Here is a 144,179-nt window from a genome sequence, read left to right as displayed (position 1 = left end):
ACTGAATACTGATAAATTACCTGAAGAACACTCTTTCTACTATATCCACTCCTTCGCCTTTTTGTGTGTAAGAAGGGGATAAATATGTGTATATTCTTATTCCCTTCTTTGATGAAGAAGCATTGAAATAATTAGAGTGTGATTATCACAAGGTGAAAGATGATAGAATGGAAATAAGCATTCTAAATGTACATCTTTTAAATCACTTTAATTTTGAACCACTGAATGTAATAACCATTTATCTAACAAAATAATATTGAATATTCTTATTTTTAAATGAGAAAAAAATATGAAAAAAGAATGAAGCTTATTTGACTATATATTCCCAACTAAATGGATCTTGGAATACTAAATACTTCTCCCAAAAATATCCAAGTTAAAGGAAATATTCAGCTTCTGACATCTATGGGTAAAGGATCAATTTGTTTCAATTATAATGATGGAGGGATTAACTATTAAAAGCATGCAACTATATTTATCTCATGACATATATTAAAATGAAATTGAAAATTTGATTTTTAAAGAAGAATTGTAATAACTAGAAAATATATTTCATTTTTTGACAGATTTGTGAGAAAACCCACATATGAACAAACAGACAGACTAGCTTAAAGAAAATGAACATACAAGAGCTCTGTATGTCAAAAAATCATAAAATTTATAAGCAAAAGACTAAGGCAAAAAAATGTAAAAAAAATTTTTTCCAATAACGGTCACAGACAGGTGTTAATATCCTTAAAATGCAAAGAGATTAAATGTTTTTGGCAGAAAGTATTAGTGGAGAAACAGAAAAAAAAGTTATGCCTAGACACTTCCAAAGGAGTAATATCAATAATTAATAATTACATTTAAGAAGTCTAATATTAATCGTAATCAGTTGACTACCAGTTACCATTTACTTAACTATATACTCTGAAAATGGCTTTTTAAATTGCAATACTGACAGTTGCCCAGGGACTGTGTGTAATATGGCAGCCTTCTCACTGCTGTAGGCATGTAAATAAATAGGGAACTTGACGATGCAAATCAAAAGCCTTAAGTATATAAGAAAATACAGATATTGCTCCCAATTTTTGGCTATGGTAAGCAACGATTTGTTGTACCCAAGGTCCAGCAGTTTTCTCCAGTCTATTTGGCATATATCTCAGTGTTAATTTTTAACATGTGCATAAATAATATTTTTTCCATATTTTTTGACTATATAATTCTTTGTGAAGTATTTGCTAATGCTGATTTCACAACAGCCAATGTTTTCATTTGATGGTAAAAATTATCAGAAACAAATGATTTTTAACTTGATATTTTCTTTCCCTTTTGCTTTTTGCTTTGGCTTTCCCTTTTGCTTTAAGAAAAAGAACAGTACACCACGGCTGTCCATGTGATTCCTCAAAATGAACTTTCACTCAGCAACTACTGATACGGTACAGTGTTGTATCGGATATAGTGTTGTACCTTGTATCAGGTACAGGTACAGTGTTAGGTGCTAGGGATAAGGCAGTGAACTACAAAAACAAGCAAAAACCCTACCTTTATAGAGCACTAATCCCAAAGAAAGTGAAAGGGAAAGTTACTCAGTCATGTCCGACTCATTGCAACCCCATGGACTATACAGTCCATGGAATTCTCCTGGCCAGAATACAGGAGTGGGTAGTCTTTCCCTTCTCCAGGGTAGTCTTCCCAACCCAGGGATTGAACCCAGGTATCCTGCATTGCAGGCAGATTCTTTACCAGCTGAGCTACAGGGAAGCCCGTTCCCAAAGAAAGGCAGTGCCAAACAATGTTCAAACTACCGTACAACTGCACTCCTCTCATAAGCTAGCAATGTAACACTGAAAATTCTCCAAGCTAGGCTTCAACAGTATGTGAACCAAGAACTTCAGATGTTCAGCCTGGATTTAGAAAAGGCAGAAGAGCCAGAAATCAGATTGCCAACAGCTGTTGCATCATAGAAAAAGCAAGAGAATTTCAGAAAAAAAAATCTACTTCTTCATTGTTATGCTAAAACCTTTGTGTGCATCAAAACAATTTGTGGAAAATTCTTAGAGATGGGAATACCAGACCACCTGAACTGCCTCCTGAGAAATCTGTATGCAGGTCAAGAAGCAACAGTTAGAACCAGTCATGGAACAACAGGCTGGTTCCAAATTGGGAAAAGAGTATACCAAGACTGTTGTCACCCTGTTTATTTAATTTATATGCAGAGTACATCATGCAAAATGCTGGACTGGATGAAGCACAAGCTGGAAACAAGATTGCCAGGAAAAATATAAATAACCTCAGATATGCAGATGATACCACCCTCATGGCAGAAAGTGAAAAGGAACTAAAAAGCCTCTTGATGAAGATGAAGAGGAAAGGGAAAAAGTTGGCTTAAAACTTAACATTCTTAAAACTAAGATCATGGCCTCCGGTTCCATCACTTCATGGCAAAGAGATGGGGAAACAGTGGAAATAGTGACAGACTCTATTTTTAGGGGCTCATGGACATGAGTTTGGGCAAGCTCCAGGAGCTGGTGATGGAAAGGGAAGCCTGGTGTGCTATAGTCCATGGGGTCACATAGTTGGACACAACAGAGCGACTGAACTGAACTAAACTGAGAGGCACTATATTAAGGTAAAACATGTTCAAGCACTCAGACTCATCATTGACACATATACTTCACTGTATTCACTTGTATTATATCTGTATCAAATCCTGTACCAAACACTGTACTTGCCTAGAGATACAGTTAACAGTATTTACAATAAAGAAAACCTACATTGTAAGACTTGGAATGTGAAAACGGTTTCAGAATATTTCCTACTATTCATCAACACTCAAGTATTCTCCATCTTTTTTCTTGTTTCTGGTGTGATATGTATGCTATGTTAGATTTTGTATTTATTTGTGCTTATGTTTGTGTTTCTGAGTGTGTGTGTGTGTGTATATATATATATATATATATATATGTCCCCACATATGTAGGGCTTCCCTGGTAACTCAACAGGTAAAGTGGTCCACTGGAGAAGGGAATGGCAAACCACTTCAGTATTCTTGCCTTGAGAACCCCATGAACAGTGTGAATTGTATAAAACACTTAGACCCCTCTCTTTAACTACTTGTTATTAGCAAAAAAAAGGAAACTTGCACCCTCTTCCTCATTCCTTCCCTTTTCTTCACAACTCAGTTTTAACAGTTTTTATTTTATATGAACTCTATATACTTTAATCACTGAATTTCTCATAAAGGATAACCTTTGACTTCAAGCTACTGAACATAAGATAATAAAGAGGATTATTTCCAATTAATTTCTCTTTTTATTTGTTCACTTATTCATTTTGAAATTATCATTTTTAAAATTATTTTGAAATAATTTTTAAATTATTCATTTTAAAATTATTTTGGAATTGTTTTTATTATAATATTTATAACTTATTCTCTTATTCTTATTCCTGTCTTGTTTTTTATCAATTTGATTTTTAGTTGAATATATTAATTTCTCACTACTAGTCCTTTGCTAGCATTTTCCAAAACACTCCTTAGCTGACTGTAGCTTTTCTTCAAGAAGGGTTAATATGAAAAATATATGTTGTTTTTTACAGCCAATATAATTTTGTCTATATCCTTTGTAGCTTGGAGACAACTTTGCTGGATGTAAGTTCCTAATATCACATTTTTCTCTTGAGTCTTTTGTATTATTGATCTGTCATTTTCTGGCAATGAATATTGTAGCCAAACTGATTATCTGAGTCTTCATGTTTAATCTGTCTATCTGATTTCCATTTCAAGTGACATAAACTTTTTCACCTAGAAGACAGATTCTTTCATTATGAATCCAATAAATATATTATGATATGTTTTAGTGTATCTGTGTTCCTTTACTTTGATATTCTCCTTCACAATTTCAACTTTTCAAATATTGTATCTTTGATCGTCTTTATCATTAGTTATTCTCTAATTATTTTAACTTGGTTTCCTTTTGATAATTTCTATGTCACTCCTCTGTGAACTCTACTCTTCAGTTTCCTTTCTTCCTATATATCTTCTTCTTCATTTGCTGTTTTTTCGTTGAAGTTGTGATCAAATCCTATTAGTTTTGTATTAAAGTTGGAATGTTGGGTTAAAGTTTTTATCTGCTTCAAAGTCTCAGTTTTCATCTGTATGTTATTTTTCTGTAGATAAGGTTACTTTTCCCCCTCCCCAAACATGTTTTCTTATAGTAATGTGTACAATACTTTACCTATTCCTCATTTTTGGGGCATATTTTTCTTTGAGTTGGGTTGTATGAGAAGAAAATAGCAGGGGATAACAGTTGTTGTTTAGTGGCTAAGTCATATCTGTCTCTTTTGTGAGTCCCCTAGGCTATATAGCCCTCCAGGTTCCTCTGTCCATGGGATTTCTCAGGCAAGAATACTAGAGTGAGTTGCCATGTCCTTCTCCATGGGATAACAGTGGCCATATGTAATTCCTAAGTAGTGCTTCTTTTGCCTGTTTTCTTTTTAGATGTTTGCCATTTTATTTGTTGATATTAAGAGTCAATATATATAGCTTAAATATGGGGCTTCCCAGGTGGTACAGCAGTAAAAAATCTGCCTGCCAATGTAGGAAATGCAAGAGACATAGGCTCGATCCCTGGATCAGGAAGATCCCCTGAAGCAGAAAATGGCAACCCATTCCATTATTCTTTCCTGGAAAATGCCATGGGCAGAAGGACCTGGCAGGCTACAGTCCATGAGGTTGCAGAGTCAGATATAACTCAGCCACTGAGCACACACACATAAGCAACTATTTTTTCATATGCAGTCATGTTATACTTAAATAAGTGTAGAACCCCATATAGTAATACTTTATACACCTTTATAAATCTTCACTTACTGAATTAAAGCCTTTTATCATTGACAGTTCTATCAGAATACCATAAACCTCTTTAAAACTTAAAAGCAGTAAGAAGTTCAGCACAGAAAATTAACTGCTCACAAATGTATTGAAAAGACTGAGGAGTAAAGGTTAGGGAAAGCCACCAATGGATCTCAGGCTTGCTACTAGCTTTGGGGGAATTATGAAGTTGCTGTTTTCAACACAGCTCAAAAGGTACAGGAAATCATGATTGATGGTTACTGTAGTGCTGGCTACAGCTCCAAGAAAATGATTCCTAGGGACAATGGACAGTGCACACTAAAATCTCATGTCCTATATATCCATGCTTCCCCTTGCTGTTGCAAGAGGAAGAAAAGAGCTGTGTTTCACTTCTGCCTTCCAGATCTAACAAGAGGGAATTCATGTTATTATCATCTAAACCAAAGCTCCACAGCAAAAGATTCTAGGAAATTTGTTTCCCAGACATCAGCTTTGAAACTGTAGGAGAGAGCACAGAAGGTGGTGAAAATGGTCCTGACTACCAACAATCAGTCTGGCACAATCATCCTCTTGTTGCTCAGCACCAATACATAGCCTCCTGCTCAACTGTATCTCCCAAACAGCAATGGCAATAAGATCCCACGACTACCTAGCATGAAGTGACTAAACAACATGTTTGGTCTTTCCTCAAATTCCCATCAAGTCCTATATGCAGCATTAGATGATGTTTATACCTTTTCTAATTCACTCAGAGATACTCTTCAACGTCTTGCAAACTAAAGACTGAAAAACAAAAGTCACCTTCATCAACATACTTTATATAAAGTTGCTTGGAAAAGAGAAAGACTTTAAAAAAGGCAATTAATATGATATAAAACAGTGAGGAAAATAAGCATGTCTATTTAGTCTTCACTTAACAACTGGTATTTAGTTCCTATTTAAAACTTCTCTACCTATGGCTGATTCATGCTGAGGTTTGACAGAAGACAACAACATTCTGTAAAGCAATTATCCTTCAATTAATAAATTAAAACATAGTATAAAAAAAACTTTCATCTTTCACTTTCACTCTGTTTCATTTTTCCACAGCACCTCAAAATTTCGCTGTATTTTGTTTTGTATGGTGACTCAAATTTTTATTCCAAAAGTGTCTGATCTTGCTTGTATTTGATTGTTGTAGTCTTTTCTTTTTGTTATGATTAGTTGTGGAAATACTAAGAAGCTTTCAGAGAATCTACTGGTGGACAAAATCCTCTCTGCCCTCCTTGGGTAACATCAATTCTATTACTCTTTCAATTAGGATTGTAACTGCAGACAGTTGACCTTTGCCTGTTAGTTCTGTTCCACTATAAACTCATAAGATAAGATAATTTTCTCTCATTACCAAATCATTTAAATCATCATTGTGTCCTTGTAAAAGTATTTCTCCATTGGGAACTAAGACTTCTAAACTATCAAAAGCAGTAAATAATATGCAGGGGAAACAAAAATCCTTGAGGGGAAACTCAGGTTCTGTCCTTGAGTTGGGAAGATCCCCTGGAGAAGGACATAGAAACTCGCTCCAGTATTCTTGCCTGGAGAATTCCATGGACACAGGAACTAGTGGGCTACAGTCCATGGGGTCACAAAGAGTCAGACACCACTGAGCAACTAACATGCACTTCGGGGATTATGAAGAAAGAGGTCACTCTTGTTTTCTGCCATTGATTCTCCAATCTGGTTTCTCACTAAGATATTAAAAGTATCATTTATGGTTGTCAGAGGATAAAGTAAAATTTTAGAACATTTCTCCAACTTAAATGTTATGATGTATAAAACAGCATAAATAAGTCTTATCTAAGACACAGAATAGGAAAAACAAGAGATCTTTTCAAGAAAATTAGAGATATCAAGGAAACATTTCAAGCAAAGATGGGCTCAATAAAGGACAGAAATGGTATAGACCTAACAGAAGCAGAAGATATTAAGAAGAGGTGGCAAGAATACACAGAAGAACTGTACAAAAAAGATCTTCACGACCAAGATAATCATGATGGTGAGATCACTCACCTGGAGCCAGACATCTTGGATTGTGAAGTCAAGTGGGCCTTAGAGAGCATCACTACGAACAAAGCTAGTGGAGGTGATGGAATTCCAATTGAGCTATTTCAAATCCTGAAAGATGATGCTGTGAAAGTGCTCCACTCAATATGCCAGCAAATTTGGAGAACTCAGCAGTGGCCACAGGACTGGAAAAGGTCAGTCTTCATTCCAATCCCAAAGAAAGGCAATGCCAAAGAATGCTCAAACTACCGCACAATTGCACTCATCTCACATGCTAGTAAAGTCATGCTCAAAATTCTCCAAGCCAGGCTTCAGGAATATGTGAACCGTGAACTCCCAGATGTTCAAGCAGGTTTTAGAAAAGGCAGAGGAACCAGAGATCAAATAGCCAACATCTGCTGGATCATGGAGAAAGCAAGAGAGTTACAGAAAAACATCTATTTCTGCTTCATTGACTATGCCAAAGCCTTTGACTGCGTGGATCACAATAAACTGTGGAACATTCTGAAAGAGATGGGAATACCAGTCTGCCTGACCTGCCTCTTGGGAAATCTGTATGCAGGTCAGGAAGCAACAGTTAGAACTGGACATGGAACAACAGACTGGTTCCAAATAGGAAAAGGAGTACATCAAGGTTGTATGTTGTCACCCTGCTTATTTAACTTATATGCAGAGTACATCATGAGGAACACTGGGCTTGAAGAAGCACCAGCTGGAATCAAGATTGCCGGGAGAAATATCAATAACCTCAGATATGCAGATGACACCACCCTTTTGGCAGAAAGTGAAGAGGAACTAAAAAACCTCTTGATGAAAGTGAAAGAGGAGAGTGAAAAGTTTGGCTTGAAGCTCAACATTCAGAAAACGAAGATCATGGCATCTGGTCCCATCACTTCATGGAAAATAGATAGGGAAACAGTGGAAACAGTGTCAGACTTTATTTTTTGGGGTTCCAAAATCACTGCAGATGCTGATTGCAGCCATGAAATTAAAAGACTTTTACTCCTTGGAAGGAAAGTTATGACCAAGCTAGATAGCATATTAAAAAGCAGAGACATTACTTTGCCAACCAAGTTCTGCCTAGTTAAGGCTATGGTTTTTCCCATGGTCATGTATAGATGTGAGAGTTGGACTGTGAATAAAGCTGATCGCCGAAGAATTGATGCTTTTGAACTGTGGTGCTGGAGAAGACTCTTGAGAGTCCCTTATACTGCAAGGAGATCCAACCAATCCATTCTAAAGGAGATCAATCCTGGGTGTTCATTGGAAGGACTGATGCTAAAGCTGAAACTCCAATACTTTGGCCACCTCATGTGACGAGTTGACTCACTGGAAAAGACTCTGATGCTGGGGGGGATTGGGGGTGGGAGGAGACGGGGACGACAGAGAATGAGATGGTTGGATGGCATCACCGACTCGATGGACATGAGTTTGAGTGAACTCCGCAAGTTGGTGATGGACAGAGAGGCCTGTCGTGCTGTGATTCATGGGGTTGCAAAGAGTCAGACACGACTGAGCGACTGAACTGAACTGAAGCCAGTCTACTGTATTACTGGACCAACTGCCTCTGGGTGATGAGGTAAAGAGTAAGGTAAATGATCCCCTTGGGTATGTGTCTATTGCTTCACTCTTTCCCTATAAAACCAATGCCTTGAACAGGAGGATCATGGCAGCAAATAATGCATTCTGTAGATCCATGGATGATCATGAGAGAAGAAAAATTAGAGGCAGGGAATAGTGGCAATACCAAGGGGTGGGAGGTGGGGAGGAATTTCTGCCCCTTCTATGATTCAAAGGGTTAAAATTCATTAAACTTCCCCAGAACTTACTGCCACTCTTCCCTCCAGGAACATATGGTATATGTAGGGTGCCTAGTTGATCTTCACTGTAGGAATTTGGTCATTAAGCAGTGGAAGTAGCCAGATTTACCATGGTGATGAAAACCTTATGTGTTTGTGACTGAGTCAATTCTATACCAGCATGTTTTCAGTTTGTTAATGAGCTTACTGAGTAAGCACTAGGTGACAGGTAAAGAGGCAGATTGACAGCCACAATATGAGAAATCTTATTTTACTTGATTATTGCAAGTCTCCTCCACAAAAGCATTCTTTTGAAAACATTTACTTAGGCAACAAATATCTTTACATCATTTGCCAATTTTTAGAAGTTCACCCTTAAGCTTTTCAACTAAATCTTTCCCTAATGTTTTAATTGCACTACTTCTAAGGTGCTTTCTACTGGATGAGTCATTAGTCGTGCACCTGATTGCTAATCTCCAAGAACTGATGTATATCTGACCTCCAGCAAATTCTTTTTCCAAGCAAAATGAACAACCAGATGCCATGCTCAACATTCTGCCCCTAAGAGGATTTCCCTTCATTATTTTCCTTTAGGACTATGATGATTAATTTTATATGTGCCAACTTTACTGGCCTGAGGGGTATCCAAATATTTGTTCAAACATTATTCTGAGTGTTTCTGTGAGGGTGTGGTTGTGGATGAGATTAACATTTGAATCAGTAGACTGAGTAAAGTAGATTGCCCTTCCTAGTGTGGGTGGGCCTCATTTAATCTGTTAAAGGCTGGAATGGAACAAAAAAGCTGTTCTTCTCATGAATAAGCAAAACTCCTCCTGCCTGCCTGATTGAATAGGAACATCAATATTTTCTTGCCTTCAAGCTCAAACTGAAACTTCAGTTCTTGGGTCTCAAGCTTACCAGCTCTCAGACTGCAACTACACCATTGGAGCTTCTGGATCTCCACTTTGCTGACTACAGATCTTGAGTCCTCTTGGCCTCCATAGTCACACAAGACAATTCCTTATAAAAATGAATAAATAACTTTATGCGTGTGTTTGTATATATATATACATGTAAATTTCTTCTCCCTGTCAGTTGTTTCTGTGAAATTTCATATCAGGCTACATGAGTGAATTTGAGGAGAGATGGCTGTTCAGCAGAATTAGGTCCCATGAGAGTCTGAGCTACCTGATCATGTAACTTATTCATGGTTCCAGAAATTGTAAAGGCCTGACTCTAGGGATCTGTGTATCTGATAAAAGCTAATCATGTTGCATAGCTGAAATCATATGGTTGTTAAGTCAGATGTCTCATGCAGTCTATACTGTTTCCTTAGTAAAGTTGGAGATCTTTTTATTTTATTATTTTCTTTTTCTTATTTTTTAATTGGAGGATAATTCCTTTACAATACTGTGTAGTTTCTGCTTCACAAGGGAGTCTTTTTAAATATGAGAGTAATTATCTGCAGAAGAAAAGGCATGTGTTTGCTCTTAGAAATTTGTTTTTCTCTTCTTGTGATTTATTAGAGGGTTCTCAATGGTTATCTCTACTTGTACAGACATTTTATGTATTCTTAGATTGACTGAATCATACCCCAAGTGGAGGAGAAGCTACTCATTCAACCATATTTTGTTCTGTACTCAAGTCAAATTAGTAGCCTTACCTAACACACAGGTCATAGCAGTATACTTCTTAAACAAAAAAGCAATAGAGAGCAATATACTTTTTACTAACAACTACAGGGAGGCCTGGCGTGCTGTGATTCATGGGGTCCCAAAGAGTCGGACACGACTGAGCAACTGAACTGAACTGAACTGAACTGAGGGAGGTAAGTTATAATATAAACTTGCAACAGTGTTGTGGGTGTTTTATCTAGGGATTCAGCCTACTCTGTATTTAAGGTATCTGTGGCTATGACCAAAAAAACTTCTCCTTCCAAACTGGTTATTCAAATAAGGTCTCTGGTAGAGATTTTCTCTTTTATCTCCATTTTTAAAACGTGCCATAGCATTTCAGTATGGTGCTCATTTATTTCAGTTCTAGAATCTCCATGATCAATATGTTCTACCAGAAGTACCTAAAGTAAAAATTATTACTGTACAAGCTCCACTGTACACATCAGTAACCACACTGCCTGTTAAATCACTGACAATTAAGGGTTATGGTTTGGCTTCTCCTAATCTGGAACACTCAAAAACGACAGAATGATCTCTGTTCGTTTCCAAGGCAAACCATTCAATATTACAGTAATCCAAGTCTATGCCCCAACCAGTAATGCTGAAGAAGCCGAAGTTGAATGGTTCTATGAAGATCTACAAGACCTTTGAGAACTAACACCCAAAAAAGATGTCCTTTTCATTATAGGGGACTGGAATGCAAAAGGAGGAAGTCAAGAAACACCTGGAGTAACAGGCAAATTTGGCCTTGGAGCATGGAATGAAGCAGGGCAAAGGCTAATAGAGTTTTGCCAAGAGAACACACTGGTCATAGCAAACACCCTCTTCCAACAACACAAGAGAAGACATCATCAGATGGTCAACACCGAAATCAGACTGATTATATTCTTTGCAGCCAAAGATGGAGAAGCTCTATACAGTCAGCAAAAAAAAGAAAAGGAGCTGACTGTGGCTCAGATCATGAACTCCTTATTGCCAAATTCAGACTTAAATTGAAGAAAGTAGGGAAAACCACTAGACCACTCAGATATGACCTAAATCAAATCACTTATGATTAAACAGTGGAAGTAAGAAATAGATTTAAGGGACTAGATCTGATTGATAGAGTGCCTGATGAACTATGGACGGAGGTTCATGACATTGTACAGGAGACAGGGACCAAGACCATCCCCATGGAAAAGAAATGCATAAGAGCGAAATGGCTGTCTGAGGAGGCCTTACAAATAGCTGTGAAAAGAAGAGAAGCAAAAAGCAAAGGAGAAAAGGAAAGATATAAGCATCTGAATGCAGAGTTCCAAAGAATAGCAAGGAGAGATAAGAAAGACTTCCTCAGCGATCAATGCAAAGAAATAGAGGAAAACAACAGAATAGGAAAAACAAGAGATCTTTTCAAGAAAATTAAAGATATCAAGGGAACATTTCATGCAAAAATGAGTTTGATAAAGGACAGAAATGGTATGGACCTAACAGAAGCAGAAGATATTAAGAAGAGGTGGCAAGAATACACAGAAGAACTGTACAAAAAAGATCTTCACTACCAAGATAATCATGATGGTGAGATCACTCACCTGGAGCCAGACATCTTGGATTGTGAAGTCAAGAGGGCCTTAGAGAGCATCACTACGAACAAAGCTAGTGGAGGTGATGGAATTCCAATCGAGCTATTTCAAATCCTGAAAGATGATGCTATGAAAGTGCTGCACTCAATATGCCAGTAAATTTGGAGAACTCAGCAGTGGCCACAGGACTGGAAAAGGTCAGTCTTCATTCCAATCCCAAAGAAAGGCAATGCCAAAGAATGCTCAAACTACTGCACAATTGCACTCATCTCACACACGAGTAAAGTCATGCTCAAAATTCTCCAAGCCAGGCTTCAGCAATATGTGAACCATGAACTTCCAGATGTTCAAGCAGGTTTTAGAAAAGGCAGAGAAACCAGAGATCAAATAGCCAACATCTGCTGGATCATGGAGAAAGCAAGAGAGTTCCAGAAAAACATCTATTTCTGCTTCATTGACTATGCCAAAGCCTTTGACTGTGTGAATCACAATAAACTGTGGAACATTCTGAAAGAGATGGGAATACCAGACCACCTGACCTGCCTCTTGAGAAACCTGTATGCAGGTCAGGAGGCAACAGTTAGAACTGGCCATGGAACAACAGACTGGTTCCAAATAGGAAAAGGAGTACGTCAAGGTTGTATATTGTCACCCTGCTTATTTAACTTATATGCAGAGTACATCATGAGGAATGCTGGACTGGAAGAAGCACCAGCTGGAATCAAGATTGCCGGGAGAAATATCAATAATCTCAGATATGCAGATGACACCACCCTTTTGGCAGAAAGTGAAGAGGAACTAATACGCCTCTTGATGAAAGTGAAAATGGAGAGTGAAAATGTTGGCTTGAAGCTCAACATTCAGAAAATGAAGATCATGGCATCTGGTCCCATCACTTCATGGGAAATAGATGGGGAAACAGTGGAAACAGTGTCAGACTTAATTTTCTGGGGCTCCAAAATCACTGAAGATGCTGATTGTAGCCAGGAAATTAAAAGACGCTTACTCCTTGGAAGGAAATTTATGACCAACCTAGATAGCATATTAAAAAGCAGAGACATTACTTTGCCAACCAAGGTCCGTCTATTCAAGGCTATGGTTTTTCCAGTGATCATGTATGGATGTGAGAGTTGGACTGTGAAGAAAGCTGATCCCCGAAGAATTGATGCTTTTGAACTGTGGTGTTGGAGAATACTCTTGAGAGTCCCTTGTACTGCAAGGAGATCCAACCAGTCCATTCTAGAGGAGATCAATCCTGTGTGTTCACTGGAAAGACTGTTGCTAAAGCTGAAACTCAAATACTTTGGCTACCTCATGTGACGAGTTGACTCAGTGGCAAAGAGTCTGATGCTAGGAGGGATTGGGGGTGGGAGGAGACGGGGACGACAGAGAATGAGATGGTTGGATGGCATCACCGACTCAATGGACATGAGTTTGAGTGTACTCTGGGAGTTGGTGATGGACAGGGAGGCCTGGCGTGCTGTGATTCATGGGGTCACAAAGAGTCGGACACGACTGAGCGACTGAACTGCATCTGGAATACTGGCATGATCATTAATAACAATGTGATTTTTCTCCCCTTGTTATCCCCTGCCTGAAGAAGACATGTAATGTAGAAGCTTTAAGAACACTGGTGCTGTCTTCATAAATAAGTTTTCTATGCTATGGTGTTGTAAATATACATATGTCCCCTGAAAGCTGCCAAAGAGATATCACAAAAGATAAATCCATTACAACATCCTTATATCTTTTAGATATAAGATTTATTCACAGATATTATATCAAAAAAAGTTATAGCACTTCAAATTCATTTAAAATAGAATACAGTTTAGGTTAGGTTTTGAGTAACCATCCAAGCACAATTAGCCAAGTAACACATTTAATCTAGAATTTCTAGTAAATGGAAAATACTGTTAAATTCAGCCCACTTTAAATTATTTTTTCTCCTTGAATGTTTTTGTATGTTTGGAACAAATTTCTATACATATTGGCCCATAATTTGGCTGATATAAATTATCAAATCTTTGTTCTTTGTGTACCTGCTCTGTCCTCCAATTTCATACTTTGGACTCATCCCTATCAGAAATTCTTGAATGTAATTTAATTACTTTTGGAAGTGATAATAATTGATAAAATGGATATTGTGTAAATCAGTGATTGTTTCAGGCGAAGGTAATACAGGATCTTCAAATAAAAAGAGTATGCTGCTACTGCTGCTAAGTCACTTCAGTCCTGTCCGACTCTGTGCGAACCCATAGACGGAAGCCCACCAGGCTCCCCTATCCCTGGGATTGTCCAGGCAAGAACACTGGAGTGGGTTGCCATTTCCTTCTCCAATGCATGAAAGTGAAAAGTGAAAGTGAAGTTGCTCAGTTGTGTCGGACTCTTAGCAACCCCATGGACTGCAGACTGCCACGCTCCTTTGTCCATGGATTCTCTAGGCAAGAATACTGGAGCAGGTAACCATTCCCTTCTCCACAGGATCTTTTCAACCCAGTGGTCAAACCGGGTCACCTGCATCACAGGTGGATTCTTTACCTATCCATCTGAGCCCTTAGGGAAGCCCCTGTCTTAGACAGAAGTAAAGGAGCTGGTAAGGAAGGATTGGTAAGATTTGGGTATTCAGTGTACTTGGATTCATCCAAATCTTTCCAAATGTCTTCAGTATGATCTTTAGGATATTACTGTTTCCTAGTCAACAAACAATCTTGAGAGTTCTGAGTTAAACTTGTTTATAGTTCTGTCTTGCAGAATGAAACTTCAGATGTGGTTTGAGAAACATTAACTTTTTTCTTATAAGACAAAAAATATGCTTTCAGATAAAGCACACAAGCATGGTCTTTGTGCCATGAACTGAGTATTCAAAGGTCTAAAATTACCATTTTATTATTTTTGTTAATTCTCTACTGCATCCAGAATAGAAACTTAGTATATATATAATCATCATTCCTACTACAGAAATATCGCACAGCAGTCATTTGGTGACTTAATCCATTGTCTTCCATAGGCACATTATTCCAGGCTGCTATCAGCTAATGAAATATTTTCTGTGATATTCCAGGGACTAAAGGTATCTCATATTCCTCTAAAGATGAGAGATTACTATTACATTAGTATCCAAGAAGTTCAGATACCATAAAAACTAGATACACACATATAAAATTATATGTATGTTTAAACTTACATATTTCTTAATTCTTGATTCCAAGAGATACCTGTGTTTATAACTGCTTTTGATATTTAAAACCTAGTTCAGCAAATTTAATATATACAAATGCTAAGGATCAGGTAAATAACAAATTAGAACTATCTAATTTTACTGCTGAAGCTATTCTTTTCCCTTATTGATTATTTTTACTATGATTTTTTTCTTCAGGAAAATGGTGCCAAGCTAATTCAAAAGAGGGAAATTTTATTATTAATAAAAACACAAAAACAAGCCTCAGGAAAAGTGTGATACAGGGCATTTGTGGGACTTTTGGCAAAAGAAATTGTTAGACTTTCATTGTGACATTTTGTTACTAGTGAGATCTTAGCTACAATTTACTCTCTGGTATGTTAGTACTATTTAGTTCAGCTTCTCAAGGAAGGTAACTGTTTAGGTTGCTGATTAGCAAAGAATTTCCCTTGGATCATATGGTCACATTTGAAACAATAGCTATGACTACAGAGGAAGGATCAAGAGGTACAACAGTGCTCTCAGACCCACTCTTTCAATCAGGTATATCGAGTGTTCATTTCCAGAAGAATATAACACGGACTGAAGCAGCCAAAATATCTATTTTATTCATTTTCTCTGTATTTAATTTTTATTTATTTTTTAGTAGCTACTTTGTTTAGCTAGTTTGCTGTGGGAGAAAATTATCATGGAATAGAATGCTATGCTTGAAAACTACCAAAACCAGACTGATTCAGCAATGTGGTTTTGGGCAGATGTGACCCCAGCTAAAAGAACTTAAACTCCAAAGTGAATTTGAAACTTAAGTTACCTTTGAGGACTAGAGTCTTTTCTAAGTAATTAGAGTGATTCCGAAATTCCTATAAGATGTCCAGGTGATTTCAATAGGAATCTCAGGAAAAAATAAAAGAGAACACATCATAATCCATTAAAGCTTTTAAAAAATTCCTAGAACTTATCCATTCAATTTATGTCAGAATTTAATACTTAGTGTTATTTATTATCAGATATTATAAGAATGACTTGAAACAAGTGTGAGTCATATGATAAGGCTATAAGTGCATGCTGATGAAATGTGCACTGGGATCTGTAATACTGTAGTTACCTGGGTATAAAGTTGCTCAGACCAGTGATGTTGTGATACCCTATCAGACACACTATGTTATTCCTATTTGCTTTTATGTGCTCAATATAGATACAAAATTTTTATCCAGAATTACAATCAAATACCTGTAATTTCCCCATGTTTTGAATCTTTATAGCACTTTATGCTTGTTTAGGGCTCTGATCTACTCTATACAGTTTTTTAAAAAAAAAACAAAAACTTTTTTTAACCTTTTATTTTTATTTTTACCATGAGGGAAAAATTATGTCTTATTTATTACAGTATCTTCCACAACACTTTATGCACAATACTATGTGCATAATAGGCCCACAATACAAGTTTCATTTATACTAATTAATAACAAAATACTATATTTTGAAGAAAGGACTGACTTTATTATCTTTTTCCTTTAAGAAAAATTGTCATGCATACTTGGGAACAGTAATTATTAATTACAGTATAAAATATGTCACACCTGTTTATTCTTATTCATAAAAGGTGTACATAGACCAATCTATTCATCAGTCCATCTTAAATCTTCAATTCTCATCACCAACTCTATTACCATAGTAAGAAGTCCCTACAACTTACAAGAAATTCTCAGTTTGGAACATCAGACTTGTAAGCTCCTTGTTATTACTGTAGATGGCACCATGAAAAGAAGCTCTTCTTGTTTTCTGAAAGCCATACCTGTATCATTTTCTGTCCAAACTTACTGGCTTTTCTCTACTGTCGTGGGGAGTTTTGATTTATGTCGCTCACTGTGAGGATTCAGAGAATAAGTTGATGCCAGTTCCTGTGTACTCTCTGGTACACATATAATAGTTTTTCTGCTACTGTCATTTTCCTTTCACCTGATATTGCAAAATGACAAACAGGAAACCACTGGTAATCACACACACACACACACACACACACACACAAACACACATGCAAGCATGCAACAAACATGCATACATACACAAATAATCAACATGTATTGGCCTTAGCTAGAAAAGAAAAATAAAGTAATGAATTTACAGAAGAGATACTTAATAAAGCTTATAATTCATTTAATTCCCTCTCCCTCCATACAAAATTTTCTTGAATTGTGTATGTATCATGATTATTTTATTAGCACATGGAAATTTGCAACATTATATCTTGGATATTTCCTAAGCTAAAACTTTCCAAAATTTGTCTAAAATCATAATGATGAGAAACATCCTGTGACTTTCAAAGATCTTTTTTAAAAGTTCATGCTTGGAATATTCCATTATAAGATGATTAGCCACAGACACACACACACGGGTACATACCAGTCACTATGAGCATTCAGTAAATAAGTCAATGCATGTTCCCCTGTACTCTCTGATACACAGGAAAACACAAGGTCTCAACACAAATGGTTTTTATTAAAAAAATGACATTTTAAAATATGCACAAACATGTAATTATTAAAGAATTAGATGGATGTTTAAACCAAGTGACCGCTGCTTCCGGTAGAGTTTCATTCTGAAACTGTGTTTTGCAATGTTTAAATATGTGGGCTTTACCAATAGATCATGTTTTCTAAATACAGGCTATACCAAATAAAAAATGTGGGTCCTTGGGCTAATTAATATCTCATAAACTCAGTTTTCTTATTTTTAAAATGAGTAATGAGTACCTATTTCATAAGATTGTTATAAGGATTCAATATCAGTGCCTGTACTTTTAATGAATGTAAGCTATTGTTACTATCATAATAAGTTCACACAAATGGAAGCAGAGAACATATAAAAACCTGATGAAAACCTGTGGATATGCTGAATTATTTCCTTTGACAATACAAAACATAATTTCAATTATTTTCTTCTCAGGGTATACAAAGATGAAAAAAAATGAGACTAGAAGAAAATAGATTGGTAGCGATATTATAATGTGATAGTTTGAATTCCTTAGAAGAAGAAAAGTATATAGTCCATTCCACAGATACTGAGCTTTGCTTTGATGTGATTTTACTCTGGCCAATGGAATGTGAATCAGAATCTAGTTAGAAATATAAACCACACAATTCAGATAATTTAATATCAATTAATCTTAAAAATAACTAACTATTGGGAGGAAACTGGTTAAAAAGCAAAAAGAAATCCTTCTTTATCATGGAGATATTAATAATAACTGTGTGAAAGCAATTACCATCCCTAAAGCTGAGGATGAAAAAAGAAGATGTTGAAATTGCTAAAATAAAAGTTTAAAAGGAAAACTTCATGGATGTGGAGTCCACACTGCTATAAAGGTTGGTTCTGGTACCTTAGAACCTCCAATAATGGACTCCAGAGAAAGAACCTGCATACAAACCTTAAGGGGCAATACTTGGCTGATATCGATTCTCTAGGAGTGCAAAAGAAGGACTTCGTTGTAAGTGGAATATAGACATTTGAGGATGGGACTTTGATTAGCTGGTCCTGGTGGCCCTGAACAGGCACAGGGACACTGGTTTTAGAAATTTCAGAGAACTGCAATTTGCAATCAATGATTACTACAAAGTTAATGATGAACGCTGGGGACATTCATGGAGAGAGTAGTTTCTTTTTCTTCCTTCACATTTTGACTCACTTCTGATCTCCTCTATAGCTGGATCTGTAGCTGTCCAGAAGAGCCCAGGCTAGATTAACTAATTTCTATGTGACCACCAGACATATAAGCAATAATTTCATGGCAAATAGTTGTTACATGTTACTGAGTTTTAGAGTAGTTTGTTACAGAGTAACAGATGACTCATACAACTGAATAGGTAGTTAAATAAGAATGTAGATGAATAGGTGGATAATACAGCAACATCTGTAAGCGCGGGGATTTCATTTATTTGAGTTACCATTATATTTCCCTCTTTATTAAAATAGTGTCTGATAAATAGTGATCATCAAAATATTGAACAACTGAATGAATATATGATTATAAAGTATTTAAATCTAGTATGTTTAATTTTGCATAATTAACATTTTCCAGTTATTAAAAATTCTTGCAAAATTTAATTCCCAAAGACACATATGGATATACCATAATGTGCTCTATAATCTCTTGAAGAGGAACATTTAGTTGGTTTCTAATTTGCTTTATCATGATTGCAGTGCAGTAAATAATAACTGCATACAATCCATTATCTCTAAATATTTTCATTTGGGTTTTATTTATAAATGTGAAATTCTGGGTCAAAAATATACACGCCATATATATGAAGATACATACTTAGATATTACATATATATTATTTTATTACAAATATTAAATATCGTGTATACAAAAGATGGCAACAAATCTATCCATATAAGTACTATATAGAACAATTAACGTTTGGAATTACATTTTATAGTTAAGTCTATGATCCTTTAGAGCTGTAATGTGTTGATTCGTCACGTCCTATGTTTGGCTCAGATTACCTTTATGATTTGGAAATTTAAATCAATTTGTTTCCTACAATTTTCACCATATGTAAAGTGGGTGTTGTAAAGCTACTTAATGGATATATTTGATGATTAAATTAGTTAATTTATCTAATGTGATTTGTAGTGGAACATACTAGTTTTATTGATTTATGGTTAACTATTTTAAATAATGGAGAAGGAATAGACATGGGACAATATTCTACATGATATTTTTCACTTAATATTGTTTGTTTCAATTACAAAGAGTATTGAAACTTATTAAGACATTAATATTTAGAAAAAAATAAGCTATGAGTAAGATTACTTACCCACAGTAGTAGATATAATGGTCATCTGAGTTAAATTCACCCATTCCAGTCCATTTTAGTTCACTGATTCCTAGAATGTTAACGTTCACTCTTGCCATCTCCTGTTTGACTACTTCCAATTTGCCTTGATTCATGGGCCTAACATTCCAGGTTCTCATGCAATATTGCTCTTTACAGCATCAGACATTACTTCCATCACCAGTCACATCCAAAACTGAGTGTTGTTTTTGTTTTGGCTCTGTCTTTTCATTCATTCTGGAGTTATTTCTCCACTGATCTCCCGTAGCATATTAGGCACCTACTGACCTGGGGAGTTCATTTTTCAGTGTCCTATTTTTTTTGCCTTTTCATACTGTTCATGGGGATCTTAAGGCAAGAATACTGAAGTGTTTTGCCACTTCCTTCTCCAGTGGACCACATTTTGTCAGAACTCTCCATTATGTCCCATCCCTCTTGTTTAGCCTTATATGGCATGGTTCATAGTTTCATTGAGTTAGACAGGCTGTGGTCCAAGTGATTATTTTGGTTAATCTTCTGTGATTGTGGTTTTCAGTCTCTCTACCCTCTGATGGAGAAGGATAAGAGGCTTATGAAAGCTTCCTGATGGGATAGGCTGGCTGATGGGTGATTCTGAATCTTATTCTGATGGGCAGGGCAATGCTCCGTTCCGTTCCGTTGCTCAGTCGTGTCAAACTCTTTGAGACCCCGTGGACTGTAGCCTACCAGGCTTCTCCGTCCATGGGATTCTCCAGGCAAGAATACTGGAGTGGGTTACCGTTTCCTTCTCCAGGGGATCTTCCCGACCCAGGGATCGAACCCGGGTCTCCCACATTGGAGGCAGATGCTTTAACCTCTGAGCCGTAAACCTTTAATTGAATTTTCTGTTGATGGGTGGAGCTGTGTTCCCTCCCTGCTATTTCAGTTCAGTTCAGTAGCTCAGTCTTGTCTGACTCTTTGCGACCCCAGGAATCACAGCATGCCAGGCCTCCCTGTCCATCACCAAATCCCAGAGTTTGCCCAAACTCATGTGCGTCGAGTTGGTGATGACATCCAGCCATCTCATCCTCTGTCGTCCCTTTCTCCTCCTGTCCCAAATCCCTCCCAGCATCAGGAACTTTTCCAATGAGTCAACTCTTCACATGAAGTGACCGAAGTATTGGAGTTTCAACCTCAGCATCAGTCCTTTCAATGAACACCCAGGATTGATCTCCTTTAGAATGGACTGGTTGGATCTCCTTGAAGTCCAAGGGGCTCGCAAAAGTCTTCTCCAGCACCATAGTTCAAAAACATCAATTCTTCGGCACTCAGCTTTCTTCACAGTCCAACTCTCACATCTATACATGACCACTCGAAAAACCATAGCCTTGACTAGATGGACCGTTGTTGGCAAAGTAATATCTCTACTTTTAAATATGCTACCTAGATTGGTCATAAGTTTCCTTACAAGAAGTAAGAGTCTTTTAATTTCATGGCTGCAATCACCATCTGCAGTAATTTTGGAGCCCCCCAAAATAAAGTCTGACACTATTTCCACTGTTTCCCCATCTATTTGCCATGAAGTCATGGCACCAGATGCCATGATCTTAGTTTTCTGAATGTTGAGCTTTAAACCAACTTTTTCACTCTCCTCTTTCATTTTCATCAAGAGGCTCTTTAGTTTCTCTTCACTTTCTACCGTAAGGGTGTTGTCATCTGCATATCCGAGGTTATTGATATTTCTCCAAGCAGTCTTGACTCCAGCTTGTGCTGCATCCAGCCCAGAGTTTCTCATGATGTACTCATGCATATAAGTTAAATAAGCAGGGTGACAATACACAGCTTTGACATACTCTTTTTCCTATTCAGAACCAGTCTGTTGTTCCATGTCCAGTCCTAACGGTTGCTTCCTGACCTGCATACAGGTTTCTCAAGAGGCAGGACAGGTGGCCTAGTATTCCCACCTCTTTCAGAATTTTTCACAGTTTATTGTGATCCACACAATCAAAGGCTTTGGCATAGTCAATAAAGCAGAAATAGATGTTTTTCTGGAACTCTCTTGCTTTCTCCATGTTCCAGCAGATATTGGCAATTTGATCTCTGGCTCCTCTGCCTTTTCTAAAACCAGCTTGAACATCTGCAAGTTCATGGTTCACGTATTGCTGAAGCCTGGCTTGGAGAATTTTGAGCATGACTTTACTAGCATGTGAGATGAGTGCACTTGTGCGGTAGTTTGAGCATTCTTTGGCATTGCCTTTCTTTGGGATTGGAATGAAAACTGACCTTTTCTAGTCCTGTGGCCACTGCTGAGTTTTTCAAATTTGCTGGTGTGAGTTCAGCGCTTTAACAGCATCATCTTTCAGGATTTGAAATAGTTCAACCGGAATTCCATCATATCCACTAGCTTTGTTCGTATTGATGCTTTCTAAGGCCCATTTGACTTCACATTCCAGGATGTTTGGTTCTAGGTGAGTGATCTCACCATCGTGATTTTCTGGGCCGTGAAGATCTTTTTTTGTACATTCCTTCTGTGTATTCTTGCTACCTCTTCTTAATATCTTCTGCTTCTGTTAGGTCCATACAATTTCTGTCCTTTATCGAGCTCATCTTTGTATGAAATATTTCCTTGCTATCTCTAATTTTCTTGAAGAGATCTCTAGTCATTCCCATTCTGTTGTTTTCCTCTATTTCTTTGCACTGATCACTGAGGAAGGCTTTCTTATCTCTTCTTGCTATTCTTTGGAACTCTGCATTCAGATGCTTATATCTTTCCTTTTCTCCTTTGCTTTTCAATTCTCTTCTTTTCACAGCTATTTGTAAGGCCCTGCCATTTACCTGGGGGCCAATCCATGGTGGGGGCTTCCCTTGTAGCTCAGTCCATAAAGAATCTTCCTGCAGTTCAGGAGATCTGGGTTCGATCCCTGGGTCTGGAAGATCTCCTGGAGAAAGAAATGGAAACCCACTCCAGTATTCTTCCCTGGAAAATCTCATGGACAGAAGAGCCTGATGGGCTGCAGTCCATGGGGTTGCAAAAAGTCAGGCACGTCTGGGCAACTAACACTTAGTTACACTTAAACCATGGTGGTGGTCATGAAGATTATGGTGACCTTCTTCAAAAGATCCCATGCATGTACTGCTACACTCAGTGCCCCCATCCCCTGAAGCAGACCACCACCAACCCACGCCTCTCTTGGAGACTCCTGGACACTCACAGACAAGTATGGGTCAGTCTCTTGTAGGGTCACTGCTCCTTTGTCTTGGATCCTGGTGCACAAGGTTCCCAGTCTTGTGTACATTCTGGCAGCTCTATGGTGGGGTTAATGGTGACCTTCTCCAAGAGGGCTTATGCCATACCCCAGTCTGTTGCACCCAGTAACCCTGTCCCTGTGGCAGTCCACTGCTGACCTGTACCTCTACGGGAGGTGCTCAAACACAGTTCTGTCTCAGTCTCTGTAGGGTCCCTGGGTCCCAGTGCATGGAAGGTTTGTTTGAGCCCTCTGAGCGTGTATGGTGGGAATGGAGTTTGATTCTAAGCATGAATTTGTCCCTCCTACCATCTTGCTGGGGCTTCTCCTTTGTCCTTGGACATGTGGTATGTCCTCACAGCCCTTCCAGAGCCTACCGTCTTAATGGGGTTTCTCTGACCTTGTACGTGGGGTATCTTCTCTTGGCCAGCTGCCACTCCAGGGCTGCACAGCCACCAGCCACTGCTGGAATGGGTGAATTTAACTCAGATGACTCCTATATTTACTACTGTTGGCAAGAATCCGTTAGAAGAAATGCAGTAGCCATCATAGTCAACAAAAGATCTGAAATGCAGTACTCGGATCTAATCTCAAAAATGACAGAATAATCTCCATTCATTTCCAAGGTAAACAATTCAATATCATGGTAATCCAAGTCTATGTCCCAACCAGTAATGCTGAAGAAGCTGAAATTGAACAGTTCTATGAAGACCTACAAGAACTTTTAGAACTAACACCCAAAAAAGATGTCTTTTTCAGTATAGAAGACTGGAATGCAAAGCAGGAAGTCAAGAAGCACCTGGAGCAACAGGCAAATTTGGTCTTAGAGTACAAAATAAAGGGGGAGGGCAAAGCCCTATTTAGCTAATAGAATTTTGCCAAGAGAATGCACTGGTCATAGCAAATACCCTCTTCCAACAACACAAGAGAAGACTACACACGGACATCATCTGATGGTCAACATTAAAATCAGATTAATTATACTCTTTGGAGCCAAACACGGAGAAATTCTATACAGTCACCAAAAACAGACCAGGAGCTGACTTTGTCTCAGATCATGAACTCCTTATTGACAAATTCAGACCTAAATTGAAGAAAGTAGGGAAAACCATTAGTTCATTCATGTATCACCTATATCAAATCCCTTATGATTATACAGTGGAAGTGAGAAATAGACCTAAGGGAATAGATCTGATAGAGTGTCTGATGATCTATGGGCAGAGGTTTGTGACATTGTACTGGAGATAGGGATCAGGACTGTCCCTAAGAAAAAGAAATGCAAAAAAGCAAAATGACTGTTTGAGGAGCCTTACAAGTAGCTGAGAAAAGAAGAGACATGAAAAACAAAGGAGAAAAGGAAAGATATACCCATTTGAATGCAGAATTCCAAAGAACAGCAAGGAGAGATAAGAAAGACTTCCTCAGCGATCAATGCAAGGAAATAGATGGAAACAATAGAATGGGAAAGACTAGAAATCTGTTCAAGAAAATAACAGATACCAAGGGAACATTTCATGCAAAGATGGGCTCAATAAAGGACAGAAATGGTATGGACCTAACAGAAGCAGAAGATACTAAGAAGAGGTGGCAGGAATACACAGAACTATACAAAAAAGATCTTCATGGTCCAGATAATCATGATGGTGTGATCACTCACCTAGAGCCGGACATCCTGAAACATGAAGTCAAGTTGGCCTTAGGAAGCGTCACTACAAACAAAGCTAGTGGAGGTGATGGAATTCCAGTCTAACTATTTCAAAACCTAAAAGATGATGCTGTGAAAGAGCACACTCAATATGCCAGCAAATTTGGAAAACTCAGTAGTGGCCACAGGACTGGAAAAGGTCCTTTTTGATTCCAATCCCTAAGAAAGGCAATGCCAAAGAATGCTCAAACTATCATGCAATTGTACTCATCTCACACGCTAGGAAAGTCATGCTCAAAATTCTCCAAGTCAGGCTTCAGCAATACATGAACTGTGAACTTGCAGATGTTCAAGCTGGTTTTAGAAAAGGCAGAGGAACCAGAGATCAAATAACCAACATCAACTTGTTCATTGAAAAAGCAAGAGAGTTCCGGGAAAACATCTTTATCTGCTTGATTGACTATGCCAAAGCCTTTGATTGTGTGGATCACAATAAACTGGAAAATTCTGAAGCAGATGGGAATACCAGACCACCTGACCTGCCTCTTGAGAAACCTGTATGCAGGTCAGGAAGCAACAGTTAGGACTGGACATAGAACAACAGACTGGTTCCAAATAGGAAAAGGAGTATGTCAAAGCTGTATATTGTCACCCAGCTGATTTAACTTATATGCATGAGTACATCATGAGAAACTCTGGGCTGGAGGCAGTACAAGCTGGAATCAAGATTGCTGGGAGAAATATCAATAACCTCAGGTATGCAGATGACACCACCCTTATGGCAGAAAGTGAAGAACTAAAAAAGCTTCTTGATGATAGTGAAAGGGGAGAGTGCAAATGTTGCTTTAAAACTGAACATTCAGAAAACTAAGATCATGGCATCTGGTGCCATGACTTCATGGCAAATAGATGGGGAAACCGTGGAAACAGTGACAGACTTTATTTTGGGGTATCAAAAAGACAGATGGTGACTGTAGCCATCAAATTGAAAGGCGCTTACTCCTTGGAAGGAAAGTTATGACCAACATCGATGGCACATTAAAAAGCAGAATTACTTTGCCAACAAAGGTCCATCTAGTCAAGACTATGGTTTTTCTAGCAATCATGTATGGATATGAGATTTGAACTATAAAGAAAGTTGAGGGCTGAAGAATCCATGCTTTTCAAATTTGGGAGAAGACTCTTGAGAGTCCGTTGGGCTGCAAGGAGATCCAAACAGTCCATCCTAAAGGAAATCAGTCCTGAATATTCATTGGAAGGACTGATGCTGAAGCTGAAGCTCCAATACTTTGGCCACCTGATGCAAGGAAGTGACTCATTGGAAAAGACCCTGATGCTGGGAAAGATTGAAGATGGAATAAGGGAACGACAGAGTGTGAGATGGTTGTATGGCATCACCTACTCAATGGACATGAGTTTGGGTAAGCTCTGGGAGTTGGTGATGGACAGGGTGGCCTGATATGCTGAAGTCCACGGAGTCACAAAGCGTTGGACATGACTTAGCAACTGAACTGAACTGAACAGACTGCTTAGATGAAGTGCTAGATATTTTTCCTGTTACTTATTTTATGGTAAGTACACTTAGTAGTACATTTTATATCCTTATATCTTCTGTTTTTCTGATAATAAAATTTTTCCGTTCAAAATATGAAATATTAAATGAAGACAAGTCAAGATGGCAAATGAGTAGGAGGACTCTGAGTTACCCTTCCCCATAACATATCAAGAATACATCTACAAATGGTACAATTCTCACAAGCTCTGGCTGAACACTAGCATAGGACCTCAAACACCTGAATGGACAAGAAAGTTTCCAGCTTAACCAAGTAGGATGAAAGAAAGGAGAAGAGAAAAGGAAGAGGACAGAAAGCAGGATGGAACCTACAACCCTGTATGTGGTGGGCTGAGGGAGAAGAGAGATTTCCACATCTGGGGAAGCCCTCTCAATGATGGGGAGATCCATTGAGACAGAAGAGTATATTCAGTGGCCATTGGAGGAGAGCTCAGCAACTGGTCTGTGGCAGGCAGAGCAAAATGAGACATACACAGATGCCTGATACACGTATCTATTGGTGTGGACAAGTGCTGAGTGCTGGAAAGTGGGGTTTGGAGAACAAACCCAGTGAGTGGCCTGCTGTTGGCTGCAAGGAGACAGCTTGAGGGGTTGGGAGTGATGAACTCTGCAGCCAGGAATCCTTGTGGAGGAAACCAGGATCACCAAAGGAACAAAGCACCATTGTTGAATGATGTGTAAGGGACAGGACTGCCATTCAGTCTCTCTCCCCACCTGCTGGTTCCTGCCTCCTTGATCACTAGAAAGGGATTCACCAGAGTGACTCTCCTTATGCCCACAGCCTCCATCTCTCCAACACAGTCGTTCCCAACTGGGGATAGATCCGTCACACCCCTGGCTACTAGTTCCCTTGCATGCCCTGTCTCTGCCATGGTAGGCACTTCGGAGATTCCAGTTGCCACCAACTGTGTGTTCCCTTCTCACCAGGGAGGACTCACATATCCCTAGTTGACACCCCATGACCTGTTTTGTAAACTCATCACCTACAGAATATCTGAACAGACAATGGGTGCTTCTGTAGCCAAAACATCTAGGTTTCGCTATTTTAGACTTTGTGGTAATATACAAGTGAGGGTTGGGCAAGGTCAGGGTTAGAGCTGCCCTCATAACACATGCAAACCCATGATTACAATTCTGGGACCTAACTTCAGTGGATCTACCCTGGTGGCCTGGTGAAAACAACATATGAGAGGTACCAGAGTCAATTGCTGGCATGAGAGCACTGCCAACAACAGCATAATCTGAGAGCTTGCACAATGGGTGAAAGATGACACAACAGAGCACATCCACAGGTGAAACAACTCCCGAAGAGGAATACTCAATGTCTTCCTTCCTAGTGGGAAAGCTTCAATCCCACCTACCTTTTTACCACAGTTCAGAAACACAGCTAAGAAACAGATCTGTGAAACTTTGCTGCGAAAACCAGGGAGTAGACTTCACCTGTGATAGGAAAGTGACAACCGAAGAGCAAAGAGGAGGCCCTACTCAATATCTAGTGCAAGTTCTTGTCACAACATCAGTCATGTCTCCTATCTAAGGGATAATCATAAACTGAGGAAAGAAGTAGTAGAAATCTATAGTAAAAACATCCATCACACCAAAAAATAATGAACTCATGCAGGCCACAGAAGAGAGTTCTCAAATAATAATAGCCCTCCAAGACAGTCAGAAGGTCTAGCAACAGGAGAAAGAACCCCACGGTCCTTTGGCCATGAAGATCAGCAGTGCCAGAACTCCACAGGGCTGGAGGAAATAAAGACTCCACTCTCAAAGTGTGCATTGGGACCCGGCACAAAAGCAGTGCCTCCATAGGAACCTGGGCTACACCTCTCTGGAATCCTGGAGTGTATCCAGGGGCAGTGCAGGTCAACTATAGCGTACTGTGGGGGCTAGGTCACTGGTAGCTGAAGCCCCAGGGAATATTGAGTAGAGCTCTCCCAGAGGTTCACATTTCAGTACCAAGAACTGGCCCCCTCAACAATCTGCAGGCTCGAGTGCTGGAAAGTCACAGGGCAAACAACCAACAAGATAGGAATACAGTCCTGCCCATCAGAAAACAGGCTGCCAAAAGTCATACTGACCTCACGCCATCTCAAAAGACACACCTTGACGTGGCCATGCCCATCAGAAGGACAAAGACACAACTGCATCCACCAGAGAGCAGGCACAAGTCCATGACACTAAGAAGTACGCACAAGCCCCTAAACCACCTCACCCACCAGGGGACAGATACAAGAAGCAAGAGGAACTATGATCCTGTAGCCTGTGGAATGAAGGCCCAAAACACAAAAAGTTAGACAAAACAAGACTATAGAGAAATATGTTGCAAACAAAGGAACAAGGAAAAAACTCAGAACAACAAAATGAAGAGGGGATAGGCAATCTGCATGGAAAATAATTCAGCATAATGATAGAAAAGATGATCCAAAATCTCAGAAAAAAATGGAGATACAGATGGAGATGATATAAGAAATGCTCAACAAGGAGCCAAAAGATTTAAACAATAAACAAACAGAAATGAATAATATAATAATTTAAGTGAAAAGGGAAGGAATCAAGCAAATAACTGACACAGAAAAATAAGTGATCTGGATGTCAGAGTGGTCGAAATCAGTGCCACAGAACAGAATAAAGACAAAAGAATGAAAAGAAATGAGGACAGTCTCAGAGACCTCTGGGGCAGCATTAAATACACAAATATTAGCATTATAGGGGGACTGAGAAGGAGAAGAGAAAGAGATTGAGAAAATATTTGAAAGTATTATAGCTGAAAATTTCCCTAAGAAATTTTCATGAAAAGGAAACACTCACTCAAGTTCAGGAAGTTCAAAGAGTCCTATATAGGATGAAACCAAGGAAGAACACACTGAGACACATATTAATCAAACTGACAAAAATTAAAGACAAAAGTATTAAAAGAAACAAGGGAAAAGCAACAAATAGCATACAAGGGAATCCCCATAAGGTTATGAACTGACCTCTCAGCAGAAACTCTGCAGGCCAGAAGGGAATGGCATGATATACTTCAAGTGATGAGAGGGAAAAACCTACAACCAGAAATACTCCACCCAGCAAGGCTCTTATTCAGATTTGATTGAGAAATCAAAAGCTTGACAGACAAGCAAAAGCTAAAATGATTCAGCATCACCAAACCAGCTTTACAGTAAATTCTTAGGGAAGGTCTATAGGAAGGAGAGAAACCAGAAGCTTAAAATAATCGTGGCCATAATAGACTGCTATGTCAAAGCCTCATAGGAACAACAAATCTACAAGCTACAATAGATACACACACACAAAGAAAAAGCAACTCAAACACAACACTAAAGATGGTCATCAAACATAAAAGAAGACAATGGAAGAAGGAAGAAAAAAGACTTACAAAAACAAACCTGAAACAAGAAAATTGGAAAAGGAACATACATATTGATAATTACCTTAAATGTGAATGGACTAAATGCTCCAACGAAAAGATATAGATTGACTGAATTGATATAAAATCAAGATCTGTATCTGTGCTGTCTACAAGAGATCCTCTCCAGACCCAAGAACACATACAGAGTGAAGATGAGGGGACAGAAAAAAGACAGTCCATGCAAAAGGAAATCAAACAGGCTGGAGTATTATTACTCCTATGAGACAAAATGGATTTTATGGATGAAGCACAAGGTGGAATAAAGATTGCTGGGAGAAATATGAATAACCTCAGATATGCAGGTGACACCACCCTTATGGCAGAGAGTGAAGAGGACCTAAAGAGCCTCTTGATGAAAGTGAAAAAGGAGAGTGAAAAATTTGGCTTAAAGCTCAACATTAAGAAAACTATGATCATGGCATCTGGTCCCATCATTTCATGGCAAATAGATGGGGAAATAGTGGAAACAGTGGCTGACTTTATTTTGGGGAGCTCTGGAATCACTGCAGATGGTGATTTAAGCCATGAAATTAAAAGACACTACTCGTTGGAAGGAAAGTTATGACCAACCTAGACAGCATATTAAAAAGCAGAGACATTAATTTGCCAACAAAGGTACGTCTAATTGAGGCTATGGTTTTCCTAGCAGTCATGTATGGATGTAAGAGTTGGACTATAAAGAAAGCTGGGCACCAAAGAATTGATGCTTTTGAACTGTGGTGTTGGAAAGACTCTTGAGAGTCCCTTGGACTGCAAGGAGATCCAACCAGTCCATCCTAAAGGAAATCAGTCCTGGGTGTTCATTGGAAGGACTGATGTTGAAGTTGAAACTCCAATATTTTGGCCACCTCATGTGAAGAGCTGACTCATTTGAAAAGACCCTGATGCTGGGAAAGATTGAAGGTGGGAGGAGAAGGGGATGACAGAGGATGAGATGGATGGATGTCATCACCGATTCAATGGATATGAGTTTGGGCAAACTCCGGGAGTTGGTGATGGACAGGGAGGCCTGTTGAGGTTCATGGGGTCACAAAGAGTCGGACATGACTGGGCTACTGAACTGAACTGAACTGATAGGAGACAAGAAAGGACACTACATAATGATCAAGGTATCAATACAGGAATATACAACAATTGTAAATATGTATTTATGCAATACAGAAGCACCTCGATATATAAGGCAAATGCTAACAGCCATATAAGAGGAAATTGACATAAACACAATAATAGTTGAGTTTAACACATCACTTACATCAATGGACAGATCATTCAGACAGAAAATTAATAAAGGAACACAGAATTAAATGACACATAAGACCAGATAGACTAATATCTATAGGATAGTCCATCCAGATGCAGCAGAACACACTTTCTTCTCAAGTGGGCATAGAATATTCTCCATGATAGATCATATCGTGGGCTACAAGTCTACAAGTCAAGTCTTGGTAAATTCAAGAAAACTGAAATTGTGTCAATGTTTTTTCCAACCACAATTGTATCAGATTCAGTTCAGTTCAGCCGCTCAACCGTGTCCGACTCTCTGCGACCCCATGTATCACAGCACGCCAGGCCTCCCTGTCCATCACCAACTCCCAGAGTTCACTCAAACTCATGTCCACAGAGTCGGTGAGGCCATCCAGCCATCTCATTCTCTGTCGTCCGCTTCTCCTCCCGCCCTCAAACTTTCCCAGCGTCAGAGTCTTTTCCAGTGAGTCAACTCGTCGCATGAAGTGGCCAAAGCATTGCAGTTTCAGCTTTAGCATCAGTCCTTCCACTGAACACCCAGGATTGATCTCCTTTAGAAAGGACTGGTTGGATATCCTTGCAGTCCAAGGGACTCTCAAGAGTCTTCTCCAGCACCACAGTTCAAAAGCATCAATTCTTTGGTGATCAGCTTTCTTCACAGTCCAACTCTCACATCCATACACGACCACGGGAAAAACCATACCTTGACTAGACGGACCTTTGTTGGCAAAGTAATGTCTCTGCTTTTTAATATACTATCTAGGTTGGTCGTAACTTTCCTTCCAAGGAGTAAGCGTCTTTTAATTTCATGGCTGCAATCAGCATCTGCAGTGATTTTGGAGCCCCAAAAAATAAAGTCTGACACTGCTTCCACTGTTTCCCCATCTATTTCCCATGAAGTGATGGGACCAGATGCCATGATCTTTGTTTTCTGAATGTTGAGCTTCAAGTCAACCTTTTCACTCTCCTCTTTCACTTTCATCAAGAGGCTCTTGAGTTCCTCTTCACTTTCTGCCATAAGGGTAGTGTCATCTGCATATCTGAGATTATTGATATTTCTCCCAGCAATCTTGATTCCAGCTTGTGCTTCTTCCAGCCCAGCGTTCCTCATGATGTACTCTGCATAGAAGTTAAATAAGCAGGGTGACAATATACAGCCTTGATGTATTCCTTTTCCTATTTGGAACCAGTCTGTTGTTCCATGTACAGTTCTGACTGTTGCTTCCTGACCTGCATACAGGTTTCTCAAGAGGCAGGTCAGGGTATATACATTTTTAGATTTCCTCTTTGATTTCTTCAGCGATCCATTGTTTGTTTAGTAACATATTTCTTAGCCTCCATGTGTTTGTGTTTTTCTGCAGTTTTTGCTGATACAGATTAGAAATCTACTATAGAAAAGCAAAAACTGCAGAAAAACACAAACACATGGAGGCTAAGAAATATGTTACTAAACAACCAATGGATCACTGAAGAAATCAAAGAGGAAATTTAAAATTATATATACCTAGAGACAACTTACAATAAAACACAATGATCCCAAATCTATGAAAAGTGAAAGTCACTCAGTTGTGTTTGGCTCTGTGACCCCATGGACTATAGAGTCCATGGATTTCTCCCAGCCAGAATACTGGAGCAGATAGCCTTTCCCTTTTCCAGGAGATCTTTCCAATCCAGGGATCAAACCCGGGTCCCTCACACTGCAGTCAGATTCTTTACCAGCTGAGCCATAAAAGAACCCTGGGAATATTGGAGTGGGTAGCCTATTCTTTCTCCAGCAGGTCTTTCTGATTCAGGAATAGAAATGGGGTCTCCTGCATTGCAGGCATATTCTTTTCAACTGAGCTATGGGACACACAAAAAGTAATTCTAAGAGGGAAGTTTATTGCAATACAGTCTTACCTCAAGAAATAAGAAAAAAAAAACTCAAATAAATAACCTAACCTTACAACTAAAACAACAAGAGAAAGAACAAACAAAAGTAGAATGAAAAATAAAATCATAAATATCAGAGCAGAAGTAAATGAATAGAGATGAAGAAAATAGTAACAAAAAACAATGAAACCAAAAGCTGGTTCTTTGAGAGATAAAGAAAACTGATAAAACTTTAGCAAGGTTCATCACGTAAAACATGGAGAGGACTCAAATCAATAAAATTGGAGATGAAAAAGGAAAAATTAACAACGGACACCACAGAAATACAAAGGATCATAAGAGACTACTATAAGCAACTGTATACCAACAAAATGGACAACCTGGAAGAAATGTACAAAAAGGTACAACCTTCCAAGACTGAACCAGGAAAAAAATAGAATATATAAACAGACCAATTACAAGTTCTGAAGTTGAAAGTGTGATTAAAAATCTTCCAACAGACAAAAGTCCAGGACTGGATGACTTCATCATGAATTCTACTACACGTTTATTAATAGGTAAGAATTAACACCTATCCTTTTCTAACTATTCAAACAAACTTCAGAGGAAGGAACACCCCTAAGCTATGAGAGTCCCCTCACCTTGATACTGAAACCAGACAAATGTATCACAAAAAAGAAAATTACAGACCAATATCATTGATGAATGTAGATGCAAAACTCCTCAACAAAATACTAGCAAACCAATCCAACAGCACATTAAAGTGATCATACCCCATGGTCAAGTGGGATTTAGATTCTTCAACATATGTAAATTAATTAATATGATACATTACATCAACAAACTGAAGAATAAAAACCATATGATTATTACAATAGATGCATAAAAAGCTTTTGACAAAATGCAGCATCCATTTATGATATTAAATAAAAACTCTCCAGAAAGTGGGCATAGAGGGAACATGAAAGTGAAAGTGTTGGTCGCTCAATCATGTCCCACTCTTTGTGACCCCATGGATTCACCCTCTATGCTCCTCTGTCCATGGAATTCTCTGGATAAGAATACTGAAGTGGGTAGCCATTCTCTTCTCCAGGGGATCTTCCCGACCCAGAGATTGAAACCAGGTCTCCTGTATTGCAGGCAGATTCTTTACCATCTGAGCCACTAGGGAAGCCCCCAAAATGGAGTGCATGTTTGTTAAGTTGCTTCAGTAGTGTCCAACTCTGTGTGACTTTATGGACTGTAGCCTGCCAGTCTCCTCTGTCCATGGGATTCTCCAGGCAAGAATACTGTAGTGGGATGCCACGCCCTCCTCCAGGGGATCTTCCCCACCCAGGGACTGAACACATGTCTCTTAAGTCTCCTTCATTGGCAGACAGGTTCTTTACCACTAATGCCTCATACCTGTATTTAACAAAGTCCACAAATGACAAACCCAAAATAAACATCATTCTCAACAGTGAAAATCTGAAAGTATTTCCTCTAAGGAACAAGTATTTCCATTAGAAACAAGACAAGGATGTCCACTCTCTGAACTTTCATTCAACATAGGTTTGGAAGCCCTAGCCACAGCAATCAGAGAAGACAAAGTAATAAAATGAATCCAGATTGGAAAAGAAGTAAAATTGTCACTGTTTGAAGATGACACCATGCTATACACAGAAAATCCTAGAAATGCCACACAAAAAATACTATAACTTATTAATAAATTCAGGAAATTTCAGGATACAGAATTAATATACAGAAAGTTGTTTCATTCCTATAAACTAACAATAAACTACCAAAAAGTGAAAAAGAAACAATCCCTTTCCAATCGCATCAAAAAGAATACAATATTTAGGAATAATCCTACTTAAGGAGGAAAACTATATGACATTGATGAAAGAAAATGAATATGTGCCAAATAGATGCGAAGATATACCCTATTTATGAATTGGAAAAGTACTTTTTTTTCTAACCAAACCTATTTTTATGTTTTTGAATTCCTGTTAATTCTAGCACAGACAACTCAGTCCTGATACTTTCAAGTAAATTCATAACAATACACATCAATTTAATTATTTATGTTAGATAATTTCAGTTCAGTTCAGTTCAGTTCAGTCGCTCAGTCGTGTCCGACTCTCCGCGACCCCATGAATCACAGCACGCCAGGCCTCCCTGTCCATCACCAACTCCCGGAGTTCACTCAAACTCATGTCCACAGAATCGGTGATGCCATCCAGCCATCTCATTCTCCGTCGTCCCCTTCTCCTCCCGCCCCCAACCTTTCCCAGCATCAGAGTCTTTTCCAGTGAGTCAACTCGTCTCATGAGGTGGCCAAAGTACTGGAGTTTCAGCTTTAGCATCAGTCCCTCCAATGAACATCCAGGATTGATCTCCTTTAGAATGGACTGGTTGGATCTCCTTGCAGTATAAGGGACTCTCAAGAGTCTTCTCCAACACCACAGTTCAAAAGCATCGATTCTTCGGCGATCAGCTTTCTTCACAGTCCAACTCTCACATCCATACATGACCACGGGAAAAACCATTGCCTTGACTAGACGGACCTTGGTCGGCAAAGTAATGTCTCTGCTTTTTAATATACTATCAAGGTTGGTCATAACTTTCCTTCCAAGGAGCAAGCGTCTTTTAATTTCATGGCTGCAATCAGCATCTGCAGTGATTTTGGAGCCCAAAAAAACAAAGTCTGACACTGTTTCCACTGTTTTTCCATCTATTTCCCATGAAGTGATGGGACCAGATGTCATGATCTTTGTTTTCTGAATGTTGAGCTTCAAGCCAACCTTTTCACTCTCCTCTTTCACTTTCATCAAGAGGCTTTTGAGTTCCTCTTCACTTTCTGCCATAAGGGTAGTGTCATCTGCATATCTGAGGTTATTGATATTTCTCCCAGCAATCTTGATTCCAGCTTGTGCTTCTTCCAGCCCAGCGTTCCTCATGATGTACTCTGCATATAAGTTAAATAAGCAAGGTGACAATATACAACCTTGACGTACTCCTTTTCCTATTTGGAACCAGTCTGTTGTTCCATGACTGGTTCTAACTGTTGCTTCCTGACCTGCATACAGGTTTCTCAAGAGGCAGGTCAGGTGGTCTGGGATTCCCATCTCTTTCAGAATGTTCCACAGTTTATTGTAATCCACACAGTCAAAGGCTTTGGCATAGTCAATGAAGCAGAAATAGATATTTTTCTGAAACTCTCTTGCTTTCTCCATGATCCAGCGGATGTTGGCAATTTGATCTCTGGTGCCTCTGCCTTTTCTAAAACCTGCTTGAACATCTGGGATTTCACGGTTTACATACTGCTGAAGCCTGGCTTGGAGAATTTTGAGCATGACTTTACTAGCGTGTGAGATGAGTGCAATTGTGCGGTAGTTTGAGCATTCTTTGGCATTCCCTTTCTTTGGGATTGGAATGAAGACTGACCTCTTCCAGTCCTGTGGCCACTACTGAGTTTTCCAAATCTGCTGGCATATTGAGTGCAGCACTTTCACAGCATCATCTTTCAAGACTTGAAATAGCTCAACTGGAATTCCATCACCTCCACTAGCTTTGTTCCTAGTGATGCTTTCTAAGGCCCACTTGACTTCACATTCCAAGATGTCTGGCTCTAGGTCAGTGATCACGTTATTGTGACTATCTTGGTCGTGAAGATCTTTTCTGTACAGTTCTTCTGTGTATTCCTGCCACCTCTTCTTAATATCTTCTGCTTCTGTTAGGTCCATACCATTTCTGTCCTTTATCGAGCCCATCTTTGCATGAAAAGTTCCCTTGGAATCTCTAATTTTCTTGAAGAGGTCTCTTGTTTTTCCTATTCTGTTGTTTTCCTCTATTTCTTTGCATTGATCACTGAGGAAGGCTTTCTTATCTCTCCTTGCTATTCTTTGGAACTCTGCATTCAGATGCTTATATCTTTCCTTTTCTCCTTTGCTTTTCGCCTCTCTTCTTTTTACAGCTATTTGTAAGGCCTCCTCAGACAGCCATTTCGCTCTTTTGCATTTCTTTTCCATGGGGATGGTCTTGGTCCCTGTCTCCTGTACAATGTCACGAACCTCCGTCCATAGTTCATCAGGCACTCTATCAATCAGTTAGATAATTTAGTATTCTCAAATTGTTTCTAATCCAATTTGCAAATAAAATTTAATCTTTTTTTGCTTTAACTGCTACTTGATGTCTCTCATGTGCAAATAACAGAGCAAGATTGCTCCTGGCATAAGTCATATAGAAACAAGAGGAGTCTTTGATTTCACCAAGGAGCCACAGCCTAGTGAATTATGAAAAGTATCTACAGGTTTATGATGCTCAGAGAAACATCATTCATGGGTAACTTGAATAATGAAAGTCAGGGAAGAATCAGGAGGCCAGTTGGGATGTGAAAAATTTTAGCTATGATCCAAAAAATAAAGGTAAAATGAAGCATGCAATTTTACTTCTACTACCATGTTACTACCGTTCATTCAAATAAGAACATAGGCAAACGTACTGCCATCAGAACTACCACTGGGAATGACCTGTGCCAAGAGAACCAATCAGGTGGACATCAACAGCTGAAGCCAATAAGGACACAAACTCAGGCTCTATTTTCTGGTTCTTCATCTTCAACAGGGGCCCCATCATCCTAACTGACTTTTCCCCCTCCCATGTTACTTTCCAATGCTGGCACTTTACGAAGGACCTGAAGCTGTGGCTGAACCAAAAAATATAAAAAATTAGATATGGCTTCCCTTGTGGCTCAGCTGGTAAAGATCTGCCTGCAATTTGGGAGACCTGGGCTTGATCCCTGGGTTGGGAAGATCCCCTGGAGAAGGGAAAGGCTACCCACTCCAGCATTCTGGTCTGGAGAATTCCATGGACTGTATAGATCATGTGGTCACAAAGAGTCAGACAAGACTGAACAGCTTTCACTTTCACAGTCTAGACTGGAATTATGCTGTGGATCCTGAATTTGCTCAGATTTTATAATGGAATTGATCAAATGTGCTTAATGGTGTCTAGATTTAATTACCTAAAGATACTAGAAACACCAAGGAACAAAGTATCTACTTGAAAAATAAAACTATTTTTTACGTTCTTCCTCTCAAGTTGATACCATCTGCATCAAAACCAAATCACTATCTTTGACAGTTTCCAAATACAATATTGAATTGTTCTATTTAGAAAGTCAATTCATTCAATCCCTGGGTCGGGAAGATCCCCTGGAGAAGGAAATGGTAACCCACTCCAGTATTCTTGCCTGGAGAATCCCATGGACGGAGAAGCCTGGTAGGCTACAGTCCACGGGGTTGCAAAGAGTCAGACATGACTGAGCAACTGAACGGAAGAGATATTCTGCATCTGACTCCCATTTGTGGACCAATCACCTGACCATGCTTCATTAAATATAGCAAATCTAAAGTTATCTGTAATAGGGTGAGATTACTTTTCTTTTTTTTCTTTTTACTATTAGGAGCCTACTGTTATTATCAGCCCTTGGGAGATTTTTAGGCCCAAACCTTCTCTTCCATGATTCATGGCTCAGTAATTTGAGATCTGACACAAATATTTTTCCCACTTGTTAAAACGTTTTACCCTCTGCAGGACCTTGCAACTGAGTTTGTGTAGTACTGCCATGATCCCCATTTAGTCAAGAAACTAACTACACATGCTTGTTTCCTTTTTTTTCAAACGTACCTTACTTTCATTGATTATGGATCTGTATAACCCCTTTAGTGAATACTGTACCAAGTCTACAGTGGAACAGCAAGGACTCAATTCCAATTTCTGGAACAGATTCTATTTAGCCAACTGATATTTGAGGTTACTTATTCACTAACTCAATTCTCTGTTTCATATACTCTATCGTGTATTTAGATGCAGGCTTAAATAGTTATATTTTTGAGCCTTAACAGTTTACTTTCCTCATATTTTACCTTGGAATAGTTGTGTTCATAATGTGCCTCCAACTTTTATTGAGCTGCAACTTAAAAAGCTGTATGAAAAGATTGTTATTTATGCCAACCTTTTGTTGAAGATATCATATACTATTTGGTCTAATGCCATTTTGAAAGGAAGTGTTCAAAGAAGGGTTTTTAGAATCAGCAGAATATGAAGTTTCAAACCCTCAGAAAAATGGTACATTTTCTTCTTTCAAATGATGAGTACCTCATAACCCATTGCATTTACTTACTCAGTTTTTAAAAATCCAAGTGTAAATCTTAATTTTAAATCATATCATTTAATTGTAGCTGGATGAAAAAACTAACTCTGCAGCTGGAAACAGAATTTCTCTTAAAAAAACTTTGTTCCAGGCAAATGTTCCCCCAAAATTAATATTTACTTAATCTTTACAATTTCTACATGGACTTATTTGCCCTTTGACTTTAAAATTGACTTTTTAAAATGAATTTTATTTAAAAACAAAATTTTAAGTGCTCTAAATGGAAAGAAATTCAAGCAAAAATGATTTTTAAAAAATTCACATTTTACTAGATACATTTGGGTTCTGGAGTCCCAGGTTGATGCTTGTTTTTTGTTGTCATTGTTTATTCACTTGTCTTTAATGATATCAGCTAAAGATTCACAGAGTTGCAAAGAGTCTGACATGACTGAGTGACTGAACTGAACTGAACTGAACGGTAGAAAATGTTAAAGGCATAAAAATCACAAACTGATCAGTTCCTCTTGATTTCAAAAGAAATACTGAAATAAATTTCTCACCATGGGAAGCTCAATACTTTGACTTGGAACTATCTAATATTTTCTTCTTTACCCTCTAAAATGATTTAACAGGAGTTGGAAAACATTAAATACATAAAATATTTTAAAATAAAATTGTATAATACAGGAGTTGGTAAAGTTGCTAGATGCAATATATGACGGTAAGCAATAAGAGAGGGGTGGACTGAATTTTATGCTTAACTTTCTATTTAAGCATACATCAATATGATATCAGCCCCATTTGTCTCAAAAAATTCAATCATCATTCACATATGTGAAGTTCACGTATGCAAGTTCATGGGCAATTCATCAAGGTGTGCAAATCAGAAGATGTGACTAAGTGCCACATTTATTTTGATACGGCATGAAAAAACAATCATGTGTAAATTAAAACAAAAAACTAAAAAGTGAAAGCGCTAGTTGCTCAGTCATATCCGACTCTTTGTAACCTCATGGACTGTAGCCCTCCAGGCTCCTCTGTTTAAGGAATTTTCCAGGCAAGTATACTGGAGTAGGTTGCCATTCCCTTCTCCAGGGGCTCTTCCTGATCCATAGATTGAACCCGGGTCTCTTGCATTGCAGGCAGATTCTTTACTGTCTGAGCCACCAGGAAGCCCCTAAACATGAGCCAGTTTATAAAGTGAACAGATTTAGAGAGGTGAAATTTGAAGCAATCATGATAATGAGAAATTAAGTTAACTGTGAATTTACAAAATATTATGAAAGCAGAAGATATTAAGAAGTTCAGTTCAGTCGCTCACTTGTGTCCGATTCTTTGGGACCCCATGAACCACAGTACGCCAGGCCTCACTGCTGCTGTTGCTGCTAAGTCGCTTCAGTCATGTCCGACTCTGTGCAACCCCATAGACAGCAGCCCACCGACTCCACCATCCTTGGGGTTCTCCAGGCAAGAACATTGGAGTGGGTTGCCATTTTCTTTTCCAATGCATGAAAGTGAAAAGTGAAAGTGAAGTTGCTCAGTCGTGTCCGACTCTTAGTGACCCCATGGAATGCAGCCACCAGGCTCCTCCATCCATGGGATTTTCCAGACAAGAGTACTGGAATGGGGTGCCATTGATTTATCCAGCAGGCCTCTATTTCCATCACCAACTGCCGGAAACTACACAAACCCATGTCCACTGAGTCGATGATGCCATACAACCATCTCATCCTCTGCTGAGTTTTCCAAATTTGCTGATATATTGAGTGCATATTAAGAAGAGGTGGCAAGAATACACAGAAGAACTGCACACAAAAGATCTTCACGACCCAAATGATCACAACTGTGTGATCACTCAACTAGAGCCAGAAATCCTGAAATTTGAAGTCAAGTGTGCCTTAGAAAGCATCACTAGGAACAAAGCTAGTGGAGGTGATGGAATTCCAGTTGAGCTATTTCAAATCCTGAAAGAGGATGCTGTGAAAGTGCTGCACTCAATATGTCAGCAAATTTGGAAAACTCAGCAGTGGCCACAGGACTGGAAAAGGTCAGTTTTCATTCCAAAGAAAGGCAATGCCAAAGAATGCTCAAATTACTGCACAATTGCATTCATCTCACATGCCATCAAAGTAATTCTCAAAATTCTCCAAGCCAGTCTTCAACAGTGTATGAACCATGAACTTCCAGATGGTTTTAGAAAAGGCAGAGGAACCAGAGATCAAATTGCCAATATCCACTGGATCATCGAAAAAGCAAGAGAGCTCCAGAAAAACATCTACTTTTGCCTGATTGACTATGCCAAAGCCTTGACTGTGTGGATCACAACAAACTGGAAAATTCTTAAAGAGATGGGAATATAAGACCATCTGACCTGCCTCTTGAGAAATCTGTATGCAGGTCAGGAAGCAACAATTAGAACTGCATGTGGAACAGACTGGTTCCAAATAGGAAAAGTAGTATGTCAAGGCTGTGTATCGTCACCCTGCTTATTTAACTTATATGCAGAGTACATCATGAGAAATGCTGGGCTAGATGAAGCACAAACTGGAATCAAGATTTCTGGGAGAAATATCAATAACCTCAGATATGCAGATGACACCACTCTTATGGGAGAAATTGAAGAAAGTAAAGAGCTTCTTGATGAAAGTGAAAGAGCAGAGTGAAAAAGTTGGCTTAAAGCTCAACATTCAGAAAATTAAGATCATGGTATCTGGTGCCATCACTTCATGGGAAATAGATGGGGAAACAGTGGAAGATTTTATTTTGGGGGTTGCAAAATCACTGCAGATAGTGGCTGCAGTGTTGGCATAAAAAGAGGCTTATTCCTTGGAAGAAAAGCTATGACCAACCTAGACAGCATATTAAAAAGCAGAGACATTAATTTGCCAACAAAGATCTATCTAGTCAAGGCTATGGTTTTTCCAGTAGTCATGTATGGATGTGAGAGTTGGACTATAAAGAAAGGTGAGCATGGAAGAATTGATGCTTCCTTTGAACTATGGTGTTGGAAAAGACTCTTGAGAGTCCCTTGGACTGCAAGGAGATCCAACCAGTCCATCCTAAAGGAGATCAGTCCTGAGTGATCATTGGAAGGACTGATGTTGAAGCTGAAACTCCAATCCTTTGGCCACCTGATGCAAAGAACTGACTCATTTGAAAAGACCCTGATGCTGGGAAAGATTAAATATGGGAGGAGAAGGGGACAACAGAGGATGAGATGGTTGGATGGCATCACCGACTCAATGCACATGAGTTTGGATAAACTCCAGGCGTTTGTGATGATCCTTGGGGTCACAAAGAGTTGGTCATGGCTGAGAAACTGAACTGAACTGAAATGATGAAAGCATTAGATATTGCATAAAGAGTGGTAGATATTTCAGACATTTTATAGATCTTAAAGAGTAGGATTGCTTCAGCCTGTATTTGGATTACATATCAGTTCAGTTCAGTTTAGTCACTCAGCCATATCCAACTCTTTGCAACCCCATGGACTGCAGCAGGCCTGGCTTTCCTGTCTATCACCCACTCTAGGAGCTTGCTCAAACTTATGTCCGTTGAGTTGGTAATGCCATCCAACCACATCATCCTCTGTCAGCCCCTTCTTCTACTGCCTTCAATCTTTCCCAGTATCAGGGTCTTCTCCAATGAGTTACTTCTTTGCATTAAGTGGCCAAAGTATTGGAGCGTCAGCTTTAGCATCAGTCCTTTAAATGAATATTCAGGACTGATTTCCTTGAGGATTGACTGGTTTGATCTCCCTTCAGTTTAAGGGACTCTCAAGAGTCTTCTCTAACACCGCATTCTTTGGCTCTCAGCCTTCTTGCTCAGCTTTCTTCATGGTCCATTTGTCACATCCATACATATTAGAGTCAATTTTTAAATGTTACTTGCTTTGTATCATTTAAATCCTTTTAACATTTAAATTTCCCTGAACATATTACAGCATATATACTCAATTATGGTTTGTTGGTTTGAACAAAATTTGATTTTTCTAAGTCTCAGGATAAAATGTATAAAAATGCATATACTTTATAATAAATAAAATTTTATTTATTAAGAAATAAAAATGTATTCAGCTTTAAGATACAACTGACATTTATTTTTAGTCTCTAAATCATGTCCAACTCGTGATTTCAAGAACTGTACCCACCAGATTCATCTATCCATATAGTTTCCCAAGCAAGAATACTAGACTGGGTTGCCACTTACTTCTCCTGGGAATCTTCTCCACCCGGGGATCAAATCCACATCTCCTGCATTGTCAGACCGATTCTTTACCACGGAGCTACTAGGGAAGCCCAAATAATTGGCATATGACATTGTATAAGTTTCTGGTTCGTATAGTGATTTTATGTATTATAAACTGTAAAATCATTTCCATAATACGTTTAGTTAACACATTCATAACCTCACGTAGTTATAATTTAAGTGTGTTTGTATGTTTGAAACTTTAAATAAATCTACTTTAGCAATCTTCAAATATAAAATATGGCATTTTTAACTATAGTCATCATGCTGTACATTATATCTTCAGAACTTATTCACCTTATAACTGGCAATGTGTACCCTTTGACCACCTTCAGCCATTTTCCCATCCCCCTTCCCTTGCCTCTGGCAACTAACAATTTGTCCTTAGTTTGTATGAGTTTTTTTTTTTTTTTTAAGATTCCACATATCTGTCTTTCTCTGTCTGATAGATCTCATTTTGCCTAATGCCTTCAAGTTTTATTCAAGTTGTTCCAAATGACAAGATTTCCTTTTTCCATGTCTTGGCATTGTTACTAAAGCTAAAGGGAACATAGGGGTGCAGATATCTTTTCAAGGTAGTGATTTCATTTCCTTTGGATGTGTATCCAGAGGTGAAATTGCTATAACATATTTTTTAATTTTTTGAGGAAACTTCACACTGCTTCCCCAAGAAAGAAATGCTGGTATTAGTTTTAAATGCATACTTATGCATTTTATTCCCATAATTATGTGATGCTGTAATGAATTCAATATATAATTCAGTTCAGTTCAGTCACTCAGTCATGTCTGACTCTTTGCGACCCCATGAATCACAGCATGCCAGGCCTCCCTGTCCATCACCAACTCCTGGAATTCACTCAAATTCATGTCCATCGAGTCGGTGATGCCATCCAGCCATCTCATTCTCTGTCGTCCCCATCTCCTCTTTCCCCCAATCCTTCCCAGCTTCAGAGTCTTTTCCAGTGAGTCAACTAGTCACATGAGGTGGCCAAAGTATTGGAGTTTCAGCTTTAGCATCAGTCCTTCCAATGAACACCCAGGATGGATCTCCTTTAGAATGGACTGGTTGGATCTCCTTGCAGTATAAGGGACTCTCAAGAGCCTTCTCCAACACCACAGTTCAAAAGCATCAATTCTTCAGCGCCCAGCTTTCTTTATAGTCCAACTCTCACATCCATACGTGACCACTGGAAAAACCATAACCTTGACTAGACGGACCTTGGTTGGCAAAGTAATGTCTCTGCTTTCTAATATGCTATCTAGGTTGGTCCTAACTTTCCTTCCAAGGAGTAAGCATCTTTTAATTTCATGGCTGCAATCAATATCTGCAGTGATTTTGGAGTCCCCAAAATTAAAGTCTGCCACTGTTTCCATTGTTTTCCCATCTATTTCCAACGAACTGATGGGATCAGATGCCGTGATTTTAGTTTTCTGAATGTTGAACTTTAAGCCAACTTTTTCACTTTTCTCTTTCAGTTTCATCAAGAGGCTCTTTAGTTCTTCTTCACTTTCTGCCATGCTGCTGCTGCTAAGTCACTTCAGTCGTGTCCGACTCTGTGCGACACCATAGATGGCAGCCCACAAGGCTCCCCCGTCCCTGGGATTCTCCAGGCAAGAACACTGGAGTGGGTCGCCATTTCCTTCTCCAATGCATGAAAGTGAAAAGTGAAAGTGAAGTCGCTCAGTCTTTTCTGACTCTTCGCGACCCCATGCACTGCAGCTTACCAGGCTCCTCCATCCATGGGATTTTCCAGGGTGGTGTTATCTGCATATCAGAGGTTATTGATATTTCTCCCGGCAGTCTTGATTCCAGCTTGTGCTTCCTCCAGTCCAGCTTTTCTCATGATGTACTCCATATATAAGTTAAATAAGCGGGGTGACAATATACAGCCTTGACATACTCCTTTTCCTGTTTGGAACCAGTCTGCTGTTCCATGTCCAGCTGATCCACAAATAAATGTTCAATAAACACATTTTCAGCAAATGATTGAATAAATATTTTGCTATTTGCTCTTTTTATTTAACTTTTGTGTCTGTCTTATCATTTAGAAAGAGCAGTCTCACAAATTTGACTTGGAATTTAGCTTAGCAAGCATTCCATTCTGTCGCTCAGTCGTGTCCGACTCTTTGCGACCCCGTGGACTGTAGCCTACCAGGCTTCTTCATCCATGGGATTCTCCAGGCAAGAATACTGGAGTGGGTTACCGTTTCCTTCTCCATAGCAAGTATTGGACTCTTTGTATTTTCAACAAGTACACACTGGGTTAGGTAATATTTTAGAAAAAAGAGATTGAATTTGAGTTCTAGTCATATTATGTACTAGTTAGTTTGAAGTCAACATTTTCTGCCTCAGTGAAATTGAAAAAATAATGGTCATACTTACTTCACAAGATTATTATGGATATTAAATAAGATAGTGTAGGTATGCAGCACTTGCTAAAGGGCCAAAAAATATTAACTTGTTTAATTGTTGATGCTGGGAAAAGTTGGGGGTGGGAGGAGAAGGGGACGACAGAGAATGAGATGGCTGGATGGCATCACTGACTCTGTGGACATGAGTTTGAGTGAACTCCGGGTGTTGGTGATGGACAGGGAGGCCTGGCATGCTGTGATTCATGGGGTAGCGGAGAGTCGGACATGACTGAGCTGACTGAACTGAACTGAATTGTTATAACAGTAAAAGGAGATAAAACTTTCAAATGAAGGAACCATGCTAGGATGCAGATTTTTCAAAATTGGGCAGAAGAGAAAGTTTCCAAATAATTTATATCATCTATAAATGAAGGATACTTCAATATGTTATAGTTTTTTTTATATAAATGAAATATAATTGGGGAATTAAAAATAATGATACAAATATTTATCTAAAAATATGGAAGTATCCTAAAGGTATATTAAGTGAAAAAAGTCAAGATATAGAAGAGTATGTGTAAAATCGTCTTTTTTTAAATATGCATCTGTCTATCTATAAATATATTTTTCTCATATATGCATAGGAGAGCTTGAAAAATATGTAAGCAATTTATAATAATGTCTATTTTCATAGCAAGGACTTTGAGAATGAGCAGTATTAATTTTCACTGGAGGTTTTGGTTTTTGTATTTTTTTGTAACAGTTAGCTACATATCAGTTAGCTGCACCCTAACTTAACAGCTTTAAACAGTTATCATTTGTTCTATTTTCAGGTACCTGTGGGTTGGCTGAACTTCAGTTGATCTATACTTGACTGAATTGGGTTTGAGTCTAAGCTGCACACTGGGTCCAGGTATATTCCACATGTCTCTTATCCTTTTTGGGTTAGTATCTAACAAATTTTCTGCCCAGAATGATGCCAGAAGCACAAGAATAAATATTTCACCATTCAGTCATGTTTCAAGCCTTTGCTTCTGTTACAACAATTGATATTCCATGGGTTAAAGCACTTGATATGACCAAGCCTAAAATCTTGGGGAGAGAAACTGTTCACTCACCATGAAATCAAATACAGTTTCATGGTCAAAAACAGCATCAGTGGATAGAAGTATACCCATACTTTTATGTAGGTGAGAAAAGGAATGATTAGTAACCTAAAAATAATCTCATCTATCATGTTTGTGAATGCATTAAATATATATTATTCTTGTAGAAACAACAAAGGATATAAACGAGTGTGTCTGAGTCCCTTGGATTGCCAGATCAAAGCAGTCATTCCTAAAGGAAACCAACTGTGAATATTCATTGAAAGGACTGATGCTGAAGCTGAAGCTCAAATACTTCGGCCACCTGATGAAAAAGCAGATTCATTGGAAAAGACCCTGATGCTGGGAAAGACTGAAGGTGAAAGGAGAAAGGGGTTGCAGAGGATGAGATGGTTAGAAAGCATCACCGACTCAACGCACATGTGGTTGAGCAAACTCTGGGAGGTACTGGAGGACAAAGGAGCCTGACGTGCTACAGTCCATGGGGTTGCAATGAGTTGGACACTACTTAGCAACCGACCAACAATAACTTTAATCTAACCACAGGAGAGAGCAGTACCTAATAGTACAGGTGTCAGACTAAAGATCTCTCTTTTAATTTTTCTATAGGGATGAGAAAAACACAACATTTGACAAAATTATCATATGGACAGACTAAGTAGCTAAGATGACTTTAGGAGGTAATAAAAAAAAGGAATTTTAATTTGAAGACCCACTATTATCTTGTTCTAATCTTATATACAGGGAAGTCATTCTTAATATTACACAGTGACAGATGGATTTTTATCATTTCTGAAGTATGTAATTTATTACAAGAATAGTTTCCAGTCTGTTTTCTTTCTTTTTTTGAGAGAGGTCATTTATTTATTTCATGTTTCTATCATTGGACATTGTTCTAGCGCACAAATTTGCATTTGTTTGCTCCTACTCTGTTTGCAATTAAAAACAGAGCATGAACAATGAAGACACCCTGCAGTTATCAGGTAATTTTGTATTATTTTTCTTCCACTCTGTTATTATTAGTCTTCATTAAGAATTAAGTAAATGATAGATTTGTTTCAAAAGTGTGCTTATTTTCAATATTTTAAAGCTTGTAATTAAAGGAAATCAATCTTGAACAGAAGAAGAAAACGTGAGGAGCCATAGAAACTGCAACTTTAAAGAAGACTGAGCACCAAAGAATTGATGCCTTTCAACTGTGGTGCTGGAAAAGGCTCTTGAGAGTCCTTTGGACTGTAAAGAGATCAAACCAGTCAATCTTAAAGGAAATCAACCCTGAATATTCATTAGAAAGACTGCTGCTGAAGCCGAAGCATCCAATACGGGATGAGAAGAGCTGACTCATTGGAAAAGACACTCATGCTGGGAAAGACTGAGGGCAGAAGGCGAAGGAGGCAACAGAGGATGAGATGGTTGGATGGCATCACTGACTCAATGGACATGTATTTGAATAAACTCTGGAAGATAGTAAAGGACAGGGAAGCCTGGTGTGCCACAGTCCATGGGGTCAGAGAGTCAGGTATGACTGAAGTAACTTAACATGCACACACACATTTGTGTTTCTAAAAGAATGCCATAAATAGACAAAAACACTAGCAGTCCAAAACAAAAACTAACAAAAATATTTATTTTATACAGGGAGGCAGAGAATATATGGAGAGAGCTGTAATGAGAGTAAAATGTTTCTGAGAATATATTGTTGTCAATTTTGATTTAAAACATAGAAATTTTAATATATTACAAATAAATTTACATAAAAATATAATTCTTAAACACTGAGACAAACTGAAACAAATAAACATATCATGTTGGTGATATGACTAAAAAGACAAAAAATTATTTTGATAAGTTTCTGAATATGTATTTTATCTATACATCCTTAAAAGTAACGATTGCAAAGAAATCTAACATTACAAACATTAATTTTATTTAGTTTTATTGCTCCAGCTTTAAACTTTCCTTACATATGTTATAGAATAACATTATAAAAAAGTAGTAATTTTAGAATTTTCAATGTAAAAGAGGAGAGATATAAAGTATAAAATTTCAAAAAGTTAAAGATTATACAATACTGAATTTAACATTAAGTATAAATTCATAGTTTGTTTTGTTTAAAATATACTTCCTTTCTGTCCACTAAGAAAGGCTAAGAAGCTATATCAACTCAATATCTCTAAATTCCCACATGCATGTGTCATGATGTCTAAATATTATTCTCACTGAAAATTATTAGGGTTCTTAGAAAAAATAGCTTGTTCGGGTCTAGGTAGGAAATGTACAAAAATAACAGAGAAGAATTTGCTAAGGTAGAAATAAAGGAAGGTATCAAAGACTAATGTGGGGTCATGTCAAAAAAAGTCACAGTTAACAATTTTAAGGTGATCACACTGTTAATGAAGGGATTATTTAAAAGCCATAAAAAATAACAACTGAATCTAATTCAAAATACTAAATACACATTTTCTATTTGTGGTGTTAAAATTTGTTCTGAAACAGATTAGAAATCAAAACAAGGCAAATTTTTCTTAGCATTACAATATATATGAAACATACAAATAATTTACTCATAAAATCAGTAATAAAAGAAAAAAATATGCATTTTCTTTCATTTTTCTAGTAAATTTACTAATAAGAAAAAATTTATTTATATGTCAATTCCAGTAGATATATTTGAAGGAAAAATATAATTAGAAATTCACCATTTGGCAGCCACTAATGTAATGATTATATCAAGTAATACCCTTATTTGTTTTAGTTCTGTGAAACGTGTCATTAATATTTTGACATGGATTGCACTGAATATGTAGACTGTCTTGGGTATTATTGTCATTTTCGCAATTAATTCCTCCAATCATGAACATGGTCTATCTTTCTTCTTCAATATTTTTCATGAGTATCTTACAGTTTTCTGGGCATGAATCCTTTATCTCCTTAGCTAGATTTATTTCTAGGTGTTTTTATTTCTTTATTTTTTGATGCAATTGCAACTGTTGTTGCTTATTTCTCTTTTGGATAGTTTATTGTTAATTCATAGAAACACAATAGATTATTGTATATTAATTTGATATCCTGCAATTTTACCAAATTCATTGGCAAGATCTAATTGTTTTTTGATGGTGTCTTTAGTATTTTTCTATGTTTAGTATTATACTATCTGCAACCAGAGATGGTTCACACCTTTCTTCCCAATCTGGATTTTTTTTTTCCTTGTCTGCTATGGCTAAGATTTACAATACCATGTTAAATAAAAGTGGCAAGACTAGTCATTTTTGTCTTGTGCCTGATCTTAGAGGAAATATTTTCGGCTTTTAATCCTTGAGTATGATGGTAGCTGTGGACTTGTCATATATTGCCTTTATTATATTGAGGTGTGTTCTCTCCTGGAATGTAGAAGAGTTTGGATAGACAAAATAATCTTGAGAAAGAACAAAACTAGAGTTATCATAATCCCTGATTTAAAAATTACCATTTAAAGCTATAGTAATCAAAACAGTATGGCACTGGCAGAAAGATCAGATGTGAATTAATGGGACAGAAGAGATAAACAAGAAATGAGCCCACACTTACATGAGCAATTACTCTATGACAAAGGAAGCATTAATGTACAATAGAGGAAAAATAGTCCCTTCAATAAATGACATTGGGAAGACTGGACAACTACATGTGAAAGAATAAAACTGGACTGACTACACTCTCACACTGTGCACAAACATAAATTCAAAATTGACTAACGATTTAAACATAAGACCTGAAACCATAAAAATTCTAGAAGGAAACACAGGCAGTAAGATCTTTGACGTCAATCAGGGTTTTTTTGGGTGGATATGTTGCCTCAGGTAAGGGAAACAAAATATAAACAAGTAGGACTACATCATGGGGTTCTCAAGGCTAGAATATAGAAGTGGTTTGCCATTCCCTTCTCCAGTGGGCCACATCTCATCAGAACTCTCCACCATAACCTATCCATCTTGGGTGGCACTACACGGCACAGTTCAGTTTCATTGAGTTAGACAAGGCTGTGGTCCATGTGATCAGTTTGATTAGTTTTCTGTGATTGTGGTTTTCATTCTGTTTGCCCTCTGATGGATAAGAATAAGAGGCTTATGGAGTTGGTGAAGGACAGAGAAGCCTGGCGTGTTGTAGTCCACGGGGTCTCAAGGAGTCAGACAGGACTGAGTGACTGAACTGAACTGAGGACTATATCAAACTAAAAAGCTTTTGCACATCTAGGAAACCATCAATAAAATGAAAGTCACCTACTGAGTGAAAGAATATATTTACAAACAATATAACCAATAAGGGAATAATATATAAAATGTATGAAGAACTCATAGAACTCAAGATCCAAAAAACAGTTTGATTAAAAGATTCCCAGAGGTTCTGGACATTTTTCCACAAAACAAATACAGATGGCCAACAGGTACATGAAAAGAAGCTCAACATCTTTAATCATCAGGGAAATGGGTACTAAAGTCATAATGAGATATTATTTGACACCTGTTAGAATGGTTATTATAAAAAATACAACAGATAACAAGTTTTGATGATGAGGAGGAGAAAAAGAAAGCCTCATGCACTGTTGGTAAGAATTTAAAATGGTGTAGCCACTACGGAGAAGAGTATGAAGATTCATTAGAAACTTAAAAATAGTCCTGCCATATGATCCAGTAATTTCACTCCTGTATATCTGAAAACTCTTATTAGAAAATCTACATGAACCCCTATGTTCATTGCAATATTATTTGCAATACCCAATATATGAAAATAACTTGTGTTCATAAATAGAAATATGGACAATATATGCAAATATACATACACATACACAATGGAATACTAGTTACACATAAAAACAAATAAGTCTTGTTTTTTGCAACAGCATAAATGGACTTAGAGAGCATTATGTTAAGTGATAAAAGGCACATAGAGAAAGAAAACATTGTATAATTTTATTTAAATGTGGAAACTAAAAAACAAAACAAATGAACAAACATAATAAAACAGAAATAGATTCTTAGATACAGAGAACAAACAGGTAGTTGCCCATTTGAGGGAAAGGGTGTGTGGGAAGGAAAAAATAGGTGAGGGAGATTAAAAGGTATAAACTTGTAGTTGCAAAAGAAAGGAGTCACCAATATGAAATATACAGGGTAGGGAATATAGTCAATAACATGTAATACCTTTTCATGATAACATATCATAACTAAACACCATGGTAATCATTTTGAAATGTATAGAAATATCAAATAACTACATTGTAACAGAAATTAACATAGTATTGTAGATAAGTTGTTATACTTCAAAAACAAACTCATAGAAAAAGAGATCATATTTGTGGTTTTCACGTATAAAGGGGGGGGGAATTGGCTGAAGGTAGTCAAACATTACAAACTTCTAATTACAGATAAATAAATACTAGGAATGTAATGTAGAACATGGTAAATATAATTAACATTGCTTTATGTTATGCTTAAAAGATAAGAGCATAAATTCTGAGTTTTCATCATAAATTTTTTTCTATTATATCAAGTTGTGTCTATGTGAGATGATGCAAGTTCACTACACTTACTGTGATAATTATTTCATGATGAAGTAAGTAAAATTATTATGCTGTGCACTTTAAACATACAGAGTACTGTATGTCAGTTGTATCTCAGTAAAACTGGAAGAAAAAAGGGAATATTTAAAGTATTTTTTAAAATGTTTCATGAAAAGTTGACAGGGTTTGATTATTCTAAAGAGCAAAAGCATTACCCCAAGTATTATTTACTGATTTCAAGATGAAAAACAAACAAAAACTCATGACTTTGGAATAGAGGAAACAAGTTATCACTTCCTGAAGTAACTGCTGCTGCTACTGCTGCTAAATCACTTCAGTCGTGTCCGACTCTGTGTGACCCCATAGACGGAAGCCCACCAGGCTCCCCCTTCTCTGGGATTCTCCAGGCAAGAACACTGGAGTGGGTTGCCATTTCCTTCTCCAATGTGTGAAAGTGAAAGTGAAGTCGCTCAGTTGTGTCCAACCCTTAGCCTGAAGCAACTGATCAACCATTAATAATGGGACAACTAGATGCTATGTGTCTCCTGACAGGATGCAATATAACACACAGAGCACCACCTAAAAAAATATTTCTGCCAAAATACTGAGTATAAATCTAATCAGTCTTCATATATCATTTCTGGTTTACAGGGAGTTAGAGCAATAAAATTAAATGGCACTACAAAGAAGTAATGTGGGTCATTTTATAAGATAATTGATCAGGCTTTATCTGCAAGTGAATACCAATAAGAGAGGCATTTTTGTCTCTTCAGTTCAGTTCAGTTCAGTCGCTCAGTCGTGTCCGACTCTCCGCGACCCCATGAATCACAGCACGCCAGGCCTCCCTGTCCATCACCAACTCCCGGAATACACTCAAACTCATGTCCACAGAGTCGGTGATGCCATCCAGCCATCTCATTCTCCGTCGTCCCCTTCTCCTCCCGCCCCCAACCTTTCCCAGCATCACAGTCTTTTCCAGTGAGTCAACTCGTCGCATGAGGTGGCCAAAGTATTGGAGTTTCAGCTTTAGCATCAGTCCCTCCAATGAACATCCAGGATTGATCTCCTTTAGAATGGACTGGTTGGATCTCCTTGCAGTATAAGGGACTCTCAAGAGTCTTCTCCAACACCACACTTGTCTCTTAGGGAAAAAAAAATTTCAGTATTTAGACCTTGTATGGAGCCTGATTTGAACACCAAGCATAAAAAGACATTTTTGAGACAACTGAAATATGGAATTGGTATTATATTATATTAAAGACTTCTGTGTTCTTAAAATATAGCCTCAAACTTGTTTGACCCTCTTATCATTGAGAGATTCAATAAGCCTGAATCTGGACAGGCTTATTGTTGGTTTGAACAATAGAGTGCATCAAAAATAACCATGTGATTTCAGGACTTAGGTAATTAAAAAACCATGTGTTTCCTGTTTGTTAATACTGGGTGAGTCACTCAAGTGAAATCAACCTCTAAGTAGGAAGTCCAGCTACTTCATGACCGCCATACTGGAAAATATACATGTAACCATTTCTTTCCTCAATCCAGGTCATCTCTGATGTAGGAAAAGGGCAGATTAGCCAAGATGGTGTGGTCAGGCTCTCTCACCCCATAGCCTCTGGCTCTTGGCCCACGTTTTGTAAATAATGGTTATGGAACAGCTGAAATCACTTTTAGCACTGCACTCCTCGTGATGTGCACATGCACTTCATGAGGTACTTGATTGGTCACAGGCTACTTTGTATCGTATGCCTGTATGAGATTCATCATGAAAGTTCTGGCTGCTGCTGCATTGGGGCTGCATTGTAGAGACATCAAAGTTATACTATGTGAGGTTATATTATGACTCCTTTATGGTTATGCTGTGGCTGTTGCTACGATTGCTGTGTCATCCAGGAGAGTGGCTGTGCTATGGCTGCCATGCCAGCCAAGAGAGAAGAAATGTGTTTGCAGTTCCTATGGCTCCTTGCCTCTTCTTCCAGCCTCTTACCTTGAGTCTTGCCTACCCTGGGTTCAGCAAACAGTGTGAACAGTGTGGAACTGCAAGACAATTGGTGCTGTGAACAGGATGATCAGCAATACAACTGGCATAGTCGGCAGGATACCCAGCAGGTAGGGAAGCCTAAGGCTCCACTGGATGGAGGAAGCCAGTGGCCAACAGATAGCATGTGGTACTGTGTGTCTGTGACCCTCTTGGAGTGGGCTCCAGTGGAAGACTGGGAGGCACTGGACAGGTTACCAAATAGCTCTGAAAAGGTGTTAGAGGTGGTGAGTTCCTATTTGCCAAACAAGGCTGCATGTACTGCTGCTGGCACTGTGGGGTGGATTTTCCTGACCGCCTTGAAGGTGAATATGCACCGTGCCTGATGCGATGCTGCACTGGTGCATAATATGCAGAGAAGCTTGGAAGAACTAGAGCAACATATATTGGCATTAGAGCAAGAACCCCATGACCCTGAAGAACCCAGCATCTCTGACAGCAAAGTGATAAGTGACGGTGATGAGGAACCTTATGAGAATGCAGATCCATGCTTGGCAGAGACGCACATTTACAGCAGAAAGTGAAGCAAGAGCAGCCTATGGCCCAGGAGAGACATCCTCAAGGGGTCAATGTGACTGAGTTCACAGACCATATACTCAGGTGAGGTTGATTAACTTGGGAGTGCAATTTGTACAAAAGCAAGGAGAACATTTGGCAGCATTGTTCCTGCGACTTTGGGACACAGGGGTGTTGCTGCTCAATCACTCATTTGCAACCCCATGGACTGCAGCAGGCCAGGCTTCCTTGTCCTCCACTAACTCCTGGAGTTTACTCAAACTCATGTCCATTGAGTTGGTGATGCCATCCAACCATCTAATCCTCTGTCATCCCCTTCTCCTCCTGCCTTCAAACTTTCCAAGCCTAAAGATCTTTTTCAATGAGTCAGCTCTTTGCATCAGGTGGCCAAAATATTGGAGTTTCAGCTTCAACAGCAGTCCTTCCAATGAATATTCAGGGTTGATTTCCTTTAGGATTGACTGGCTTGATCTGTTTGGGGCGGTTGTCCAAGGGACTCTCAATAGTCTTCTCCAGTACCACAGTTTGAAGTTATCAATTCTTTAACTCTTAACCTTTTTTATTGTCCGGCTCTCATACCCATACATGACCACTGGAAAAACCATAGCTTGGACTAGATAGACCTTTGTAGGCAAAGTAATGTCTCTGTTTTTTAATAGGCTGTCTAGGTTGATCATAACTTTTTTCCAAAAAGCAAGCTTCTTTTAATTTCATGGCTGCAGTCACTGTCCACAGTGATTTTGGAGCCCAGTGAAATAAAAGGTCTGTCACTGTTTCCACTGTTTCCCCATATATTTGCCATGACGTGATGGGACTAGATGCCATGATCTTTGTTTTTTGAATGTTGAGTTTTAAGCCAGATTTTTCACTCTCTTCTTTCACCTTTATCAAACGACTGTTTAATTCCTCTTCACTTTTTGCCATAGGGTGGTGTCATCTGCATATCTGAGGTTATTGATATTTCTCTCTATTAATATTGAGGCTTCCCTGGTGGCTCAGATGGTAAAGAATCTGCTTGTAATGCAGACTTGGGTTTGAGCCCTGTGTCAGGAAGATCCCTTGGAGAAGTAAATGCCTACCCATACCAGTAGTCTTGCCTGGAGAATTCTATGTACAGAGGAGTCTGGTGGGCAATAGTCCATTGGGTCGCAAAGAGTCAGACACGACTGAGTGACTAATACTTTCTATGTTAATATCTGGGATTTGGATGGAATGAAGCATATATGACTAAATAATTGTAATCATTGACTCTATTATGTGTATATGAGAGCTTATTGCATCATACTTTTTTTTTATTAGAAAAGTTTTATAATAGCTTTTAAGATGACCCACAGGAAGAAAAAGTAAAGATTTATTATAACTTAAATTAGGGCTGAGGAGCAAAGGACTATGGTGTCTTGTAATTTTAATCTAATCCTAGAAGAAAGGTAGAATTAGCATAAGACTTGAAAAGAAGTTAAAAGATAGATCTGGGAAGAATTAAAGATAGAATGAAAACTAGGAGATTAAAAAGAACCTTAAGGATATGATAAAATCACTTTGTACTGTAATTATATGTTTTATGTGGGTGTACCTCCCACTAGTTGGTGAAATCATTTGAGCAAGGACAGTATCTTCACCTTTTTATTGCCAGCGTCTAGCTTATGGCCGGTGTGTTTTAGGTACTCAGTAAATGTAGCAAAAAAGGAAGAACAAAAGTTTGTATAAACTGGAATTTAAAATACTGGCTATATTAGTTTGAAAACTCAACATCAAACTCATCGAGGGGGTGTACTGACGTAAAGGTTCTGTACTCAGTACCCTGTGCACCTGTCACCTTAGAGTGTATATTATGGATGTGCAGAGCAAGACATTCAAACTGTACAATGTATGATTGGAGATGAAAAATGGATAGAGAAAAATAAACATTGTAAATTAAGTAACTTTACCACCCACTTAAAACAAATACAAATGTTTTAAGCACATGATATCTTCTCGCAATGTTAAAAAATAGTTGATATTAGGAGATATTTTAGGTTTCTCTCAGATAAAAATGTTATAGTGAAAGAACAAACTTTAAAAGGTAAGTTATGATGGCAGCAATCATCATGATCACCAATATCGCCTATTACTGAGTATCATGTACTTTACAATCATTATTGTTAATATATACAGCATCTTTGCAAGGGAACTATTATTATTTTAGTTTTAAAGATAAGGAAATTAAAGGTCAGAGATTTAAGTATCTTGCTTAAAAGTCTCACAGGTAATAAACACATTTGACATGGGACAAGAACAACACAGTTAACAAAAGTAAACAAAAATCACAGTTAATAATATTTCTGTTTCTCCAAGAGAAAATTGAGAAATGCAATCATGTAATTCATAAGTAGTTAGAATTTGAGGTCTTCCTAACTCCAAAATACTTGGCAATAAAATCAAAAGTGTAAGCCAATCTGTAATACCATATTGAAGGATGCTAATTTAGATACACATGCTTATAGTCGTGAATATTTATCCCAAAATCTCTGGAAAAGTGGGTCAGAGAAACATGATATTTTTATAGAAGGAAAAATAGAGGTTGAATAATGCAATGTGAAAGATATTAGGTTTTCAGATTCTGCTATGATAATAGCTGAAATTAATTTCACAGAAGCTGAGGAATTTGGCAGAGGTATTTGGAGGTTGAGAATATCCCTATGAGAACAAGAAGAAATTAAAAAATATAAGAGAGATGATCAAGGATAGAGAATCCCTGCTCACCTTTCCAGATGTCACAAAGTGGTGGCTCATATTTGAAAAATGATATGAAGAAAATTCCCCAGGGAATAAATCAAACCAACAGCTTTAAAGAGCAAAATTGCTGCAGAAATGTTTAAAGGAGTACACAGACTGAGAAAACCAGAGTGAGGACTCAGTAGCAGAAATCCATACAGAAATAAATCTGTAAAGATAGTCAGGGTGATGAGAGAAGAAAGAGAAGGCCAGACAAGAATAAAAACACTTGCCTCAGATGTCTAAGGTTGCACAGGGAAATAAGACAGCAGTGGAGAATAAAACAGTCACAGGTTAAGTTGGTAATAAAGAAAATAGTGATGCTGGTGCTTCTTGCATTCTCTTAATAATGGGCGTGATCTGTAAAAATTTCAGAAACAAGAAAGAAAAAGGAATCTCTGCTGATGTAAGGTGCCAACAAAGAATAAGTAATTTATTGGAAACTCACAGTTCAAGAAGTGAGTTCAAGGAAGAAAGTACTCAAATGAAATGCTGTAGTTAAATTAAATACATTTTAGAAATCACTAAATATTTGATGATCACCATGGCTAGATTTTGTTAGACATTTTCTTTAAAGAATTGATAGATATTTGTTAAAAGTCAAAGACTATGAAACTAAACATTGACTTTTAGATTTTTTGAAGCAACAGGCACCATGGTAGGAGAGGAAAAAGCTGTTGGGTTGAGGACTCTGAAGAGATGTCATGCTTTAATAACATTAATTTTATTTCCGTGAAGCAAATGTTTGATCATGCAAACAAAAACAACACAAATAGTTTCTCTTTAAGACCATCTGTCTAAATGTTGCTGAAATATGTGAAGACATTTCCCTCTAACACCATCAGAAGCCCATATGCAATGGTGGGGGGATGTTTGTGAAGGGTGCATAATTCAAGGTGCCAGAGAAAAGAGACAAGACTTCTTTTCTAGTTTCTCTCTGTGTGTATGGTCTGAAGATTATTTTGTAAGGAAATTCTTAGGCACTTTCAAGGAAGTAAAATACACACATGAAAGTGAGATGATACTATATAGTCTGAAATGAATATTACTTCATGCAGATGACATTGGTCTTTGAGTTACAAGAGGAACACAGGATGTAGACAAATACCGATAGTGTTCTCCAGAGAGCTGTAGGAAGTACAGTTAAACAGAACAATGTAGCAAAACCATAGATTCGGTACTACCTGCAAAAATGGCTCTGTGAAATGTGACAATATGGAGACTGACTCAGGAGTATTACTGTCCTACACTTTATTAAAAAAAAAAAAAGAGGACTATCATGTAAAATAAACTTAGACATGGAATATTGAAGCGGGGTGCCATTTCCTATTCCAGGGGTTGCCATTTCCTACTCGAAGGGATCTTCCAGAACCAAGGGGTTGAACCCAAGTCTTCTGCATCTCCTGCATCGGCACATGGATTCTTTACCACTAGAGCTACCTGGAAAGTCCAAGACATGGAAGAGGAAAGGGGAAGAAATCAAGAAGACATTCACTATTAGAAAACAAGGCTGAGTAAACAATTTTCAGTGACGGTATTTTTTTGTGTGTGCTGTAGTTTTATGTGGTCCCTCAACAGGAATGTGTCTCTTCTGGCAGTGGCTTTTTCGGGTTCCACTGGAAACGCAGGTATAACTTAAAGGAGGGTTACGTACCTATTGAAAGGAAGAATCTACAATTTATTATCATGTTTCCATGTTTCAAAGGGAGCTGCAACAACATTTTAGGGAACAAACATCAAATTCCACAAGCTCATGTGAAGAATCAAGGTAATGGCCATGCATTACTCAAGTTAAAAAAAAAAATGAAGGAAGAAAAGGAGAAAGTATGAAAAGTTTATGGTGAAGTATTAATAGATGACAGTGCAGAATGTAAAGCTTAAGACTTAAAAAGGAAAACCAGGAAAGTATCACACTTAGGAACACCAAAGGAGAGTTACCTGTATAAGCAAAGATGATCCTGGGGATGAAGATATTGGAAAAAAGGTTTTAAAAATTTAAGGGAAGTAGTGAAAGTGAAAGTGTTAGTTGCTCAGTCATGTCCCACTATTTGCAACCCCATGGATTGTAGCTTGCCACATTCCTCTGTCCATGGAATCCTCCAAGCAAGAATATGAGAGTGGGTTGCCATTTTCTTCTCCAGGGAGCTTCCTGACCCAGGGATCAAACCTGGGTCTCTTGAATTATAGGCAGATTCTTTACTGACTGAGCCAACAGGGAAGTACTGGGTCAAAGAGATCTTTTGTAAATGAGACAAACTTCTGGATAAAATACATATAATGTTCCACTAAAAAGAACCAGGAGAAGATGAGACCAAGGAACACATATTAATAACTATGAAGTCCTTAAGAATCAGATGACTCAGATTTAACAGTAATATCACAAACATATACACACATACATGAATATGTGTGTGTGTGTGTGTGTGTGTGTGTGAGTGTGTGTGTTCAAAATAAGGTTTAAAACAATCCTTCAGTCTGGAAAAACAGTTAAAATGTTTTAAAATAATCCTTCACTCTGTTTAAAATAATTCTTCAGTCTAGAAGAACAGTTATAATAATTTCCATTTTGCAGGTGAAAACAGCTAGGTTCAAAGAAATCTATCAATATGTTCATGAAAAAATAACTGAATCATTGAAAAAGACACTGGTGCTGGAAAAGACTGAAGGCAAAAGGAGAAGGGGGTGGCAGAGACTGAGATGGTTAGATAGCATCAATGACTCAATGGACATAAATTTGAGCAAACTCTGGGACATAGTGAAGGACAGGGAAGCCTGATGTGCTGCAGTCCATGGAGCTGTAGAGTCAGACATGACTTAGCAACTAGACAGTGCACACACAAATATATCTTGTATATACAATTTAAATATCTTTTATCATTTTTATACATTATGGACACTTTTCTAATAATTCAATAGTCCTTTATGATATCATTTTAATGAGGAATATTTTTCCAGTAGATATATGTCTATATATTCCTGTGTAATTAATTTAATCATTCTCTTTGTTGGGTATTTATATCATTGTCAGCATTTCACCATTATGAAAATGTATTAGGTATACTTGAGATAAATATGAATATATCTGCCAATATTTCTTCTACTGAAATCCTAGCCTTCTAATTGTTAGATTTAACACTTTGCACAGATTGAGGACTTCTACTTATACTGCTCTTAAAGAATTTTCCACAGCTTGTTGTGATCCACACAGTCAAAAGCGTTAGCATAGTCAATGAAGAAGAGGTAGATGTTTTTCTGTAATTCTCCTGCTTTTTCTGTGATCCAGTGGATGTTGGCAATTTGATCTCTGATTCCTCTGCTTTTACTGTTCAGTTTGAACATCTGGAAGTTCTTAGTTCACATACTGTTGAAGCCTAGCTTGGAGGATTTTGAGCATTACTTTGCTAGCATGTGAGATGAGTGCAATTGTGTGGTAGTTTTAACGTTCTTTGGCATTGACTTTCTTTGGGATTGGCATGAAAACTGACCTATTTCAGTCCTGTGGTCACTGTTGAGTTTTCCAAATTTGCTGGCATATTGTGTGCAGCACTTCCACAGCATCATCTTTTAGGATTTGAAATAGCTCAGCTGGAATTCCATCACCTCCACTACTTTGCTCCTAGTGATGCTTCCAAAGGCCTACTTGACTTTACATTCCAGGTTGTCTGGCTCTAGGTGAGTGATCACACAATTGTGGGAATCGGGTCATGAAGATCTTTTTTTCATAGTTCTGTGTATTCTTGCCACCTCTTAGTTCTTCTGTGTATTCTTGCCACCTCTTAGTATCTTCTGCTTCTGTTAGGTCCATACCATTTCTGTCCTTTATTGTACCCAACTTTGCATGAAATGTTCCCTTGGTATCTCTAATTTTCTTGTAGAGATCTCTGCTGCTGCTGCTAAGTCGCTTCAGTCATGGCCAATTCTGTGCGACGCCATAGATGGCAGCCCATCAGGTTCCCCCATCCCTGGGATTCTCCAGACAAGGACACTGGAGTGTGTTGCCATTTCCTTCTCCAATGCAGGAAAGTGGAAAGTGAAAGTGAAGTTGCTCAGTTGTGTCTGACTTTTAGTGACCCCATAGACTGTAGCCTACCAGGCTCCTCCGTCCATGGGATTTTCCAGGCAACAGTACTGGAGTGGGGTACCATTGCCTTCTCCGAAGAGATCTCTAGACTTTCCCATTCTATTATTTTCCTCTATTTCTTTGCATTGATCACTGAGGAAGTCTTTCTTATCTCTCACTGCTATTCTTTGAAACTCTGAATTCATATGGGTATATGTTCCTTTTCTCCTTTGCCTTTAGCTTTTTTTCTTTCCTCAGATATTTGTATGGTTTACTTAGACAACCATTTAGCCTTTTTGCATTTCTTTTCTTGGGTATGGTTTTGATAACCACCAAACCTCCCTCCATAGTTCTTCAGGCACTATGTCTCTAATCCTTTGAATATATTTGTCACTTCAACTGTACAATTGTAAGGGTTTTGAACTATGGAAAATTCTTAAAGAGATGGGAATATGAAACCACCTAACCTGCCTCCTGAGAAATCTGTATGAAGATCAAGAAACAACAGTTAGAACTGGACATGGAACCACAGACTGGTTCCAAATTGAGAAAGGAGTATGTGAAGATTGAATACTATCACCTTGCTTATTGAACTTTCACGCAAAATGTTAGACTGGATGAAGCACAAGCTGGAATCAAGATTGCAGGGAGAAATCTCAATAACCTCAGATATGCAGATGACACCACCCTTATGGCAGAAAGCGAAGAGGAACTAAAAACCCTCCTGATGAAAGTGAAAGAGGAGAGTGAAAAAACTGGCATAAAACTCTACATTGAAAAAACAAAGATCATGGTGTCTAGTGCCATCACTTCATGGCAGATAGATGGGGAAACAATGGAAACAGATTTTAGTTTCCTGGGTCCAAAATCACTACAGATGGTGACTGCAGCCATTAAATTAAAAGACTCTTGCTCCTTGGAAGAAAAGCTATTACAAACCTAGACAGCATATTAAAATACCGAGACATTACTTTACTGACAGGGGTCTGTGCAGTCAAAGCTATGGTTTTTCCAGTGGTCATGTATGGCTGTGAAAGTTGGAACATAAAGAGGGCTGAGTTCAGAAGAATTGATTCTTTGGAACTGTGGTGTTGGAGAAGACTCTTGAGAGTCCCTTGGATTGCAAGGAGATCAAAGCCGTCGATCCTAAAGGAAATCAATCCTTAATATTCATTGGAAGGACTGATGCTGAAGCTGAAGCTCCAATACTTTGGCTACCTGATGCGAAGAACTGACTCACTGGAAAAGATCCTGATGCTGGGAAAGATCCAAGGCAGGAGAAGGGGATGACAGGATGTGATGGTTGGATGGCATCACTGACTCAATAGAAATGAGTTGAGAAAGCTCAGGGAGTTGGTGATGGACATGGAAGTCTGGCATGCTACAGTCCATTGGGTCACAAAGAGACAGACACGACTGAGTGAACTGACTGACTGAACTCACACTGCTAAATTGCACTATAGATAAGTTTGAACAATTTTTTTCTGAAATGAGTTAGAAATGAGTGCCTGCTTTTTCATACCTTGGTGAAAAATGGGTATTATTAAACTATTTTTATAAGACAAAAATAAAATATAAAAATTAAAATGAGGAGAGGGAAATAGCAGTCCACTCTGCTATTCTTGCCCGGGAAATCCCATGGACAGAGGCGTCTAGCAGACTACAGTCCATGTAGTCACAAAAGCGTTGGACACAACTTACCGACTTATAAACAACAACAATTGAAAAGTAGCAAAAAATAGTGAAACAGAATACTGAACATGCTGTTAAATAAAGTCCTTGTTAAAAATGAAAAAAAATATATACAAATAAAAAGGGGAATGACTGTTTTTCTTTCAAATATATTTCTACTGGCACAATCATCTTTTTCTCTCAATATAATGCATCTCTATTCTGTATGTTTATCTCTACCTCTACAAATTTTTACCATATATTTGTGTGTGTGCATGCGTGTGTGTACACACACACATTGTTGTTGTTCTTTTGCTAAATCTTGTGTGACTCTTCGAATCCCCATGAACTGTAGCACACCAGGCTTCCCTGTCCTTTACTATCTCTCTGATTTTGCTGAAACTCATGTCCATTGAGCTGGTGATGCAATCCAGCCATCATATCCTCCATCGTCCCCTTCTCCTCTTGCCTTCTCTCTTTCCCAGCATGGGGGCTTTTTCAATGAATTGGCTCGTTGCATCATGAAGCTAAAGTATTGGAGCTTCCAATCAGATCAATCCTTCTGATGAATATTTAGGGCTGATTTCCTTTAGGATGGACTGGTTTGATCTCCTTACTGTCCAAGGGACACTCAAGAGTGTCCAAGGGACACACAATTCAAAAGCATCAAATCTTTGACATTCAGTCTTCTTTATGGTCTAATTCTCACATCCATATATGACTAGTGAAAAGCCATAGCTTTACCTCACCTATTCCTCATTGATGAACCATCTAAGCCCTTAGCTCTTAACTTTGAAGTTATACCTATATCTACACCTGTACCTATGTCTGTATATATATAGACTGAGATCTAAGTCTAAGCAATTATATGCCATGTATTGAGTTCTGGGATTTCAGTGACTCCAGGTCACCAAACTTTCCTATAGTTGTCTGGTGAATTGAGTGGAATGTATTTATGGGAAGAATAGCTGGGGATGAAGACAATGCATGATCCTGGCTAAAATGGGAAGAAAACTTTAGGAAAAGTCTAAGAAGGTGACAAATTTGGAAGCAAATTAGGGTTTGTGGCTGGTAGGGAAAGGAGTTATTTAGAGATAAGTCAATACACTGAAGTGACTGTGATGGAAGCATTAATTGAAAATGTGTTTCTGCGCATAAATCCCTGAACTTAAAGGTAACTAAGGGATGGAAAAAGCATTCCTACATCTGCTTGTGTAACACTGTTTATGACACAGAACTGTGTCTGGAATTTCACCAAGAGAAAATTTATTATGGTTAGCATGTACCCTATTTTCCAATATAAATAAACAGAAAGAATTTGAAGTCATTAATTAATGATATGCTAATGCAAATAAGCTTTATCCTGACAAACATAAATTTACTCATCACAAAGTGAAATTGTGATTCAATCTGGGTTTGCAGTTCTTTTGGATGTGGATTATATTCACATAGGTAAGTCAGAACTTTACCTTATTCTCAAAGTAGGGACCTAAAGAAATATAGAGAATGTAGAGAATCAAACATTTGCGAGAATTCGAGACTGGACTATCATTTGCCGAAGTCAGGTATTATTTCAAAACTGTGCCTAAGGTTGTTGCTAGGGGAGAAAAGAGCACCTTCCCTGAAGTTCTAGACCGCTGCTTCTAACACTCAAAATATAGGTTATTATAATTATAACATTAATTTGACTACAAGGTGATTTACATGCAGTTCTTGGTAAGACCTGTGTTTCTAACTACCATACATAATAAGCATTCAATGGAAAGATGTCTTCCTATATCACATCATCAGATACATTTTTGTCTCTTCCTGCTATTTTCTAACAAGCAGTTCTAGTTATTAATGATGCTACAGAGGAAAAAAAAAGCTAAATCCTTTCCTATAAACATGAAATTTTCAATCTGGCTTTGTGGTAGACTACTAATTAGAATACAATGCATACCTAAATATAGTGGGAATTCTTAGTGCCAGGAAAGACGAAAAAAGAGGGTGAACCACTCATTTATACATCCGTTATCAGGATATCTCTTCACCAAAAACTTGAGTCTCCCAGTATTTACGTGTGGTTTGAAAAAGTAGATGTCATACTAATTCAGGGTACAATTATTTCTACTGAAAGGAAACAGGTAATTTCCTTTTTCAGCTTTAACAAACTCATGACTCATTTAAATAAGAAGTACAATTCAGGATCATATTAGTATCATTTTCACACAAATGTGCAAAGATTATCTGTTTGCAAACAACCCTAAAATTATTTCAACACAAAAAAATATGTATACTTATGGCTGATTCATGTTGAGGTTTGACAGAAAACAGCAAAATTTTGGAAAGCAATTATCCTTCAATAAAAAATAAAGCCAATTCCAATTTTCTAACTGCTTTCTTTGCCATTTTCTCCAGTTGTTTTGAAAAATTATTTTTTGGTGAGTACTTTTCTAATATGGGATAAACATGCATGAATGATACTGTAAAACAAGGAAAAAGGTAAATAATTACTTGAAAAAGTGTTTTTCAGTTCAGTTCAGTCACTCAGTCGTGTCCGACTCTTTGCGAGCCCATGAATCACAGCACGCCAGGCCTCCCTGTCCATCACCAACTCCCGGAGTTCACTCAAACTCATGTCCATCGAGCCGGTGATGCCATGCAGCCATCTATTCTCGGTCGTCCCCGTCTCCTCCAGCCCCAAATCCCTCCCAGCATCAGAGTCTTTTCCAGTGAGTCAACTCGTCGCATGAGGTGGCCGAAGTATTGGAGTGTTTTTAGGTTGAGTTAAATAGTCACATGGGCTTCCCAGGTGGTACTAGTGGCAAACAACCCACCTGCCAATGCAGTAGATATAAGCCTACCTGTTCCATCTCTGGGTCCAGAAGATCATCTAGAGAAGGGCATGGCAACCCACTCCCGAATTCTTGCCTGGAGAATCCCCTGGACAGAGGACCCTGGTGGGCTATGATCCGTAGGGTCGCAAACAGTTGGACATGACTGAAGTGACTTAGAGCACCCGCTAGTGTGGGTGCACACACACACACAGACACACACAGATACACAGAGACACACACGCTTCCCAGGAGGCGCAGTGGTAAAGAATCTGCCTGCCAGAGCGGGAGACAAAGAGACGTGGGCTTGATCCATGGGCCCGGAAGATCGCCTGGAGCAGGAAATGGCAACTTACTCCATTATTCTTGCCTGGACAATTCCATGGATAGAGGAGCCTGGCCGGCTACAGTTCATGGGGTCACGAAGAGTCAGATATGACTGAGCAACTGAGCACACACACACAGAATCATATACTAGGTAGAGTAAATATAATTCTCAAAGTTCTTTTGGAAAGAACTTTTCATTTTGCGAGGTATAATTCTAATTCCTATAGAGTCTGTCTATAAATGGGGTATGTATGCCAGCTTCAAGCTAGGTCAGAGTTGTTTCCAGAGCCACAGGTCACCAGGTCACCGTCCTGTGTATGTGTGTATGTGTCTGTGTGATTGTGTATGTGAGAGAGAGAGAGAATGGGAGAGAAGGAGAGGAGAATATTTTGTTTTCTCCCGTAAACAATGCATTGCATGGTTGACCTTTAGTTGATTGCTATTTTGTGTTCTTTATTTCTAGTATCACCTTACTTATTTCTTTTCTCCCTGTGGCATTTATATGCCAGGATGTGTATTAACACCTCTTCATTTTAAAATATGTCGATATAACTAAATCTGCAAGTCCTCATAGCCTTCACAGCTGTTGGCTTGTAAGGCATCCAGTGGTGAACTAACCTGCATACATGTGCGTGCTTAATAGTCTCTTCTTTATCTAGATTTTAGAATCATTTCTTAATAAAATAAAATAATAAAATATTTGGTATTTCAGAATGCATTTTAAATTTGCCACAAAAAAAAAAATCACTGAGTCTATATCCATTACCTTTCATTTAATAAAATAAACCAGAATGTTTTATTGTTACTATTAAACTGGAAATCCCAAAGAAATTAAAAATCTGAGATTTCCTTCTGTAAAATGGATTTGTTGAATTTCTGAGGCTGAGTTTTCATGATTTAATTTCTTCATTGATAGACAAATAGATATTTATAATGATCCCCTACTCTCAGCTTTGCTATCTAGGGAAGAAAAATTGCCAGATAAGCATGTAAGCATATTGGTCATTCTAGCTTGATTGCTTTCCTCCAGAAATGGACAATTTTAATTTCCTATCACATTTATACTCATCATATTTGAAAAAGGGCAAAATAGGTTAATGAAATCATTACAATTTCATTCAAATGATATATATTTTAAAAGCTCAATTAAAGAAACAGATAGCAGGGCACCACATTTTATTTTTGCCTTATGGAGACCATTGCTCTGTAGCACCTGTGAAAGACGTTGGAAAAAACACATTTCCCAATGCTAAAATAAATTTAAAATCATTATCATCACTAAACCTATCCATAAAGTAAATTTATTAGGAAAATGGATGAAACTTCATTTGGTCCTTCATCTATTCAATGCATGTTTTATCAAATTATACTCTTTTTAAGGTAGCATAACAAAGTGGTTTCTAAAGAGTACTCAGAAATTAGACTGAGCTGGAATTTTAGCTTCATCATTTATTACATTTTAAGCAAGGTAATAAAACTGTTTAATCCACCAATATAATATACTAATGCATATATATGGAATTTAGAAAGATGCAAATGATAACCCTGTATACGAGACAGCAAAAGAGACACAGGTGTATAAAACAGTCTTTGGGACTCTGTGGGAGAGGGTGAGGGTGGGATGGTTTGGGAGACTGGCATTGAAACATGTATATTATCATATGTGAAATGAATCACCAGTCCAGGGTTGATGCATGTTACAGGATGCTCGGGGCTGGTATGTGGGGATGACCCAGAGGGAGGATAAGGGGAGGAGGCAGGTGGGAGGGGGGTTCGGGAGGGGGAACTCATGTACACCCGGGGTGGATTCATGTCAATGTATGGCAAAACCAACCAATATAATATTGTAAAATAATTAGCCTCCAATAAAAATTAAAAAAAAACTGTTTAATCATCAGTCATTTGTAAGATGGACATATTAATAATATTATTCCCACTGTGATGACAGAATGAGATAATAAATATAAAATCATGGTGACTGATATACAGTGAGGTGTTAATAAATTTTGTCTCATCATTATAGTTATTGTTACTATTATTATATCACCGTTTTTAGGGCTATGGAACAGTAAGAGATCATAGTACAATTATTTCAATTTACTAGTGTCCAAGTGAGAGAGCAGAAATAATATTAGTATGTTAATATTGTGCCAATATCTGATGTAAACACTTTATATTAACTCATTTACCTCGTCAATGTCTGTATTAAATAAGATTTGTGATACACTCAATGTACAACTAAAGAAATAGGGACATGATATGATAAGGGGTTGCTATAAATTATACAGCTAATTAGAGTTGAGTTAAAAAAATGAACCCAGGAAGTCTAGATCTAGAGTCGTCATATTTTTTGGTTTATTTGTTTTCTCTACAGCATTATAATTGCATATGTTTGACTGTAATGTCACTCGGTAATGTCCAACTCTTTGTGACCCAAGTACTGTAGCCCACCAGGTACCTCTGTCTATGGAATTCTCCAGGCAAGAATACTGGAGTGGGTAGCCATTCCCTTCCAGGGTATCTTCCCAACCCGGGGATGGAACGTGTGTCTCCTGTACTAAAAGCAGATTCTTTACATCTGAGTCATCAGGAAAGCCCAATAATTGTATCAATTCAGTTCAGTCGCTCATTTGTGTCCAACTCTTTGGGACCCCATGGGCTGCAGCACCTCAGGGCTCCCTGTCCATCGCCAACTCCTGGAATTTACTCAACCTCATGTCCATTGAGTCAGTGATGCCATCCAACCATCTCATCCTCTGTCATCCCCTTCTCCTGCGTTCAATCTTTCGCAGCATCAGGGTCTTCTCCAATGAGTCAGTTATTTGCCTCAGGTGGCCAAAGTACTGGAGTTTCAGCTTCAGTATTGGTCCTTAAAATTAATATTCAAGACTGATTTCTTTTAGGATGGATTGGTTGGATTTCCTTGCAGTCCAAGGGACTCTCAAGAATCTTCTCCAGCACCACAGTTCAAAAGCATCCATTCTTCTGTACTCAGCTTTCTTTATAGTCCAAATCTCACATCCATACATGACTACTGGAAAAACCATAGCTTTGACTAAATGGACTTTTGTTGGCAAAGTAATGTCTCTGATTTTTAATATGCTATCTAGATTGGTCATAACTTTCCTTCCAAGGAGTAAGTATCTTTTAATTTCATGGCTGCAGTCACCATCTGTAGTGATTTTGGAGCCCAAAAAAACAAAGTCTGACACTGTTTCCCCATCTATTTCCCATGAAGTGATGGGACCAGATGCCATGATCTTAGTTTAGTTTTCTGAATATTGAGCTGTAAGCCAACTTTTTCACTTTCCTCTTTAGCTTTCATCAAGAGGCTGTTTAGTTCTTCACTTTCTGCCATAAGGGTGGTGTCATCTGCATATCTGAGGTTATTGATATTTCTCTCAGCAATCTTGATTCCAGCTTATGTTTCCTCCAGCCCTGCATTTCTCATGATGTACTCTGCATATAAGTTAAATAAGTAGGGTGACAATATATAGCCTTGATGTACTCCTTTTCCTATTTGGAACCAGTCTGTAGATCCATGCCCAGTTCTAACTGTTGCTTCTTGAACTGCATACAGATTTCTCAAGAGGAAGGTCAGTTTGTCTGGTATTTCCATTTCTTTAAGAACTTTCCAGAGTATGTTGTGGTCCACATAGTCAAAGGCTTTAGCATAGTCAATAAAGTAGAACTAGATATTTTCTGGAACTCTCTTGCTTTTTTGACGATCCAGCTGATGTTGGCAATTTGATCTCTTGTTCCTCTGCCTTGTGTAAATCCAGGTTGAGCATCTGGAAGTTCACAGTTCACACACTGTTAAAGCCTGGTTTCAAGAATTTTGAGCATTACTTTACTAGCACGTGAGATGAGTGCAATTGTGCGGTAGTTTGAACATTCTTTGGCATTGCCTTTCTTTGCGATTGGAATGAAAACTGACCTTTTTCCAGTCTTGTGGCCACTGCTGAGTTTTCCAAATTTGCTGGCATATTGAGTGCAGCACTTCCAAAGCATCATCTTTTAGGATTTAAAATAGTTCAACTGGAATTCCATCACTTCCACTAGCTTTGTTCATAGTGAATGCTTCCTAAGGCACACTTGACTTCGCATTCCAAGATGTCTGGTTCTAGGTTGGTGATCATACCATTATGATTATCTGGGTTGTGAATATCTTTTTTATATAGTTCTTCTGTGTATTCTTGCCACCTCTTCTTGATATCTTCTGCTTCTGTTAGGTCCATACCATTTCTGTCCTTTATTGAGCCCATCTTTTCATGAAATGTTCCCTTGGTATCTCTAATTTTCTTGTAGGGATCTCTAGTCTTTCCCATTCTGTTGTTTTCCTCTATTTCTTTGCATTGATCACTGAGGAAGTCTTTCTCATCTCTCCTTGCTATTCTTTGGAAGTCTGCATTCAAATGGGTATATCTTTCCTTTTTTCTTTGCCTTTTGCTTCTCTTCTATTCACAGCTATTTGTAAGGCTTCCTCAGACAACCATTTTGTCTTTTTGCAAAATAGTTGATGATTGTATATACTTCCTATAAATCCTTGAATTTTTGGATAGGAACAATACCTAGCAATATCTAAGCTACTTCAGAATATTTCTCTCAGTACTCACTTCCTGGCTGTGAAATGTACTATGTCATGTCAGATTATTTTGTGACTCCATGGAGTGTAGCCCACCAGGCTCCTCTGTCCATGGGATTTCCCAGACAAGAATACTGGAGAGGATTTTCATTTTCTTCTCCAGGGGATCTTCTCCCACTTAGGAACTGAACATCTTTTGTGTCTCCTGCATTGGCAGGAACATTCTTTACCATTGTGCCACCTGGGAAGCCCTGTCTACGAATCTCAGGTAAATACAACTTCCTTTTATAGAAATGGAATGGCTGTCCTCAACCACATTCAATACTTTTCCTCTGATTCATGTTGATGGATGGCAGAAACCAGCACACTATTGTAAAGCAACTATCCTCCTCCAATTAAAATAAAAAAAAAAGTACTTTTCCTCTAGTTTTAACTCAGCAACCAGGAAACCTATCTCTGTTCACAAAATTTCCCAAATTTCCAGTGTGTTAAGTAATTTCTTCACATTGTATCATTATTCCAGCATCCCTTGCCTGGGACAGCAAAACTCTCAAGGTCATTCAGCTATGACCTTATCCTTAAGCAGTACTACTGCTTCTGGCACAAATGATCCATGTTCTCCATCTAAATCATTTAGTGCATATCCACTCTGGGCCCAGTACAAGGCAAGATAATGAGAGAAATTCAATGCTACTATCCTACTTTCTGAATGCTTACAACCTATTAAAACAAATATGCAACTATAATGCATGACCTTACTATGGAATCTTAGAAGAGGGAAAATGTCTGTCTCCAATATATATATATATAATTGCGAAGTTGTGTTTGACTGTTTTGTGACCCCATAGACTCTAGCCTGCCAGGTTCCTCTTTCATCCATAAGATTTTCCAGGCAAGAATACCAGAGTGGGTTGTCATTTCCGTATATAAATATACATGTATATGTATGTCATTATGTTTTATTCATGCTTATATATATATATATTTACACATACAAAATATTTGATCATAAGTATACTGAAGAACTATGGCTTTCCTGGTAGCTCAGCTAGTAAAGAATCCACCTGCAATATGGGAGACCCGGGTTGGGAAGATCCCCTGGAGAAGGGAATGGCTACCCACTCCAGTATTCTGACCTGGAGAATACCACGGACTGTATAGTCCATGGAGTCACAAAGAGTCAGACACAACTGAGAGACTTTCACTTCACTTCATGTCACCTTTAGAATTATTTCCTACCCTCCATTAAATAAATGACAAGAATCTGGTCATTATTCATTTTCATGGATGGGGATGAAATATAATTTCTATTTCATCCTCAAAGAGATTAGGTATTTTCTGGGGACTCCCAGTTTTATGAGGGTATATTTTGACTAAATTTGTTCTCAACCAAATTGTTTTCTCAACTGAGTATATATATTTTTCTCAACACTTCTACCACTGGATTTGTGGGTTTTTCCACACACTAAGCAATTTTCCATTTTTTTGCAGACACCAACTGAGTGTCTTACATTTTAGTTGAATTCTGATACTAATTACCTGGAGTTAATGCAGATCCTTTAGGTTAAGAGCCCAGCATGCCTTACTTCAGATTCCAATCACAAGCAGTGGGTCCAGGTTACGTACACTTCTGTCTGAACTGGCTACAAATCAGTAGTTCTCATGACTCCCTCCCCAGGTTTGATAATATTCTTTAGTGGCTAACATAACTCAGGGAAATCCTTTTTAATATTACCAGTTAATTGTGAAGGATATGACAAAGTATATAAACAAATAGCCAGATGAAGAGTATACTCAAAACAGTAGGTTCAAAAGGGTCTCAAAAACAGGAGCTTCTATCCTCATGAAATCAGGGTACACTACCCTCCAGGCATGTAGATGTGTTCATAAAAAGGAAGTTCTCCAAATGCCATAGTGAAGGGATTTTTATGGGGACTTCATCACATAGGCATGATAATAACTAACTGTGCAGCCTCTCTCCCCTTCCCAGGGGATGTAACAATGGTACTGATAGTTCAAGGTTTCCAATGATGGCTTAATCTTTTTGATGACTACTGAAACTATCCCATGTGTCCACCAAGGGTTGCCAACAAGAAATGTTCCTATGCCCTGGAAATTCCAAGAAATTTGGGAGTTTGTGTTAAGACATTGCTATTACTTCATTACTCAGCAAATTACAAGGGTTTTAGGAGGTCTATGTCAGGATCTAGGGAGAGAGGCTAAACATATATCTGTTTTTTTGTTATAGTCATTACCCTTGGTTAGTTGTGGTAATTATGAAAGTAGCCTGCTTAGATAATGCTTCAGGAGAACTTGCTGCAATGACTGTATGTAGCTGATAGCTTCCAGCTACCACAGATGGTGACTGCAGCCATGAACTTAAAAGATGCTTGCTCCTTGGAACAAAATCTATGACAAACCTAGACAGCATACTAAAAAGCAGAGACATTACTTTGCTGACAAAGGGTCATATAGTCATAGCTATGGTTTTCCAAAAAGTCATGTATGGATGTGAGATTTGGACTATAAAGAAGGCTTAGCATCAAAGAACTGATGTCTGTGGTTTTGGAGAGTCCTACAGACTGAAAGGAGATCAGACCAGTCAATTCTAAAAGAAATCAATCCTGAATATACATTGGAAGGGCTGATGCTAAAATTGAAGCTCCAATACTTTGGCCACCTGATGTGAAGAACTGATTCATTAAAATAGACCCTGATACAGGGAAAGATTAAAGGCAGGAGGAGAAGGGGATGACAGAGGATGAGATGCTTGGATAGTACCACTGACTCAATGGACATGAGTTTGAGTAAACTCCAGGTGTTGGCAATGGACAGGGAGGCCAAAGTATTGGAGCTTCAATTTTAGCATCAGCCCTTCCAATGTATATTCAGGATTGATTTCTTTTAGAATTGACTCCAATGGAGCACAGACAGGGAAACAGGAGAGTCACCTTTGCTGATGCAGGATCCTTCTAACAGGAAGAAGCTTGAAGCTCCTCCTAGGACAGGCAGAGACTTTCACATCATTGGGCCTGTGTTGTTGTCTAAAGATTCTGTCTGCCTATTCCTAATCCCTCCCCTATTTATCTCTCACAGTTGACTGTGTTACCTTCATGTGTTTCTGAGAAGATACTAACTGACAGCGGGCCTTGCACTTATGTTCTGTCCTATAAGAAACATGATGTCTGGAAACTAAAGTGGAAGATCTTTCAACTGGGGGTGGCGGGGGTGGGTGAGAAATCAAGGATAGCCTACAGCACTGGCTTCTCATTTTCACTTAGTTTTTGAAATAACTACTGTGCACTATCTATGATATCATGAATGCATTTAATAAATAACTACATTTAAATATGCTACCCATTATTTTCAGTTTCTGTATCTCTTAGTATTTTGTGAATAGAAATGTTGGTGTGGGACTCAATCTGCCTTTTTCCTCAACAGTTCATAACCATACCCTAGCTCTTACAGTTGAATGAAACAAAAAAACGATCTGACAATTAAAAGCAAACTGAAAATGTAACTATTTTAAAGTGGTTCAGGACTTTTATTGCACCTAATTACTTGATCAAAAACAAAACAAAATAGTGCTTGAAATAATCCTTTGCCAAGGATAAAAAAATTTCTGAGGAGAAAAAAAGAGGAAATTCACAAATCATAAGGGGCTTCCCTGGTGGCTCAACTGGTAAAGAACCTGCCTGCCAATGTATGAGATGCAAGAGAAACAAGGATTTGACCCCCGGGTCAAGATGATCCCTTGGAGAAGGAAATGGCAACCCGCTCCAGTATTCTTGTCTGGAAAATTTCATGGACAGAGAAGCCTGGCAGGCTACAGTCCATGGAGTCTCAGAGTCAAACACTACTGAGCACATGTACAAACACACACACACATAAATCATAAAATCCACAAGGAAACAAAGCACAGAGAGTGACAGTCCAAGAATCAACTAATAGAATAAGACTCACCAAAAATCTGGATGCACACAATCCTAAACTTCAGACAGAAGAAAAATAATCCCACATTCAGTTCAGTTCAGCTCAGTTCAGTCACTCAGTCATGTCCGACTCTTTGCGACCCCATGAATCACAGGACGCCAGGCCTCCCTGTCCATCACCAACTACTGGAGTTCACTCAAACTCATGTCCATCGGGTCGGTGATGCCATCCAGCCATCTCATTCTTTGTCATCCCCATATCCTCCCTCCCCCAATCCCTCCCAGCATCAGAGTCTTTTCCAGTAAGTCAACACATCACATGAGGTGGCCAAAGTATTGGAGTTTCAGCTTTAGCATCAGTCCTACCAATGAATACAAGGATTGATTTCCTTTAGAATGGACTGGTTGGATCTCCTTGCAGTCCAAGGGAGTCTCAAGAGTCTTCTCCAACACCACAGTTCAAAAGCATCAATTCTTCGGCGATCAGCTTTCTTCACAGTCCAAATCTCACATCCATACATGATCACTGGAAAAACCATAGCCTTGACTAGACACACCTTTGTTGGCAAAGTAATGTCTCTGCTTTTTAATATACTATCTAGGTTGGTCATAACTTTCTTTCCAAGGAGTAAGTGTCTTTTTATTTCATGGCTGCAATCAGCATCTACAGTGATTTTGGAGCCCAAATAAAAGTCTGACACTCTTTCCACTATTTCCCCATCTATATGTTCTAATATGCCTGAAGAAATAAAGAGCTAAGAAATTAATTAATGTGCAAGTCAAACACTATGTCTAGGAGAAAATGATAATGAATTATGATATTAAAAGAAAGATTGAACTAAGTAAGTGATAATAAAATAAATTGAGAGAGTGGGATTTCAGTTCAGTTCAGTTCAATTCAGTTCAGTCGCTCAGTCGTGTCCAACTCTTTGCGACCCCATGAATCGCAGCATGCCAGGCCTCTCTGTCCATCACCAACTCCTGGAGTTTACTCAAACTCATGTCCATCGAGTTGGTGATGCCATCCAGCCATCTCATCCTCTGTCGTCCCTTTCTCCTCCTGTCCCAAATCCCTCCCAGCATCAGGAACTTTTCCAATGAGTCAGCTGTTCACATGAAGTGACTGAAGTATTGGAGTTTCAACCTTAGCATCAGTCCTTCCAACGAACACCCAGAACTGATCTCCTCTAGGATAGACTGGTTGGATCTTCTTGCAGTTCAAGGGACTCTCAAGAGTCTTCTCCAGCACCACAGTTCAAAAGCATCAATTCTTCAGAGCTCAGCTTTCTTCACAGTCCAACTCTCACATTCACACACGGCCACTGGAAAAACCATAGCCTTGACTAGACAGACCTTGGTTGGCAAAGTAATGCCTCTGCTTTTGAATATGCTATCTAGGTTGGTCATAACTTTCCTTCCAAGGAGTAAGCATCTTTTAATTTCATGGCTTCAATCAGCATCCGCAGTGATTTTGGAGCCCCCCAAAATAAAGTCAGCCACTGTTTCCCCATCTATTTCCCATGAAGTGATGGGACCAGAAGCCATGATCTTCGTTTTCTGAATGTTGAGCTTCAAGCCAACATTTTCACTCTCGTCTTTAACTTTCATCAAGAGGCTCTTTAGTTCTTCTTCACTTTCTGCCATAAGGGTGGTGTCATCTGCATATCTGAGGTTATTGATATTTCTCCTGGCAATCTTGATCCCAGATTGTGCTTTCCAGTCCAGCGTTTCTCATGGTGTACTCTGCATATAAGTTAAATATGCAGGGTGACAATATACAGCCATGACATATTCCTTTTCCTGTTTGGAAACATTCTGTTGTTCCATGTCCAGTTCTAACTGTTGCTTCCTGACCTGCATACAGGTTTCTCAAGAGGCAGGTCAGGTGGTCTCGTATTCCTATCCCTTTCAGAATTTTCCACAGTTTATTGTGATCCACAGAGTCAAAGGTTTTGGCATAGTCAATAAAGCAGAAATAGATGTTCTTCTGGACTCTCTTGCTTTTTCCATGATCCACCAGATGTTTGCAATTTGATCTCTGGTTCCTCTGCCTTTTCTAAAACCAGCTTGAACAGCTAGAAGTTCATGGTTCACATATTGCTGAAGCCTGGCTTGGAGAATTTTGAACATTACTTTACTAGAGTGTGAGATGACAGCAATTGTGTGGTAGTTTGAGCATTCTTTGGCATTGCCTTCTTAAATTCTACTAATATTCAGAAGTGGGCTACAGATAACATTAAGAGAGATTGTATTAAGTGTGCATATTAAAAATTCTAGGGAAACCCCTAAAAAAATAAATTGGTGAATATAACTTTTATTTCACTGAGAAAAAATGTAAGTTAAATTGGACCCTGATTCTTCACATTACTCTATAAACTAAAATCACCTCCAAGTGGAATAATGACAAATGTAAAAGATTAAATTATAAATCTTTCAGAAGTCGCTTCAGGAATATGTTTATGAACTGAAGATAGCAAAAAAAATTGACACAAAGGAAAAAATGAAAACAAACTAAAGAAAACATTGAATACGAAATATGACTATATAAATGACTTATCAAAAGACCATAAGAATTGAATCTAATCTCATATTAAGAAAAATAATTTTAATACATACAAATGACAAATTAAGAAAACTCAGTATGTGTAATAAAGAAATCATAAACAAAAAACATAAAAGAAAAAAATTATAAAACAGTGAAGATTCAAGCTACACTTGACAGAAGGGGAAATCTGAATCATAATTAAAATACTTTAAAAATATGCACAAATCTATTAGCAATATGAAAATCCAAACAAAAATCATAATGTGGTCCCATTTTCCATATAAGCACATCGCTGTAAAAGTTCAGTCTTTAAATAACAAATCCTGGTGATGACTTGAAATGACAGACCTTTCACATGTTTCTGGCAGTAAGGAATTTAAATTAGTATAAGCACTTCAGAAAACTGTCTGGCATTATCAAAATAAATTGATGACATATATGCCCAGTATGAGTAGAAATTATGATTTTCAATATTTATCTGAAAGACTCCTGTATTATAACTACTCCAAGAGTCACAGAATGGATAAACAATGTCACATTTATACAATGTAACACTATACAGCAATACAAATGAATGAACTTCAGCTGTCTGAAATAACACAGAAGTGAAACCCTGAAGTTCAAGGACCTCAAGTTGAGCTAAAAAAGCAAGTTTTTGATAAATATATGCAATTTAATTATTTTTAATAAATTTAAAAGTATGTGAAATAAACAACTGCTTAGAAACTCAAAATGAGTCAACATTTTTCTAAAGCATTTGAAATATAAATCTAAAAGTCATGATAAAGGTACCTCGTGTAATAAAGAATTTGAGTTAGGGGAAAAGGGGTGCAAAGAAGACGTTAAAGGCAATGAGACTATTTTCCCCCTTAAACAGGGTAATGTGTATGTATTAATTTATTAGGTTTTTTTTGTGCTTTATGCTTCTCTGTGTGTGTGATTTTGATTGGTATATACATTTTTCTTTTTTATTTTTAATTCTTTTTTTTATTAAAGCATAATTGCTTTACAGAATTTTGCTGTTTTCTATCAAGCCTCAACATGAATCAGCCATAGGTATACATATATTCCTTCCCTTTTGAAACTCCCTACCATCTACTTCCCCATCCCACCCCTCTAGGTTGATACAGAGTCCCTGTTTGAGTTTCCTGAGCCATACAGCAAATTCCCATTGGCTATCTATTTTATATATGGTAATGTAAGTTTCCATGTTACTCTTTCCATACATCTCACCCTCTCCTCCCCTCTCCCCATGTCCATAAGTCTCTTTCTACACTGCTGTCCTGTAAATAAATTCTTCGGTATCATTTTTCTAGATTCTATATATTTGTGTTAGAATATGATATTTATCTTTCTATTTCTGACTCACTTCACTCTGTTTAAGAGGTTCTAGCTTCAACCACCTCATCAGAACTGACTGAAATGTGTTCCTTTTTATGACTGAGTAATATTCCATTGTGTATATGTACCACAACTTCTTTATCCATTCATCTGTCGATGGATATCTAGGTTGCTTCCATGTTCTAGCTATTGTAAAAAGTGCTGCAATGAATAAAGGGATACATGTGTCTTTTTCAATTTTGGCTTCCTTGGGGTATATGCTTAGGAGTGGAATCGCTGGGTCGTATGGTGGTTTTATTCCTAGCTTTTTAAGGAATCTCCATACCATCTTCCATAGTAACTGTATCAATTTACATTCCCACTAACAGTGCAGGAGCATTCCCTTTTCTCCACACCTTCTCCAGGATTTATTGTTTATGCCCTTTTTGATGATGGCCATTCTGACCAGTGTGAGGTGATATCTCATTGTGGTTTTGATTTGAATTTCTCTAACAATGAGAGATGTTGAGCATATTTTCATGTGTTTGTTAGTCATCTGTATGTCTTCTTTGGAGAAATGTCTGTTTAGGTCTTTTTCCCACTTTTTGATTGGGTTGTTTATTTTACTGGCATTGAGTTGTATAAACTGCTTGTATATTTTGGAGATTAATCCTTTGTCAATTGTTTCATTTGCTATGATTTTCTCCCATTCTGAGGACTGTCTTTTCACCTTGCTTATAGTTTCCTTTGCTGTGCAAAAGCTTTTAAGTTTAACCAGGTCCCTGTTGTTTACCTTTGTTTTTATTTCCATTACTCTAAGAGGTGGGTCATAGAAGATCTTGCTTTAATTTATGTCATCGAGTGTTCTGCCTATGATTTTCTGTAAGAATTTTATAGTTTCTGGTCTTACATTTAGGTCTTTAATACATTTTGAGTTTATCTTTGTGTATGTTGTTAGGAAGTGTTCTAATTCCATTCTTTTACATGTAGCTGTCCAATTTTCCCAGCACCATTTATTGAAGAGGCTGTCTTTGCCCCTTTGTATATCCTCCTTTGTAAAAAATAAGTTTCATGGGTTTATTTCTGGACTTTCTATATTGTTCCATTGGTCTATATTTCTGTTTTTGTGTACCATATTGTCACAGTACCATAGCAACATATTGTCTTGATGACTGTAGCTTTGTAGTATGATCTGAATTCAGGAAGGTTGATTCCTCCAGCTCCATTCTTCTTTCTCAAGAGTGCTTTAGCTATTTGGGGTCTTTTGTGTTTCCATATGAATTATGAAAAATTTTGTTTTAGTTCTGTGAAAAATGCCATTGGTAACTTGATAGAGATCACATTGATTCTATAGACTGCATTTGGTAGTATAGTCATTTTCACAATATTGATTCTTTCTACCTAAGAACATGGACTATCTCTCCATCTGTTTATGTTGTCTTTGATTTCTTTCATCAGTGTCTTATAATTTTCTCTGTGCAGTTCTTTTGTCTCCTTAGGTAAGTTTATTCCTAGATATTTAATTCTTTTTGTTGCAATGGTGATTGGGATTGATTCCTTAATTTCTCTTTCTGATTTTTCTTTGTTAGTATATAGACATGCAAGTTATTTTTATGCATTGATTTTGTAGCCTACAACTTTGCTAAATTCACTGATTAGCTCTAGTAATTTTTTCATACTATCTTCAGGGTTTTCTATGTACAGTGTCATGTCATCTGCAAACAGTGAGAGCTTTACTTCCTCTTTTCCAATCTGGATTCCTTTTATTTCTTTTTCTTCTCTGATTGCTGTAGCTAGGAGTTCCAGAACTATGTTGAATAATAGTGGGGAAAGTGGACACCCTGTCTTGTTCCTGATCTTAGGGGGAATGCTTTCAGTTTTTCACCATTGAGAATAATGTTTGCTGTAGGCTTATCATATATGGTCTTTATTTGAAGTTCCTTCTATGCCTGTTTTGAAGAGTTTTAATCTTAAATGGGTGTTGAATTTTGTCAAAGGCTTTTTATGAATCTATTGAGATTATCATATGGTTTTTAGCTTTCAGTTTGTTAATATTGTGTATCACATTGATTGATTTGCGTGTATTAAAGAATCCTTGCATTCCTGGAATAAAAGCCAACTTGATCATGGTGTATGAGCTATTTGATGTGTTGCTGAATTCTGTTTGCTAAAATTTTGTTGAGGATTTTTGCATCTATGTTCATCAATGATATTGGCCTGCAGTTTTCTTTTTTTGAGTTGTCTTTCTGGTTTTGGCATCAGGATGATGGTCGCCTTGTAGAATAAGTTAGAAAGTGATCCTTTCTCTGCAATTTTTTAAAACAGTTTTAACACATGTAAACCCATGGCTGATTTATGTAAATGTATGGCAAAAACCATTACAGTATTGTAAAGTAATTAGCCTTCAATTAAAATAAGTAAATTTAAAAAAAGAATTAAAAAAAATAAAAGGATAGATATTAGCTCATCTCTAAATGCTTGATAGAAAACTCCTGTCAAGCCATCTGGTCCTGGATTTTTGTTTTTTGGAAGATTTTTGATCACAGCTTCAATTTCAGTGCTTGTAATTGGGTTAATCATAATTTCTATTTCTTCCTGGTTCAGTCTTATAAGATCGAACTTTTCTAAGAATCTGTCTATTTCTTCCAAGTTACCCATTTTATTGACATATAGTTGCTCATAACAGTCTCTTATAATCCTTTGTATTTCTGCATTGTCTGTTGTAACCTTTCCTTTTTCATTTTTCATCTTGTTGATTTGATTCTTCCCTCTTTTTTTCCTTGATGAGTCTGGCTAAAGGTATGTCAATTTTGTTTGTCTTCTCTAAGAACAAGCTTTTAGTTTTATCGATTTTTACTATTATTTTTTAAAATTTCTTTTCATTTATTTTTGCTTGGGTCTTTATGATTTCTTTCCTTCTACTAATTTTGGATTTCTTTTGTTCTTCTTTTCCCAGTTGTTTTAGGTGTAAAGTTATGTTGTCCACTTGATGCTTTTCTTGTTTCTTAAGGTAGGATTGTATTAGTATAAACTTCCCTCTTAGGACTGCTTTTGCTGCATCCCATAGGTTTTGAGTTGTTGTGTTTTCATTGCCATTTGATTTTAGAAATTTTTTGATTTCCCTTTTGATTTCTTCAGTAACCTGTTGGTTATTTAGAAATGTGTTGTTTAATCTCCATGTGTTTGTGGTTTTTATAGTTTTTTTTTTCTTGTAATTGATATCTAGTCTCATAGCATTGTGGTCAGAGAAGATGCTTGATACAATCTCAATTTTCTTGAATTTATTGAGGTTTGATTTGTGACACAAGATGTGGTCTATCCTGGAGAATGTTCCATTGCACTTGAGAAGAAGGTGTATTCTGCTTTTGGATGGAATATCCTAAAGCTATCAATGAGATCCATCTCATCTAATGTATCATTTAAGACTTTTTTCCTTATTAATTTTCTGTTTTGATGATCTGTCCATTGGTGTGAATGGGGTGATAAAGTCTCCTACTATTATTGTGTTACTGTCAATTTCTCCTTTTATGTCTGTTAGTGTTTGTCTTATGTACTGGGTGCTGCTATGTTGGCTGCATAGATATTTAAAATTGCTATGTCTTCCTCTTGGATTGATCCCTTCATCATTATGTAGGATCCTTCCTTATCTCTTGTACTTTTCTATATCTTAAGTTCTATTTAGTCTGATATGAGGATTGCTACTCCAGCTTTCTCTTGCTTCCCATTTGCATGGAATATATTTTTCCATTCTCTCACTTTCAGTCTATATGTGTCTTGAGGTCTGAAGTGGGTTTCTTGTAGATATTTATATATGTAGACCCATATATATGGGTCTTGTTTTTGTATCCATTCAGCCAGTCTATACATTTTGTTTGGAGCATGTAATTTAATTACATTTAAAGTATTTATTGATATATTTGTTCCTATTGCCATTTTCTTAATTGTTTGGGTTTGATTTTGTTGTTCTTTTTTCTTCTCTTGTATTTCTTGACTATATAAGTCCATATAACATTTGATGTAAAGCTGGTAAGGTGGTACTGAATTCTCTTTAACTTTTGCTTGTCTGAAAACCTTTTTATTTCTCCATCAATTTTCAATGAGATCTTTGCCAGGTACTTTAATATTGGTTGTAGATATGTCCCCTTCTGTACTTTAAATATATCATGCCATTCCCTTCTTGCCTGCAGAGTTCCTGCTGAAAGATCAGCTGTTAAGCATAAGGGGTTTCCCTTGTATATTGCTTGTTTCTTGTTCCTTGTTGCTTTTAATATTCTTACTTTATGTTTAGTCTTTGTTCGTTTTATTAGTATGTGTCTTGGCATGTTTCTCCTTGGGTTTATCCTGTATGGGGCTCTTTGTGCCTCTTGGACTTGATTGACTATTTCCTTTTCCATGCTGGTGAAATTTTCAACTATAATCTCTTCAAAAATTTTTTCATACCATTTCTTTTTCTCTTCTTCAGTGATCCCAATAATTTGAATGTTGGTGCATTTGATATTCTCACAGAGGTCTCTGAGACTATCCCCAGTTCTTTTCATTGTTTTACTTTTTCTGCCCTTCAGAAGTTATTTCTGCCATTTGATCTTCCAGCTCACTGATTCATTCTTCTGCCTCAGATATTCTGTTATTTATTCCTTCTAGAGTATTTTTAATTTCAGTAATTGTGTTGTTTGTCTCTGCCTGTTTATTCCTTAATTCTTCTAGGTCTTTGTTAATTAAGTCTTGCATTTTCTCCATTTTGTTATCAAGGTTTTTGATCATCTTTACTCTCATTATTCTGAATTCTTTTTCAAGTAGTTTGCCTATTTCCTCCTCATTTGTTTGGACTTCTGTGTTTCTAGTTTGTGCCTTCATTTGTGTAGTATTTTTCTGCCTTTTCATTATTATATATATTTTTTAACTTATTGTGTTTGAGGTCCTCTTTTCCCAGACTTCAAGTCTGAATTGTTTCTTCCTTTTGGTTTCTGCCCTCCTAAGGTTGATCCAGTGGTTTGTGTAAGCTTTGTATAGGGTGAGATTTGTGCTGAGTGTTTGTTTGTTTGATTTTTCTATGATGGGCAAGGCTGAGTGAGGTCTTAATCCTGTCTGCTGTTGATTGTCTTTGTATTTTTGGTTTGTTTGTTGTTTAGATGAGATGTTCTGCACAGGGTGCTACTGGTGATGGGGTGATGCTGGGTCTTGTAATCCGGTGGTTTCTAAGGAGATCCAACCAGTCCATTCTAAAGGAGATCAATCCTGGTTATTCATTGAAAGGACTGATGCTAAAGCTGAAACTCCAATACTTTAGCCACCTTATGTGATGAGTTGACTCACTGGAAAAGACTCCGATGCTGGGAGGGATTGGGGGTGGGAGGAGAAGGGGACGACAGAGAATGAGATGGTTGGATGGCATCACCGACTCTGTGGACATGAGTTTGAGTGAACTCCGGGAGTTGGTGATGGACAGAGAGGCCTGGCGTGCTGTGATTCATGGGGTTGCAAAGAGTGGGACCCGACTGAGCAACTGAACTGAACTGAACTGAGGGTTAGTTCTCCCATAGACTAGGGTTTTGGAGTCAGTGCTCCCACGACAAAAGGCTCAGGGCTTGATCTCTGGTCAGGAATGAAGTTTCCACAAATGATACAAATGATATCTTATGGCATTCAGTTCAGTTCAGTTCAGTCGCTCAATCATGTCCGACTCTCTGCGACCCAATGAATCACAGCACGCCAGGCCTCCTTGTCCATCACCAACTCCCAGAGTTCACTGAAACTCATGTCCACAGAGTCGGTGATGCCATCCAGCCGTCTCATTCTCTGTCATCCCCTTCTCCTCCCGCCCCCAATCCCTCCCAGCATCAGAGTCTTTTCCAGTGAGTCAACTCGTCGCATGAGGTGGCCAAAGTATTAGAGTTTCAGCTTTAGCATCAGTCCTTCCAATGAACACCCAGGACTGATCTCCTTTAGAATGGACTGGTTGGATCTCCTTGCAGTCCAAGGGACTCTCAAGAGTCTTCTCCAACACCACAGTTCAAAAGCATCAATTCTTCGGTGATCAGCTTTCTTCACAGTCCAACTCTCACATCCATATATGACCAAGAAAAAACCATAGCCTTGACTAGACAGACCTTTGTTGGTAAAGTAATGTCTCTGCTTTTTAATATACTATCAAGGTTGGTCATAACTTTCCTTCCAAAAAAGTGAGATTAAAACCAATATCCAAAAATGAGAAACCAAAGATGAACCCCAGACCAATGGTAGTTACAAATCCAGGCAAATAATAATTAAAATAATGGAATATACACATATACATATACACCCATGAGCCAAATCAAAACAATCTAAAAAAAGTACAATAGATTGACTCAGCAAACAAAGGAAATCAAAAGTTATATTTACCAGTTAAGAACAAAGCTAACTAAAGCACAAACTGGAAAAGAAAACTAAAGCAAAGTGCCAAGTGGGGAATAAAGCAAGGAAAATAACACTAACAAATATTTTGAGAGGGAAGGAAGGAAAGAAAAGCAAGAATAGATATGCAAAGTTAAATAGAAGTAGATGAAGAAGATTTATATACATTGAATATTAGCTGCACAGGGAAAAGAACAGTAGGAAAAGCAAACAACAAAATATATGTAGAAAAAGTAACAATAGATTTAAAAAACTAATAAAAAAAAGAGGTGAAAAAAAAAAAGTTAAACTCCACAGAACTGCAAAAACCCAACATAGAGGCAGAGGTTTATAAAAACAATACAACATGTGACTGAGGAAAAAAAAAAATCTCAAAAACTTAATTAGATTTCATAGTGCCAATAAAATCAACAACTACAACAGAGAGGGGCCAAAAAAAAAAAGAAAGAAAAATCCAAAATAATCTACAGAACAAGTCAAAACATAATAATAATAAATGCTTTTGTTGAGTCACTTCGGTCAGAGTCCTTTCCCTCTCTGGGAGTCACAGTCCACCTCACCTCCCTAGGATGCCCTCTAACACTGTGCTGATCTCTGGACCTGCTGTGGGGACAGCTCAGATTCTAACCTGGCCTACTCCTCTGTGTTCTTGCCTCCACTGTTCACTACTTTCAGAACTAGTGCGGCTCCTTTTGTGGGAACTCTCAATGACCTTTTATATATTCCATAGACACAGAGTCTGCCTAGTTGATGATATGGATTTAATCTGCAGCTTGTAAAGCTGGTGGGAGGGCTTTGGGTCTTCTTCCTTAGTCACACTGCCCCTGGGTTTCAATTGTGGTTTTAGTTCCACCTTTGCAAGTGGGTCGGCCACTGGGGTTTGTTCCTGAGGCTGCCCTGGAGGACTTGGGTTTGCCCCTGTGAGGTCCAGGTGTGGAGGTGATGCAGCTGCTTGGGTTGCAGGGGTTCTGGAAGCACCAGATACTCAAGGGAGTTGGCAGCTAGGGCAGCAGGAAATATAGTGCTATAGAAAGGTATGGCAACCAGTATTGGCCAATATACTTCAGTATTATTGTCCGGAGAACCCTTCTCCCTGACAGAGAAGCCTGACAGGCTATAGTCCACTATAGCTAAAGATCGGACACAACTGAAGTGACCCTGTGCACATAAGGGCAAAATATTTTTTTGCTTGTGTCACCTCTGCCCCGGTGAGAGTTGAGTGTGAAGGTGTTGCAGCTGCTTGGCTTGTGGGGACCCTGGCAGGCCAAGTGTTCAGGGACACTGACAGCCTCCACTGAAGCAGTTATGGCCCTATCAGAGTCCTTTTTGAACCTCTTGTAGCTGGCAGTCAGACAGCCTCTTTGGGCAGTCTTTCTCCTTAACTCCACCTGTTCACGCACTTAGAGTGCTTCCTTGTCTGGGGTCCTTCTCTGTAGTTTCCTGCATCAGTCACTTAAAGGAGCACCCTGAGTAGGGTCCCACTCTGTAGTTCAACGGTCAGGCATTTGATGGTCCAGCCTCTCTAATGTTGAGCTGCCAAAGCTGACGTGTTGGGGGAGAGAGGCTCTAGTGATGGCTCCACCCACTATGCATGACTCAGCAGTATTGCCTGGCTTTCCTCCACAAGCATTTTCCACCACAATCTCCTCTCTCACATCCCCTTGATCCATCTCTCCACAGTCAGCAGCAGCCCTTTCCAGGGGATTGCTCCACAATCCCTAAACTCCACCTCCCAGCCGCTGCAACTTCCAGGGGCTCTGCGTCCCTGTCTGGGGTATGTATGGCTGTGGCAAGGACTGTCTGATTCTCATTCCATTTAGGCTGTCACAGATCAGCTGTTTCACTCGCAGCCTTAAATGTTTCTTCTCTGACTCAGACAATTACCCTGATGTGGGGACTGGAACCCTGGTTCAGGTCCTCCACCCACTGAGGGCAGGTCCGGTCCTTCTAAGACTCCTGTTTTCCCTCTCATTCCTTCATCCTACTGAGTTTTGTGTGGGTCTGTTAGGTAGTTAGAATAGGAAAAACGAGTCCAGAATGACAGTGGCTGAAAGACAAGGAAGGGAAAAGCCCAAGAAAATAAAGTAAAGAAAGGTCTGAGGACCACAGTGAGGACCTCAGGTAAAACAAACAGCACTCCTGGCTAGCCCAGTTTACACAGTGCAGGCCCAGGGGGAGGAAAAAAAAGGCATTTAAAAAGAGGAGCCAAAATTGTACTGGGGGCCTCTCTTCTCTTAGCATTTGGGTTGGCATTCCCTCATGCTTTGAGGTTGTATTTTCCTTTCCTTTCTAGATAAAGCTGCACTGTAACATGGAGCTGTAACACTGGTCCATCCAAGGAGTGTGATGCTGGTCCGTCTGTCGCTTCAAATTTTTGTTGCATGAGACAGAATCGAGGAAATTATAAACTCTCCAACAGGAGTATACATTCTTTTCCACTGGTCAGGTACTCCTGTCCACTCTCAGCTGGTTTTCTGCATGTACTTCTGTATCTGAAGGTGCAATCCTGATGTATCTGTGGAGAGAGGTGTACTCCATATCCACCTACTCCTCTGCCATCTTGTTTTCCCTCTATGCGTCTCTGTAGTGTATATATGCTTTAAATAACAAAATTACTTTTAAAATTGACTTTTTTCAAGTGAAAATATAATTTTTAAAATGGTCTAAAATGAAAACCTATAGCAATCAATATTTAAGAAGTTATATGTTAATTATTATATAATGCACGTAAAATTACTACACATTTGATAGATACAAAATATCAATTTCATTTCACTGGTTAATAAAATGATACATAGCTATGAGAATTCACATATTTACTTGAAAATTAATTTATGTAAGTTCTAAAAGTGCATTTTTTAATTATATCTAAAAAGGAAGTGCCAGTTTCTTTAGACTTTAGCTTAAGAAATAAAAAATTTGGCTCATGCTTAATTAGAGTCCGATTAAAGTAGATTTCAAAGAAATACTGCTTCCTTCCATGTAAACTTTCCTGATACAGATATTCTCAGTAATTTATATACAATTTAATGTATTACCCATACTTAGAATTTTCAAATAACCAATAACCGAGCAGTCATTTAAAATATCACTGTTATAAAAACTGATTCCTTTCCTAACTAAACCCCAGAGTTGAATGAAATCCCACTTGTAGACTTAACTTTCCCCAAAATATCTCTTTCAGTGAATTAACCTCACTTGGAAATTGCTATTTTTTTCCTCTCTTCTTAGAAACTAGGTTATAAGCTCCATGAGAATAGGAATCTTATATGTTCTATTCACCTATCCTGGATCTATTATAGTGTCTCATAAGTGGTAAATGCTTGACAAATGTTTATTAAATCAACAAATGTATATCATCACGATGTCAGTGAACAAAGGTGGGATAAAGATAAGAGCTAATGTTTTAAAAGTAACAAAAAGTATTCATTATTTCTCCTACCTAGGCTTAAGTAGTCACATGGTTCCAAGAAGATTCATTTTATTTTATTAAATAAAATTTTAATATATATTTGGCAATATATTCACCTGGATCAAATTTAAGTAAACTAGAACTTGCCTAAGATGCCGGCCCCGGCGCAATGAACCACGCAAAGAGGTGTGGCCGTGAGGAGCTACCCCACGCCTGAGGCCAGGGCCCGGTGGCCAAGAGGAGCTACCCCACGTCCAACAGGAGGTGGCTGCGTGGGCGCAGGAGGGCCGAGAGGAGCTACTCCGCGTTCAAGGTCAGGAGGGGTGGCCTTGAGGAGATACCCCTCGTCCAAGGTAAGGTACAGCGGCTGCACTTTGCTGGAGCGGCTGTGAAGAGATTTTACATGACCAAAGTAAGAGAAACCCAAATAAGACGGTAGGTATTGCTAGGGGGCATCAGAGGGCAGACAAACTGAATTCATAATCACAGGAAACTAGCCGATCTGATCACATGGACCACAGCCGAATGTGGTCCACTGGAGAAGGGAATGGCAAACCACATCAGTATACTTGCCTTGAGAACCCCATGAACAGTAACAAAGGGCAAAATGATAGGATACTGAATGAGGAATTCCCCAGGTCAATAGGTGCCCAGTATGCTACTGGAGATCAGTGAAGAAATAACTATAGAAGGAATAAAGGGATGGAGCAAAAGCAAAACCAATACTCAGTTGTGGATGTGACCAGTGATAGAAGCAAGGTCCGGTGCTGTAAAGAGCAATATTGCATAGGAACCTGGAATGTTAGGTCCATGAATCAAGGCAAATTGGAAGTGGTCAAACAGGAGATGGCAAGAGTGAACGTCGACATTCTAGGAATCAGTGAATTAAAATGGACTGGAATGGGTGAATTTAACTCGGATAACCATTATATCTACTACTGTGGGCAGAAATCCCTTAGAAGAAATGGAGTAGCCATCATGGTAAACAAAAGAGTCCGAAATGCAGTACTTGGATGCAATCTTAAAAATGACAGAATGATTTCTGTTCGTTTCCAAGGCAAACCATTCAATATTACAATAATCCAGGCCTATGCCCCAACCAGTAATGCTGAAGAAGCCGAAGTAAATCGGTTCTATGAAGACCTACAAGACCTTTTAGAACTAACACCCAAAACAGATGTCCTTTTCATTATAGGGGACTGGAATGCAAAAGTAGGAAGTCAAGAAACACCTGGAGTAACAGGCAAATTTGGCCTTGGAGCACGGAATGAAGCAGGGCAAAGGCTAATAGAGTTTTGTCAAGAGAACGCACTGGTCATAGCAAACACCCTCTTCCAACAACACAAGAGAAGACTCTACACATGGACATCACCAGATGGTCAACACCGAAATCAGATTGATTATATTCTTTGCAACCAAAGATGGAGAAGCTGTATACAGTTAGCGAAAACAAGACCAGGAGCTGACTGTGGCTCAGATCATGAACTCCTTATTGCCAAATTCAGACTGAAATTGAAGAAAGTAGGGAAAACCACTAGACCATTCAGATATGACCTCAATCAAATCCCTTATGATTATACAGTGGAAGTGAGAAATAGATTTAAGGGACTAGATCTGATTGATAGAGTAGCTAATGAACTCTGGACGGAGGTTCGTGACATTGTACAGGAGACAGGGACCAAGACCATCCCCATGGAAAAGAAATGCAAAAGAGCGAAATGGCTGTCTGAGGAGGCCTTACAAATATCTGTGAAAAGAAGAGAAGCAAAAAGCAAAGGAGAAAAGGAAAGATATAAGCATCTGAATGCAGAGTTCCAAAGAAGAGCAAGGAGAGATAAGAAAGACTTCCTCAGTGATCAATGCAAAGAAATAAAGAAAAACAACAGAATAGGAAAAACGAGAGATCTCTTCAAGAAAATTAGAGATTCCAAGGGAACATTTCATGCAAAGATGGGCTCGATAAAGGACAGAAATGGTATGGACCTAACAGAAGCAGAAGATATTAAGAAGAGGTGGCAGGAATACACAGAAGAACTGTACAAAAAAGATCTTCAAGACCAAGATAGTCACGATAACGTGATCACTGACCTAGAGCCAGACATCTTGGAATGTGAAGTCAAGTGGGCCTTAGAAAGCATCACTACGAACAAAGCTAGTGGAGGTGATGGAATTCCAGTTGAGCTATTTGAAGTCTTGAAAGATGCTGCTGTGAAAGTGCTGCACTCAATATGCCAGCAGATTTGGAAAACTCAGCGCTGGCCACAGGACTGGAAGAGGTCAGTCTTCATTCCAATCCCAAAGAAAGGCAATGCCAAAGAATGCTCAAACTACCGGACAATTGCACTCATCTCACACGCTAGTAAAGTCATGCTCAAAATTCTCCAAGCCAGGCTTCAGCAGTATGTGAACCGTGAACTCCCAGATGTTCAAGCAGGTTTTAGAAAAGGCAGAGGCACCAGAGATCAAAGTACCAACATCCACTGGATCATGGAGAAAGCAAGAGAGTTTCAGAAAAACATCTATTTCTGCTTCATTGACTATGCCAAAGCCTTTGACTGTGTGGATCACAATAAACTGTGGAACATTCTGAAAGATATGGGAATCCCAGACCACCTGACCTGCCTCTTGAGAAACCTGTATGCAGGTCAGGAAGCAACAGTTAGAACTGGACATGGAACAACAGACTGGTTCCAAATAGGAAAAGGAGTACATCAAGGTTGTATATTGTCACCTTGCTTATTTAACTTATATGCAGAGTACATCATGAGGAACGCTGGGCTGGAAGAAGCACAAGCTGGAATCAAGATTGCTGGGAGAAATATCAATAACCTCAGATATGCAGATGACACCACCCTTATGGCAGAAAGTGAAGAGGAACTCAAAGGCCTCTTGATGAAAGTGAAAGAGGAGAGTGAAAAGGTTGGCTTGAAGCTCAACATTCAGAAAACGAAGATCATGGCATCTGGTCCCATCACTTCATGGGAAATAGCTGGAAAAACAGTGGAAACAGTGTCAGACTTTATTTTTTGGGCTCCAAAATCACTGTAGATGGTGATTGCAGCCATGAAATTAAAAGACGCTTACTCCTTGGAAGGAAAGTTATGACCAACCTTGATAATATATTAAAAAGCAGAGACATTACTTTGCCAACCAAGGTCTGTCTAGTCAAGGCAATGGTTTTTTCCGTGGTCATGTATGGATGTGAGAGTTGGACTGTGAAGAAAGCTGATCGCCGAAGAATCAATGCTTTTGAACTTTGGTGTTGGAGAAGACTCTTGAGAGTCCCTTATACTGCAAGGAGATCCAACCAGTCCATTCTAGAGGAGATCAATCCTGGATGTTCATTGGAGGGACTGATGCTAAAGCTGAAACTGCAATACTTTGGCCACCTCATGCGACGAGTTGACTCACTGGAAAAGACTCTGATGCTGGGAAAGGTTGGGGGCGGGAGGAGAAGGGGACGACGGAGAATGAGATGGCTGGATGGCATCACCGACTCTGTGGACATGAGTTTGAGTGTACTCCGGGAGTTGGTGATGGACATGGAGACCTGGCGTGCTGTGATTCATGGGGTCGCGGAGAGTCTGACACGACTGAGCGACTGAACTGAACTGAACTGACTGATATACATTGAGAACACTTGATTGCACTTATTTTTTCTTCCAAATTTCTCCCCTTCTACTTCCTAAAATAGTGAAGTCGCTCAGTCATGTCCGACTCTTTACGACCCCAAGGGCTATAGCCTACCATGCTCCTCTGTCCATGGGATTTTCCAGGCAAGAGACCTGGAGTGGGTTGCCATTTCCTTCTCCAGGGGATCTTCCCAACCGAGGAATCAAACCCGGGTCTCCCACATTGCATGCAGATACTTTACTGTCTGAGTTACCAGGGAAGCACTTTTTTTTTTTTTTTTTTAAGTATAGTTTTTACTTCCTAAAGTAATTATACTTCTAATATATTAGGGAGTCATTTAATGTTTCATTATGCAAATATAAGCAGGTGTGAAAAAATATTTGTATTACCTTTCTCCCCTTTTTAATTACATAGTGGCTATATATGTTATAAACACTCTTATTGTTTACTTTCATCTCTTTGAAATATGTTCTGAAGATCTTTCTATATTGGCATACTGACAACTACCTTGATCTTTTGTATAGGTACATGGCATTCCATTTTATGAATGTGCAATCTTTCACTGAAATCATTCCCTTGTGTTGTTTCTGATCTTGTGCTGTTAACAGTGCTATGGTGATTTATAACTTCTGCACATGTATCCTTTTGGATTCTTGCAGGTACATCCAGAGGATAAATTTTCAGAGCTGGAATTTCCAGATCAAAGAGTAAGTACATTAGTAAATTTCAACAATGTCACTCCACATTGATTGTGCTATTCAATATGCCTGTAGTGTCTTAAACTAGGTCTTCCAAGAAACAAATACCAAGATCGAGACACCATAATATTCGTATTTTATGGCAAGACAAGAAAAATTAAAACAAACATTTTTCTGGACATTTGTACCTCCTCCCTTCCCTTTAATATATATTGTGCATCTGCAATAACCAGATCTCTTTAGGAGATAACCTGCTTTCTTAACTCTTGTTAGGGATCATGATGACCCACTACTCTGAATGCACAGATGTGCATTGTATAAACTGTCAATTGACATATAACCCTTTGTCTCAAAAAAGCATATGACTGTGCTTTGACCTCTAATGGGCAGAACAGTCCTTAGAGCTTTGTGAAAGACAGTCTCCTGGTTTGGCTCAAAATTCTGTTTCTTCTTTTGATCAACAATTGATTAGTCTTTTTGTCACCAATGACATTAAACATGAAAGGATTTTATTTAAGTAAATGTCTGGAAAGTGATAGAGAGGGAGTTAGGTAAGCCTGAAAAAATCTTTAGATAGTAATGCAAGTTTTCTCTCAGTGAAGAAGAGAGAGAGGGAAAGATTGGGTGAAACCATCCTAGTCAGTCATGCTGTTTAAGAAAGATAGATCTAAAGCTGGTCAACAAAGGGCTCTTTCTTCTTGAGAGAATGAATCTGCTTTAGAATCCTTGTTTGGTCTCAGTCACTGACAGATGACAGCAAGGGGAGGCCAGAAATCTAGTTTAAGACCTTAGGTCAACCAACTCCCTAGTTGGAAGTTTGCTCAGTGTGTAAAAACAAATACAAAGTAAAATTGAGAAGCTTAATTCTCTCTCCCTGTTGAAAATTAAGGAAGAGATTTTCCTCCCTCTCCTTTTTCTTTTAGAACATTTACCTTAGAATACTTTTAATTATAAGTATTTTCTCATGTCTTAGAAATGTATGCAAATCGTTTTGAAGACTAGATAGACCTTTTGTCAGATTTACGTTCTAAGGAATGAATTTTTCAACAACAGGAGAGTATTTCTTTGAAACGTAAAGATCATGGGGGACAGCGTCCAGTTCTCCCAGTTTCTGTGGGAGGGTAGCATCCTCCTTTAGGCTACTTAAGCACCTTGTTCCAAGTTACACAACTACTTTCTGTCATAAAGAGATGAGAAGTTTATTTTTCCTCAGGATAAAACCAATGAGCTAACACAGATGGTCATCCTAATTACCAGGTAAATTTAGATGAACTGCCCTGCACTGTGCTGCGCTGTGCTCAATCATGTCTGACTCTTTGCGACCCCATGGACTGTAGTCCAAAGAGATCTCTGTCCATGAGATTTCCCAGGCAAGAATACTAGACTGGGTTGCCATGTCCTCCTCCAGGGGATCTTCCCCCACCTAGGGATGGAACCTCCATCTCTTCTGTCGCCTGCATTAGCAGATGAATTCTTTACCACTGCACAACCTGAGAAGACCCTAGAATGAACTATGTGTGACAAATAGTTTTGTTCAATCCTCTTACTTGAGGAGTAGTTATTATTTATCTTGAAAATATGTATATGATGGTGTGTATCTGCTTGGATACACAAGGGAGTGAGGTTTCTTTCTGCATTTACAAATTTTATAGTGAATTCCCTGTAATGGCCATTACATTCTGGTTTAATGTTTATTCTGATAATAATATTACTGGAATTTACCATTTACCATGTTACCATTATGGATAAGATTTCTGGGTTGGGAGAGGACTCTATATTTAATTATATATATATTTTTACAGCAGTTGCAACAGACAGGTACTTTGGTGTTAATTCACCGCTGTATTAAATTTTTCACTTGTCGAGGTACTTAGCTTTCTTGTCTTCAAATGGACATAACTTCACTCATTTGTTCATCTGTATTATTGTGTGGTAAGAAGAGGCTAAATGAAGTTTGAAAAGAATACAACTTTGAAAATATAAAGTACTATGTGTGTATAAGTTTATTAATTTTTACTTTTATCAACACCAGTGGAAAGCATCACTTCAGAGACATTTATGATTTATTATCATCAAATGCTTAGGAAAGCATAAAATATACTGGAAAGATTTATATACCATAAATAAATTTGGCAAATTATGTTTACTGCCTGGTCCAGAAAAGCACTTTTTAGCACTTCAGTTCAACATGAATGGAATTTACCTGATTAGTTGAGGAGAAACATTGAGTCCTTAGTAGCAGAAAAATACAGGGAGAAATATTAGTGATTTTAAGCAGTAAAAGGGCTTTGCATGAATTAATAAATAAGCTACTTCATAATGATAATTATCACATTCATCTTTACCTTTATATGATATAAATATATCTGGGAAGAACAAATAGACATAAGGTGGGGAAACATAACATTAATATAGCATATTACATAATAGATCTTAGTTGAAGGACTGCACTCATTTTAAATAGGGCAAGTAGAAAATTATGAATTCATAAATCTGAAAGGTTTCTCTTCTTCCATTCTTTTTAATATCCTTGCTGAAACCCAACTGTGACATAATACATTATTTCTTTTGTTGAACTGACTTTCTTCATTCTGTCACTCTTAAGCTATCTTTAAAGAAAACTATCTTCACTGATGTATGCATCGTAGCTCTGGCAGAACCTCATTCACTTGTAATATGAGCATTGTGCCAGACAAACACCATTTAGATACTACCATTGTTAGGCTCAACAATCAATGAAACAAAACACTTATCTAAAATAGAGGCACTTAAATATATATTCACAGTGGAAAATTCTCTATTCAAATTACTTAACACACAGCTTAAAAACCAAATTTGGCACTAATCCTATACATCTAGACTGAGATGTGTGCCATTATCTTTACGCCTTTCCTGTTGTGTTTTTCCTGTGGGGCACATTTACCTATTCTGCATTCGATCTAGGTAACTTTCTTTGACCTTTTCTTGCTTCCATTTCACTTCTTCTGATTTACAAATCCCTTTCAATCTATAGCAAATGCAATGGATAAATAGCACAATTTTAACTTCTCACCTCTTTATTTTAAATATACGTTCTGCAAACCACTGGTACTATTTATAGCAACATACCAATATTCAACTTTTCCATAAGAGATGACAGTCAATACTCACTAAAGCTTTAATCTTCTCCATTCTAGATAAAGGAAAAAACTATTTTGGTTTCAACTGAATAGGAAAAATTCAAAAGACAAGAATGTACTACAAAGTTCTAAGATGCTAACAACTCATTTACTTTTAAAAATGTGGATATGGCATCTGTATTAGAGGAAACACTTGAAATAATCAAATTATTAAATTATTGTTCCAAAGCTCTCCCTGATTTTTTTTAAAAATGATATTTTAATCCTTTCCATTCAAGATGCTATATGTGTTGTTTGATCTACTCGAGCAGTAGATATTGACTAAAATAATCAAATGACTCTTATTTAGCAAAATAGCTTCAGTAAAGGCACTCATAGAGAAATGTTTCAATTTTAAAAAGAAAATAACAATATAATAATAACAAAAATCTTCCTAGTAGAGAAATCTATACATCAAATATAAAACTTTTTTGGTATCAATTAAGATTATATCAAATAAACTATAGATAGTACATTGTATTCCAAATCTTTCCTCATTAAAAGCCTGTAGTATCTGCTCAGCTCATTTTGGATTCTATGCTTTTCATCCAAGTGCTGATGATTTTTTTCTTAAGTATAGAAACAGGGATCCTTTGATGCTGCTTTTTTTTCTATCAGGGCCCAGATTTCACATTTTTTTTTTTTTTTTGTAAAATGCTTCTTCCATATTTTGTAAATGCTAAACAATTACAATGTTAAAAAATTACAATTTTAAAAAAAGATCAGTTCAGTTCAGTTCAGTCGCTCAGTCGTGTCCGACTCTCCCCGACCCCATGAATCACAACACGCCAGGCCTCCCTGTCCATCACCAACTCCCGGAGTTCACTCAAACTCATGTCCACAGAGTCGGTGATGCCATCCAGCCATCTCATTCTCCGTCGTCCCCTTCTCCTCCCGCCCCCAACCTTTCCCAGCATCAGAGTCTTTTCCAGTGAGTCAACTCGTCGCATGAGGTGGCCAAAGTATTGCAGCTTCAGCTTTAGCATCAGTCCCTCCAATGAACATCCAGGATTGATCTCCTCTAGAAGATAGCATGGCATTTATTCCCTGCTCCTAACTGTTTTTCAGTTTGAAATGTCTATGCCCACAATCCTCCTTCTCTCTCTCCCTCTAAGAGAACTGCAAGCAGAAGTCTATTTGCAGGCAGGAGTTCTATTTGCTCCTGATGGAAATAGACTTATTTGGTTCCTGGGCTGTTGTGTGGTAAGCTTGTCTAATTCTGTTCCTGCTTTGGGGAGCAGGTATACCCACATACATATTCTTTAATAGCAACCCTATCACATCTCCATAAGCCAAATACTTTTGTCTTATTTCTCAACTTGCTTGGGCAAAGATAAGGGGCAATATTATTGGTATACTCTAAAAGCATCATCTCAATTTATTTGATGGATTTTCATTTAAAATATCCTGTTTGAAAAGCTCTTGGTGCCAAATACATAAAACAATGAATATACACTCTCTATTTTTTTTTTTTTTACAGTATTAAAAAATTCTGTTTAGCTTTTCTTAATTTCAATTTTTTAGGCACATTGTGATTTAGAGTACTGTGGAGATGATTTGAAAATAAACTTTTCTTTTTACAAAAAATTATGTCATTTTATTATTTAACTAGCATCTGAACACAGATCTGTTAGATTTCCCAGATCAGGTTCTCACATTCTGCATTCTATTTTGCATTCAGTTTGGCTCTGTTCGTTTGCTGTTAAGCTGTGGAAGAGCTTATTCCAACTAACTCAAAAGAAAAAAATGAAACATCTTTAAAGAGTATACAATCAATTAAAATTTACCTGTTCATACAACTAAAATAATTTTTAAATCATATATTTAAAATAAAGATTAGCGTTTAAATACCATTTCATATCTCAATTACTCTACTGACTTGGAGACTCTTCTAATATTAACTTGCCATTACTATTAGACTTGACTGCCTGCTGTGAACCACCTTGAAGCACACAGAAGAATGTCACTACAGGCAAATGCAAGCGCTGAGATTTTAATGGCTGTTAAGTAAATGTGAACTTAAAAATAAACAAAAAGCCTAACAGAGGCTTAATTGCAGTCAGATACAGTGTTAAAAAAAATGTATTTATCCCCTATCTTAAAAATATACTTTCTCTTAAAGGAAAATCTTATTTGTATTTTAAAATATGGGCTCTGCTAAGCAGGCAAGTACTTCAATTTATTTGTTGATTATGTTTCTTTAGGGTAAGACCAGTCTTATTATAGATGGGATAAATTTAGACCATCAACTACAAAAATGTAGTATAAAGATATATACTACTTTGAGTCATACACACTCATGTGTCGACTTCTTCTGACTCTTGTAACATGGTAGAGTTAGAATTTCATTTTGGTCTATGCTCTATGTGCTTATTTTTTTTTAACTGCAACTGCTAGATTTTTATTGATCACAATTTCACGTTGATGTCTTGAGTACATATACAAAGACTCTGTCTTTCTCATATTACTGATTCATCTACCCACACATCTAATTAAGAAGTCACAGATTTGGCCAAAAGGAAATATGAATAATCATTTCTTTCAATCCATAAGCTTACAGTTGATCAAAATGAGGCAAGAAGAGGTCAACACACAGGTGGTTTGTGATGTAACTACAGCTCAATGCAATATTCCAGATTCTAAGTATATAAAACTATTACATTTTATTTACCACATGATGACCTCTTATGCCCAGATCAGAAAGCTCTTACCATATTGGGGAGATCCCTCTCCAAAAATTACTGGACAAAGCTAAAGTCTGGGAAAATATCTTAACCCCTACTGTGTAAGATATATTCATTTGATCTTTCAGATATAGTTTCATTTTTTTCTTCTTTTAAGAAAATCATCTTTCAAAAGGAACCCTCTTACACTGTTGGGAATGCAAACTAGTACAGTCACTATGGAGAACAGTGTGGAGATTCCTTAAAAAACTGGAAATAGAACTGCCATATGACCCAGTAATTCCAGTGCTGGGCATACACACTGAGGAAACCAGCATTGAAAGAGACACATGTACCCCAGTGTTCATCGCAGCACTGTTTGCAATAGCCAGGACATGGAAGCAACCTAGATGTCCATCAGCAGAAGAATGGATAAGAAAACTTGGTACATATACACAATGGGATATTACTCAGCTATTAAAAAGAATGCATTTGAATCAGTTCTAATGAGGTGGATGAAACTGAAGTCTGTTATACAGAGCGAAATAAGTCAGAAAAAAAAACAACACACCAGTACAGTATATTAACACATACATATGGAATTTAGAAAGATGGTAACAATGACCCTATATGCGAGACCGCAAAAGAGACACAGATGTAAAGAACAGACTTTTGGACTCTGTGGGAGAAGGCGAGGGTGTGATGATTTGAGAGAATAGCCTTGAAACATGTATATTAACATATGTGAAATAGATTGCCAATCCAGGTTTGATGCATGAGGCAGGGTTTTCAGGGCTGGTGCACTGGGATGACCCTGAGAGATGGGATGGGAAGGGAGGTGGAAGGGAGGTTCAGGATGGGGAACACATGTACACCCATGGCTGATTCATGTGAATGTATGGCAAAAACCACCACAATACTGTAAAGTAATTAACCTCTAATTAAAATAAATAAATAAATGCTAAAAAGATAAAATCATCTTTCAAACATTAAATTATAAGATGCATTACTAAAGAAAACACATGATACTTATTCAGTCTGATGAATATTTGCAAGTATATTATATATACATTTCATAAGATATGAAATATTACCACGACTCCAGAAGCCTTTCTTTTAGTTCTTCACAGTAACCATGATTCTGATTTCTATCATGCCAGATTGGTGGCTCAGATGGTAAAATATCTGCTTGCAATGACAGGGACCTGGGTTCCATCCCCAGGTTGGGAAGATTCCCTGAAGAGAATGCCAACAGTATTCTTGACTGGAGAATCCATGGACAGAGAAGACATGGCAGGATATATAGTCCATGAGGTCACTAAGAGTTGGACACAACTGAGCCATAACACTTTCATATTAATTTACCTCTTTTTGAGCATTATGTAAATGAAAAGATACTTTCTTTTATTTAGTGTTTGGCTTCTTTCACTAATCACTATTTGTGAATTCCATCCATGTTGCTGAATGTTTTATTTCATTGCTATGCTGTATGGATCATATGAATATACCATAATTTATACATTTTTTCCACTATTGGTGGGTATTTGGATTATTTCTACTTTTGACTATTATAGTGTGGTTATTAATACCCTTGTACAGTCTTTTGGTACACAAAATAATACACTTCTAGATATTCAGAAATGGAATAGTATGGTGGTAGATTGTACTTTGTCATAGTCAATGAAGCAGAAATAGATGTTTTTCTGGAACTCTCTTGCTTTCTCCATGATCCAGCGGATGTTGGCAATTTGATCTCTGGTGCCTCTACCTTTTCTAAAACCTGCTTGAACATCTGGAAGTTCACGGTTCACATATTGCTAAAGCCTGGCTTGGAGAATTTTGAGCATGACTTCACCAGGGAAGTTTACTAGCGTGTGAGATGAGTGCAATTGTGAGGTAGTTTGAGCATTCTATGGCATTGCCTTTCTTTGGGATTGGAATGAAGACTGACCTTTTCCAGTTCTGTGACCACTGCTGAGTTCTCCAAATTTGCTGGCATATTGAGTGCAGCACTTTCACAGCATCATCTTTCAGGATTTGAAATAGCTCAATTGGAATTCCATCACCTCCACTAGCTTTGTTCGTAGTGATGCTCTCTAAGGCCCACTTGACTTCACAATCCAATATGTCTGGCTCCAGGTGAGTGATCACTCCATCGTGATTATCTTGGTCGTGAAGATCTTTTTTGTACAGTTCTTCTGTGTATTCCTGCCACCTTTTCTTAATATCTTCTGCTTCTGTTAGGTCCATACCATGTCTGTCCTTTATCGAGCCTATCTTTGCATGAAATGTTCCCTTGATGTCTCTAATTTTCTTGAAGAGATCTCTTGTTTTTCCTATTCTGTTGTTTTCCTCTATTTCTTTGCATTAATCGCTGAGGAAGGCTTTCTTATCTCTCCTAGCTATTCTTTGGAACTCTGCATTCAGATGCTTATATCTTTCCTTTTCTCCTTTGCTTTTTGCTTCTCTTCTTTTCACAGCTATTTGTAAGGCCTCCCCAGACAGCTATTTTGCTTTTTTGCATTTCTTTTCCATGGGGATCATCTTGGTCCCTGTCTCCTGTACAATATCACGAACCTCCATCCAGAGTTCATCAGGCACTCTATCTATCAGATCTAGTCCCTTAAATCTATTTCTTACTTCCACTGTGTAATCATAAGGGGTTTGATTTAGGTCATATCTGAATGATCTAATGGTTTTCCCTACTTTCTTCAATTTAAGTCTGAATTTGGCAATAAGGAGTTCATGATCTGAGCCACAGTCAGCTCCTGGTCTTGTTTTGGCTAACTGTATAGAGCTTCTCCATCTTTGGCTGCAAGAAATATAATCAATCTGATATCGGTGTTGACCATCTGGTGATGTCCATGTGTAGAGTCTTCTCTTGTGTTGTTGGAAGAGGGTGTTTGCTATGACCAGTGCATTCTCTTGGCAAAACTCTATTAGCTTTGCCCTGCTTCATTTCGTGCTCCAAGGCCAACGTGTTAGTTCTAAAAGGTCTTGTAGGTCTTCATAGAACCATTCAACTTCGGCTTCTTCAGCATTACTGTTTGGGGCATAGAGTTGGATTACTGTAAAATTGAATGGTTTGCCTTGGAAACGAACAGAAATCATTCTGTCTTTTTAAAGACTGAATCCAAGTACTGCATTTTGGACTCTTTTGTTGACCATGATGGCTACTCCATTTCTTCTAAGGGAGAAAAACATCTATTTCTGCTTCATTGACTATGCCAAAGCCTTTGACTGTGTCGATCACAATAAACTGTGGAACATTCTGAAAGAGATGGAAATACCAGACCACCTGACCTGCCTCTTAAGAAACCTGTATGCAGGTCAGGAAGTAACAGTTAGAACTGGACATGGAACAACAGACTGGTTCCAAATAGGAAAAGGAGTACGTCAAGGTTGTATATTGTCACCCTGTTTATTTAACTTATATGCAGAGTACATCATGAGGAACGCTGGGCTGGAAGAAGCACAAGCTGGAATCAAGATTGCTGGGAGAAATATCAATAACCTCAGATATGCAGATGACACCACCCTTATGGCAGAAAGTGAAGAGGAACTCAAAGGCCTCTTGATGAAAGTGAAAGAGGAGAGTGAAAAGGTTGGCTTGAAGCTCAACATTCAGAAAACAAAGATCATGGCATCTGGTCCCATCACTTCATGGGAAATAGATGGGGAAACAGTGTCAGACTTTATTTTTTGGGCTCCAAAATCATTGCAGATGCTGATTGCAGCCAGGAAATTAAAAGACGCTTACTCCTTGGAAGGAAAGTTATGACCAACCTAGATAGTATATTAAAAAGCAGAGACATTACTTTGCCAACCAAGGTCCGTCTAGTCAAGGCTATGGTTTTTCCCGTGGTCATGTACGGATGTGAGAGTTGGACTATGAAGAAAGCTGATCACCGAATAATTGATGCTTTTGAACTGTGGTGCTGGAGAAGACTCTTGAGAATCCCTTGGACTGCAAGGAGATCTAACCAGTCCATTCTAAAGGAGATCAATCCTGGGTGTTCATTGGAAGGACTGATACTAAAGCTGAAACTCCAATACTTTGGCCTCCTCATGCGATGAGTTGACTCACTGGAAAAGAGTCTGATGCTAAGAGGGATTGAGGGTGGGAGGAGAAGGGGACGACAGAGAATGAGACGGCTGGATGGCATCACCGACTCTGTGGACATGAGTTTGAGTGAGCTCCGGGAGTTGGTGATGGACAGGGAGGCCTGGTGTGCTGTGATTCATGGGGTCGCAAAGAGTCGGACATGACTCGGTGATTGAACTGAACTGAACTGAACTGAAGATTGTACTTTATTTTGGCAAAATATGTCAAAGTTAGATAAATTTACAGACTGGAGAGTAATATATTACAGTCTGGATTGCTCTATATCCTTACCAATATCTGGCCATATCAGTTTTTTATTCTGTGATTCTGTTTTTTAAATAATCTATTAGGTCATAGATTGTTATTTTGCTTTAAATTTCATTTCCTTAAGACCAAATCATCCTAAACACCCTTTTGTTCATTAGATATATTTTTTCACTCCTTTCAGATCTATTCTTCATGCCTCCCTCTTCAGCTCTATGTCTTTAGAGGCTAACTTGTACTGACTACACCTACAGATTCCTTTTCCTCTTTGGTTCCATCACTGGGGATTATTGCTAGTGGACAGAAGACAGGAAAGGAGGGAATGGAATTAGACATTTATTCTCTATTCTTTTCCTTTGGTTATGCTACAAACTATGACCTTCCACAGAAAGGCTTCGGCTTCTACAGATTGCATACCTCGTATTTCTATGTTCACTTTCCTACTCTTGTTGTTCCATCGCCCAGTCATGTCCAACTCTTTGGGACTCCATGGATTGCAGCATGCCAGGCTTCCCTGTCCTTCACTATCACCTGGAGCTTGCTCAAACTCATGTCCATTAAGTCAGTGATGCCATCCAATTCCATCTGCTATTCCCTTCTCCTTCTGCCTTCAATCTTTGCCAGAATCAGGGTCTTTTCCAATGAGTCGACACTTCACATCAGGTGGTCAGAGTATTGGAGCTTCAGCCTCAGCATCAGTCCATCTATGGAATATTCAGCGTTTATTTCCTTTAGGATTGACTGGTTTGATTTCCTTGCAGTCCAAGGGACTCTCAAGAGTATTATTCAACTACACAACCCAAAAACATCAGCTCTTTGGCATTCATCTTTCTTTACAGTCCAAGTCTCACATCCACACATGACCACTGAAAAAACCATACATATCCTTGACTAGATGGATCTTTACTGGCAAAGTAATGTCTCTACTTTTTAATATGCTGTCTAGGTTGGTCATAACTTTCCTTCCAAGGAGTAAGCATCTTTTAATTTCATGACTGCAATCATCATCTGCAGTGATTTTGGAGCCCCCCAAAATAAAGTCAGCCACTGTTTCCACTGTTTCCCCATCTATTTGTCATGAAGTAATGGGACCGGATGCCATGATCTTAGTTCTCATAGTTATGAAAAAAACAAATAGGACTAACAGTAGTACCAACCTGTAACTAATTCAAGTTGAAGTTTAACAGAGTTTTATGATAGCACTACTCTTTGCAACCCCATAGACTGTATGTAGCCCACCAGCCTCCTCTGTCAATAGAATTTTTCAGGCAAGAATGTTGCATTGGGTTGCCATTTCCTACTGCAGGGGATCTTCCTGACCCAGGGATTGAACATGTTTCTCTTGCATCTCCTGCATTGGCAGGCGGAGTCTTTACCACTGTGCCACCTGGGAAGCCAGAACTGATGTTCAAGCTAACAAATGAGGACATTTTCATGTGATTACCATTTCTTCATCCTCTGGTTTACTCCCCTATCCATTTAAAGTTGGTGTCCTATTATACAGAGTGAAGTAAGCCAGAAAGAAAAACACCATTACAGTATACTAACACATATATATGGAATTTAGAAAGATGCAAATGATAACCCTGTATACGAGACAGCAAAAGAGACACAGATGTATAGAACAGTCTTTGGGACTCTATGGGAGAGGGTGAGGGTGGGATGATTTGGGAAAATGGCATTGAAACACGTATGTTGTCATATGTGAAACGAATCACTAGTTCAGGGTCGATGCATGTTATAGGATGCTCGGGGCTGGCATGCGGGGATGACCCAGAGGGAGGATAAAGGGAGGAGGGAGGTGGGAGGGGGGTTCAGGAGGGGGAACTTATGTAAACCCGGGGCAAATTCATATCAATGTATGGCAAAACCAACCAATATAATATTGTAAAATAATTTGCCTCCAATAAAAAATAAATTAACTACAAAAAAAAAAAAGTTGGTGTCATCCTCAAACACTCCTTTGATAACTATTCTAAAAGTCAATAATGAACTTGTAATTCTAAGTCTTCTCTATACGTATGCAGCAAGTAATAATGTAGACCATTCCTTCCCTTTGTAAACTCAGTGATACAATATCTAGTCTCTTAATTTGATTCTCTCCTTTCTGGCCACTCCTTTTTTGCTCTCTATCCTGATTTCCCTTTCACTATCTACCTCTGAAACATTCATGAGATTCAATTATTGGCTCATTTCTCTGCTCATTTGACATTTTAGTGGGCTAACTTAAAAGGTTCATAAGAGTGATGAGTGATACTTTATTTCAATGATTTCCAAATTGTTATTTATAATACCCCCTTATCATGGGATAGTGACATGTATACTAGAATGGCTTTGTAGATATATTTCATGTGGAATATATGAAATTCACGTCCCCCCAAAGACTCGAGTTTCAACACATTCCATGTTATCTTCTTCTCCAAAGCTGTTCCTTCCTTTTTATTACATTTCAGTTAATAAAACACTATTCCATGAGTCACCCAGGCTAGGAAAGCTCATTATGATGCTCAACTCATCCATTTGTCTCATCTCTCACATTCAGTCAGTCAGAACATCATGCTAATTCCATCCCCTGAATATCTTTGGGGGCTATCTTCTAGTTTATTCCCACAGTTTCATCTCTTGCTTGCAGGCTCATCATCCGTTTTTCATTTGCAATGCTGGGTTACGAATTTCCCTGCCTCCTATGGTTGACTCATGGATATTGATACCTTCCATTATCTTTGGTATTGCTGTATATGTGTCTTTCTAAAACATAAATCAAATTACATACCACTCTTACTTTAAAAGCTCTGATTACAGAATTAAACACATACTATATAGATCTGACTCGAATGAACAAGGATTCTAATATTTTCTTTGAAAAGGAAACATAGAAAAAGTGGCTCTTCCCAAAGAAAAACATAGAAAATGTGTAAGAAGCATTTTTATTAACTTTTAATGCCGTGTTGAATGCTATAGTTCTTTAAATTTTACATTGTTTACTTTTAAAATATTGAAGAATGTAATATAATTTTTTTATATTCATTGTTCATTTTATATTTTCTCCTTAAAGAAAATTATTCTGTGGTCACCTTCACACATACAAACACACACATGTGTATATATATATATATAATTCATATATATTTACATATATTTTTTAATATAAGAAACAATCTCTGTGAAAAAATATTTATGAATTCATAAAAATTTATGAATTAATTAAAAATGAGTCTAAACTATCTAATTAGATTTATTTATTTATTTTTTGCAAAGAGATAACTCTTGGGGTGTACTGAAAAAATGAAAATTGTTTCTAATTAGCACTTTTCCCTTTAATGAATAGGGCCAACGAGTTGGTATTAAAATGTGCATTTATAAATAGGCTTTTGCAGACATGTGACATTACACACCTGCCTGATAGCTTTAAATTGCAAATGCAGTCTTTCCTTTTCTTTTTTATTTTGTACATATTTATAGCAATTGATCAATTTGTTTTTCATATGTGATAAGACTTCTATTACTTTCTGTTATTTAACATTTCCTGTGCTCTGCTTAATAGTAGTATGCTGACTAATTTTAGGTATTAATAATTGTATCAAATAAAGAAAATAGGTAGATTGAAATTCATAAATTATCATTATGCTATGCCTTTAGATGAATGATTTGATTTTAAAAATGTTTTATCACTAAAAAAGTTGCTTATGCCCCTCTTTTCTTCCTGAAATGCCTTTAAAAATTTTAGATTTGATGTCTTAGACACCCTGCAAACTCATAAAATGTAGACTGAATATATGGACAAGTGTATGATAACGGATTAAGACTATGAACAGCTTTGGTTACCATGACTCTCCTCTATTAAGGAGTGAAAGAACAGCAAAATAAAAACTGTTTGCATCTTGATAATTATCAATGAGAAGAATAAATACCTTATTGATAAAAGGCAGACCCGTTGAAGTTGTAAAGAATTATTCTGGAGTTTTAATATACTTCAACTATGCAAAACATTCTAATATGAGAATTCTAACAGACACCAGAGTGACAAGAATTATAGTAGAAGGACATTATTTGATAATTTATCTACTTGGAAATTAACATCAAGACTATAAAGATTACTTCAGTATAATGACTCAAATACAGTCAAAAATCAATGTGACAGATTATCATAACAAATAAACAATGCTCCTTGGATAAGTGATTAAACTAATGAGTGGGGACAGGGATATACTTTTTTCTTGATATTGCTACAGATAATATTAAAGGGACTCACACTGTTTTCCTTACTTATTCAGGAACACAAACTGAAATAACATATAATCCATGTCACTGAACTCCCATCTTTGCATCTTTTTTTTTTTTTTAAATCAAAGTCTGATTCTGATAAAGTCTAGTCAGATATATCAATTTGAGAGCTTTGGTAATGAAGAGACTCCCTTCTCCACTTGCCCTCAATTTTTCCCAGCAACAGGGTCTTATCTGTGAGTCAGCTCTATGCATCAGGGGGCCAAAGGATTGGAGCTCTAACTTCAGCATCAGTCCTTCCAATGAATTGAGTTCCTTTAGAATTGACTGATTTGATCTCCTTGCTGTCCAAGGGAATCTCAAGAGTCTTCTCCAGCACCACAGTTTGAAAGTGTTAGTTCTTTGGTGCTCAAATTCTTTGGACCTTCTTTATGGTCCAACTCTCACATTCATATATGAATACTGGAAAAACCATAGCTTTGACTATACAGAGTTTGGTTGGCAAAGGGTTATCTCCGCTTTTTAATATGCTCTCTAGGTTTCACATAGCTATTTTTCCAAGGAGCAAATGTCTTAACTTCATGGCTGCAGTCACCATCTGCAGTGATTTTGGAGCCAAGAAAATGAAATCTGACAGTTTCCACATTTTTCCCATTTATTTTCTATGAAGTGATAGGACCGGATGCCATCATTTTTGTTTTTTTTGAGTTTTAAGCCAGCATTTTCACTCTCTTATTTCACCTTCATTAAGAAGCTCCTTAGTTCCCTTCACTTTCTGCCATTAAAGTGGTATCATCTGCATATCTGAGGTTATTGATATTTCTCCCAGAAATCTTGATTCCAGCTTGTGCTTCATCCAGCCTGGCATTTCACATAATGTACTCTGCATATAAGTTCAATAAGTAAGGTGACATTATACAGCCTTGATGTAATCCTTTCCCAATTTGGAACCAGTCCATTGTTCCATGTCCAGTTTTAACTGTTGCTTCTTGTCCTGCATACAGATTTTTCAGGAGGTGGGTAAGGTGGTCTGGTATTCCCATCTCTTTAAGAATATTACATGGTTTGTTGTAATTCACATAGTCAAAAGCTTTAGCATAGTCAATGAAGCAGAAGTAGATTTTTTTTGGAATCTCCTTGGTTTGTCTATGATCCAGCAGATGCTGGCCATCTGATTTCTGGTTCCTATACCTTTTCTAAATCCAGCTTGTATATCTGGAAATTCTTGGTTCATGTATTCCTGAAGCCTAGCTTGAAGGATTGTGAGCAAAATCTTGCAGGCATGTGAAATGAGTGCAGTTGTAAAGACTTAGACAACACAAATGTTTGCCTAATGGGTTGCTTATCTAACAAAACATACAAAAAAACAATTTCAGGTGGAATGTATGTTCATCAGAATACACTTGTAAAAGTGAAAGTCCAACAAACCAGAAGGACTTCATAATACATAAAACTAGCATAGCATATATCCAGAATAAATACTAAATGATTGCTATAAATCAATTTTAGCTATAGAAATAACCAGAAATTTCACTTAAAAACAAATGGCCCATAAGATTTATGAAAAGATGTTAAATTAATTAATAATCAGGGAAATGAAAATTAAAACCACTATTTCACATTCAGTAGATAGATAAAGTCAGATAATACCATGTTTTGACACAGAAGTTTGTTGATGGGAATTTTAATGGTTACCACCATGATGGAAATCAGGTTAGTGCAACCTAGTAAATAGTGACATGTACATAATATTCTGAAGCTACCTCCTTCTCATTATCTACCCTATAAAAGCTCTTGCACACATGTGTCAATGCATCTGTAAAAATGCCTTATACTACTGTTGTCTGTGACAACATATTGTATAATCTCCCAGCATTACTCACAGTGGAATAATAATTTGCATTGTATTCTTGTAATAATTATAATACAGATGTGAAAATGAAATATCTAGAACCATACATATCAAAGTAGATGAACTTAAAGTTAAATTTTTGAGCTCAAGGAGCATCTCATAAAGGGATATACAGTAGCATTATATTTTCTTAAGATAGTATTTGATAAGTTGACCTGGATAACTATCCATTATAGTTGTTTTTATCTTTACATGACATGTTTGTTGCTATGCCCAATTCTAATGTATGCTATATTTTAGATTTAAAAAATCAGTGTGTGAAAAGGCATGGTTGGTAAAGGACGAGAGCACATAAGAAGGAAAGGCATTTGGAGGACTTTTCTCATGCAATTTACTCAACTTTCTTTCAGAAACTTATATTTTTTTGTTTACTTCCACAGATTCTACCTTTTGCAATTAACTCTGAATACTCATTGGAAGGACTGATTCTGAAGCTGAAGCTCCAATACTTTGGCCACCTGATGCAAAGAGCCCACTCATTGGAAAAGATCATGATGTTGGGAAAGATTGAGGGTGAGAATAGAGGGGGATGACAGAGGTAATTGGTTGAATGGCATCACTGACCCAAGGAACATGAGTTTGAGCAAACTCAGCGAGACAGTGAAGGACAGGGAAGCCTGGTGTGCTGCAGTTCATGGGGTCACAAAAAGTCAGACATGATTTAGCAACTAAATAACAATAATGACCCTCACCTCAGATCTCTACTTTTTTTTTTTTCCACACAATCTATAGAGATTTTGATAAAAGAAGCAATAAAAACAAAAGAGCTAGTTTTCTACAATCTCCTTGGAAGGCTGAGTTTCAAGTGTCATGTTACTGACATTGGTATTGGTGTATGAACTGTTAGGAAGAAGACATCAGCAAGGTCAACAGCACTGGCATTGGTGGAGAAGCCAGTGGTGGTGACAGCATTGAGTTAAACCTTGAAGATAAATAAAACTAACTAAAGAAGCAATTTCACATGCTTGCAAAATAATGATCAAAATTTGCCAAGCTATGCTTCAACAGTATGTGAACCAAGAATTTCCAGGCATTCAAGCTGGATTTAGAAATGGCAGAGGAACCAGAGATCAAATTGCCAACATCCGTTCGATCATAGAAAAAGCAAGAGAATTCCAGAAAACCATCTACTTCTCTGCTTCATTGTCTGTGCTAAAGCCCTTGACTATGTGGATTACAACAAACTGTGGAAAATTCTGAAAGAGATGGGAATTCCAGGTCACCTTACCTGCCTCCTGAGAAACCTGTATGCAGAACAAGAAACAACAGTTAGAACCAGACATGGAACAATGGACTGGTTCCAAATTGGGAAGGGAGTACATCAAAGCTGTATATTGTCACCCTGCTTATTTAACTTCTATGCAGAGTACATCATGAGAAATTCCAGGCTGAATGATGCACAAGCTGGAATCAAGGTTTCTGGGAGAAATATCAATAACCTCAGATATGGAGATGACACCACCCTTATAGCAGAAAGCAAAGAGGAACTAAAGGGCCTCTTGATGAAAGTGATCACTGAGGATGCTGATTGCAGCCATGAAATTAAAAGACACCTACTCCTTGGAAGGAAAGTTATGACCAACCTAGATAGCATATTAAAAAACAGAGATATTACTTTACCAACAAAGGTCCATCTCGTCAAGGCTAGTGGTCATGTATGGATGTGAGAGTTGGACTGTGAAGAAAGCTGATCGCTGAAGAATTGATGCTTTTGAACTGTGGTGTTGGAGAAGACTCTTGAGTCCCTTGGACTGCAAGGAGATCCAACCAGTCCATTCTACAGGAGATCAATCCTGGGTGTTCATTGGAAGGACTGATGCTAAAGCTGAAACTCCATTACTTTGGCCACCTCATGTGAAGGGTTGACTCACTGGAAAAGACTCTGATGCTGGGAGGGATTGGGGGCAGGAGGAGAAGGGGATGACAGAGAATGAGATGGCTGGAAGACATCACCGACTCGATGGACATGAGTTTGAGTGAACTCTGGGAGTTGGTGATGGACAGGGAGGCCTGGCGTGCTGTGATTCATGGGGTCGCAAAGAGTTGGACACGACTGAGCGACTGAACTGAACTGAACTGATGAAGGTGAAAGAAGAGAGTGAAAAAACTGGCCTAAAAACATTCAGAAAATGAAGATCTTGGCATCTGGCCGATTCATTTCAAGGCAAGTAGATGGGGAAACAGGGGAAACAGTGACAGACTTAATTTTGGGGGGCTTCAAACTCACTGCGGTGGTGCCTGCAGCCATGAAAGTAAAAGGTGTTTGCTCCTTGGAAGAAAAACTTTGTCCAAATTAGACAGCATATTAAAAAGCAGAGACATTACTTTACCGACAAAAATCCATCTAGTCGAGGCTATCGTTTTTCCAGTAGCAACGTATTGATGTGAGAGTTGGACCATAAATAAGGTTGAACACCCAAGAATAGATGTTTTTGAACTGTAATATTATAGAAGACTCTTGAGAGTCCCTTGGAGATAAAACCATTCAATTCTAAAGGAAATCAATACTGAGTATTGATTTGAAGGACTGATGCTGAAGCTGAAGCTCCAATACTTTGGCTACCTGATGTGAACTGCTGAGTCATTAGAAAAGACCCCATTACTGGGAAATATTAAAGGCAGGAAAAGTGGATGACAGAGGATAAGATGGTTTAATGGCATTACTGACTCAATGGACTGAGTTTGAGCAACCTCTGGGAGATGGTGAAGGACAGGGAAGCCTGGCATGCTGCAATCCATGGGTCGCAAAATGTCGGACATGACTGAGCGACTGAACACAACAAAAGAAGCAATACTACTGGTGGTCACCAATGGCAGAACTGACATTTTAAAAATGGATAATTAAAAATGCATAATAATCAGATACTGAATCAAGGAGTATTGAACTAAAAGAGAAAAAGGAGGAAAATAGCAGTTGGTCTAAGGCAAGATATCTCATATTACCTTCTAGGTTAAGTTCTCAAAGTACACATGGAGTCATTGGAGACCTCCCAGCACAATTTCAGAAAAACTTAAGGAATTTCAAGTGTCTTGTTAGAAAAAAAACAAAAACAAAAACAAATGGAAAGCAATGGCTCCAGCTTTGGGAGTGTTGCTCCCAAAACAGATATATATTTTAAAACATATTTATTTGGTCATACCTATCAATTTCTTACATCCAAATCTCTGTAGTCTTGGAAATATGGGTTCAGTCATTTTGCAAACATAAATGTATTTCTCTTCATAAACAGGGTGTTAACTGTGTGACACCACATAGTCAAAAACATTGTTTAAGAGGTTTTATGGTATTATGTTGAATCTGTAAAAGCAATTTTCAATATTGTTTTCCAGTGATGATACACTTAGGTATTAAATAACCAACTTAGAATGGACATTTTATTTCTTTTTTATTTCTTTTTAAAATTTATTTTATTGGAGGCAAATTACCTTACATTAATATATTGGTTGGTTTTGCCATACATTGACATGAATCCGCCCCGGGTGTACATGTGTTCCCTTTCTCGAACCCCCCTCCCACCTCCCTCTTCCCCATATCCTCCCTCCAGGTCATCCCCGTGCACCAGCCCCAAGCATCCTGTATCATGTGTTGAACCTGGACTGGTCACCTATGATAATATACATGCTACAATGCCGTTCTCCCCAATCACCCCATCTTCACCCTCTCCCACAGAGTCCCAAAGACTGTTCTATATGCCTATGTCTCTTTTGAAGTCTCTTATACAGACACGACGCGAGAGACGCCGGCCCCGGCAGGGCAGACGCGACGCGAGAGACGCCGGCCCCGGAGCAACGAACCACACAAAGAGGTGCGGCCGTGAGGAGCTACCCCACGCCTGAGGCCAGGGCTGGCGGCCGAGAGGAGCTACCCCACGTCCAACAGGCAGTGGCTGTGCTGGCGCAGGAGGGCCGAGAGGAGCTACTCCACGTTCAAGGTCAGGAGGGGCGGCCTTGAGGAGATACCCCTCGTCCAAGGTAAGGTACAGCAGCTGCACTTTGCTGGGGCGGCTGTGAAGAGATTTTCCACGACCAAGGTAAGAGAAACCCAAATAAGATGGTAGGTATTGCTAGGGGGCACCAGAGGGCAGACAAACTGAAATCATAATCACAGGAAACTAGCCGATCTGATCACATGGACCACAGCCAAATGTGGTCCACTGGAGAAGGGAATGGCAAACCACTTCAGTATACTTGCCTTGAGAACCCCATGAACAGTGACAAAGGGCAAAATGATAGGATACTGAATGAGGAATTCCCCAGGTCGGTAGGTGCCCAGTATGCTACTGGAGCTCAGTGGAGAAATAACTATAGAAGGAATAAAGGGATGGAGCAAAAGCAAAACCAATACCCAGTTGTGGATGTGACCAGTGATAGAAGCAAGGTCCGGTGCTGTAAAGAGCAATATTGCATAGGAACCTGGAATGTTAGGTCCATGAATCAAGGCAAATTGGAAGTGGTCAAACAGGAGATGGCAAGAGTGAACGTCGACATTCTAGGAATCAGTGAACTAAAATGGACTGGAATGGGTGAATTTAACTCAGATGACCATTATATCTACTACTGTGGGCAGGAATCCCTTAGAAGAAATGGAGTAGCCATCATGGTGAACAAAAGAGTCCGAAATGCAGTACTTGGATGCAATCTTAAAAATGACAGGATGATTTCTGTTCGTTTCCAAGGCAAACCATTCAATATTACAGTAATCCAGGCCTATGCCCCAACCAGTAATGCTGAAGAAGCTGAAGTTAATCGGTTCTATGAAGACCTACAAGACCTTTTAGAACTAACACCCAAAAAAGATGTCCTTTTCATTCTAGGGGACTGGAATGCAAAAGTAGGAAGTCAAGAAACACCTGGAGTAACTGGCAAATTTGGCCTTGGAGCACAGAATGAAGCAGGGCAAAGGCTAATAGAGTTTTGTCAAGAGAATTCACTGGTCATAGCAAACACCCTCTTCCAACAACACAAGAGAAGACTCTACACATGGACATCACCAGATGGTCAACACCGAAATCAGATTGATTATATTCTTTGTAGCCAAAGATGGAGAAGCTGTATACAGTTAGCAAAAACAAGACCAGGAGCTGACTGTGGCTCAGATCATGAACTCCTTATTGCGAAGTTCAGACTTAAATTGAAGAAAGTAGGGAAAACCACTAGACCATTCAGATATGACCTCAATCAAATCCCTTATGATTATACAGTGGAAGTGAGAAATAGATTTAAGGGACTAGATCTGATAGATAGAGTGCCTGATGAACTCTGGATGGAGGTTCGTGACATTGTACAGGAGACAGGGAACAAGACCATCCCCATGGAAAAGAAATGCAAAAGAGCGAAATGGCTGTCTGAGGAGGCCTTACAAATAGCTGTGAAAAGAAGAGAAGCGAAAAGCAAAGGAGAAAAGGCAAGATATAAGCATCTGAATGCAGAGTTCCAAAGAATAGCAAGGAGAGATAAGAAAGACTTCCTCAGTGATCAATGCAAAGAAATAGAGGAAAACAACAAAATAGGAAAAACGAGAGACCTCTTCAAGAAAATTAGAGATTCCAAGGGAACATTTCACGCAAAGATGGGCTCGATAAAGGACAGAAATGGTATGGACCTAACAGAAGCAGAAGATATTAAGAAGAGGTGGCAAGAATACACAGAAGAACTGTACAAAAAAGATCTTCCCGACCAAGATAGTCACGATAACGTGATCACTGACCTAGAGCCAGACATCTTGGAATGTGAAGTCAAGTGGGCCTTAGAAAGCATCACTACTAACAAAGCTAGTGGAGGTGATGGAATTCCAGTTGAGCTATTACAAGTCTTGAAAGATGATGCTGTGAAAGTGCTGCACTCAATATGCCAGCAGATTTGGAAAACTCAGCAGTGGCCACAGGACTGGAAGAGGTCAGTCTTCATTCCAATCCCAAAGAAAGGCAATGCCAAAGAATGCTCAAACTACCGGACAATTGCCCTCATCTCACACGCTAGCAAAGTCATGCTCAAAATTCTCCAAGCCAGGCTTCAGCAATATGTAAACCGTGAAATCCCAGATGTTCAAGCAGGTTTTAGAAAAGGCAGAGGCACCAGAGATCAAATTGCCAACATCCGCTGGATCATGGAGAAAGCAAGAGAGTTTCAGAAAAACATCTATTTCTGCTTCATTGACTATGCCAAAGCCTTTGACTGTGTGGATCACAATAAACTGTGGAACATTCTGAAAGAGATGGGAATCCCAGACCACCTGACCTGCCTCTTGAGAAACCTGTATGCAGGTCAGGAAGCAACAGTTAGAACTGGACATGGAACAACAGACTGGTTCCAAATAGGAAAAGGTGTACGTCAAGGTTGTATATTGTCACCTTGCTTATTTAACTTATATGCAGAGTACATCATGAGGAACGCTGGGCTGGAAGAAGCACAAGCTGGAGTCAAGATTGCTGGGAGAAATATCAATAACCTCAGATATGCAGATGACACTACCCTTATGGCAGAAAGTGAAGAGGAACTCAAAAGCCTCTTGATGAAAGTGAAAGAGGAGAGTGAAAAGGTTGGTTTGAAGCTCAACATTCAGAAAACAAAGATCATGGCATCTGGTCCCATCACTTCATGGGAAATAGATGGAAAAACAGTGGAAACAGTGTCAGACTTTGTTTTTTTGGGCTCCAAAATCACTGCAGATGCTGATTGCAGCCATGAAATTAAAAGACGCTTGCTCCTTGGAAGGAAAGTTATGACCAACCTTGATAGTATATTAAAAAGCAGAGACATTACTTTGCCAACCAAGGTCCGTCTAGTCAAGGCAATGGTTTTTCCCGTGGTCATGTATGGTTGTGAGAGTTGGACTGTGAAGAAGGCTGATCGCCGAAGAATCGATGCTTTTGAACTGTGGTGTTGGAGAAGACTCTTGAGAGTCCCTTATACTGCAAGGAGATCCAACCAGTCCATTCTAAAGGAGATCAATCCTGGATGTTCATTGGAGGGACTGATGCTAAAGCTGAAACTGCAATACTTTGGCTACCTCATGCGATGAGTTGACTCACTGGAAAAGACTCTGATGCTGGGAAAGGTTGGGGGCGGGAGGAGAAGGGGACGACGGAGAATGAGATGGCTGGATTGCATCACCGACTCTGTGGACATGAGTTTGAGTGTACTCCGGGAGTTGGTGATGGACAGGGAGGCCTGGCGTGCTGTGATTCATGGGGTCGCGGAGAGTCGGACACGACTGAGCGACTGAACTGAAGTGAACTGAACTGATACAGGGTTAAGGTTACCATCTTTCTAAATTCCATATATATGCATTAGTATACTGTATTGATTTTTCTTTCTGGCTTATTTCACTCTGTATAATTGGCTCCAGTTTCATCCACCTCATTAAAACTGATTCAAATGCATTCTTTTTGATGGCTGAGAAATACTCCATTGTGTATATGTACCAAAGCTTTCTTATCCATTCATCTGCAGGTGGACATCTAGGTTGCTTCCATGTCCTGGCTATTATAAACAGTGCTGCAGTGAACATTGGAGTACATGTGTCTCTTTCAATTCTGGTTTCCTCGGTGTGTATGCCCAGGAGTGCAATTGCTGGATCATATGGCAGTTCTATTTCCAGTTTTTTGAGGAATCTCCACACTGTTCTCCATAGTGGCTGTACTAGTTTGCATTCCCACCAACAGTGTAAGAGGGTTCCCTTCTCTCCACATCCTCTCCAGCATTTATTGCATGTAGACTTTTGGATAGCAGCCATTCTGACTGGTGTGAAATGGTATCTCATTGTGGTTTTGATTTGCATTTCTCTGATTATGAGGGATGTTGAGCATTTTTTCATGTGTTTGTTAGCCATCTTTATGTCTTCTTTGGAGAAATGTCTGTTTAGTTCCTTGGCCCATTTTTTGATTGGGTCACTTATTTTTCTGGAATTGAGCTGCAGGAACTGCTTGTATATTTTGGAGATTAATCCTTTATCAGTTGCTTCAGTTCAGTTCAGTTCAGTCGCTCAGTAGTGTCCGACTCTCTGCGACCCCATGAATCACAGCACGCCAGTCCTCCCTGTCCATCACCAACTCCCCGAGTTCACTCAAACTCATGTCCACAGAGTCAGTGATGCCATCCAGCCATCTCATTCTCGGTCGTCCCTTTCTCCTCCCCCCCCAGTCCTTCCCAGCATGAGTCTTTTCCAGTGAGTCAACTCGTCTCATGAGATGGCCAAAGTATTGCAGCTTCAGCTTTAACATCAGTCCTTCCAATGAACACCCAGGATTGATCTCCCTTAGAATGGACTGGTTGGATCTCCTTGCGGTACAAGGGACTCTCAAGAGTCTTCTCCAACACCACAGTTCAAAAGCATCAATTCTTCGGCGATCAGCTTTCTTCAAAGTCCAACTCTCACATCCATACATGACCACGGGAAAAACCATAGCCTTGACTAGACGGACGTTGGTTGGCAAAGTAATGTCTCTGCTTTTCAATATATTATCAAGGTTGGTCATAACTTTCCTTCCAAAGAGTAAGCATCTTTTAATTTCATGGCTGCAGTCAGCATCTGCAGTGATTTTGGAGCCCAAAAAATAAAGTCTGACACTGTTTCCACTGTTTTTCCATCTATTTCCCATGAAGTGATGGGACCAGATGCCATGATCTTTGTTTTCTGAATGTTGAGCTTCAAGCCAACATTTTCACTCTCCTCTTTCAATTTCATCAAGAGAATTTTGAGTTCCTCTTCACTTTCTGCCATAAGGGTAGTGTCATATGCATATCTGAGATTATTGATATTTCTCCCAGCAATCTTGATTCCAGCTTGTGCTTCTTCCAGGCTATTGCTTCATTTGTTACTATTTTCTCCCATTCTGAAGGCTGTCTTTTCACCTTGCTTATAGTTTCCTTTGCTGTGCAGAAGCTTTTGATTTTAATTATGTCCCATTTGTTTATTTTTGCTTTTATTTACAATATTCTGGGAGGTGGGTCTTGGAGGATCCTGCTGTGATTTATGTCGGAGAGTGTTTTGTCTACGTTCTCTTCTAAGAGTTTTATAGTATCTGGTCTTACATTTAGCTCTCTAATCCATTTTGAGTTTATTTTGGTGTATGGTGTTAGGAAGTGTTCTAGGAAGTGTTCTAGTTTCATTCTTTTACAAGTGGCTGACCAGTTTTCCAAGCACCGCTTGTTAAAGAGACTGTCTTTTGTCCATTTTAAATTCTTGCCTCCTTTGTCGAAGATAAGGTGTCCATAGGTGCGTGGATTTATCTCTGGGCTTTCTATTTTGTTCCATTGATCTATATTTCTGTCTTTATGCCAGTACCATACTGTCTTGATGGCTGTGGCTTTGTAGTAGAGCCTGAGGTCTGGAAGGTTAATTCCTCCAGTTTGATTCTTCTTCTTCAAGATTGCTTTTGCTATTCGAGGTTTTTTGTATTTCCATACAAATTGTGAGATTATTTGTTCTAGTTCTGTGAAAAATATCGTTGGTAGCTTGATAGGGATTGCATTGAATGTATAAATTACCTTGGATAGTATACTCGTTTTCACAATATTTATTCTTCCAATCCACGAACACGGTATATTTCTCCATCTATTAGTGTCCTCTTTGATTACTTTCACTAGTGTTTTATAGTTTTCTATGTACAAGTCTTTTGTTTCCTTAGGTAGATATATTCCTAAGTATTTAATTCTTTTCGTTGCAACAGTGAATGGAATAGTTTCCTTAATTTCTCTTTCTATTTTCTCATTATTAGTGTATAGGAATGCAAGGGATTTCTGTGTGTTGATTTTATATCCTGGAACTTTACTGTATTCATTGATTAGCTCTAGTTGTTTTCTGGTAGAGTCTTTAGGGTTTTCTGTGTAGAGGATCATGTCATCAGTGAACAGTGAAAATTTTAATTCTTCTTTTCCAATTTGTATTCCTTTTATGTCTTTTTTCTGCTCTGATTGCTGTGGCCAAAACTTCCAGAACTATGTTGAATAGTAGTGGTGAGAGTGGGCACCCTTGTCTTGTTCCTGACTTTAGGGGAAATGCTTTCAGTTTTTCACCATTAAGGATAATGTTTGCTGTGGGTTTGTCATATATAGCTTTTATTATGTTGAGATATGTCCCTTCTATTCCCACTTTCTGGAGGGTTTTTATCATAAATGGATGTTGTATTTTGTCGAAGGCTTTCTCTGCATCTATTGAGATAATTATATGATTTTTATTTTTCAGTTTGTTAATGTGGTGTATTATGTTGATTGATTGCGGATATTGAAGAATCCTTGCATTCCTGGGATAAAGCCCACTTGGTCATGATGTATGATCTTCTTAATATGTTGTTGGATTCTGATTGCTAGAATTTTGTTAAGGATTTTTGCATCTATGTTCATCAGTGATATTGGCCTGTAGTTTTCTTTTTTTGTGGGGTCTTTACCAGGTTTTGGGATCAGGGTGATGGTGGCCTCATAGAATGAGTTTGGAAGTTTTCCTTCCTCAACAATTTTCTGGAAGAGTTTGAGTAGAATCGGTGTTAGCTCTTCTCTAAATTTTTGGTAGAATTCAGCTGTGAAGCCGTCTGGACCTGGGCTTTTGTTTGCTGGAAGATTTCCGATTACTTCCTCTAGTTCCGTGCTTGTGATGGGTCTGTTCAGATTTTCTATTTCTTCCTGGTTCAGTTTTGGCAAGTTGTACTTTTCTAGGAATTTGTCCATTTCTTCCAAGTTATTCATTTTATTGCCATAAAATTGCTGATAGTATTCTCTAATAATCCTTTGTATTTCTGTGTTGTCTGTTGTGATCTCTCCATTTTCATTTCTAATTTTATTGATTTGGTTCTTCTCCCTTTGTTTCTTGATGAGTCTGGCTAGTGGTTTGTCAATTTTATTTACCTTCTCAAAGAACCAGCTTTTGGCTTTGTTGATTTTTGCTATGGTCTCTTTTGCTTCTTTTGCACTTATCTCTGCCCTAATTTTTTACGATTTCTTTCCTTCTACTAACCCTGGGGTTCTTCATTTCTTCCTTTTCTAGTTTCTTTAGATGTAGAGTTAGGTTATTTAGTTGACTTTTTTCTTGTTTCTTGAGGTGTGCCTGTATTGCTATGAACTTGCCCCTTAGCACTGCTTTTACAGTGTCCCAGAGGTTTTGGGTTGTTGTGTTTTCATTTTCATTCATTTCTATGCATATTTTGAATTCTCTTTTGATTTCTTCTTTGATTTGTTCATTATTCAGCAGCGTGTTGTTCAGCCTCCGTATGTTGGCATTTTTAATAGTTTTTCTCCTGTAATTGAGATCTAATCTTACTGCATTGTGGTCAGAAAAGATGCTTGGAATGATTTCAAGTTTTTTGAATTTACCAAGGCTAGATTTATGGCCCAGGATGTGATCTATCCTGGAAAAGATTCCGTGTGCGCTTGAGAAAAATTGAAATTCATTGCTTTGGGGTGAAATGTCCTATAGATATCTATTAGGTCTAACTGGTCTATTGTATCATTTAAAGTTTGTGGTTCCTTGTTAATTTTCTGTTTAGTTGATCTATCCATAGATGTAAGTGGGGTATTAAAGTCTCCCACTATTTTTGTGTTATTGTTAATTTCCCCTTTCATACTTGTTAGTAATTGTCTTATATATTGCGATGCTCCTATGTTGGGTGCATAAATATTTATAATTGTTATATCTTCTTCTTGGATTGATCCTTTGATCATTATGTAGTTTCCTTCTTTGTCTCTTTTCACAGCCTCTGTTTTAAAATCTATTTTATCTGATATGAGTATTGCTACTCCTGCTTTCTTTTGGTCTCTATTTGAGTGGAATATCTTCTTCCAGCCCTTCACTTTCAGTCTGTATGTGTCCCTCGATTTGAGGTGGGTCTCTTGTAGACAACATATATGGGGGTCTTGTTTTTGTATCCATTCAGCCAGCCTTTGTCTTTTGGTTGGGGCATTCAACCCATTTACGTTTAAGGTGATTATTGATAAGTATGATCCCGTTGCCATTTTCTTTATTGTTTTGGGTTTGAGTTTATATACCCTTTCTGTGTTTCCAGTCTAGAGAAGATCGTTTAGTGTTTGTTGGAGAGCTAGTTTGGTGATGCTGAATTCTCTCAGCTTTTGCTTGTCTGTAAAGCTTTTGATTTCTCCTTCATATTTGAATGAGATCCTTGCTGGGTACAGTAATCTGGGCTATAGGTTATTTTCTTTCATCACTTTAAGTATACGTGTTGCCATTCCCTCCTGGCCTGAAGAGTTTCTGCTGAAAGATCAGCTGTTATCCTTATGGGGATCCCCTTGTGTGTTATTTGCTGTTTTTCCCTTGCTGCTTTTAATATTTGTTCTTTGTGTTTGATCTTTGTTAATTTGATTAATATGTGCCTTGGGGTATTTCGCCTTGGGTTTATCCTGTTAGGGACTCTCTGTGTTTCTTGGACTTGGGTGATTATTTCCTTCCCCATTTTAGGGAAAATTTCAACTATTATCTCCTCAAGTATTCTCTCATGGTCTTTCTTTTTGTCTTCTTCTTCTGGGACTCCTATGATTCGAATGTTGGGGCATTTAATATTGTCCCATATGTCTCTAATATTGTCCTCATTTCTTTTAATTCTTTTTTCTTTTTCCGTCTCTGTTTCATTTATTTCTACAGTTCTATCTTCTAGCTCGCTTATCCTGTCTTCTGCCTCCGTTATTCTACTGTTTGTGCCCTCGAGAGTGTTTCTGATCTCATCTATTGTATTATTCGTTATATATTGACTCTTTTTTATTTCCTCTAATTCCTTATTGAACATTTCTTCCATCTTCTCAATCCTTTTCTCCAGTTTATTTATCTGTAACTCCATTTTGCTTTCCAGATTTTGAATCATTTTCACAATTAAAATTCGAAATTCTTTATCGGGTAGGTTCCCTATATCTTCCTCTTTTGTTTGTGTTGGTGGGCATTTATCCTGTTCCTTTACTTGTTGGGTATTTCTCTGCCTCTTCATCTTGCTTATATTGCTTTGCTTGGGGTGGCCTTTCCCTCTTCTGGCAGTTTGTGGAGTTCTCTTTATTATGTAGTTTCCTCACTGTGTGTGGGGTTGGATGGGTGACTTGTCAAGGTTCCCTGGTTAGGGAAGCTTGTGTCGATGTTCTGGTGGGTGGAGCTGGATTTCTTCTCTCTGGAGTGCAGTGAAGTGTCCAGTAATGAGTTTGAGATATCAGTGGGTTTGGAGTTGCTTTGGGCAGCCTGTATATTGAAGCTCAGTGCTATTCTCCTGTGTTGCTGGACAGTTTGCATAGTATGTCTTTCACTGAAACTTGTTGACCCTTGGGTGGTGCCTGGTTTCAGTGTATGCATGGAGGCATTTGATGAGTACCTATCAATTAATGTTCTCTGGAACAGAAGATCTCTGGTGTTCTCAGGATTTGGCCTTAAACCTCTGCCTCTGGTTTTCAGTCTTATTCTTGCAGTAGGCTCAAGGCTTCGCCCTCTGTTACTTCCAAGGCAGTTCCTTCTGTTGAAAAAGCTCTTCTGTTTTCTGGTCTCCTCAGTGTCTAATTCCCGTCCTGACACCCGGATCCTGTGGTGGACACATTTTTTTTTTTTCCCCCGGCTCTCCTTTTCAGTCCTGCTATGGGGAGGGAGGAACAGCTAGCAAATATCCCTGGCATCTGTGGGGAGTGCTCGCAGTGTCTCAGCTACACTGGGAATGCTCCCGCTCGAGGCGTATGTGCTTTCCCTGTTTATGCTGCTTAGGCTTTAGTTTGCTCTGCTGTGAGCTGTCCGAGGCTGGCTCTGGGTTACGTGCAATTCCCAGGTCTGAGCAGCTCAGGTTCAGGTCCTCGGGTACTCGACAAAGGCGCAGACTTGGCTGGGCCTGCGTTTTGTGCCTTCCCTGGTCCTAGCAGCTCAGATGACCAGGCGTTTGGCGAGCGTGGTCACTGCAACTTATCGCCTTCCCGGTCCCTGCCGCTCGGTTTTCTGGGAGTACAACTGGCACACTTTCTCAGGTGGATATCTACCGGCCCGAACTCAAGAAGTCCTGGCTAGCAAGGAAGCCTGCCTGCAGCTTGGCACGGGAAGCCTCTCTGGGGCTGAGCCTGCCCCCAACCCAGCGTTGGCTGCCCTCCCCTCCTGCATCGGCGGGGGCTGGGGGAAGGGTCGCCCGCTGCCGGCTTGCTCCGCTCAGTGCCCGGTTCTGTGGGCGGGACTGTTAGAGTCCTGGGTTGGGGCTTTTCGCATGCTTTTCCTAGCCTTTTCGCCTTTTGGTATCTTAAGTTCGAGACCTCAGTTTGCCCTGGGGCGTTCAAGCGCGGTTCTCCCTCTAAGCGCCGCTATGGGCACCTCCCTGCCCAGGCCCTGCCTGCTAGTGAGGGGACCGAGTGTCTGAGCCGCTTCTCCACTGAGAGTTTCCTCTGAGCACTTAGTCTGTGACTTTTAATTATTTATGTCTTTTGTCTCCCAGTTTTGCGGCCCTCTGAGATTCCACTCGCCAGTGTTTCCAGGTGTTTGGAAACTTCTCTCTCTCTCTCTCTTTTTTTTTTTTTTTTTTAAGCCTCCCTTCCTGGGATGGAGCTCCGTCCCTCCCTCTTTTGTCTCTCTTTTTATCTTTTTATCTATTTCCTACCTCCTTTCGTTGACTATGGGCTGCTTTTCTGAGTGCCTGATGTCTTCTGCCCGTATTCAGAAGTTTTTTTGTGGGATTTACTCAGCGTTCAAATGTTCTTTTGTTGATTTTGTGGGGTAGAAAGTGGTCGCCCCATCCTATTCCTCCACCATCTTCCCGTGCTCCCCAGAATGGACATTTTAAATAAATCATACTTATATATTGGGATATGTCTACATATGAACACAGAAATTTATAGAAGGTATATTGTGTTGATAAGCATTAAATAGGAATTTTTTTAAACAGTAGTGTATTTTAGGAGCCTAAAATAGGAACACAGTATGCTGAATGAATGGGTCCCCTTCTAGAGAATAGAAGTGATCACAAACCACTGAAAAGGGGGACAAGACACTTACCTAGAAAGAGAGAGGAAAGCAAAGAATGATGCGTTTCCCTTCCCCAGATGAGATGAAGGAATGTTCATTGCCAGAAGATGCCTGGATTTTAGAATAAGGAAATCAAGCCCACAAAGCTAAGGCAGCATCCAACCATGAATGCCAAGCAACAACAGTAATAATAACAATAATACCAAGTAGTAATTCTGAGAGATAACAATATTGTGATAGGTTTTATTTACGTATTTTTTTTGTTTTTGCTTATCTGTTTTGTCTTGAAGAAGTCCAAATGGAATAATTTCTTATATAGTCAAGGTTATCTTTGTATTTTATAGACTCTAAAATTAGGTACTTGACAGAATGAATGGAGTTAGTTTTACCAGTTTCATAAATGCAAGTGAATAAAATGTTGTTGCTTTTGCTAGCCAAAGTTTGTTAATATAATTCCATGGTAAGAATATCTATTCTGAATTTCAGATTACTATCAGACTGGAGGGATAAAAGACTTTGGGTGCATGCTCAATACCCTTTCATAAAATAGCCTAGTGTTGTTGGCTCTCCATATTCATGAAGGAATAATCTGTGAATATGAAGGGTGGACTGTATTTCATCAAGCTAAATATTTGTGTAAATGCAAGGAAAGAATACACTACATAGGAAGGGCCTATGTTGATGTATTAAAATCCAAGAAACATGTTAAAACAATTACATGAAATAATTTATAATCATCATTCAAATACTGGAGATAAGAGTTAGAGTAGCATTTTTAATAGCTCTTATTTATAATATTGTAATATCAAAATAACCATGATTATAACTTAATGTTTATGTTATCTAGACTTTGTTGCTTGCAAGACTATATTTATTTTAATCTTCTGTTTAAATGGTTGCTTATGTAACAATTACATATTATAATTGATTATTTACCTGGAAAAGGAGTGTGTGGCAGGGGTATAGTTTTTGATGTAGATAAAAATTTAGAATGATACTTTGGTGGTGAGTTTTTTGTTATAACTATGAAGGCACATGTATTAACAAAATACATTTTGCATAGTCATTAAGCAAACATATACTAAATGGTCTTAGGCATGCTTTTATATGTCTAGAATATAGCCATGAATAAAACAAAGAAATTACTTCCCTCTTAGGATTTTAATTCTATTTCACAAAATTTTTATAAAGCTGTATTTTTTCCCTTAAATATGCAACATCCCATGGTATTTAATAATTATGAATTACCAATCACTAACTAAAACAGGAAAAAGTGCAGAAATGTTATTTTTTATTGTTAGCATTAACATTAAGAATGGCAATCAAAATTTGCTCTTGTAGAGTCACTCATATTCATGTTTCTCAAAGAACTATAACATTCTAATTAATTTTACAGTACCCAAGAGAGACAGATAAGTATTATTATTCCAGTTTCACAAATGAGGGAATTGTAACATAGAAGCTGAATTCACATTTTTTCCTCCATACCTCAATAGCTACTGCAGAGCTTCAGCTCATGTATTGCTATGTAACTCTGTGGCACTTTTTTCATTATTCAAGATAGAGACTGTTTGGAAAGTGACACAGAAGAAATCTTTATGGGAATTGTTTTCCTGAACAATATTATATAGCTGATGGTACCTACCTAGAAACTTGTATAGTTAAGGTGGACTGGCGTATGCTCACTTCTTATTCAATCACTAAAAGATCTAAAGACAAATAAACATTTGGTACAGAGAAAATGAGATCATTTGGCTCAGACCGCTTGATTCTATAACTTGGGTACTTAGTCGCTCAGTCGTGTCCCACTCTTTGCAACCACATGAAATGTAGTCCACCTGGCTTCTCTATTCATGGAATTCTCCATGCAAGAATACTGGATTGGGCAGCTGTTCTCTTCTCGAGGGGATCCTCCCAACCCAGGGATTGAACCCAGGTCTCCAGCATTGCATTCAGATTCCTTACCATCTGAGCCCAGGGAAGCCATTGTAACTGGGGAGACCCAAATAAAGCATTAAGACAATTTCCTCAACACAATGAAAACTAACCAAATGAAAGAAAAAGGAGAAAAACTAAATTTTCTCTTTACAATAAACTGACAAATTAATTATTGCTCTATCCTAAAGAATGAGTCTGTGCTCAATTACTTCATAGTAAAGGCTGAGAACGGAAGAATTGATGCTTTCGAATTAGGGTGCTGGAGAAAGCTCTTGAGGGTCCCTTGGACAGCAAAGAGATCAAACCAGTCAATCCTAAGGGAAATCAGTACTGAATATTCATTGGAAGGATTGCTGCTGAAGCTTCAATAATTTGGCCATGTGATGCAAAGAGCCAACACACTGGAAAAAACCCTGATGCTGGGAAAGATTGAGGGCAAGAAGAGAAGAAGCGACAGAGGATGAGATAGATGGATGGCATCACTGACTCAATGGACATGAGTTTCAGCAAACTCAGGGAGATAGTGAAGGACAGGAGTGCCTGGCGTGCTGCAGTTCATAGGGTTACAAAGAGTCAGACATGACTTAGTGACTGAACTTCATAGTGTAATAAAAGTAACCAAATCAGTGAGTAGTCAGAGATTCTAAAACAACTGAAAAAGACATCAGGCAGTGTAATAGAGGAGGTAAAATGAAACAACTCAAATAATGACGTTAGATTTTCTGAGACCAAACAAATGGGGAGGTGAGGTGAGTAGAGATCAGCAAAATGTAAGAAACTAATGAACATAGCTCTAGAGAGATTTAAGAATGAAGTGGTACAGGAACCTTTGTTGCCAGATTTGAGGAACGGAGCAATCACTAGTCTCTGGTAAATATTCAAATAGGATACAAATATCCTTATACTCCATTATCTTTCTGAGAGGTCCAAAACAAATGCCTTTCCCCCAAACCTCCTTGATACAAATCTTCCAATTTGGTCTCTCCAAGTTCCACATCAACTAAATAAATAATCAGCCAATGCCCATATCAGTACCTTAGAAAGTCTTTTTCCTTCCATACAAAATGAAGAACTGGTTGTGTGGTCCAAAGTTCACTGCATTGGAAGTGTTTACTTTTAGGGACCCACTGACTGGGTCATTTCAATCACTTTTTGACTGTGTTTATTTCTGCTTTTACCTTCCCTATCTACATACAATATACAACCTTGACTCCATGATAGCTAGAGTGAAACCTTTGGAACATATCGGGTATCATGACTTAAAACTCCAGAGAAGGTTGCACTCACTCAAAAGGAAGCCAAATTCCTAACATAGTCAAAAGATGATATGTGACTGGGGCTTGCCTTAACTCTGTGAAGCCTCCTAGCACTATAAAAAGTAAATATACAAGAAAGATTTTATTCAAACTATTGTAATAGTGAGTGGGAGAGAAACTGAACTTAACTCCACTGAAACAAAGGGCTGGAGAGTTTTTAACAGCTGGGGGATGGGAAAATCATCAGTCACATGTTTTTTAATTGATCTTGCAAAAGAAATACAAAATTTTACCTATCCCTCTAACTTCATTATAGTTGGTAGTTTTTTTAAAAAAACGTGGAGCAATGTGCTCACCAGAACCAGATTGCTACCCTCCCACAGAGTCTGGGAGATAGGGGTGCTATCTATTGCAATGTTTACATTTCAAAAAGATGGTTCCCCTGTCCTTGAGGAAGATATTCCCAGGATTATAAAACTGGCAAGAGACTGGGAGCAGATTTACATATATTTCAAAGAAGAACAGAAAGAATTTACAGCCATAAATTTTCTAAAATAAATGCTTTTAGAAAACGGAGGTCATGGACCTAGGGTCAGAAAGAAGCCTGTCCAAAGTTTAGTCAAGCTGATAGAAATGATGAGTCCTTCTTGGTCAGTACCTATTCTATCTTCAGTGTCAAAACTTCAGCATCCTCCCTGTTCTTTAAACATATTAAGAACATCTTTGTTTTACAATATTTATACCTGCTTCATGCTTTGTCTGAATTTTTTTACCCAATTTACTGCATGAATTGTTCTCTTATTTCCTTCTGATTTATGCTCACATGTCAACTAACCAGAGAGGCCTTTCATGACTATCCTATTTCAAGCTTTCAAGAGGTTGGCATTCTCTGTATCCTTTGCTGTGATTCATTTTTTTCTACATAACAACAGCTGATACTACATCTATAGTGTTAGTTGCTCAGTTGTGTACAACTCTTCGTGATTCTATGGAATATAGCCCACCAGGCTCATCTGTCCATGGAATTCTCCAGGCAAGAATACTAGAGTGGGTTGCCATTTCCTTCTCCAACTTAATCTGTAATTTAAGCTCTAAGAACCTAGATGCCTGCCTGCATGCATGCATGTTCAGTCATGTCTGACTCTTTGAAACCCCATGGATTATAGCCCACCAGTATCCGCTGTCAATGGCATTCTACAAGCAAGAATACTGGAGCCTGTTGCCATTTCTTCCTCCTCCAGAGTATCTTCCTGACCTAGGGATTAAACCCACTGTCTCCTGAGTCTCCTGCATCGGTAGGCAAATTCTTTACCACTGTGACACTTGGGAAGTATTAAGAAACAAGATACTTTGGTTGTATTATTTTCTCACATATCCTCAGAACTTAGCATGCCACAGGTGTTCATGGCTCAATAAATTCTTATTGAATAAATGAATTAATACAGCAATTATTAACATTATTTTGGTTTTCAAAATAAGTAAAATGAGGCATAAACATAAGCAAAGTACTTAGAGCCATAGAGTCACTAAGTGACAGAGTTATCTATTAATTTATATAATCTCTGCCTGACTTCAAATCTGCAAGCTTAGCTACCAATTAAAAAGCAATGGGTTAGGAGTTGTAGCTTCTGAACAAATCCACTGTAATACATATAACTTAATATGGTGAAACAGAGTAGCCGTTCAGCTTGAATGTGATTTTTGTGTTGTCTCAACAAATTATCCATAGCACCTACCACAGTGCCTTGCGGAAAATGAAAGCTATGCAAACAATAACAAAATGAATGAATAAATCAATGACTGGAGTTATGTCATCTGGATTCTTGTCAATGGTTATGTAAACTGAGATATTTGGCTAATGTTTCTGTTGGATGGCCTCTGTAGTAGTGATGGCTTGCTGGCCACCAAAATTCATACTTCTCCTTTCCATACACTGAGGGAGCTTGTGCTGAAAACTAACTGCCCAACCACAGAATATATCTCCCTTTCTCCTTGGATCTAGGACACATTCCATTAGTATAAGACTGAAAGTAATGTGTATATATATATATATATATATTTATATATCACTCTGAACTGAGGTTTAAAGAAGCATTGTATCTTTTCCACATTTCCTTTACCTTTCTACAGGATGAATTTAGAGATCTCCAGATCTGGGGAAGGAAACGGTAACCCACTCCAGTATTCTTGCCTGGAGAATCCCATGGACAGAGAAGCCTGGTAGTCTACAGTCCACGGGGTCGCAAAGAGTCAGACATGACTGAGCAACGGAACGGAACGGAAGGACTTAATGAGAGAAAAAATTATGTAAACCTAATGACTGAGCGACTGAACTGAAGTTATCATGTTAAAGAAAGTCATTCACTCACCAGTAACACCTGAACAATTGTTTGAGTGTAAAATAACATTTCATTTGATTTTATTTATTATAAACATTTGATTTTATTTATTATGGTTCTCTAGTTGCTAGTCGTGTCCGACTCTTGCGACCCCGTGGACTGTAGCCTGCCAGGCTCCTCTGTCCATGGGATTTTCCAGGCAAGAATACTGGAGTGGATTGCCATTTCCTTCTCCAGGGGATCTTCCCGATGCAGGAATCGAACCCAGGTCTCCTGCATTGCAGGCAGATTCTTCACCTACTGAGCTACGGCAGCTAGTAATAACTTGAATATTACATAAATACTATTTTCTATCCCTCACATCAAATTAGCAATTTTTAAACCTTAAACATCATTTCTCAATCATAAAACAAAATAAAGTAGTAATATAGCAATTATTTTCAGTTTTCAGTACTACAAGCCCTAATTCGAGTCCTAATTGGCTAAACTTTAATGGCCATATAGTTTCCAAATGGTCTTTATTCAACTGTTTTCATCTTTCAAAATATCCTCACTAATAGTGTTTCATAGTTATTTTTCTATCATGTATTGATCCTTTTAAATGGGATAGACAGAAATGCTTAAGATTGGCTTTCAATCTTTTCCAAACATAGCTGTCCAGAGTTCATCTTCTAGTACTCTGCAGTGTAAATCTTCTACTTCAAACAGATCTTTCACCCACACCTTTTAAAATCAGCTGATTATTCACCCCATGAAAACTTTACCATTCCTTCCACTGAAATTCTTTTCATCTCTGCTACCAGTGTTTTAAGATCTATACAGTAACATATTTTCTTTGAAGACTCCAAAATACATTCTAATTAATGTCGATTTGATCTATTTATACTTTGGTTCCTATTATTTTATGGCAGGAATGGAAAAAGCTTCATTTTTATTCTACCACCTTGAACTTAATTCTGCTTCTATCATTATGACAATCTTTCCAACTGATGTTATAAAAACAGATTCTGAATAGAAAAAAGGGGTTGAAGCTGAAACCATCAATTAGAACATGAAAATTGAGATCCATTGGCCCATCTACACTTGTAAGCTTATACCATTTAACTCTATTAAAATGTCTTTCTTATGTATATATAATGGTTCAGGTAATAGTTCAACTATGTTATAATATTATTTTATTAAGAAAGGGGTTTCTGTAATAGTGTTAACAGAGATTTAAAAAAATATATTAAAAATGGTCACTATTTTTTCAAAGTCCTCAATATCTAAAAACAAACAAAAAAAAGTAAACCCAAGATTTCAAATATTCAAATGCATCTAGTATGCCTGAAACACTGATCAAGAACAAACCAGCCTGGCAGTAGTGGGGTATGATACTTTAGATACTCGATGCTCTGCTTATCAGCAGTGTAAAAAGAAAACATTTGAAGTTTATATTTAGAGATAATATTTGTCAAAAAATTCCATTAAAGTGTCACAATGTAGAAAATATGTTCTCTTTATTTTGGTTAAATTGAGTACAAAACTATTAAAAAAGAAGTCAGAGTAGAGAAAAATTATGGTACCAGGGTAATACTTCTCTGATTGATTGACTGGTTGGTTGGTTTATCTATTTTAGAAAGCAAGTCAGATGATCTGTAAACAAATTAAGGCAAAAATCAAACGTTATTATGCTTAAATACTATGCTAATGGCAACAACAATGTTAAATAAAAATATTTTGCTGGTAAACATAAGAACTGAATAACAAAAAAAAAGTACTTTCAAGTGTTTGGGGCAGGTTTTTTATTTTTTTCTGGTATATACAATATAAAATTTATACAAAGTTATATATTTCATATCAATGGCATCATAACAAAACAGTGTTTCTTCAAAATAGTCCTCAGTAACTAGAAAATATAATTAGCCTATAATTTCTTTCTTAAATTTCTTCAAGTTAATTTGTTGGAGCAATTGTAGTAAAGTTTGATAAAGGAGTATAAAATTAAGGATAAGCAATGCATATGACAACCAAGCAATAATAAATTATTCATTATTATAGGTAAATATAAATTTTAAGTTTGTTAAATTTTTCAATATTCAATATGTTGTTAAAAAAATTACAAACATTTCACATTCAAGTAGAAAATAAAATAAGTAAAGTTGGTTTATTATGAAATTTTGAACTTTTTGGTGTAAAACTTTTCAAATTAATATTAGAATTAAACAAATAACTAGCCTCCATGATTTAAATAAAAAACTACTCAAAGATTATGAGTTTTCTCCTCTAAACATTTATAGAAATGTGAAAAACATATAAAAAAGGGTAAAAATACAATTTATTTAGTGTTTATCTTCTCAGTCAAATTCAAGTGTTCTGTCAATTACAACTTAAAACTAATTCAAGACATCTGCATAATGTGTTCCTATCAGTGCTGAGAGAGGAATCAGGGTTGATAAACAGATTCAGGAACATAGTGGCAGGTTAAAAATGAGTATGCTACCAGGTGGCATGCAGAATGCTGGGCTTAAATTGGGAAATTCCAGAAATGCTTTGTTACATAGGTGAGTATGATAAAACTTTGGCATTAAAGCAGTAATTTGCCATAAAATGGTCTGAATTAGGCCTGTTAGTTCAGTTCAGTGCTCAGTCATATCTCTTTATGACTCTATAGACTGCAACATGCCAGGCTTTCCTGTCCATCACCAACTCCCAGAGCTTGCTCACACTTATGTCCACTGAGTCAGTGATGCCTTCCAACCATCTCATTCTCTGCCATCCCTTTCTCCTCCTGCCTTCAAACTTTCCCAGCATCAGGGTCTTTTCCAATGAGTCACCTCTTCCCATCAGGTGGTAAAAATACTGGAATTTCAGCTTCAGCATCAGTCCTTCCAATGGATATTCAGGACTGATTTCTTTTAGGATTGACTGGTTGGATTTCCTTGCAGTCCAAGGGACTTTCAAGAGTCTTCTATAACAAAATAGTTTGAAAGCATCAGCTCTTCTGCACTTAGCTTTCTTTATGGTTCAACTCTCACATCCATACATGAGTACTGGAAAACCATAGCTTTGACTAGACGGACCTTTGTTGGATGAGTAATGTCTCTGCTTTTAAATATGCTATCTAGTTTGTCATAGTTTTCTTCCAAGGAGCAAGCGTCTTTTAATTTCATGGCTGCAGTCACCATCCGCAGTGATTTTGGAGCCCAAGAAAATAAAATCTGTCACTGTTTCCATTGTTTCCCCGTCTCTTTGCCATGAAGTGATGGGACCAGATGCCATGATCTTGGTCTTTTGAATGTTGAATTTTAAGTCCGCTTTTTCACTCTTCTCTTTCAGTTTCATCAAGAGGCTCTTTAGTTTCTCTTAGCTTTCTGCTTTAAGGTTGGTGTCATCTGCATATCTGAGGTTATTGATATTTCTCCCAGCAATCTTGATTCCTTCTTATGCCTCATGCAGCCTGGCATTTCACATGATGTACTCTACATATAAGTTAAATAATCAGGGTGAATATATACAGTGTTGAAATACTTGTTTCCCAATTTGGAACCGGTCCATTTTTCCATGTCTGTTCCTCACCCTTGCTTCTTGACTTGCATGCAGATTTCTCAAAAGGCAGGTCAGGTGGTCTAGTATTCCCATCTCTTGAAAACTTTTCCACAGTTCGTTGTAATCCACACAATCAAAGTGTAGTCAATGAAGAAGTAGTAGATGTTTTTATGGAATTCTCTTGCTTTTTCTATGATTCAACGGATGTTGGCAATTTGATCTCTGGTTCCTCTGCCTTTTGTAAACCAGCTTGAACATGTGAAAGTTCTCGGTTCACATACTGTTGAAGCCTAGCTTGGAGAATTTTGAGCATTACTTTGCTAGCATGTGTGGTGAGTGCAATTGTGTAGTAGTTTGAACATTCTTTGGCATTGCCTTTCTTTGGGAATGGAATGAAAACTGACCTTTTCCAGTCCTGTGGCCACTGCTGAGTTTTCCAAATTTGCTGGCATATAGAGTACAGCACTTTAACAGCATCATCTTTTAGGATTTGAAATAGTTCAGCTGAAATTCCATCACCTCCACTAGCTTTATTTGTAGTGATGGCTTCCCAAGGTTCACTTTATTTTGTACTCCAAGATTTCTGGCTCTAGGTGAGTGATCACACCATTGGGGTTATCTGGGTCATTAAGATCTCTTTTGTATACCTCTTCTGTTTATCCTTGTCACTTCTTCTTAATATCTTCTGCTTCTGTGAAATGCATACCATTTCTGTCCTTTATTGTGGTCATCTTTGCATGAAATGTTCCCTTGGTATCTCTAATTTGCTTGAAGAGATCTCTAGTCTTTCCCATTCTATTGTTTTCCTCTATTTCTTTGCATTGATCACTGAGGAAGACTTTCTTATCTCTCTTTGCTGTTCTTTGGAACTCTGCATTTAGATAGATAAATCTTTCTTTTTCTCCTTTGCCTTTTGTTTCTATTCTTTTCCCTACTATTTGTAAGGCCTCCTCAGACAACCATTTCCTGTGCAATGTCACAAATTTCACTCCATAGTTCTTCAAGGTCTATCAAATCTAATCCCTTGAATCTATTTGTCACTTCCAGTGTATAATCATAAGAGATTTCATTTAGGTCATAGCTGAATGGCCTAGTGGTTTTCCCTACTTTCTTTAACACTTGCATTGGAGTGCTTGAGTGTCTCCTGCAGAGGTATGGGTCAGCAGTGGCCTGCTGTGGGGGCTGGGGCTCTAACTGAACCTGACCTGGCTCACACAGCATGTAGCATAAGCCCTCTTGGAAGAGGTTTCCTTTAGCCCCACCACAGAGCTGCCAAGCAGAGGACCCACAAACTGAAGACCGATTATATCAAAGAAATTCTCACACTGTTAAGAAAGTTCTAGGGCCCAAAGCATATTTCCTAACCTGGGGATCTGGCAAAGGGACTGAGAACCCCCAGGGAATTTGACTTTGGAAGCCAGTGGTATTTGATTACAGAACTTCCACAGGACTGGGGAAATAAACTCTTGGAGGACACAAAATTTTTTCCACACCAGGAGCCGGGAGAAAGGAACAGTGTCTACACAAGTCTGCACAAGCCAGACTTGCCTGTTAGTGTCCAGGAGTCTCCTGTGGAGACACAGGTCGACAAGGACATGCTGCAGGGTCAGGGATACTAAATGCAACAGTGAGTGCACCATCCTTTTGAAGGAGGTTGCCATTATCTTCATTACCACTACCATAGTTTGGCCTCAGGACCAACAACAGGGAAGGAATACAGCCCCACCCATCAACGGTAACTGGATTAAAGATTTACTGAGCATGGCCCTATCCATCAGAACAAGGCCCAATTTCCCCCACAGTCAGTCTTTCCCATCAGGAAGCTTCCATAAGCCTCTTATCTTTATCCATCAGAGGACAGACAGGATGAATTAGGCCTGCATCTTGAAATAAAGACATCTCAGTGAAAATACTCCTTTGTCACTGGTTTCACACCCTCTCATTCACAGGTTAGCAGGAATGGGGTAAACCCTTTCAAAGGGCGCCTCTGTGAGAAAGTTCCACTGCAAGACGCCCTGGGGCTTTATCATTTCCCTCTTGGGGCTTCCCTGGTGGCTCAGAGGTTAAAGCGCCTGCCTCCAATGTGGGAGACCCGGGTTCAATCCCTGGGTTGGGAAGATCCCCTGGAGAAGGAAACGGTAACCCACTCCAGTATTCTTGCCTGGAGAATCCCATGGATGGAGAAGACTGGTAGGCTACAGTCCACGGGGTCGCATAGAGTCGGACACGACTGAGCGACTGAACGGAACGGAACGGAAGGAACTAAAGGGCTTCCCTGGTGGCTCAGAGGTTAAAGGTCTGCCTCCAATGCAGGAGACTCAGGTTTGATCCCTGCGTCGGGAAGATCCCCTGGAGAAGGAAATGGTAACCCACTCCCATGGACGGAGAAGCCTGATAGACTACAGTCCACGGGGTCGCAAATATTCGGACACTACTGAGCGACTGAACTGAACTGAAGTCTCTCGAAGAAACTTGGAGATTCCCATTATCTGCCATTTGCTCTAGTTTCCTGAAGCTGGCAGAGAGTCAGAGCAGCTAGTTTAGGAAGCTGTTGTATAGCCACTTCCTCAGCTTCTGCAACTGCTGAGAACAAACCTGGGCTGTATACTTGACCTTTGTGGGATTCTCTCTCTTGCTCATCCACCTGGCCAGCCACAAACTAATTAACCCTAGCTTCCATTTCAAGTACACAAGGCTTTTCTAGGACTTTGAAGGATTAATACCTCTCTGAAAATGCTCTGTATTGAGGAAATACCTCATTAAATCACGTGAGTCAAGCATAATCATGAGAAAATCCATTTGAAAAGATCAAACAATTATAGACATAACCAGGAGTGGGATTCATAGGTAACACCTATCTGAGCATGCCCTAAGTTCAATAATGGACATTTATCTGGAAGCATAGACATCAGCATACCCGTGGACTTTTGCTTTCTGAATTTCATTAGTTCTGGATTTAGCAGCTACATATCTGGACACCACTATTATATTTCTGTGCTATGGTTAAACCCAAGACAGTCAAGGACAGCTAATCTGAGATGAGCATAGATATTACCCTTGCTCTCTACCCTCCTTCCACCCCCTCCCCCCAATTTCTTTTAGGAGAAAAGAAAGCTTTTCTCTTAAAAAAATAAGAGACAAAACTTCAAGGTTGTCCCTGAAAGCAGGAATGAAGTAAGTGACACATTCTGCTAGATCTCATGATCCTTGCACCTTCTATCTTCACAGAAGTTACATAAAATTCATATTACTCAGGATAACATTCTGTTACTTACTTTTTATCCCATTCAACATTCTACTTAAAAGTCTATGTATGTTGGTTAAAAAGAGTCTAGTTCACTCCTTTTAAGTCCTCTGTGGTATTCCACTGCATAAAAAAACCCAATTTATATATTGATTTCACTACTGATGGAGACATTTGGATTATTTCAAATTTTTCACCTCCACAAACAGGGCTCATTCATATGCATGTTTTCTTCTCAACAGGTGAGAGAATTTCAGTAGGGTATATAATGAAAGTGTATGTCACAGTCAGAACTGTACATGGAACAACAGACTGGTTCCAAATAGGAAAAGGAGTACGTCAAGGCTGTATATGGTCACCTTGCTTATTTAACTTATATGCAGAGTACATCATGAGGAACGCTGGGCTGGAAGAAGCAGAAGCGGGAATCAAGATTGCTGGGAGAAATATCAATAATCTCAGATATGCAGATGACACCACCCTTCTGGCAGAAAGTGAAGAGGAACTCACAAGCCTCTTGATGAAAGTGAAAGAGGAGAGTGAAAAGGTTGGCTTGAAGCTCAACATTCAGAAAACAAAGATCATGGCATCTGGACCCAACACTTCATGGGAAATAGATGGAAAAACAGTGGAAACAGTGTCAGACTTTATTTTTTTGGACTCCAAAATCACTGCAGATGCTGATTGCAGCTATGAAATTAAAAGACGCTTACTCCTTGGAAGGAAAGTTATGACAAACCTTGATAATATATTAAAAAGCAGAGACATTACTTTGCCAACCAAGGTCCGTCTAGTCAAGGCTATGGTTTTTCCCGTGGTCATGTATGGATGTGAGAGTTGGACTGTGAAGAAAGCTGATCGCCGAAAAATTGATGCTTTTGAACTGTGGTGTTGGAGAAGACTCTTGAGAGTCCCTTGTACCGCAAGGAGATCCAACCAGTCCATTCTAAGGGAGATCAATCCTGGGTGTTCATTGGAAGGACTGATGCTAAAGCTGAAACTCCAATACTTTGGCCACCTCATGCGATGGGTTGACTCACTGGAAAAGACTGTGATGCTAGGAAAGGTTGGAGGGGGGGAGGAGAAGGGGATGACCGAGAATGAGATGGCTGGATGGCATCACCGACTCTGTGGACATGAGTTTGAGTGAACTCCAGGAGTTGGTGATGGACAGGGAGGCCTGGTGTGCTGTGATTCATGGGGTCGCGGAGAGTCGGACACGACTGAGCGATTGAACTGAACTGAACTGAACTGATGTCACAGATTATGCCTGTGTTCAATTATCCTAGGGTGACTGAAAGTTCTAACCTAAGTGGTACTATCACTGTACTCTTCAACAGAAATGTATGAGAGTTTTCTTTCTAATGTCCCACAAATATTTGATATTGCCAGATTCATTTTTATTTTGCTAATTACCTGAGCATTAAAAGAATCTCATTTTTCAAACTATGCATTTAAGCGAAAAGCAAAGGAGAAAAGGAAAGATATAAGCATCTGAATGCAGAGTTCCAAAGAATAGCAAGGAGAGATAAGAAAGCCTTCCTCAGCGATCAAGGCAAAGAAATAGAGGAAAACAACAGAATAGGAAAAACAAGAGATCTCTTCAAGAAAATTAGAGACACCAAGGGAACATTTCATGCAAAGATGGGCTCGATAAAGGACAGAAATGGTATGGACCTAACAGAAGCAGAAAATATTAAGAAGAGGTGGCAAGAATACACAGAAGAACTGTACAAAAAAGATCTTCATGACCAAGATAATCACGATGGCATAATCACTCATCTGGTGCCAGACATCTTGGAATGTGAAGTCAAGTGGGTCTTAGAAAGCATCAGTACAAACAAGGCTAGTGGAGGTGATGGAATTCCAATTGAGCTATTTCAAATCCTGAAAGATGATGCTGTGAAAGTGCTGTACTCAATATACCAGCAAATATGGAAAACTCAGCAGTGGCCACAGGACTGGAAAATGTCAGTCTTCATTCCAATCCCAAAGAAAAGCAATGCCAAAGAATGCTCAGACTACCACACAATTGCACTCATCTCACACGCTAGTAAAGTCATGCTCAAAATTCTCCAAGCCAGGCTTAGCAGTATATGAACCGTGAACTTCCAGATGTTCAAGCAGGTTTTAGAAAAGGCAGAGGCACCAGAGATCAAAGTACCAACATCCGCTGTATCATGGAGAAAGCAAGAGAGTTCCAGAAAACCTTCTATTTCTGCTTCATTGACTACGCCAAAGCCTTTGACTGTGTGGATCACAATAAACTGTGGAAAGAGATGGGAATACCAGTCCACCTGACCTGCCTCTTGAGAAACCTGTATGCAGGTCAGGAAGCAACAGTTAGAACTGGACATGGAACAACAGAATGGTTCCAAATAGGAAAAGGAATACGTCAAGGCTGTGTATTGTCACCCCATTTATTTAACTTATATGCAGAGTACATCATGAAAAACGCTGGGCTGGAGGAAGCACAAGCTGGAATCAAGATTGCCGGGAGAAATATCAATAACCTCAGCTATGCAGATGACAAAACCCTTATGGCAGAAAGTGAACAGGAACTCACAAGCCTCTTGATGAAAGTGAAAGAGGAGAGTGAAAATGTTGGCTTGAAGCTCAACATTCAGAAAACGATCATGGTATCTGGTCCCATCACTTCATGGGAAATAGATGGGGAAACAGTGGAAACAGTGTCAGACTTTATTTTTTGGGCTCCAAAATCACTGCAGATGCTGATTGCAGCCATGAAATTAAAAGATACTTACTTCTTGGAAGGAAAGTTATGACCAGCCTAGATAGCATATTAAAAAGTAGAGACATTGCTTTGCCAACCAAGGTCCGTCCTGTCAAGGCTATGGTTTTTCCAGTGGTCATGTATGGATGTGAGAGTTGGACTGTGAAGAAAGCTGATCGCCGAAGAATTGATGCTTTTGAACTGTGGTGTTGGAGAGGACTCTTGAGAGTCCCTTGGACTGCAAGGAGATCCAACCAGTCCATTCTAAAGGAGATCAATCCTGGGTGTTCATTGGAAGGACTGATGCTAAAGCTGAAACTCCAATAATTTGTCCACCTCATGCGAAGAGTTGACTCACTGAAAAGACTGATGCTGGGAATGATTGTGGGCGGGAGGAGAAGGGGATGATAGAGAATGAGATGGCTGGATGGCATCACCGACTCGATGGACATGAGTTTGAGTGAACTCTGGGAGTTGGTGATGGACAGGGAGGCCTGGCGTGCTGTGATTCCTGGGGTCACAAAGAGTCAGACACGACTGAGCGACTAACTGAACTGAAGAGAAATGCAAAATGATTGAATCTTTTCATATGTTTATTGGCCATTGTATTTCCTTGTTTGCTAATTCCTCTTTATATTCTTTGCACATATTTCCTTTTCAGCTATTTGTCTTTTATTATTGATTTGTAGCAGTTATTTATATCTTCTGAATACTTCTTATTTGTTATAAATTTCAAAAATATCTTCTTATTATCTATGGATGGTACTCTTTGTTTAAGGTATACTTATTGGTCTTATGGGCTTTCCTGGTGGCTCAGAGGTTAAAGCATCTGCCTAGAATGCGGGAGACCCGGGTTTGTTCCCTGGGTTGGGAAGATCCCGTGGAGAATCCCATGGAGGGAGGAGCCTGGTAGGCTACAGTCTATGGGGTCGCAAAGAGTTGGACACGACTGAGCGACTTTACTATTGGTCTTATAGATTACTTTGTGTGACACAATTATATTAATCAATATTCTAAGTTTTACTTTGTGTTCTTGTATCTCGTATAGTATTAGAGAATGAATTGTGTCCCCACAAAATTTATATGTTGAAGCCCTCCCCCTCAATGTGAATATATTTAGAGATAGGGCCTTTAGGAAATAAAGTTTAATGAGCTCAAAAGAATGGTGTATTAGTCTGCTCAGGTTGTCATAACAAACCACAGACTGGGTGGCTTAAACAACAAAACTTTCTTTCTTAGAGTTATAAAGGCTTGGAAGTCCAAATTCAAGGTGCCGGTAAGTTAGGTTTTATCCTGAGGCCTCTTCTATTGTGTAACTGTGGCCTCCATCTTGGCATGTGCTCTCTTGTCTCCATGTGTGCACAAAGAAAGAGATCGGGCTCTCTAGTGTCTCTTATTATAAGGACACTAATCTTATCAGATCAGGGTCTTACTCTTGTGACTTAATCTATTACCTCCTTAAAGGTCCTCTCCCCCAAAACAATCAAAATGGAAGTTGGGGCTTCAACATATGAATTTTGGGGGACACAAACATTCAGTTCATAACAGGTGGAGCCCTAATTTGACATGACTGGTAGCCTTTAAAAAAAATAAAAGATCTCTCCTGTGTCCTCCCCAAAATGAGGAAAGGCCATGTGAGGACAAAGTGGCCATTTGCAATCCAGAAAGACAGCTCTCAACAGAAACTAAATCTGCTAAAAGTTGATTTTGGATTTCTAGACTCTAGAACTGTGAGAAAATAACATTCTATTGTTTAAACCACCTACTGCTGCTGCTGCTAAGTCACTTCAGTAGTGTCCGACTCTGTGTGACCCCATAGATGGAAGCCCACCAGGGTCCCCCGTCCCTGGGATTCTCCAGGCAAGAACACTGGAGTGGGTTGCCATTTCCTTCTCCAATGTGTAAAAGTGAAAAGTGAAAGTGAAGTGGCTCAGTCATGTCCGACCCTTAGCGACCCCATGGACTGCAGCCTACCAGGCTCCTCCATCCACGGGATTTTCTAGGCAAGAGTACTGGAGTGGCTTGCCATTGCCTTCTCCGTTAAACCACATAGTCTATAGTATTTTGTTAGAGTAACCCAAGCTAAGGCATATAGTGGATTCTTCCTTTCACAAAACTCAGAAAAATATTTGCTTTAATTACTTTTACTATTTATAAAATCTTGCTTTTCACATGTAGGACATTTGACCAATAACTGATACATATGATATACATACATATGACATATATATGCATACATACATATGACATATATGTGCATATACACACATACATATAGTGATCTCAAAGGTAGTTATTGACTATGACTAAATGACATCATCATTGACTTGTAAAGTTTCATCTATTTTATATAATAATATCATGATATGTATATAAATAAGGTCTACTATATATTTTGTTGCATGGATCATCTATTCATGTATCAATGGTCTTTTGCCTTAAATGTTATCCTAGTAATATTAAGTCTTGATATCTCATAGGGCAAGAAACTCCTGTTCTTATTATTTCTTTTCTTTGAATAGTTTTGCTGTTTTTAGATTTCTGAAAAATTGCTCCTTCTCAAACTTTAGTGTTCATGTAAAGCATCTGTGGTCTGGATGATTCCAGTATATCTGGAATAGGGCCTGAGACTGCATTTTCTCTCCAGCCCTAGATTTTGATAGTGAGCAAAACTGTATCAGAAATAGTCTGTCAAATTTCATTTTTAAGTAGTTGCAAAAGTTGAAATATTGATGTGAATCGCATTAATCCATAAAATAATTTGGGGCAAAATGATTTTGTTTTTAAATATTGATTCCTTTCATAAAGGTATGGGGTACATTTTTTAGGCATTTTGGTATCCATCAATACTGTGTTTTAATTTTCTTCATAAAGGAATACCCATTATTAGAGCTATATCCAGATACCAAATGCTTTATATTGCTTTTGAAAATTATATTATTTCCCCCTATTGTAATACCATCTGAGCCACAAGGAAAGCCCTTGTAACTTGGATAGTAAAGAATCTGCCTGCAATGTGGGAGACACAAGTTTGATCCCTGGATTGGGAATATCCCCTGGAAAAGCACATGGCTACCCACTCCAATATTCTTGCCTGGATAATTCCATGGACAAAGGAGCCTGGCAGTGTGCAGTTCATGGGATCACAAAGAGTCGGACATGACTGAGCAACTACCACTTTCACTTTCATTGTAATACCTAAATAGATAAATTGGTATAATATATGTTACTCATTTTTGTATGCTGATCTCATATTCATAAACCCCAGTGAACTCTCATTAATTCTAGTAGTGAGATAGCTGAAATTTTATTTCCTTGCAATAACCTTGCTTGTGTTTTTTATTAGAGTTATGCTGACCACATAGAATGATTATCTTTTTTATTGTTTATTTCCTCCAAATTCAGGGTTATCTGCTCTAGACAAATTAGTAAAGGTTGCATCCTACCTGCCCTGTCCTCTTTGGGTAGGAATGAAATTGTCGGAAGATTTTGATCGCTAATATTTTAAAGGTGATAGATTTAGTCATTTCTGTTTTGTTTTGTTTTTTTGACTCAAATTTGTTTGTATATTTTTTTCTGTAGAACAGCTTGTCTCAAAATGTATTCCAGGAACCCCTGGAGTTTCTGGAGAAATTTTCAGAATGTCTGTGAGGTAAAAATAATATTTTCACAATTATGCTATACTAAATATTATTTATCTTTTTTCATTTTTTTATCTCATAAGTTTGCAGTAGAATATTTCAAGGTTTCAGAGAGAGAGCTGTGATATTTTAGCAGATATAATGTGATATTAATCCAAATTTTAAAGACACATAGACAGTATTCTCACTACTAGTTTTTGTTTAAGAAAGTTACATCTACTATTTTGTAAACTACATTATATTTATAAACATGCAATGTGTTTTTTATATTATAAAAGTAATACATGTGCTTTAACAATTTTATTTTATTTTTAAACTGTAAATGTTGATAGTAATTGCTTGAATAAATAAAAGCTCTTTAGGGTCCTCGATAATTTTTAGTGCAGAATTCATAAGACCAATATGTTGAAAACTGCTATTATATAAAATTATTTACTATGTCCGTAGTTTAAAATTTTATTAACATAAAGGTGTTCATTATTTACTTATCTTTTTGAAACACTGATATATTAATAACATTTTTAGCTCAGCTTGATTTGAAAAGTTTATTTTCTTAGACTTCAAATAATAACCTTTTAGTCTTATTTTTCTCTTTTAATGCCTTTTGATTCATTTTCTCATTTTTATATTTCTTTTTGGTTTTACTTTTGCATTGTTATTCTAGCTTCATGAACCCTAATTAAATCATACATGTTTTCTCTTTCTTTTAAAAGAAATTCCACACAATTCAGTGAGCCAAATTAGTTTTTGACTAGTTATCATTTCTACAAAATTCCAAAGGGTTGTATATTTTAGAGGAGGATTTTGGTGCTCAGTAAGTTCCATAATTTTTGTGATTATCAATTTGGTTTTACCGAAGAAAGGCATTTCATTACAACTATTGAGAATAAAAAAAAATTGAGATGTAGTTTATAGTTTAAAGAAATCTTCAGAAAAATGAGACTAGTCAAGTTAAATCTCACCATCTCACAAGAAAAAAGCAAACAAACTTTTATTGTTAACATCATGACACTTTTACTAATGAAATCAGCATTGTCATTAACTTTTCTAATAACAAACAGAAATGTATTTGTGGCTTGCTACGTATCTTCAGAGAAGAAAATCACTTTCAGTTTGAAGTCTTCTGTGGTAGTTCAGTTCAGTTCAGTCACTCAGTCGTGTCCGACTCTTTGCGACCTCATGAACCGCAGCAGGCCAGGCTTCCCTTCCATCACAAACTCCCGGAGTCCAACCAACCCATGTCCATCGAGTCGGTGATGCCATCCAACCAACCATCTCATCCTCTGTCATCCCCTTCTCCTC

This window comes from Moschus berezovskii, chromosome 1, assembly GCF_049115385.1.
Source record: "Moschus berezovskii isolate FMDL1 chromosome 1, NW_MosBer_1.0, whole genome shotgun sequence".
In the NCBI taxonomy this organism is placed as follows: Eukaryota; Metazoa; Chordata; class Mammalia; order Artiodactyla; family Moschidae; genus Moschus; species Moschus berezovskii.
This window is presented reverse-complemented; position numbering follows the sequence as displayed.